Source organism: Rhineura floridana, chromosome 4 (genome assembly GCF_030035675.1).
Source record: "Rhineura floridana isolate rRhiFlo1 chromosome 4, rRhiFlo1.hap2, whole genome shotgun sequence".
NCBI lineage: Eukaryota > Metazoa > Chordata > Lepidosauria > Squamata > Rhineuridae > Rhineura > Rhineura floridana.
This window is the reverse complement of record NC_084483.1, coordinates 21,663,402-21,807,580: the sequence shown is the minus strand read 5'-3', so window position 1 is coordinate 21,807,580 and position 144,179 is coordinate 21,663,402. Positions and strand designations below refer to the sequence as shown.

General features: G+C 41.5%; 1 protein-coding gene across 1 annotated transcript; it reads right to left on the bottom strand.

The window, feature by feature from the left end:
• Window positions 1-25,128: 25,128 nt before the first annotated feature.
• LOC133384121 (dual specificity calcium/calmodulin-dependent 3',5'-cyclic nucleotide phosphodiesterase 1A-like) lies at window positions 25,129-142,834 on the bottom strand. The gene is made up of 17 exons (XM_061626049.1): window positions 142,728-142,834; window positions 137,123-137,305; window positions 117,735-117,801; window positions 114,273-114,389; window positions 106,994-107,134; window positions 105,217-105,317; window positions 103,117-103,242; window positions 99,848-99,958; window positions 99,573-99,693; window positions 89,545-89,626; window positions 80,054-80,218; window positions 73,501-73,647; window positions 68,626-68,719; window positions 55,016-55,209; window positions 39,825-40,103; window positions 38,270-38,554; window positions 25,129-26,575 (listed from the first exon to the last, which is right to left on the bottom strand). The coding sequence occupies exons 1-17, from the start codon at window positions 142,832-142,834 to the stop codon at window positions 26,223-26,225; spliced, it is 2,673 nt and encodes an 890-aa protein (XP_061482033.1). The 3' UTR covers window positions 25,129-26,222.
• Window positions 142,835-144,179: the final 1,345 nt, after the last annotated feature.

The window sequence follows — 144,179 nt, the reverse complement described above, 5'->3', positions numbered from 1 at the left end:
TATTACCTCAGGAAATGGTGAATATCCAAGGAGTGAGGGGTCAACCAGAAAGCTTGCCTGTGGCCCTGGTGAAAATGGCGTGGAGAGGCCAAGAGGGCAGATATAAAGTAGGCATTAATGCCCAACAACAAGAACCAGTGACACTGGGAAGAGATGTTATGGGGGCACAAGGGAAAATATATGTGGTGACCAGACAGCAACTTGGCAGAGAAACAGAAGCCATGTTAAGGGGGGCTGAAAGAAACAGGGTGGAATCTGTTTACGAGCCTCAGGTCCCCATAGCAACCCTTGGCAGGCCTGCTGAAGGAGACAAACTGTATCAACTGGTCTCTGGGGAAGAGACAGAGCATTTCAGAGAAGAACTGAATAAGGATACCAGTTTGAGTCAAATAAAGGAACAAGCCCTGACCCAACAGATTCCTTTCACTGACAAACTGAGGAATCAAGTTGTGTGTGAGAATGGGATTTTATATAGACTGTGGATGCCTGCTGAGAGAAAGAATGAATGTGAACCAGTGAAGCAATTGATAGTACCTAGCAAATACAGAACCAGATTGCTAGAGGTAGCCCACAATGTCCCATGAGCAGGACATCTGGGAATAAAAAAGACCAAGAGGAGATTGGCTGCACACTATTATTGGCCAAACATCTCCAAAGATGTAAAACAACATTGTCTATTTTGTGGAATATGCCAAAAGGTGGGAAAAAGTGGAGTAAAGACTAAGGCACCCTTAAAGCCCCTTCCTATAATTGGACAACCCTTTTATAGAGTGGGAATAGATTTGGTAGGCCCTTTTTCCAAATCCACAAGGCATGGCAAGAAATATCTAGTGGTGGTGGTGGATTTTGCCACCAGGTACCCAGACGCAGAAGCACTGAGATCTGTAGAAGCCCCTGTGGTGGCAGAGGCTTTATTAAAAATCTTTATGAGGCTGGGTTTCCCTCATGAAGTGCTGACGGATCAAGGCAGTGTATTCATGGGAGAAGTGATGCAATGTATGTGGAAATGTTGTGGTCTAAAACATCTAAAGACCACTACTTACCATCCCGCCACTAATGGGCTAACTGAGAGATTTAATGGAGTTTTGAAGGGCATGATAAGACGCTATGTTCAAGATCACCCACAAGACTGGGATGAACGTTTGGGATGCTTCTTATTTGCATACAGAGAAGTCCCTCAGGAGTCAACAGGCTTCTCACCCTTTGAACTGATGTTCACTAGAAAAGTGAGGGGACCTTTGGAACTGTTAAAAAATTCATGGGAAGGAACCCTGGGAGAGTACAAAACATCTGTAGTAGATTTTGTATTGGAATTCAGCAATAAATTAACATCAATGATGGAAGTAGTGAAAAAGAATTTGGGTCAAGCACAGGAGAAGCAAAGTTACTGGTATGACAGAACAGCCAGGGAACGTGTGTATGATGTGGAAGATATGCTGGAACTAGGAGTGATCAGGGAATCCATCAGTCCCTGGGCCTCAAGTATTGTCCTGGTTCCGAAAAAAGATGGAACGACAAGATTTTGCATTGATTATCGGCTAATCAATAAAATTACGGTCCCAGATGCGTATCCTATGCCCAGGGTAGACGCAATGTTAGAGTTATTGGGGGCAGCAACCATTATCTCTACGTTAGACCTCTGTAAAGGATTTTGGCAAATGGAACTAGACGAGCAATCCAGAGCCAAAACTGCCTTCAGTACACCAGATGGGTTATATGAGTTTGTGACCTTTCCCATGGGACTAAGGAACTCACCAAGTTCATTTCAGAGGCTAATCAATACTGTGTTGCGAGGCATGTCAGATTTTGCAGTGGCCTATATCGATGACGTGGCCATTTTTAGCAAGTCGGTGCCTGAGCATGTCCAACACCTGACAACAGTATTAGAGGCATTAAGAAAGGCAGGCCTCACAATAAAAGCGAAGAAATGCCAGTTTGGGTTGAAGGAGGTGGTCTATTTAGGACATAAGGTGGGGAGTGGGAAAATCACCCCCTTATGGAGCAAGGTGGAGGCAATACAATCGTGGCCTAACCCCTTAACCAAAAAGCAAGTTAGGGCATTTCTAGGTGTGGCTGGTTTTTATAGAAAGTTTGTGAAAGATTTTGGGGAAATCGCAACCCCCTTGCATGAGTTAACAAAGAAGAAGTGTTCTGAGTGTGTGGTATGGACGGATGAATGTCAGAAGGCTTTTGATCTGCTGAAGCAAGCCTTGTGCCAAGGACCCATATTAATAGCACCAGACTATGAGCAACCATTCATCGTGGCTACAGATGCGTCAGACCTCGCGCTGGAAGTCGTCTTGCTGCAGGAGAGAGAAGGCACCAGACATCCAGTGGCGTATCTGAGTCGCAAGCTGACGCCGAGGGAGAAAAACTATTCGTCGGTCCAAAAGGAGTGCCTAGCGGTCGTGTGGGGACTGAACAAGTTGTGCCCATACGTGTGGGTATGAAGATTCACAGTAACAACGGATCATCGGGCCTTGTTATGGTTACAGACTATGAAAAACCATAACACTATGCTGCAGAGGTGGTCCTGGGCCCTACAAGACTATCAAGTGGACTTCCAGTTCATCAAAGGCAAGGACAATGTACTGGCCGATGGACTTTCAAGCCAAGTGGCCGGGACTGCAGTGACGTGACCAGATGAAGGAACAAAAAAGACATTTTCCCCATAGAGACTTGTTATATTGTTAATGCGACGTATAAATCCTGGAACAGGAATAATACTCTGCCGTTGTTTTAAGGGGGGGAAATGTGATGTTCCTCTATTAGTGTATATATGGTAAGTGCTGTTTGTATAGGAGATACATGGTAAGTGGAATGAAAGAGGAGGGGGAGTGAATGGGCAGTAGAATGCTGGATGATTGGCTGAATGTTTAAAATGGCTGACAGTATAAATGGAAGGATGTCAGGTAAATCTGGGTGGATGTTAGTGGGTTGTTTTGGTGGGTTTTGAGAGGAGATTGTGTGGAGAGTTGGTGGATGTGAGGAGAGGGTGGAGTTCGGATTAATACTAAGACCAGTACCTCAGGAATAGATGAAACCGGACTTCCGGGAAGTGGTGCTGGCTGGTGGTTGTCTCTGAGGGAGCTCTGCCTCAGAGGAAGCTTTTTCCAGGTTAAAAGCCAGCCAAGAGGAATCTTGGACTGGCTCAAATGTTCTCCAAGGTATAGGAGAACCGATCAGATCTCCCACAAGACTTCGTTGAGCTGTCGGCGGCTGGAATTGATCAGGAAATTCCTGAGATAAGAAGGCAAGCCGATCGGCTGAAGACGGAGTCTGGACTTCCACGCAAGCTGCACTGGGATAAAGCGAAGCGTTTTTTCTTTTTAAAACGTTCTTAACCAGCGAGCCCACTTCTACCTAAATCTTATCATTCGGCTTACATTACTGCAATAAAAGGGATTTGTTTATGAATCAGCAACTGAGAAACCTGGGTGAGTCATACCTTTTCTCTTTTAAATATAATTAAGGAAGAAAGAAAATATAAACAACTTATATACTTTTTTTACGACAAAAAGCTGGCTTGAATTTGGAGTTATAAAGTTTAAAAACGGATGAGAGGCAATTATTATATTTTGGACTAATTTTCTCTTTGGACTATTTCTTTTTGGATAAATCCGCTGCTCGTATATGCTAATAACTGTTTAGTCTTGGCAACAGAATTGTTTTGCATTCTTGGATGCAGATAAGAACTGCTGGCTGGATTTCAATAATAGGCCTGGAATATTAACTCTTTTTTCGGTGGAGAGAAAAAAAAGAAAAGAAATAGATTGCCTCTAGGTTCTGAAATAGTGATTAATATTAGAAATTAAAGGCTTCTTTTTGAAAATGGCAACTAAAAAAACAACCAAGGGGCGAAGAGGTTCTATTGATACACAGGAAGAGGATATACCCCCAGAAATGTTTAAAAAAATAATGGAAGGGATCAATGCTATGAAACAGGAAATGAATGAAATGAAAACTGAATTGACAGATATAAGAGACTATATTAAAACACAAGTGGATGAGATTAAAGGGACAATTGGGCAAATAAAGGAGGATGCAAAAAATACTAAAGAAAAGGTACAAACCTTGGAGAATAGAACAGATATATTAAATCTGGAATTTGAAAAAAATTTGGACTATGGGGCTGTGACTGAAATGAGAAATAAAGAGCATTGTTTGAGATTCCGTGCAATCCCTGAGGAAACAGGTGAAGACATCAGAGATAAAATTGTTAATGCTTTAGTAAAATTTCTGGACTTGAATGAAGATCAGATGGAGTTTGAAATAGACAAAGTTTATAGAATTAACTCCAGATATGTAACAATGAAAAAAATTCCAAGAGATGTGCTTGTTCATTTTGTAAAGAAGACGACCAGAGATATGGTATTACAGCAACATTTTAAATATACCTTTAAAATTGATGGTAAGGAAATACTGGTGTTGAAGGAAATTCCTATTAGACTTTTACGTAAGAGAAAAGAATATGCTTTCTTTACAGAAAAACTTAAGCAATGCAAAATTCAATTTAGATGGGATGTTCCAGAAGGAGTGATTTTTACATTCAGACAACAGAAATATAGATTGAATACTGTTCAAAAAGCAAGGGACTTCCTGAGAAAAGCTTCAAAAGATATGGAAGAAGATAAACTCAAAGATATGGATATAGTTCCTGGGAAACAAAGTCAACAAGGATATGCAGAGGAGGGGAAGGAAGATGATGGATCAAAAGGAGCACCAGGCACATTTTAAAATACATGCTTAATGATGGATTACAAATACCTAACTTGGAATATAAATGGAGCTAACACGGCACAAAAGAGAAAGAAAGTGTTTCATTATTTGAAAAAATTAAAATTGGATATAATTTGTTTACAGGAAACTCATATTCAGAAGAAAGACTCCAAATATTTGATTTGTAAAAATTTGGGTGAAGAATTTATTTCAGCTGGACCAAAAAAAAAAAATGGAGTTGTTCTTTATATTAATCCACAATTGCTTCCTAAATTGGTATTACTGGATGATAGTGGTAGATTTGTGGGGGTTGAAATTACTTTACAAGGTACAAACATTTTGATAGTGGGTATTTATGCCCCCAATGAAGATAAAACAAGGTTTTATACAAGACTTATGGAAAAACTGTCAGAGCTTTCATATGAGCATTGGTCTGTCATGGGTGACTGGAATGGGGTAATCTCACCAAAAATTGATAGGCTTTCTGAAAAAAATATCAAAGAGACACAAGGTAAATTACCGAAGATTTGTTTTGAACTCATGGAACATTTAGAATTGGTGGATACCTGGAGATATATAAATGATAACGCAAAGGAATTTACTTATTTTTCAGAAAGACATAAAACATTTTCGAGGATTGATATGATTTGGATGTCTAAAATTTTAGCGAAGGATATCTTTAAAATGGATATATTACCAAAAACTTTTTCGGATCACAATCCCGTGATATTAACTTTAAAAAAAAAAAATCTTGGATTTAGATGGAGACTAAATGAATCTTTATTACAGAATGATAAAGTAGTACAAGAATGTAAGAAGAAATTAAAAGAGTTCTTTGAATATAATTTATATAAAGGAACAAGTGAAAATATTGTTTGGGACACAAGTAAGGCATTTATGAGGGGATACTTTATTAAATGTAACTCTGAATTAAAAAAAAAGAAACAACAGAAAATGCAATTAATTTTGGAAGAAATAAAACAAAAAGAGGAAGAATTGAAAAAGAATCCAGCTAAAGTTTCTATTGTAAATCAAATTAAAATGTTACAGAAGCAAGTATCAATGTTGACAGTCAGAGAAATTGAAAGGAAATTAAATTTTGCTAAACAAAGGACTTTTGAATTTGCAAATAAACCTGGGAAATGGTTAGCATATAAATTAAGAAAAGAACGTCAAAAAAATATTATTTTAAAGATACAAGAAGGAGACGAGATGCTCACAGATAATGTAAAAATTAAAAAGATTTTCCATCAATATTATTCAACATTGTACAAGTGTCAAGAAATTCCATCTGAAAAAATAGAAGAGTACTTATCCAAACAGAATTTGCCTAAAATTACAGATTTTCAGAGACAAGTTATTAATGGCCCTATTACGTCAAGAGAGATATCTGAAGCTATAAATAAAATTAAATTAGGAAAGGCGCCAGGACCAGATGGGTTATCTGCAATGTATTATAAATGTTTGGAGGAAGAACTCTTGTTACCCCTACAGTCTACAATGAATTCTATTTTGCAAGAGGGAAAGATACCCGATAGTTGGAAAAATGCTAATATAACATTAATACCTAAAGAGGATCAAGATTTAACTAAAACAAAAAATTATCGGCCAATATCTCTATTGAACAATGACTATAAAATTTTTACAATGATCTTGGCTGAAAGATTGAAAATAATATTGCAACAATTTATTCAGGAAGATCAATCAGGGTTTCTACCTAAAAGACAATTACGTGACAACGTCAGGAATGTTTTGAATGTGTTGGAATATTTAGAACAACGAAATGATAAACAAGCAGCTTTGATTTTTTTAGATGCTGAAAAAGCGTTTGATAATTTGAATTGGAAATTTATGTTCCAGGTTTTGGAGCAAATGGATTTTGGAGACAACTTTATAAAATGGATTAGATCGATTTATACATCACAGAAGGCCCAGATAATTGTTAATGGAGACTTAACGGATTCATGTGAAATACAAAAGGGTACAAGACAGGGATGTCCATTATCTCCCCTTTTATTTATTTTGGTTTTAGAAGTGCTGCTTAGAGATATAAGGCAAGACAAAAGGATTTCGGGTTTAAAAATAAAAAAAGAAGAATATAAATTGAGAGCATTTGCTGATGATTTGATAATTGTATTAGAAAACCCTTTGGAAGGAATTCATATATTGATGGATAAATTAAAAGAATTTGGACCGTTAGCAGGATTTAAGATCAACAATCAAAAAACAAAGATGTTGGTGAAAAATCTAACTTTAAGTGAACAGAAAGAGTTAATGGACAAGACAGATTTTACAATAGAAAAAAAGTTGAAGTATCTAGGTATTATTATGACAAATAAAAACTCAAAGTTGTTCCATAACAACTACGAAAAATTATGGACAGAGATTAAGAAAGACTTGCTAAGATGGGATAAATTACAACTGTCATTAATGGGTAGAATATCTGTGATAAAAATGAATGTATTACCGAGAATGATGTTTTTGTTTCAAACAATACCTGTAATATCCTCTGATTTACCTTTTAAACAATGGCAAAAAGATATTTCTAAATTTGTATGGCAAGGAAAAAAACCAAGAGTTAAATTTAAATTACTTCAAGATGCTAAAGAAAGAGGAGGACTGGGATTACCAAATTTGAGACTTTATTTTGCTGCCTGCTGTTTAGTCTGGATAAAGGAATGGATTTTATTGAGGAATAAAAGACTATTGGATTTGGAAGGCCATAATTTGAAGTGGGGATGGCACGGATATCTATGGTATGACAAAGTAAAAGTAAACGTAGACTTTAACAATCATTTTATAAGACGTCCTCTGTTGAAAATATGGAATAGATACAAACCAAGGTTTTTTTCGAAAATACCATTATGTGTCTCAAGTCAAGAAGCGTTTTATAGAAGAGAAATGACTGGAAAAGAGAAATGGTTAACTTATCAAGATCTATTAGTAAATGTACATGGAGAATACACAATGAAAGAGAGAGAACAACTGATAAAGGAAGGATATAGTTTTCATTGGTTTGCTTATTTACAATTGTTAGAAAGATATAAAATGGATAAGAAAATGTATGGGTTTGAAATAAGTAAATCTGATTTTGAAATAGGTTTGTGTACAAATGATGAAAACATAATTGCGAAAATGTATAAACTTTTACTGAAAATGGATATGGAGGAAGAACAAGTAAAAGAGTGCATGGTAAAGTGGGCAAAAAATTTTGGTTATAACATACAAATGGATCAATGGGAAAATATGTGGAAAAAAGGCTTGAAATTTACATTATGTTATAATCTTAAAGAAAATTTTTATAAAATGATGTACCGTTGGTACATGACTCCAGAAAAGCTGTCAAAAATGTATAGTAATGTCTCTAATGTTTGTTGGAAATGTAATCAACAAGAAGGATCTTTTTATCATATGTGGTGGTCATGTAAAAAGGCAAAATTATTCTGGGCACAGATAGGCAGGAAGATGCAAAAAATTTTAAAAATAAATATTCAGTCAAAACCAGAATTTTTTTTATTGGGCTTTATGGATAAACAAATAGAAAAGAAATATGGAAGAATAATATTATATATGATTACGGCAGCAAGATTATTATATGCACAAAAGTGGAAAATGGATTCAATACCAACAATGGAAGAATGGCTATTGAAATTAATGGATTTAGTAGAAATGGATAAATTGACGTGTTTACTTAGAGAAAAATCGACAGATACATTCCTTAAGGATTGGAAGCCTCTCTTAGACTTTTTGTCGAAAGATCAAAATAAAATGATGATACTGGGATTTGATGATTAATTAAGACAGCTTATGGAGAAAAGGGATTTTGTATGTATATATATTAAGGGACAGGTTTGATGTATATTATATACTTATAGCTGATCTGTGACAAATCGGAAGTCAACCATTTTATTTTCATTTTTTGTTGTAATATTGTTATGTTTTTTCTTACTTTGTTTTGTTTGTTTTTGGAAAAATTTGAATAAAAATTATATAAAAAAAAAAAAAGGAATAGATGAAACCATATGCTTAAGTGCCTTTATAAAGAAATCTTGTTATCTTTGTTATATTTAATAAAAACTATATTTGGTTTACCGAAGGCCTGATCCTTGGCTGGGGTTTCACAGACCAGAAGGGAGGGTAAGGTAATGACCAAGGCTGAAGGGAAACTGTAACAATTGGTGGCAGCAGTGAAGGGAAATATAACACCACAAGTATTCAGAGCAAACCAGAATTATCAGCATTGATACAAAGGGATTGGGACAGCTTAAGCACGCAGTCACAGAGGTAACCTGATAGAGAGACTCAGGCAGAGTCTCTGGGAATACTGGTTATAGGACGTGACTGGTGGTGCTGCCTAGCAGGGGGATCTGTTGAGATCTGTGCTAGAGCGGGGAGAGAAACCATAAAAAAGGACAGTCCGGACTGGTGGAGTCCCTGGTGGTGCCTAGTGACAGGCAGTAACCACGAGCAGGTAGGAACCTGACAGGGAGAGCCGGGGAAGGACGTCACAGCCTACACTGCAGCTGGACACAAGATTTAACATGTTATAAGAGATGATAAAATAGTTGATTGTAGAAGCCCCAAGGCTCGTTTAAAATGTATATTCACCACATCTATCACCCACTACACCCCCATTCAATATCACTAAATCAAGACTATTTATCATCTGTAAGAGGCAAAGCCCAGCATAGTTGCATCCCTTGTCTTTGGACTGTCTAACGGGGAGAGGGTGAGCCATCTCCATTGTCGGCGGGTCAAGATGAAAATGTGAGTACAGCACTTCATCATTGTGTTCTATTCTGGCATTAAGGTCCCCGGCCACAATGACGTAAGCTTCAGGATAGTCACTCATCAGCTTACTAATGTACTCCAGGCCTTCTCCAACTGTCCTTAATTAGATGTTTTTGATGCAATGTAGATAGACATTGATCAACAGTAGATTTGAGCAGATCTTGAGCAGCAGAGCAGATGCGATATTATCCAGCGCCTCTGTTGTCGTGGGGCTAATTCCAAGTTTGGTCAAAACCAACACAGCTAGGCCTCCTTTTGGGTGCCCCCCCCCCAGCATTAGATACTGCCTTAAGAGAATAAGTGGCGAAGTCACTCAAGGCTTGCTCTTCTCTGAGCCAAGTCTCTCGCAGTAGTTTAATATCCTGTTCATTAATATAGGCAAGAAAGAGAGCATCTAAGCTCTTATTTGACCGTCCAGCAATATTCCAGGAAAGCATAGATAATTGGTCTTTTAGCTGAGGTGACTTGTGTCAAATGGAAGGAGGGGACATCATTCCTTCAACTTCGCACTTAGGGCTAGCCTTCTCTTCTAGCCCCACTGAGAGATCTAGAATGCCAGCCGCTAATTGCTTTTTCTTTGCATTGCATTGAGATCCACTAGTGCCTATCAGGGTGCACCGGCGGGGTTGAACTTTAGGTTCCATACATGGTCCCTGCTCATTCGCTTTGTTGGCGGGGATATTCGTACTTCTCTCTTCAATTTTGTCCCCATGCTTCTCCGATGCCTCTGTGTCTTCCTCAAGAGGCTCAATCTCATCCATTAGTGGACTCCACCTGCTAACATTTGAGACAATCTGGCAAGGGATCTTATTTATATGGTCAATCGAGGTAACTACTGTTTCAGGCGAGCCTTATTCCTTCTCCTCCAGCCGTCTCATCTCTAGCCAAGAAGGTGTCTTGTTTACCATGATAGGATTTCTGTTAGCAGGTATACACTCTGAGATTCTCGAAGTGCCACTGCAATCACACTTACTTATGGAAGGATTAATTTCAGCGGGAACCTGGTAACATCGTGGGCCAGACATCCTTCTATGTGTGGTCTTCAGAATCTTCGGGCTATTTTCTTTTTGTGCTGGGGTAGAATTGTCCACCTCCCCGTTAGCCCCCTCCTTTTTAGGTCCACTTTTATCTAGTTGGGTAATTATCAGATGGGATTTCAAAGCTCCAATCTCATTATTATTTCATTTTGGGCATCTACAGATAGAGCCCCGAACGAGTCAAACAGCCTTCTCTCTTCCTTGTCAAAGAAATTTTCATTGTTTGGAAAATACCTTTGGGTGGAGTCCCCAGCATGATTAACCTTCGCATGGACAGATTCATCCAGCTCTTTGTGGGTACTGGGAATATTTTTGTTGATTTCAAGCTCAATTAAATTCCTGGGCCTATGCATTTCCTCCACCGCTGTATTAATTACACGATTGCAGGGGGAGGGATCCAGAGCCAAGGGTGGTGCTACATTCTCAAACACTCTTAGGACAAAAATGTCACATCTATTAAGAGCATATCTATGTGCATATAAAGCTTTGGCTACACTACACTCCCTAAAGGTGATCATTGCACGTGTGCTAGATCCAGTGAAATAAAGGTATTCTACAAGGTCTATATCATCAAGGGAAAGCATACCCGGGAGTGTCTCCTTCAAAATATTTAAGAGATGTAGTTTCCACTCTTTTTGTGGTAGTAAACCCCTTGGTTTGGGATAGTTGCATAACACCAGTTTCTTACGGTTCAAGATTAAGTTCCAGTTGTTATTCTTAAAGATCTTCTGGCAGATGTTGGTTTCAGATAAAATATTAGCCTACGGATCTTGCATGTTTATTTCCTGATTGGCGGCTAAGGGGGGGGGGAGCAGGGCACGGAACAAGTCAGGGCACATTCGTGGGCTGCAAGGTAGCATTGTCCTTGTTTCTCTCCTTGTTCTGGGTTGGTATACTACTCCATTGCGCAGATCTCTGGATAGGCCCAGTTTCTAAATGCCTGAAGAGTTTCTCGAACTCCATTTTCTTACATCTTGGGGCCTTAGGATTATTGATATTTTTGCTCTTATTTGTTTTATTGGCCCCCTTTTTCTTGATGGTTCTCTTGGGCATCCTAGAGTTTGGTACCTTTAAATTATTTATGTGGGGCTTGCTCTCACTTAACTGGCTCTCCAACCTCTCTCTAGGCGGTTCAGGTTTAGCTTCCATTGAGGTTTCTGCAAGGGTTGTTAAAAGATTGTTGCTTTTATCCAAGAAATATTTAATATGTTCAATATCTTTCATTATAATGAAAAGCCATCCTTCAATTGGAAGACCCCCTGTATTAGATAGCTCCAACTGATTAGGGGGGCTTTTGGATATTTGCTTTTCTTTCATGAGAGGTCAACTCTGTAATTTGCTGTAACATTAGTTCGTTAGGCAGATTTTCTTGACTAACTTGTGCAAGTAAACAAGTTAATCCTAATTGTATTACGCCCTCCGCAAGAGAGAGTTCGAGTGCAAGATTAACATTGTCATCATTATCCTTAAAATCTGGCATGTTTCCCTTAATGTCCATGGTCCAGTCGAGACTTACACACTCCTCCTCCACATTCTTTTCATCCTTCGTCTCCATAAAAAACTGAGTGATTTTCATTTGTGTACCCTGCCCTTTTAAAGGGCCATTCTGGGAACAAGGAGAGATTCCCAAGGCCCTGTACCCCATTCTAGTAAGCACCATTCCTTTAGAGTTTCTTTAAAGTTTCCTTAGCAGTAGTTTGCTGAGATTGAGGCTGTGTTCTGTCGCTTTCGGGGTTATTAAACTCTGTTCCCTACGACTGCTTGGCCAGCATTAGAGTTAGCAAAACTCATTTCAAACAGCCACAGCAACACTCCCTGAGCTTTTCTGCCATTTATTAGTTCATGAGGCTCGATATAGTTAGCACTGTGACTAGCCACTAAGGTCTTTCTTTCCTATCTGGGGAAGACTCTCAAGATAAGCAGCAGCAGGACAAATTTGGAGGGGGTGACATGAGAGCTATTGAGATTGAGCTCCCAGCCCTTCATGTAGAGCTCTTCCTCCTCCACTGAACAAATACCAGCAGAGCCCCCACAGATAAGACAAACTTTCAAGTCTATCTAAATTGCCTATAACACACTCGGTAGAATGCAAAAATACTCATCAGGGAGTGGGAGCTTGGCCGGAAAGCTGCAGTCCATTGGACACAAGTAGCTTCCATCTTATGATAATTCATGCTTTGGCTAATTATCCCATGCTCTCCTTAAAAATCTATGCTTTAATTAATATCTGCATCAGAGGCCCTGTTCTCTGGTCTGCAGGTACCAAGGATATAGCCTTTTCAGGGGTGGCACCAAATCCTTGGAACTTCCTTCCTGGGGAAATAAACTTGGCCCCTTCATTGCCAGCCTTTGAGGAGGTGGGAAACCTTTGGCCCTCTGGATGTTGCTGAACTATAATTCCTATCAGCCCTGGCAAGCATGGCCAATAGCCAGGGATAATAGCAGTTGTAGTTCAGCAACATGTGGAGGGCCAATGGTTCCTGACACGTGCTTTAAATGCACTTTTATTCCATTCTGTGTTTGGCTTTAATGTGCTATGCTTTTAAAACATTTTATTTTTACTACTTATGTATTAGTGTGGTGGATGTAATATAATAATTATTTTGTTCTGTGTTTTAACTTTTTGTAAATTGACTTGCGACAGATTAGGAAAGGCTGGTGAAAAAAAATTAAAAGCTAATGAGGAAAAATTAAATAAATAAACTTCATCTCATGTTCATTCATACATTTTATTGAAATTTAAACACATTGCAAAGTCACAACCAATTTTTGCTTCGAGATCTGTATACACAAAGGGAAATATACTCATGTGTGATTGTCACACATGGCTGATTACAGTCAGGTTGCATAGATTGTCTTACTCTGGTGTGCTTTCCATGTAGGAAAAATAGGTGTGAAGCTGGCCTTGTTGGTTTGGAGGACACTGTACTTGATGAAGCTACTGTGGCCAGGTACTGCTATCCAAAAAGAATGAAAGTAATTGCTCTGTATTTCAGAACTATCTACTGAAGACTGATTCTTCTGGGATGTAGCAATAGCAGGATGTTGACTTTTATATGTTTCGTATTTTACACAGTTTTTATAATGTAGAAACATTGCCATCCTATGGACAGATATAGTACAACAGGTTCCCTGCAAAGTTAACATATCATCTAAACTGTAAGTGGAATATTTTTAAGTGTGACAGATTTTATTGCATTCATAGAATAGGCTTGTGAAGTCCACACCCTACATTTCAGGGTCTGAATGTCTCTGAGAATTAGTTGACTGGGCTGTTTTTTTGCTGGGTAAGAAGAGCAGGAGTACCATTTAAGAGTCACAGAGATCAGAAAAGTTCTGTTATTTCACCTTGGATAGCTATTCCATGTTTCTCACCAGCTTTGAAAGCCCCTTCCTATCCTAAGAGTCCTACCACTTTTATATCCAACATATCCTATTATCAAAGTCCGTCAGCACACCTCTTCACTGTTGGCTTGCTTAATAGTAAAGTTCATTAAAGACAAAATGTACCCCTGCTCAGGTGTTCAAGGGGCACGAGGGCATGTGCTGCCCCACCCCCTCCTCTCCCACCTTTTTATATGTTGCAAAGTTCTGCAGGGAGATTCTCACCATGGTCAGTTGAGAGTGTAAAAAGAGTGGGTGGCATCCATGGGGATGTTGAGGGCAGAATAACATGTATGGGGTATGACCCTATATTTTGAGTCCTCACACACACTTTTGAATGCCACAAAATACCACCACAAAATAGTTGCATGGCTGTCACAGGGGCCTGGCTAGGCACAAAAGTAACTTGTCTAAGAAGAGAATACAGGACAGAACTTTGGTCTAAGCCCCAAATGTTAAATCATATATTTGCCTTAACAAAGCACAACTAAGTACCTATTTCTCAGAATGAAAACCGAGAAGGCAATCTGATGAGGCTCATCTGCAAGCAACTTGCCCAAGAACCTACTCCTTCTGGGCCCATGTGGGGAACACCCTCTCCACAGTTGTATGCATGGGCCCAGTGTTGCAAACTTTTAAATAGGTCTTAAAGGTACATCTGTTTAGGAATGTGTTTCTTTGAATTAGATGATTTCTCAGTAAACTACAGGTGAGTTCTTAATCTTTAAGTCTGTAAGTTACAATAATGTTATTGTTATAATTATTAATTGCATTTGTGACTTGCTTCCTATGAAGCATTACAAAACAATTTCACAGTACAATAAAAACATATACAAAACAAATACATATGTAAAAACAAAAACCATATATATAAAAACAGTTAAAACAAACACATAGAATCATAGAATAGTAGAGTTGGAAGGGGCCTACAAGGCCATCGAGTCCAACCCCCTGCTCAATGCAGGAATCCAAATCAAAGCATTCCCGATAGATGGCTGTCCAGCTGCCTCTTGAATGCCTCCAGTGTCGGAGAGCCCACTACCTCTCTAGGTAATGAAAACAGTATATATGAATATATATATATGAATATATATGAATATATGAAAACAGTTTCAAATTCAATACAGATAACAAGTGGGATAAAAAAAATCTCCACTTAGATTGTTAAAAGAGGAAAGTCTTCAACAGGCACTGAAAAGACAATAGAGACGTCACCTGTCTGACATGGACCAGGAGTTCTAAAGGGTTGGAGCTGCCATCTTAAAGGCTTAATTCCAATATCATGCAGATCTGACCTCCTGATAAGATGGTTTCTGTAGGATGCACTCTCCCACAGAGCACAGCAATCAGTTGGTTATTCAAAGGATGAAATTATATTTAGGTATCTGGGTCCCAAGTTGTATGGGGCTTTGTACATCTTGCATAGCCCAATAAGATCACAAATTGTGGCTACTTTCCTATTCACTGACCTGGCATCATTAACAACATCTTCAGAAACTGCAGTAACATTACTAGAGTTACTGATGCTGGAAGGCAGACTAGAAACCAGGATGAACATGAAAAGAAATGTATAGGATTGCAGTATTAATGGAATACAAATAATTGGCTAATGAGAAAGAGGAGTAAACTGGGTTTATCTTTAGTGCAGATCATAGATGAAGCACTGCAGTGAAGCATGGATAAAGGACAATGATATGACACAATAGGTCTGAGACCTGGCAGAGATAGCATTGCAGAAGGTGCTAATTTGACTGTTTTCCCTGGTTGAATTTCTCTAGCAGTCATAGTGCTTTTGCAGGTAAATAGCATGCAGGTAACTGGCAGCTGTTCCAATCCCTGCACTGATTACTTACTTTAAATATTAAAGCACTATTTGTACAAATCACAAACAAACCAAACAAAGCCAATTTGGGCCTATTTGTATCCTGTCCAGATCGGGTTGAAGCTAAGGTTGCCAGGCTCAGGGCCTGAGAATGATTCTGTATCTTTAAGAGAAGAGAAAATTCGGCCAAGTGCAGGTTTTCTTGCAACACTGTAATGGGAAAAACCACAAGGTGAAATTCTCCCTTCCCCCTGCACAACTTTTAAAGATACAGAAGACCTCTTGGTTGCCAGGCCCAGGTCTTCTGTATCTTTAAACGTTGTGCAGGGGGAAGGGAGAATTTCACCTTGTGGTTTTCCCCATTACAGTGTTGCAAGAAAACCTGCACTTGGCTAACTTTTCTCTACCCTTAAAGGTAAATGTACTGTCTTCAAGTCTATTCTGGCAACCCTATGAATAGAGTTTTCTTGGTAAGCGGTATTCAGAAGGGGTTTACCATTGCCTTCCTCTGAGGCTGAGAGGCAGTGCAGGGGCGTCCCTACTGGGGTGCGGAGGGTGCGGCCCGCACCCGGGTGTCACCATGAGGGGGGTGACACCCAGAGCCACCCCGCCCCACGCTGTTGCCCAGCAAGGCTGCACCGACTCCTCCTCAGAGGCGGGTGGGCAGACGAGAGCGGGAGCAGGAGCAGTGTCGGCGGGGCGAGGGAGGTGCGCCGGCGTTCCCAGGCCTTCTGCGGCTGGGTGTCTCTCCGGTGAGTGTCCTCCCAGGGGCATAGACAGGGTGGCTGGCCTCGAGTGCGCACGCTCATGCACGCTCATGCAAGCCCAGCCACCTCATCCATGCCCCTGGGAGGGCGCGCACTGGAGGTCCGCACCCCCCCGCACTCCCGCTAGTGACACCACTGAGGCAGTGACTGGCCCAAGGTCACCCAGTCAGGTTCATGGCTGTGTGGAGATTATACAGCCATGAGAGTGGCTGTATACTATAGCCAGCGGGGATTTTTCACATTCCGCAATGTTAAATGGAAAATACCCCCCATGCCATTCTGAGGCTTCCCATAAGCTCATTTCAAAACAAAACCTTACATAACTTATAGTCCTGAACTCAGAAACACTTGCTTAACAACCCTGTCAATTTTCATGGTGATACACAAAATAGTCAGAGAGAATAGACAGTTCAAATTGTAAAAAGAGAGAGAAAAACCTCAGAGCCCTTTTGGACTTTTTTCTCTGAGTTCTCATAATCTGTTGAAATTCATTAAAAATCAGCCATGTTCACAGAGTACCTGTAATCCTAATACTGACCTTGCCCCATACTCTGGCCTTCATCTGCTGCAGTTTAAAGGTTTAAAAAAATGCCTGGCTGATTTTTAATTTATTTAATAATTTTTGGCTGGCACCCAATGATAGTGCGGAGCATGCTCAGTAAGAACCAACTGTCAGAGTTCTAAAAGCCTCACAGCTGCTGGGCTTGCCTAATCAGGGAGCCACACCCACACCAGACTTTGATTTCATGTGAGACAGTCATGGCTTCCCTCAAAGAATCCTGGGAAGTGTAGTTTGTGAAGGGTGCTATTCCCTAGACTCCTATTCCCGAGAGAATGGTTTAACAGTCAGCCACTCTGACTGAAGGTCTGTGAGGGGAACAGGGTGTCTCCTAGCAACTCTCAGCACTCTTCACTAACTACACTTCCCAGGATTCTTTAAGAGAAGCCATGACTGTCCAAAGTGAAATAAAGGCCTGGTGTGGATGTGGCCAGGGAAAGCTTTGGTTTAAATTTGGGTGGGAGGCTACATGTGTCTGCTGTAGAATAAAAAGGCAGGGGAAAAGCCTGAAAAAGAATGATTCTGTTTACAATGTTTTCCTTTTGAAAATGAAAGGGGCTTCCCTTCTGCCCAGTGCCCACCCACCCAATCTCCTCCACTCCCACTCCCTTCCCCTTCCCTGGGTCAGTGTTGGACTACGACCAAGGAGACCAGGGTTTGAATCCCCCCACAGCCATGAAGCTCAGTGGGTGACCTTGGGCTAGTCACTGCCTCTTAGCCTCAGAGGAAGGCAATGGTGAAATCACCTCTGAATACCATTTACCATGAAAACCCTATTCAAAGGGTCGGAATAGGTGGGTATTGACTTGAAGGCAGTCCATTTTCATTTTCAAACATGATTGCATAGAAATAAACCCCACTGAACTCAAAAAATATGCAAATGATCAAACCCACCCTCCCTTCTCCTTCCTCCTATCCCCTCCTCTTGCCCCTTCCCTCCCCCTTCCTTTGCCCCTCACTCCCCATCCCCTTCCAATCCCCTCTTTCCCCTTCCCCTTCCCCCTCCTCCCCTTCCTCCTCCCCATGGTCAGTTTTACGTATCTTAAACATGATTGCACGCAAGTAAATACCATTGAACTCTATAAGCATGCAAATGATCAAACCTGCCCTCCCCTCCACCTTCATTTGCCCCCCTCCAATACGCTCCTTCCCACTCCCCCTCCTCCTTCCCCATGGTCAGTGTTTCCTATCCTAACCAAGATTGCATACGAGTAAATCCCATTGAAAATAAGCATGCAAATGATCAGACCTACTTTTCCCCTCTCCTCTCCTCTCCTCTCCCTTCCTCCTCCCCTGCCCACTGCAGCCCTCCGTCCCTCCCCCCCCCGGTCAGTTTTACCTATCCTAAGCATGTATGCACGGGAGTAAATCGCACTGAATTTAATAAACATGCAAATGATCAAACCTGTCCTTCTCCTCCCCTCCCCATCCTGCCTGCTTCCCTCCCAGTCCTCCCCTCTGCATTTCCTCCCCTCCCCATCCTGCCTGCTTCCCTCCCAGTCCTCCCCTCTGCATTTCCTCCCCTCCCCCTCCTCCTCCTCCTCCTCTCCTCCCCATCCTCTGTGGTCAGTTTCACCTATCCTAAGCATGATTGCAGGGGAGTAACTCCCACTGAAGTCAATAAGCATGCAAGTGATCCATCCATTCTCAGCAAACTTGGACAGGATCCCATTTCTTACCTCCTGGATTAAAAAGCAGGGAAAATCACTAATAGGCAAAAAACCTTGCGGTTTAAGGACATACCTATAGCCCACAGCTATTCTATCAAACTTTAAAAAGCAGGGAAATTGGGCAGCTATAGTGAATGCACCAGGGGAGCAGGAGACCTGAACTCCTCTCTGAGATATTGTACTGCCCTACAAATTGGTCAAAATGCAAACACCATTTCGGTTGCTCTTTCACAGTCCAATCCACTTCTGTGTAGTTTGGAAGAATTGGGTAACATGTGCCTCTGAGCATATGGTGAGTGGTGACAACACCTGCAATCAGCCCAAATAATAGAAACAAGATGTGTGCTGTGCTGATCTTGTTTTAGCAGGGAGGAAGCAACATTATTAAGACAGTTGATATAGTTCAGATGGTCACTTTGAATATGTCTGATTTCCTTTGCAATTTTAGTGAAGTTTCCTACAGGAAATCATTTTCTTTTGTTTCTATTTCTGTGAATATGTGAAGTACAGCAACTCTTTGCAAAATTTATACTAAAAAAACTCCAAACATAATTGTGGAATAATGGCACTGACTTCTGCAGAATAGTCTCCAGTGGACCTCAGGAGTGTCTCAATTTGCACAAAATAAAACAGTGGTATGTGAAATATATTCTAGCAAAATACTAGGTGTGCTCTATGTTTTTAATTGACTGTGCCCACCTTGCCTTAAATGAAGTGGTTTAAACATAGCAGGCTGAAAATATGCATCCTCTTTTTTCCAACAGCTAGAGTCATAGCTGAAGTAGCAACATATTGGAATCAGTCTGATTTTTCATCAAACTGCAGGTCCAAATTCCACTGTTAATGCACGCAAAATAGAAATAGAACATAACCTCCAATATAAAACACAAAAGTCTGTCTTCACCATCATATGACACTGACCAATAAAAAGGCTTTGAAATTAATAAAAATAAATTTGACACAGATTTCTGGGATGAAAAATTGGGGAAATAAAATTTTCTAGTGTAGATTCTCTGTAGAAACATTAGTAACACAGGAAAGAAGCAAAGTAAGAAGAACACCAGCAAACATACAAAAATATAATTCTCTATCTTTGGAGATGGCAAGTGTTGCCACCACTCACCATATGCTCAGAGGCACATGTTACCAAATTCTTCCAAGCTACACAGGAAGTGGATTGGACTGTGAAAGACCAACCCAAATGGTGTTTGCATTTTGACCAATTTGTAGGGCAGTACAATATCTCAGAGAGGAGTTCAGGTCTCCTGCTCCCCTGGTGCATTCACTATAGCTGCGCAATTTCCCTGCTTTTTAAAGTTTGATAGAATAGCTGTGGGCTATAGGTATGTTCTTAAACCGCAAGGGTTTTTGCCTATTAGTGAATATACTTCTGATAGGAGGTTGCCCTATAAACATTTTAGAATTACTTGTAAGCCTCAGAGGCGACACCTATTGTTCACAAACAATTCTATTTTTCTAAAAAGGTATGGATCAAACCATATGTCTGTGACATGAAATGATCAAAATGTGAAGGTGCATTATATTGAGTCAAAATGAGATCCTGATACAGCGCCGGTTCTAAAGGATGGCCAGGTGGGGCACTGGCCCGAGGGCCCCTGGAGCTACAGGGGCCCCTCCGCTCCCTTTCCATGATCCGCGGCAAGAGCATGCGTGCCATCAACCAAGATGGTGGCAGAGGCTTCAGCTCCTTAGAGAAACCTCAGCCACCACTTAATTGATGGCAACCCTGCACGCGAAGTGTGCGCAGCCACAAAAAACAGCAGAGAGAAAGGTAGGTGAAGCAGGGGGATGGCGGGTGGCTCTGAAGCTCCTGTCCTGCTCGGAAGGGGAGCGGAGGGGCCCAGGGCAGGCTGGTGCCCAAGGGCCCCAGCATGCCTGGAGCCAGCCCTGTCCTGATATTCCAAAGCCAGTTGTTTTGCTGTAATTCGTAGCTCCTCTAGGAAGGAAACTGTGGAAAAGGAATTTGATATGGGGTTGTCTACTAGAAGTGGAAGCTTTGACAGTGAAAATGAATTTGTATGCTTCTCAGGTTATATAGCAATGAGATCAGTTTCTGCAGCTCGGGAAACTGAGCAGTTTGCTCCAGGCCACTGTGCATAATTGTGTGTGAAACAGAATCATGCTGATTAGTTGGTCAAGGGATTAAACCATTATTTGTGCACACAGTCTGAATTATTTTTACTCCTTTGGTCAAACTTAAAATGTGAAATGTATCCTTGTGCCTGGAAGTGAAGGGCATGTTTCTTAGCTAGGCCTGTACAACTGTTAGTCTAAAAACCAATCCGTATGGTAAAAATCTTTCTTTATGTCTGGGCAGCAATAGAGATAAGATTGGTCCAGTTTTACATTATAGTTCATTATATGAACTATATCAACTGTCTTAATAATGTTGCTTCCTCCCTGCTAAAACAAGATCAGCACAGCACACGTCTTGTTTCTATTATTTGGGCTGATTGCAGGTGTTGTCACCACTCACCATATGCTCAGAGGCACATGTTACCAAATTCTTCCAAACTACACAGAAGTGGATTGGACTGTGAAAGAGCAACCCAAATGGTGTTTGCATTTTGACCAATTTGTAGGGCAGTACAATATCTCAGAGAGGAGTTCAGGTCTCCTGCTCCCCTGGTGCATTCACTATAGCTGCCCAATTTCCCTGCTTTTTAAAGTTTGATAGAATAGCTGTGGGCTATAGGTATGTTTTAAACCGCAAGGTTTTTTGCCTATTAGTGAATTTGAATCCTGGTCTCCCAGGCTGTAGTCCAACACCTTAACCTCTACGCCACACTGGCTCTCTTCCCTTAAAGATACAGAATCATTCTCAGGCCCTGAGCCTGGAAACTAGTGTTGCCATATTCCAGTTCCACAAATCTGGACAGGCTAATTTGCATGTTATGCAAATTATTTGCATATTATGCAAATATTTGCATATTAATATTTGGATTGTCCAGCTGTTTTGTTTTTGTGCCTAGGAATTACCACCAAAAACTGGGGAAAGATGTGAGAAATTTTTTTAAAAAAAACTTAACATTTTCAGCCTTAAATGCCTAGACTCTAGTTTCCAACACTATGGAATATTGATTGATTGGTTAAGAGGATTTATATCCTGCCCTTCTGCTGTTAAAAACAGAGGTCAGCACAGCTTACAAATATAATAAAAACAATAAAAATACACAATCAAATATAAAAACATAATAAAAACACAAAATAACAACAAACATAATGTAAGTCAGGGCAGCAGTCCGGTTAACCATATATGATATATTTCAAAGATGTGGTGGGTGGAGAAAAACAAGAAGCCAAAATGTTAGGAAAAGGAGTCTTTCACACCACATGCTCAGTTCTAAATACTGTTGCAGCAAGTTTTACAAGTTCCACCAGTATTCCACTGGTGCAGGCACTCAGACATTCAAAGTATCTGTATGTTTCTTAGGTTTTATAAAAGCAGAGCTTTGCTTAACTCAAAATTTATTCTCCCTTTGATCAACCACATCTACACAGGTTCCACCTCCCTACTCAAAATGAAACTGGGCCTGGAAGTGTGTAACAACCCCACACATACCTTGCTAATTAGATTACCAATGCCAGGATGTCTGTCTTACCGATTACTCTCCTGCCCCCCCCCTCACCAGGCATCATGAAAGACCCAGTCCTGGGCTCAGAAAGAAAATAAATATCTGGTCCTCTTCAAAGTACTGATAAGACTCTTGTTTTAATTAAAATAATAATTATAAATTCTTGCTCTTAGCACTAATGGGAGTTAATTATCTTGCATATGCTGCTGTTGCTTCTATGGCTGTAACAGAGTGAGGTTAAAGATAAGTGAAATGCAAATAGGAAAAAAACAACACAAAAGGCAGTATCACTTTCCTAATAATAATAATAATAATAATTTTTTATTTATTAGTCGCCCATCTGTCCGACTTAACAGACACTCTGGGCAACGTACACAATATGAAATACAATATCAACATATTCATCACAGTATTAATATCATATCATCTAAAAAACCATCCTACACTGATACAGTATAAAACCTAACCCACCCCAGAGATCCCATAGGCCTGCCTGAAAAGCCAGGTTTTTAAGGCACGGCAAAAGGTCATCAGGGAGGGGGCATGCTGAAGGTCAAAGGGAAGCAAGTTCCAGAGAGTGGGGGCCACGATCGAAAAAGCTCTCTCCCTGGTCCGCACCAGCCTAGCTGTTTTCACCGTTGGGACCGAGAGAAGGTCTTGTGAGGCTGATCTCGTTTGGCGGCATATTTGGTGATACTGGAGGCATTCCTTCAGATAAACTGGGCCGGAACCGTATAGGGTTTTAAAGGTTAATACCAACACCTTGAATTGGGCCCGGTATACTACTGGCAACCAGTAAACTGCTGCTAAAACAAGATCAGCACAGCACACGTCTTGTTTCTATTATTTGGGCTGATTGCAGGTGTTGTCACCACTCACCATAAATGTAATACCATACCAACCACAACAAGATTCCTATGAGTAAGGCAGAAAACTCAGCATCCCACAACCAGTCAGGATTCATAACCAAAAACCCAAACTAAAAAAATCCTAGCAGTCAGCCAAGGACACAGAAATCCCCATGCAGCACAACCTGACCTGGGGACTGCAGTTAACACTGAATGCTGCAGCATAATTGCTGACATGAGTGAGATCCTATCAGCACATAATACCTCTGCTCTGAAATCTGCATTGGTTGCTGATTTGCTACCAGGCCAAGTTCAAGGTGCGCTTTCCATGTTATGGGTGCCACATAGTACTTGTTCTGCTCTTGTAAGAAATCAGTCCTGTAAAGTGGCAGCACCTACACTTTGGAACTCCTTGCCTATTGACATTAGGAAGATGCCTCTTTTCAGCACCTGCTAAAATCAGTTTTCTTGAGGCAAGCCTCCCCAGGCATGTGGAAGCTATTGTGTTTTTAAATCTGTTTTTAACTCATTGTTGGTTTTATTATTTTGAATGTTTTTAAGTATCTATCCTTAACGCTTTTGCCAATAATTTTATTGTTTTAATTCTTTCTGTAAACCGCTTTGAGATTTTTTACAATAAAGTGGTATATAAATGTTGTAAATAAAAATAAGTAAATGTTAGAGTCACTGTGGCCCTTGTCTCTTCCCACTTTTAGGAACCAAGGAATCTGCCTTATACTGATTCAGGCCATTTTGTACCATGATTTCTTAAATGCAATACCATACCAACCACAACAAGATTCCTATGAGTAAGGCCGAAAACTAAGCATCTCACAACCAGTCAGCATTCCTAACCAAAAACATGATAAATTAAGAAATATTTATATAAGCATGACTATCAAATATATTTATTATTTACACAAACTGTAAAGATATTTATAGTGCAATCCTAGGTTTATTTATTCAGAAGCAAGTCCCAGTGTATTCAGTGGGGCTTACTCAAACAGGGACAGACATGCAACCTCAAGTGATAAGCAACTTCATTCACACAACCCAAAATTCCGAATCATGCCACTTTACGCTGTTTTGCAACTGTTTATACTTGTTTTTATGGTTATTGGATTTTAAATGGCTTTATTTCTTGTTGTGAGCTGCCTTGGTTTCCAACCCTACCTCACAGGGTTGTTGGAAAGACTCCATACGTGCACACGCACACACTGCAGATGTATAAATACATACAGCCCATATAATAGTTTATTGTCAAACCAGTTGGTCATTGCAGAAAAATCAGTATTAGTTTTTTAAAAATCAGTATTACTTTCCTACAGAATAAAAACTGTAATACCTAAGTAAGCCCTGCCTACTTGCTTTAAAATAGGACTGGACAGCGGGGACAGGAAGAGTTACAACACAAACACAATTCTTTTTTACATTCACTCCAAAGTCCCATTGATTTTCAGCACATTCATAACCATGTCTACTCAAAAGTAAGTCCTATTGAATTCAATGGGATTTACTCTGGGCATATGGGATTAGCATTGCTTTTACAAAAAGCAAGTATTGGGAAGGTTTTCAAAACACTGCCCAAGATCTGACTCCTGCACACAAGAGGCAAAGAAACTGAAATGTATATACTTACCCAATTTATGAGATTTTCAGATAAACTGGGGGGGGGACCACCATTTTGTTTTCTAGACACTGCCTCAGGTCAATGAAACTGAAACACAATCCTGGCTTCACTGATTGGCTGCAATCCTGAATGGGCAGGGTTAAAGCTACGAAGTGCTATAGTACAGTACTGTTTAAAGAAAGATTTAACAGTTGGGGGTGGCTGACGTTTTTATGTATATCTCCAGAACCGGACCACCTAGAAACTTAATTTTTTTAAAAATTAAAGCTGAGAATCTGGGCCACCTAAGGGGCTATCCGGGCACTGGGTGGCATGCAAAGAATCCAGGTAAAACCCAGCTAACCAGGCAATATGGCAACCCTACTGGAAACCCTAGTTGAAATATCTACAAATCTCTACAGAGCTGATTGGCTAGTCCCAAATTGATTTGTAGAGATTTGTATAAATCTGTAGCCAGGGCAGTTTTTAAGGAATTGTTACTGGGTGTCCATTTCTTCATTCAAATGGCTTGCACTATAGGGGCTACCATGTCACCAAATTTCACGTCCCTGTGTGAAAAAACAACCCTATTATGTCAGTTTAATTTTAAAACATTATAAACTTTAAAGGTGGCTAGCATGAAAAACCCTTGAGCTATTCACCTACAATTTGACAGGTTTAATCCCCTATATACCAGTTACCATGTCTCCATATTTCATGTCTAAGTAAAAAAAACAAGGAAGTTATAGCCATTTCAGTTTTTCAATGTAAGTCAATGGGCTTTCCAAATATTTGTAATATCCGGATTGTAATTCGGATCCAGGTTTGATCTGGTCCAAATCTGTTCAGATGGGATTGGGCCTGATGTGTATTTACACATCAGAGCCACAAGATCAGGAGTACATGCAGAGTCCTACCAAATATATTAGCTAGATAACCACAGCAGAAACTTCTTGAATCTATATTAGTCTTGTTTTACTGTCCCAAACACAAATTTTGTAGAGTCTGACTAAAAATATTATCAAGATAAATATTTAACATACATTCCTTAGCATAGAATATTGCTACTGATTCCATCACAGTCTTGCCTTTCCCCTCCTTGCATGTTTTCTCTCACAGATCTAGTTAGGCCTACAGAAAAGTTCGACAAACTCAGAATCTTTGGGGGAAGGGTAGTGGTGTCAGGGTTTCATTTCCACCAATAAGATGGTTTATTAAGAATTATCTCTGTTCAGTAATGACAAATACCGGTTTCAAAATTCTCCCAGTTGATCTCACAATATTAATTTACCCCTTAACTATTGAATACTCAGCAGCCAGAAGATTGGTTTGTTTGTATCAGATGGCTTGTATTTGAAGATATCAGTTCCTGTTACGCTTGAAGTCAGTGCAAACTTAGCCTACCAGTTAGATGAATAACCTACTGGGATATTTTAAATACCCCATAGCTCAAGGATGTGACAGATACAGCTGCAGCTGCGCATGGGATTGTTTCATTTTGTTGGCACACATTTGTTGGTGTGGTATCATTCTTTGGGACTGGAATACTGGCAACTTCATTCTGGGAAGGATCACAATTTGGTCCTGACTCTGCTGCATATGTTAAAGAAGGGGTGTCAAAAGAGATGACTTGTAGAACAAAGTTTCGATCAGTTGAGTTTGTTTGACAACCCTCATTTTGTTTCACTGGTATTGCCACCTGTAGTGCAGTATCAGCAGACACTCTGCTGTGGTCTCGTTGCTGCTGCTCAGATGCACGTCTCATAATTTCTTCTGCAGAGAAGGAAAATAAAATGTTGTTAGTTAAGAAATTACTACTTTTGCATGGATTTTGCCCATTTTAGAGTTTCTGCTAGAAAAATGACAAGCATTCCATCACTGAAAATCACAGGATATTGAAAGTATGTATGTATGTATGTATGTATTTATTGCATTTCTATACCGCCCCATAGCCGAAGCTCTGTGGGCGGTTTACAGTAATTAAAAACATTAAAAACAAATATACAAATTTAAAAACACATTGTTTTAAAATAATTTAAAACACAATTTAAAAATTTAAAACAATTTATACACATGGTAAAATGCCTGGGAGAAGAGGGACGTCTTAACCCGGCCCTGAAAAGATAACAGTGTTGGCGCCAGGCACACCTCGTCAACAAATTCATTCCATAATTTGGGGGCCACTACTGAGAAGGTCCTCTCCCTTGTTGCCAGACTCCCAGATTCTCTCGGAGGAGGCACCCGGAGGAGGGCCTTTGATATTGAGCGTAGTGTATGGGTGGGTTCATGTTGCGAGAGGCGTTCCATCAGGTATTGTGGTCCCAAGCCATGTAAGGCTTTATAGGTTAAAACCAGCACCTTGAATCGAGCTTGGAAACATACAGGCAGCCAATGCAAGCAGGCCAGAATCGGTTTTATATATTCGGACTATCTGGTCCCTATTACCAATCTGGCTGCTGCATTTTGCACAAGCTGCAGATTCCAAACCGTCTTCAAAGGCAGCCCCACGTAGAGTGCATTGCAGTAATCTAACTTGGAGATTACCAGAGCATGGACAACTGAAGCCAGGTTATCCCTGTCCAGGTAGGGGCGTAGCTGGGCCACCAACCAAAGTTGGTAGAAGGAACTCCATGCCACCGTGGCTACCTGAGCCTCAAGTGACAGAGATGGTTCTAGGAGAACCCCTAAACTATGAACCTGCTCCTTCAGGGGGAGTGCAACCCCATCAGGACAGGTTGGACATCCACCATCCGGTCAGAACCACTCACTAACAGCATCTCATTCTTGTCTGGATTGAGCCTCAGTTTATTAGCCCTCATCCTGTCCAATGTCGCAGCCAAGCACTGGTTCAGCACATTGACAGCCTCACCTGAAGAAGATGAAAAGGAGGAATAGAGCTGCGTGTCATCAGCATACTGATGGCAACACACTCCAAAGCTCCGGATGACCGCACCCAACCATTTCATGTAGATGTTGAACAGCACAGGGGAACTGACCCCTGCAGAACCCCATACTGGAGAGTCCAGGATGCCGAGCAATTTTCCCCAAGCACCACCTTCTGGAGCCGACCTGCCAAGTAGGAGCAGAACCACTGCAATGCAGTACCTCCCACTCCTAACTCAGCCAGTCTTCCCAGAAGGATACCATAGTTGATGGTATCGAAAACCACTGAGAGATCAAGGAGAATCAACAGAGTCACATTCCTCATCTCTCTCCCGACAAACGTCATCATACAGGGTGACCAAGGCTGTTTCCGTGCCAAAACCATTTCTGAAACCCAACTGAAATGGATCCAGATAATCAGTCTCATCCAAGAGTATCTGGAGCTGGCCCGCAACCACTCGTTCAAGGACCTTGCCCAGGAATGGAATATTTGCCACCGGCCTATAGTTATTAAGATGTTCTGGGTCCAGGGAGGATCCACCAGGAGTTTGTCTCCATCTGTACTCAAGCCGTCTCCTATATTGTTTCATTGCTCTCAGCTCTGGGGTATACCATGGAGCCACATGAGCTCTACACAGGAGAGGGTGCTCAGGAGCAATCATGTCAACCGCCCAGGTCATTTCTGTATTCCACAGTTCAACCAGGGTTTCAACAGGAGCGCCAGCCCTATCAGCTGGAAAACTCCCCAGAGCCCTTGGGAAACCATGTGGATCCATTAGTCTCTGGGGGCGGACCAACTTAATATGTCCCCCATCCTTGAAGAGGGGGAAAGCTGCTGTAAGTCTAAACTTCAGCAAACACTGATCTGTCCATGACAAAGGGACTGATGTAAGGCCCCTGACATTCAGATCACCAACTCCACGTCCAGTTGCAAAAACCAAGTCGTCTAGAGTATGCCCTGCTACATGTGTTGGGCCAATGGCATATTGGGACAGTCCCATGGTTGTCATGGAGACCATGAAATCCTGAGCTGCCCCGGATAAGGTGGCTTTGGCATGGATGTTGACATCCCCCAGAACCAACAGTCTGGGGGATCTCAACAGTACACCCGAGACCACGTCCACCAGCTCAGCTAGGGAGTCTGTTGGGCAGCAGGGTGCAGTACACCAACAGAATCCCCAGTCTGTCCCGTTGACCCAACATAAGGTGCAAACACTCCAGACCAGTAGTCACCTGGACAGGGTGCTTGCAGAGGGAGATGGAGCTCCTATAGACCACAGCAACCCCCCTCCCCGACCCTCAGGTCTACCCTGATGCTGAACCAGGTACCCTGGCAGGCATAGCTGGGAGAGACTGACTCCTCCCTGCTCACCCACCCAGGTCTCGGTTATACATGCCAGATTGGCTGCCTCATCCACAATTAAATCACGAATGAGGGAGATCTTATTATGCACCGATCTGGCCTTTAGGAGCAGCATCTGGAGGTCTGAGAGCTGGCTGATAGGGCAACCAACAAACCTGCGGGTGTGGGGAGGACCGGAACAAGGCACAGTCATTAATTGCCTGGGCCGCGCTCCCCTTACCTGGCAAGTCCTCTTCACAACGCCGTATCTCCCTCTACCCATGACTACACCGATTGGGCCCCCCGCAAGTCTCCCCACTTGGCTCTGAGTCCTCTCTCCCAGGCACATGACTCAAGACCCGCAAAAAGCCAGGCAATCTGCATGTGAAAACAATTTCTGTATGTGTGTCACATGTGACAATTCCACAGATTTTTTCATTGCATGTATATGTTTCTGTATGTGCACATGCAATTAAGAAAAAAGATGCTTTTGCTCTTTTCACACATGATGATCTACATGTGGCTTTCAGGCACTTTCTATTTTTTTCTTTTCTTAAAACTTTATTTATTTGATCCATAAATATCAAGACATACAGGAGTTAAAACATAATACTTCATATAAAAGCCACCTTTCTGTAAGGTAAAGAGATTGTAGTCTGGATCTCTAAACTAGAGCAAGTGAAATCTGAATGTTGTAATTGTCCCATGTGGACAGTAATGTATTAATAATGCAACTTTAAAACATTAGTATTACTACTACTACCACCACCACTACTAATAACTGTATTGCCCACCCTTCACCAGTAAGCCCCAGGGTGGGTCTCAACAATATAAAATACATTATTAAAAACAATTTAAAGGGTTGTCCTTTGTTTGTTACCCAGAGGGTGGAGTGCAGAAAATTTTTACAGAAGGTTTATTTAATATTTTAAAGTCAAATCAACTTTGCCATTCAGTCAATTAGTTATCCATGGTAGCAAAGAGGTAAATTGGGAATTCCACATCCTCTATTAGACCATCAGGCTTGTGTCATTTTTCAGTTTATTTTTTTTTCAGCAATTCATTTGTTGTTGTTATACATATGCCTTCAAGCAGATTACAATTTATGGCAGCCCTATGAATCAGTGACCTCCAAGAGCATCTGTCATGAACCACCCTGTTCAGATCTTGTACATTCAGGTCTGTGGCTTCCTTTATGGAATCAATCCATCTCTCGTTTGGTCTTCCTCTTTTTCTACTCCCTTCTGTTTTCCCCAGCATTATTGTCTTTTCTTGTGAATCATGTCTTCTCATGATGTGTCCAAAGTATGATAACCTCAATTTCATCATTTTTGCTTCTAGTTCTGGTTTAATTTCTTCTAACACCCAATTATTTGTCTTTTTTGCAGTCCATGGTCTGTGCAAAACTCTCCTCCAACACCACATTTCAAATGAGTTGATTTTTCTCTTATCCACTTTTTTCACTGTTCAACTTTCTCATCCATACATCGAAATCAGGAATACCATGGTCTGAATGATCCTGACTTTAGTGTTCAGTGATACATCTGAGGACCTTTCCTAGTTCTCTCACAGCTGCCCTCCCCAGTCCTAGCCTTCTTCTGATTTCTTGACTATTGTTTCCATTTTGGTTAATGACTGTGCCAAGGTATTGATAATCCTTGACAACTTTAACGTCCTCCTTGTCAACTTTAAAGTTACATAAATCTTCTGTTGTTATTACTTTAGTCTTCTTAACATTCAACTAGAGTCCTGCTTCTGTGCTTTCCTCTTTAACTTTCATCAGCATTTGTTTCAAATCATTACTGGTTTCTGCTAAGAATATGGTATCGTCTGCATATCAAACTATTGATATTTCTCCCTCCGGTTTTCACACCTCCTTCATCTTGGTCCAATCCCGCTTTCTGTATGATATGTTCTGCGTATAGATTAAATAAATAGGGTGATAAAATACACCCATCTCACACCCTTTCCAATAGGGAACCAATTGGTTTCTCCATATTCTGTCCTTGCCTCTTGCCCAGAGTATAGGTTGCACATTAGAACAATCAGATGCTTTGGCACCTCTATTTTTTAAGGCATTCCATAGTTTTTCATGATCTACACAATCAAAGACTTTGCTGTAATCTATAAAGCACAGAGTGATTTCCTTCTGAAATTCCTGGCTCTGTTCCATTATCCAACGTACATTTGCAATATGATCTCTGATGCCTCTTCCCTTACTAAATCCAGTTTGGACATCTGGCATTTGTCATTCCATATATGGTAAGAGCCTTTGTTGTAGAATCTTGAGCATTACTTTACTTGCATGGGATAAGGCAATAGTTCAATAATTACTGCATTTCCTGGCATCCCCTTTCTTTGGAACGGGGATGTATATTGAACACTTCCAGTCTGTGGGCCATTGTTTAGTTTTCCATATTTCTTGACAAATTTGTTAAAATTTGGACAGATTCTGTCTCAGTAGCTTATAGTAACTGCATTGGTATGCCGTCTGTTCCTGGTGATTTGTTTCTTCCAAGTATTTTGAGAGCAGGTTTCACCTCACAGTCTAAAATTTCTGGTTCTTCATCGTACGGTTCCTCCGTGAATGAATCTGTCATCCTTGCATCTCTTTTATAGAGTTCTTCAGTGTATTGCTTCCATCTTCCTTTTATTTCATCTCGGTCAGTCTCTGTGTTTCCCTGCTGATTATTCAACCTCCCTACTCTTGGTTTAAATTTCCCTTTAATTTCTCTCATCTTTTGGAATAGGGTTCTTGTTCTACCCTTTTTGTTGTCCTATTTTATTTCTATACAATAACCATTGTAATAGTTCTCTTTGTCCCTACGTACTAGTCACTGTATTGTTGCATTTAGGGTTCTAACTGTGTTTCTATCTCATTTTGCTTTTGCTTTCCTTCTCTCTTTAACTAATAAAGCCGTTGGGACCTAGACTCTGATGTTACGACAGATGAATCCATTGAAGTGTCCAGAACACGGTCTTGTCTTTCATTATTGGATGAGTTTCAGTTGGTGCAGCTTGAGGAAGTAGACAAGGTGCTTGGAATGGTGCGGGTGACCACGTCTGCTCTAGATCCTTGTCCATCTTGGCTGGTCAAGGCTAGCAGGACTGGTACCACCGGCTGGGCCAAGGAAGTGATAAATGCCTCCTTGAGTGAGGGAGTAGTCCCTAGTAGCCTCAAGGAGGCAGTAGTGAGACCTCTTTTGAAGAAACCTTCCTTAGACCCAGATAACTTGAACAATTATAGACCGGTGGCAAATATCCCCTTTTGGGGCAAGGTTCTGGAGCGGGTGGTTGCCAATCAGCTCCAGGTGCTCTTGGATGAGACCGATTATCTGGATCCGTTTCAATCCGGTTTTAGGCCTGGTTTTGGCACTGAAACAGCCTTGGTCGCCCTGTACGATGACCTCTGTTGGGAGAGGGACAGAGGGAGTGTGACTCTGTTGATTCTCCTTGATCTCTCAGCGGCGTTTGATACCATCGACCATGGTATCCTTCTGGGGAGACTCGCGGAGTTGGGAGTTGGAGGCACTGCTTGGCAGTAGTTCCGCTCCTACTTGGCGGATCGTCGCCAGAAGGTAGTACTTGGGGAACATTGTTTGACACCTTGGACTCTCCATTGTGGAGTCGCTCAGGGGTCGATTTTGTCCCCCATGCTTTTTAACATCTACATGCAGCCTCTGGGTGCCGTCATCAGGAGTTTTGGAGTGCGTTGCCACCAGTACGCTGATGACACGCAGCTCTATTTCTCCTTTTCATCTTCTACAGGTGAGTCTGTGGATGTGCTGAATCATTGCCTGACCGCGATAATGGACTGGATGAGAGCTAATAAACTGAGACTCAATCCAGACAAGACTGAGACACTGTTGGTGAGTGCCTCCCCTGCCCAGATGGTGGATGTTCACCCTGTTCTAGATGGGGTCACACTCCCCTTGAAGGAACAGGTTCGTAGTCTGGGAGTTCTTTTCGATCCTTCCTTGTCTCTTGAGGCGCAAGTGGCCTCGGTGGCAAGGAATGCGTTCTACCACCTTCGGTTGGTAGCCCAGCTACGCCCCTATCTGGACAGGGATGACCTCGCCTCAGTTGTTCATGCTCTGGTAACTTCTAGGCTGGATTACTGTAATGCGCTCTACGTAGGGCTGCCCTTGAAGACAGTTCGGAAGCTTCAGCTAGTGCAAAACGCAGCAGCCAGACTGCTGATGAGGACCAGCCGGTCAGCACATATAACACCTGTTCTGGCCCGTTTGCACTGGCTACCTATTTGTTTCCGAGCCAGATTCAAGGTGCTGGTTTTGACCTATAAAGCCTTACATGGCGTGGGACCGCAATATCTTGTGGAACGCCTCTCCCGCTATGAACCTACCCGGTCACTTCGCTCAGCATCTAAGGCCCTCCTCCGGGTACCAACCCATCGAGAAGCCCGGAGGACAGTTACTCGATCTAGGGCCTTTTCTGTAGTGGCCCCCGAACTGTGGAACAGCCTCCCCGAAGAAGTACGCCTGGCGCCTACGCTTCTATCTTTTCGGCGCCAGGTTAAGACCTTGCTATGCTCCCAGGCATTTTAAGCGTTTATGTTATAATTTAAATTTTTTCTTTTTTCTTTTTTTTCTTTAGTTGCTGCTTGTGTTTATTGTTTGTTGTCTGATTTTATTGTTGATATTTTGTATTTTAACCTTTTTGTACACCGCCCAGAGAGCCACTCGCTATGGGCGGTCTATAAATGAAACAAATAAATAATAAAAAATAAATAAATAAATCCATAGAGCTCTTTCTCTTTTTAATTAGAAGTATTGTCTTTTTGAATTCTTCCCTGATAATGTCTCTGACTTCATTCCATAGTTCTTCTGGTTCTCTGTCAACTAATTTTAAAGCCTCAAACCTGTTTCTTATTTGATCTTTATATTCTTCTGGGATGTTATTTAAATTGTATTTTGACATTATGATTGCTTTGTTCTTCTTCTTTAGCTTTACTCTGATTTTCGATACGACCAGTTCATGATCTGTACCACAGTCTGCTCCTGGTCTTGTTTTTGCAGCAAGCATGGAATGTCTCCATCTTCTGCTATATAATACCAATTATATAATCAAGTTCTGTAGACCATAGCAACTCCTCCCCCTTGTCCTGCAAAAATTGGACGCATTAGATTCTTATATTAACACATAAAAATGTGTTCAGCATGGAAAGTATTGGCCTATAGTCTGGTTTTTTAAAAAAAACACCAGATATTGGCAATCTATAAAGACAGTGGTGATGTACTCAATACATCTTCAAATATTACCCAATTTATTAAGTCCTATATTACATCATCTATTCCTTAAGCCCTAGAATAAAAAGACAAATAAAAGATTTTTAAAGAAAAGATTGAAATTCCAAAATTGATATCTGAGGATAGAATGTTTTTTGATGCCTCTGAGATATTAGATAACATTAATTCACTAAAAGCCTGTAAAGTGCCAGGGATAGATGGATTTGCACCAGAATATAACACAACAATGAATGTGCAGACCCCATCCTCTAAAGCTGAACTCAAACACGAAGCTGGATGAGGGGGACAAAAAAAGATACTGGGTGCTGCTATATATTATAGAAAAAAGGAAATATGACTTTAGTCTCGTATATGAAAGTTAAAATATAATAAAGATAAAAATAAATTTGCTAAACTGCAATGGTAAATGGACTCATCTATCCACGTCAAGGAATGCCTGATGCACAAGCTAATGTGACAAATTAACAAACTATGTCTATGATGAAACATGCTTCAATCCTGTGGGTCTTCTGCAGTGGTCAAAAGATTTTTAACACAGAATTTACCACAGAAAAACAGCCACAGCTAGATGGTGCATGAAGCTAACCATGAATTTTCTATGTACAAGTGCTAATCATGATGGTATATGGCCTCAGAATGGTTTAACAATCAATCCCTCTTCCCAGGGAATTCTAGGAATTGTAACTATGAAAGTCAATAGGGGTCTCCTAACAACTCTTACTATTATTTGATTGCATTGGAAATGTCTATCATATCTACCCGTGGTTTATATATTTTAACCAACTGATTTTAACCAACTGATATTGGTGTGTTTTAATGATTGAGATGTTATTTTACAATGAATTTTAAATGTTAAAATATCCACATCAAAATGATTTATTTATTTGGATTGTGTCATGAGCCCCACAGAAAGGGGGTGGAGTGGCGAGAATGAGGAGGAGGAGGACTTTGCATGGGATGACAGTTCCAGTGTCGGGCCAATAGGTGCACTGGATTCTTAAAGCTCTCACACCATGGACAGTGATAGCTCTGCCCCTATAGCTCTGATTACCCAAGAGGAGGCGCAGCCCAGTCAGGCAATTGCCTCTACCCCCAACATTCATCCCCTTCCAATGTCTGCTTTGCTGTCACCTCAGGGCAGTTCCCCTCCCTCTGATGGGGAGGATCTTGCTGAGGCAGAGCAGCTGCTCTCGCCATATACATGTAGGCAGTTACGCCAGCAAATTCAACACACCTCCATGGATCCTCTGAGGAGGAGCGTTCGTTGGCGCACACATTCTCAACAGTGACACTCGGTTCACACAAGTATGGTGTCCACCAATTCTTATTTAAGCATGGTGAGAGGGCATGACTAGTTGCTGTGAGAATCTTAGCACAGTATAGTTATGTATAATTGCTCCTAGAAAAGATGCTGCATTCTGTTTAAGCTGATTCATAAAGCTTTCTGAACTGAAACTTTTTCTATTAAATCTACTAAAGAAAAGCACATCTCTGTGTTTGTGTCTGATTTCAATGGGTTCGGGCAGGACAGATTGTTATGTTTTGAAATGAACTAGGCATTTAGACTGTTACTGTAATGAAGTATTGATTTGCATTTTTTGCTAATGTGAGAGCCACTTTGGGCACATTTATGTGGGAAAGTGACATACAAATTAAAATAAAAAATAAAATACAGTCTGGATCTTTAGAATAATATTTTTCAAGCATTAATTAGGAAAATCAAGTCAGAAATGAAAAATGGATTAGCTTAAAATTATCCCTTTGGGGTAGATTAAACATAATTAAGATGTCTATTGTACCAAAGTTGACGTTTCTGTTTTCCCAGTTCCCATGGACTATGAAAATGACAAATAATTGGGTGTTAGAACAAATTTCTCCATAACATCTAAATCAGAAGAGGCTGTGCAAGCCCTGGACCACTGCCTGGACTCGGTAGTGGGCTGGATGAGGGCCAATAAATTGAGTCTGAATCCTAGTAAGTGCTGTGGGTTGGTGGTGCCCAAGTTCGGATAATTGGTCAGTTGCCTGCTTTGGATGGGGTTGTACTCCCTCTGAAAGAGCAGGTCCGTAGTCTGAGGGTGCCCCTGGATCCATCTTTGTCGCTAGAGGCCCAAGTGACCTCCGTGGCTAGGAGTGCCTTTTACCAGCTTTAGCTGGTAAGACAGCTGCAGCCATTTCTCGCCTGACCACTGTTGTCCACGCACTGGTAACCTCTAGGCTCAATTACTGTAATGCGCTCTATGTTGGGTTGCCCTTGAGGTTGGTCTGGAAGTTGCAGCTGGTGCAAAATGCGGCAGTGAGACTGCTCCCTGGGGCAGGGTATCACCAGCATGTCACTCCACTGCTGATAGAATTGCACTGGCTGTTCATTTGCTACCAGGCCAAGTTCAAGGTTCTAATCTTGGTGTACAAAGCCCTATACAACTTGGGACCAGGATAGCTGAAAGACCGTCTTATCCCTTATATATCCAGTCGATCACTGCACTCTGCAGGTGAGGGTCTCCTGCAGATACCATCTTATCAGGAGGTCCATTCCACACAACATAGGAAACGGACCTTTAGTGTGGCGGCACCTACCCTGTGGAATTCCCTCCCCTTAAATATTAGGCAGGTGCCATCTCTGTTATCTTTTTGGCGCCTATTGAAGACCGTCCTCTTTCAACAAGCCTTTTAAGTCGAGGCCTTATCCCAGTTTGTGTCTGTGTTGGAATTGCTTTTTAATATGTTTTTAACCTTTTTTTTAAGATGTCTTGAAAACTTTAAAAAAAATATTTTTAAATATGTTTTGTTTTAATGTATTTTAAAGTCTGTTTTTATGATGTTTTAAAGTGTTTTTAGTGCTTTTGTTTGCCACCCTGGGCTCCTGCTGAGAGGAAGGGTGAGATATAAATCAATCAAACAAACAAATAAATAAATAATCTGTTCTTTAATTCTTTCTTATGTTTGCTTTCCAAATTTCTGATTTTGGCCTCATATTTTTCTCATTTGTTGTCTTATGAAGGTGAGTGGAAATATTTATGAATAATCCTCTTAAACAAGCTGTACATATATCCCACATTGTTTAGTTTGACACTTCCTTCATTTTGTTAGTTTATAGAAAGGATTGCAATTTAGATTTTTAAATTTCTCAGTTCTTTGTGATATAAAATGAATTATTCTATTTCCAAATTTTACTTTTTGTAGCATTTTGATAAAACATAAATTTGAACATTAAGATTTAAAAGACAAAGCACCTTCTTCCAGCATACTTATAAATTATTAAAAATAAATCTTTGTTAATTTGCCTACTGTACTGATGGCAGACGGGATACGAAGAGCCAGGGATAGGGGGACAGTCATGGATTTTGTGGAGAGAAAGGATTGTGTACTCTCTTAATGAAAATCCTACCCAAGAATATGCTGAAGGCCACCTCCTCCTGAATTCTGAGGGAAGGCAAGAAGCTGTAGTTATTTAGTTGTGATGAAAGGCATCCTCCACATGATCAGAGATACTTTATTCCCATATTCCTGGTACTGAAACAGAATTCTAGGCAGAATTCTGATGTGGGTATAAATTAAATCAAGAGGGTGTATATAGGGAAGGGAGAAGGCACAGTTATTTATTGGTAAGTAGAAAGTACTCTGCACAAGCTGAGAGGTACTGTATTATTATTTCTCTTTAAGAATTCTATGTCATGGAGTCACTGGATGATCTTCCTCAGCTATAAAACAAGGTCAGTGTCCTCTAAAGATCATAAGAGCAATATAGTGTTTTTGCCATTCACGTACAGTCGTCATTCCTGCTTTCTGTTTGTGGCGCAAACTATGTCTGAATTGTTTTGGCCTCACCATTTCCACCACACCACACTGTGTGTCTACCCATGGCACTGACTAAGTTATGCTGTTTTCATCTGTGAAATGTTGAAGGTTCATTGAGGTTTATGCTAAAACTACCAATTAGTGATTACTGAAGTCTGAGAAGAAATGATCAATTACCATTCCACAGTGAAAAAATTTCCATGTCACTTTGGGTAAGATCTGTCATTATATAGCCAACATTAGGTGGTTGCAAGACAAAATCTTGATCAGTGATGGCAGGGTGTTTACTTGTTATCTGGGGCTCAGGATCTTCCGGTATAAATTCCTCAATGATCACATCATCGCTTTCATTAGGACTCAGAGGTTTTGTTTTTGGAACCATTGCTCTCATCTCATATATGTTTGAATCTGTGTTCTGATCAGCAGCTTTCCTCCAGGAACTTTGACTATCAACTAATTCCTCTACAAAACAAATATGCAAAAAAAGGGTCGGTCAGCTAAATCATCTTGGATGAAAAATAGTGCTACTTCTGCATACATTAATATGATAATCTAAACTACTTTTTGTAAAATGTGTGTCAATAAGAACTCACTAAACCAGTTATTTAGAAGACCCTAGGGGGGGAAATGTAAAGGCAGAACTCATAACTGGAACTATCTAGTCAGCTTGTTGTTCAGGTGCTATGAACTTGATCTTCGTCCTTATGAAACTGAAACATTTACTAATCCCCATAAAAGATTTGTGCTTAAAATTTAATATTGTCTCCTAAATTAGGGTATGTTGAAAATGAGGTATTACATTACTCCACTGTGATCAAAAGCACTGGGTTCTTGTGATCACTCTGGAAGAGTATGAATACTGGCTGAAAAGTTTGGGTTAGTTGAGATCTGTTCAATGCAGATCTAACTGCACTCATGACAAGCATTTGTGCAAACAAACTGCATGAAAAAATGAATCAAATTGAGAAACCCATTTTTTTCTAGGAACTTATATTCACCTGGGAAGTCTAGATTTCTACATCAGCTCTACACTTTTGTAAAGAGAAAATGAGAAATTCTGTTAGTGTAATTAAGGTTGGGGGAGAAATTTGATTCAGTTCACATTTAAAGCCAAATCTAACAAATTTGCACTTTCTGAAATAATATGAGAACAAAAACACAGCCATTCCTCGAAATTTGCACTTATCTGAATGGTTGTGATGCAGTTCTCTGATCAATGTTTACAAAAAGCATACATGAAATGTATGCATAAAAATGATAATGATAGTGAAAACTGCATACAAATATGAATTATATTAGGAGAAATTGCTTGCAAAAATGTGTGCATTAGGAGAAATTCACACTAAACTGCTGAAGAATTTTCATGAGATTTTTTTGGGGGGAATCACAAATTACTGCAGAAATGTGGAGAACTGAATTTAAAATTGGAAAAATAAAAAATTAAATAAATATGAATGAAGGGTGGCTGTGTTTCGGTTCTCATAGTATTTTGGAAATTGTGGATTTGATGAATTCAGCTTTAAATGAGAACTGAATCCCCATCCCTAGTGGGGATCAATACATATATCAGCTATGGTTACCTAAGGATAGCATGAATGCTTTTTTCTGCATAGTAAAAAGAACGGATCTACAAAGACAACAGTTTTCTTCCCTGGTCTCCTACTAGGAGAAAGGGTGGGATATACATCTAATAAATAAATAAATAATTGAATAGAAAGGTTATTTTCAATACCATATGATTCTGTGACATCCATGGTATCAGCATCCTGATGTGGCTGAAACAGTTCTGATGCACCTGTATTGTAAACTATGAAGCTGACATCCATTGGTTCAACTGCTTTGCTGTGACAAAGCTGGCAATCACAAGTTGTGGTACTTCGTGGTGCAATGCAATATTTCTTGGACTTTGAAGGATAGTCTTTGGACTTTGATGTTTTCTGGGATTTTCCTCCCTCTTTTTTACCTTTATTTGCTTGATCTTTAGCCTTATTACTTTCTGTTCTTGGTGATTCTAAAAAGAAGATGAATTAAAAACATCCTTTAAACTCAATTTCATCCATAGAGAGATAGACCAAGACTATAATGGATTATTATGAAACATTTCCTAACGTTCAATTTTTTAATCTAGTTTATTCACCGCAACCTTGCAAACTAGGTTACTGTAACTTTTATTTAAGTTTTCATTCTTCTTTTTTACATGTAGAAATTGATGGCAAGAGATAGCATATGTATCAAATTCCAAAAGGGGCTTAGTGTGTGTGCCCATCTAGGCGTAAGCCCCTTTGAACTCAATGGGACTTACTTCTCAATGGGACAATACTTTTCTATTGCAAGTCTCTTGCAGCAAAAACAACAAAGAGTCCTGTAGTACCTCACAGAGGAACAAATACATTATTTCATAAGGTTTGTGGGATAAAGTCTACTTCTTTTGATGCATGAAGCTGGCTACATACACTATGTACTGAAATAGAAATGGACTGCCTTAAGTCGATCCCGACTTATGTCAACCCTGTGAATAGTGTTTTCATGGTAAGCAGTATTCAGAGGGGATTTACCATTGCCTCCCTCTGAGGTTAGTCCTCCCCAGCTGGCTAGGGCCTGCTTAGCTTGCCACAGCTGTACAAGCCAGCCCCTTCCTTGTCCGCAACTGCCAGCTGGGGGGCAAATGGGCTCCTTAGGACTATGCAGCTTGCCCACAGCTGCACAGGTGGTAGGGCACGTAACCCCTGAGTCACTCACTGTGGGGGTGATCTTTAGCTGGCCCTTGACACCCAGGAGACATGAGCAGGGATTTGAACTCACAGATTCTGGATTCCCAGCCAGGCTCTCCTCCCCACCGTGCTATATCAGCTCTCCTACACTATGTACTAGACAATAGTTATTTATGTACACAGGAAAGTGTATGTGGTTGTGAAACTGTTTTGCAAGGAGGGGTCAAAATACGGACAAAGAGCTGGAAAGCAAAGATGTCATTTGTTAAAGTGTACAAGGGACTCTGCTTCATTGCAGGGATTTTGAACCAGTTCTTAGGTCCTGATCTAATATTCTTATGCACATAAATCATGTAGATGAATTTAATACACCATACAGCTTAGGAGCTCAAGCATGACAAATGTTTCATGATTCTATTGGAAAATACTTACACCTCCATATGTAGCAGTGAGTCTGGAGCCATATTTTTTAAATGAAATTTGCTATACTCTTGCACTCAGCATCATAGCCTATAATGCAGCTGTTTACATTAGAAGATAGCAATAATATTTTCAGGTGTTAAAATTTCACTGTGAAGCTGATGGGGCAGTGTGACATCAACAGAGGGAGGGAGGGAGGGAGGGAGAGAGAGATAATCTTTTCCATAAGACAGAATGTTTGTGCAGGACCTTGTTAAAAGTTCTGTGTGGCACCTTTAAGACTAACCAATTCAGGCTCCAATCCTATCATGGAGTAAGCCCCATGGAATTTAGCGGGGCTTACTTCTGAGTAATGTGACATTACTGTGCCATTAACCCACACTACTAGACATCGGCACAGCAGGGCCCCCTGCTAGATCAAGGTAAGACAATTTCCTTTTAGTTAAATTCTGAATATTTATTCAACTGTGATGCTTAAGTGCCCACTGTTTCTTTGCAAAGGAGGGGGATAGGGAGAAGACCAGAATAGGTGGAGGCCACACAACTTTTCTTCCATCAGAGAAGCAACTGTGATATTAGGGACCTATTCTGAACAAAGGTAAGACACTTTTTCAGCTTAGTTAGGTGATACATATTTCTACAACTGCAATACTTTAGTGTCCACATCTTTGCAAAGGAGGAGGATGGAAAGAAAGCCAGAACACCTTGGACCCACCTACATGACCTCCCTGGCCACCCCACCAGGTTCAGGGGCAAGCAGCCACTATTGGAATAATATCAGAGAACGAAGAACAGGCTGAAATAGTACTATTATTAAAAGAGAATCCAGTTAATGGAGCAATGAATATATGGAGCGATTTCATCACTGATTTCAGATTATAAAATTCTGACAGGTATTTTGACAAAGATTGAATAGCATTACTGGAACTTATATTAAGCCAGTTCAGACAGATGAGGCACAGTTAATAAATCCCCAACACTACTATTTTTGAGGCCACTAAAACCTTTGATATGGCCTTATCCATTTGAAGTACCAAGGGCATACAATGTAATATGCTCAGTTTATAAACTAGGTCAGTCTATTCCAAACCATCAGCCAAAATATTGGTAAACAGACAACTGACAAAGCAAATAATTTAAAGAAGAGGTACAAGATAAGGTTGTCTTCTCTGTTATCGTTTGCTCTGGCAGTCGAACCACTCAGTACTGTAATAAGGAAAGATCAACAAATCTGTGGGTTTAAGCTCAGACTAGGACATATTATCTCCCTGTATGCAAATGATATATTATCATCTCTGCTTGAGGAAGTTGACAAGGTGCTTGGACAGGTTCGTGCAACCTCTTCTGTGCTGGGTCCTTGCCCTTCTTGGCTAATAAAAGCTAGCAGGGATGGAACAGTTGGTTGGGCCAGGGAAGTGATTAATGCCTTTCTGCAAGAGGGGGTGGTCTCTGGCTGCCTGAAAGAGGCAGTACTGAGACCACTCCTGAAGAGACCCTCCCTGGACCCAGAAAATCTTAATAAGGCCGATGGCAAATGTTCCATTCCTGGGCAAGGTCCTTGAACAAGTAGTGTCAGGCTAGTTCCAGACACTCTTGGATGAGACCGATTATCTGGATCCATTTCAGTCGGGTTTCAGAAATGGTTTTGGCACGGAAACAGCCTTGGTTGTCTTGTATGATGACTTCTGTCAGAAGAGAGATGGGGAGTGTGACTCTGTTGATTCTCCTTGATCTCTCAGCGGCTTTCGATACCATCGACTATGGTATCTTTCTGGGAAGACTGGCTGAGTTGGGAGTGGGAGGGACTGCATGGTGGTGGTTCCACTCCTATTTGGCAGGTCAGCTCCAGAAGGTGGTGCTTCGGGAACATTGCTCAGCACCCTGGACTCTCCAGTGTGGGGTTCCACAGGGGTCAGTTCTGTCCCCCATGCTGTTCAACATCTACATGAAACCGTTGGGTGCAGTCATCCGGAGCTTTGGAGTGTGTTGCCATCAGTATGCTGATGACACGCAGCTCTATTTCTCCTTTTCATCTTCTTCAGGTGAGGCTGTCAATGTGCTGAACCAGTGCTTGGCTGCGACATTGGACAGGATGAGGGCTAATAAACTGAGGCTCAATCCAGACAAGACTGAGATGCTGCTAGTGGGTGGTTCTTCTGACATGCTGGTGGATGTCCAACCTGTCCTGATGGGGTTGCACTCCCCCTGAAGGAACAGGTTTGTAGCTTGAGGCTCAGGTAGCCTCGGTGGCACGGAGTGCCTTCCACCAACTTTGGTTGGTGGCCCAGCTATGCCCCTACCTGGACAGGGATAACCTGGCTTCAGTTGTCCATGCTCTGGTTACCTCCAAGTTCTGAGTCTGTTCTTCTTGAACAAGTTGTATCCTTCAATTGCTGTATTCTAGTTGTGGGAGTCAGAACAATTGTAAGTACGGTTCCATGGCAAGCCACCCTAATGAAAAAAAGGAGTCCAAGATGGGTGGGAGTTTCTAAAAAAGGAAATTCTAAAAGCACAATGGCAAGCAATCCCAACAAGGAAAAAAGGGGGGAAACAACAGAAGAAGCCAATGTGGCTTCACAAAAAGCTTAGAAATGACCTGAAAACAAAAAAGGACACATACAGGAAGTGGAAAGAAGGCCAGGCCACAAAGGAAGAGTACAGGCAGGTATCACGGAATTGCCGGAATGGTGTCAGGAAGGCTAAAGCTGAGAACGAGCTGAGACTAGCGAGGGATGCTAAAAGCAACAAAAAAGCTTTCTTCAGGTATGTCCACAGTAAAAGACAAAGAAAACAAACAGTGTCACAGCTACTCAATGAGGATGGCAAAATGATAACAGATGACAAAGAAAAGGCAGAAGTGCTCAATTCCTACTTTGGCTCAGTCTTCTCCCAAAAAAGGGTCTATGACCCTCCCAGGAAATATGAAGTAGAAGGGGCAGGATTGGAGCTTGAAATTGATAGACAAATGGTCAAGGAATACCTAATCGCTTTGAACGAGTTCAATCTCGAGGGCCCAATAAACTGCATCGTAGAGTATTGAAGGAACTGGCTGAAGAACTCTCAGAACCACTTCCCGGAAGTGAGTGCCCAGCTGGTGGTTGTCTCTGAGAGATCTCTGCCTCAGAGGAAGCTTTTTTCAATTTAAAAGCCAGCCAAGAGGAAACTTTGACTGGCTTAAATGTTCTCCAAGGTAAAGGTGAACCGATCAGATTTTCCACAGGACTTCGTTGAGCTGTCGGCGGCTGGAATTGATCAGGAATTCCCTGAGATAAGAAGGCATACCGATCGGCTGAAGACGGGGTCACGACTTCCAACAAGCTGTACTGAAAAAAAGCGAGGCGTTTTTTTTTCTCCTTAATAACGTTCTTAACCAGCGAGCCTCCTTCTGTCTAAATCTTATCATTTGGCTTAAATTACTACAATAAAAGGGATTTGTTTACGAATCAGCAATTGAGAAATCTGGGTGAGTCATACTTTTTCTCTTTTAAATATAATTAAGGAAGAAAGAAAATGTAAACAATTTATATATTTTTTTTTTACGACAAAAAGCTGGCCTGAATTTGGAGTTATAAAGATTAAAAACGGATGAGAGGTAATTATTATTTGATGGAAATATATTTTGGACTATTTTTCTACTTGGATTATTTCTTTTTGGACGAATCTGCTGTTCGTATATGTTACTAATTGCTTGGTGTTGTGAACCAGAATTGTTTTGCATTCCTGGACGTAGATAAGAACTGTGCTGGCCGGACTATAATAACAGGCCTGGAATATTAACTCTTTTGTTGGTGGAGGAAAAAAAAAAGAAATAGACTGCCTCTAGGTTTTGGAACAGTGGTTAATATCAGAAATTAAAGGCTTCTTTTGAGAATGACAACTAGAAAAGCAGCTAAGGCTCAGGAGCGAAGAGGTTCAATTGATCCACAGGAAGGGGTTATACCCCCAGATATGTTTCAAAAAATAATGGAAGGGATTAGTGATCTAAAACAAGAAATGAAAACTGAATTGAAAGATATAAAAGACCATATTAAAACACAAGTGGATGAGATTAAAGGGACAGTTGGGCAAATAATTGAGGATGTAAAAAATACTAAAGGAAAGGTACAAATCTTGGAGAATAGAACAGATATATTAAATCTGGAATTAGAAAAAAATTTGGACTACATGGCTGTGATTGCAGTGAGAAATAAAGAACATTGTTTGAGATTCCGTGCAATCCCTGAGGAAATAGGTGAAGATATCAGAGATATTGTTAATGCTTTAGTAAAATTTTTGGATTTGAATGAAGATCGGATGAAATTTGAAATAGATAAAGTTTATAGAATTAATTCCAGATATGCAACAATGAAAAAAATTCCAAGAGATGTGCTTGTTCACTTTATAAAAAAGATGACCAGAGATATGGTATTACAACAACATTTCAACAATACCTTTAAAATTGATGGTAAGGAAATACTGGTGATGAAAGAAATTCCTATTAGACTTTTACGTAAGAGAAAAGAATATGCTTTCTTTACAGAAAAACTTAAGCAATGCAAAATTCAGTTTAGAAGGGATGTTCCAGAAGGAGTGATTTTTACATTCAGACAACAGAAATATCGATTGAATACTGTTCAAAAAGCAAGGGACTTCTTGAGAAAAGCTTCAAAAGACATGGAAGAAGATAAACTCAAAGATATGGATATAATTCCTGGGAAACAAAGTCAACAGGAACATGCAGAGGAGGGGAAGGAAGATGATGGATTAAAGGGAGCATCAGGTACATTTTAAAATACACGCTTAAAGATGGATTACAAATATCTAACTTGGAATATAAATGGAGCCAACACGGCACAGAAGAGAAAGAAAGTGTTTCATTATTTGAAAAAATTAAAATTGGATATAATTTGTTTACAAGAAACTCATATTAAGAAGAAAGATTCCAAATATTTGATTTGTAAAAATTTGGGTGAAGAATTAATTTCAGCTGGATTTTAAAAAAAAATGGAGTTGTTCTTTACATTAACCCACAATTGCTTCCTAAATTGATATTACTGGATGATAGTGGTAGATTTGTGGGGGTTGAAATTACTTTACAGGGCATAAAAATTTTGATAGTGGGTATTTATGCCCCCAATGAAGATAAAACAAGGTTTTACACAGGACTTATGGAAAAATTGTCAGAGTTTTCATATGATCATTGGTGTGTCATGGGTGATTGGAATGGGGTAATCTCACCAAAAATTGATAGACTTTCTGAAAAAAATATTAAAGAGACACAGGGTAAATTACCGAAGATTTGCTTTGAATTGATGGAAAATTTAGAATTGGTGGATACCTGGAGATATATAAATGATAACGCAAAGGAATTTACTTATTTTTCAGAAAGACATAAAACATTTTCGAGGATTGATATGATTTGGATGTCTAAAAATCTAGTGAAAGATATTTTTTAAATGGATGTATTACCAAAAACTTTTTCGGACCACAATCCTGTGATATTAACTTTCAAAAAAAAAAAATCTTGGATTTAGATGGAGACTAAATGAATCTTTATTACAGAATGACAAAGTAGTACAAGAATGTAAGAAGAAATTAAAAGAGTTTTTTGAACATAATTTACATAAAGGAACAAATGAAAATATTGTTTGGGATACAAGTAAGGCATTTATGAGGGGATATTTTATTAAATGTAACTCTGAATTTAAAAAAAAGAAACAACAGAAAATGCAATTAATTTTGGAAGAAATAAAACAAAAAGAGGAAGAATTGAAAAAGAATCCAACTAAAGTTTCTATTGTAAATCAAATTAAAATATTACAGAATCAAGTATCAATGCTGACAGTTAGAGAAATTGAAAGGAAAGTAAATTTTGCTAAACAAAGGACTTTTGAATTTGCAAATAAACCGGGGAAATGGTTAGCATATAAATTAAGAAAAGAACGTCAAAAAATATTATTTTAAAGATACAAGAAGGAGATGAGATGCTGACAGATAATGTAAAAATCAAAAAGATTTTTCATCAATATTATTCAACATTGTACAAGTGTCAGGAAATCCCATCTGAAAAAATAGAAGAGTATATATCTAAACAGAATTTGCCTAAAATTACAGACTTTCAGAGACAAGCTATTAATGGCCCTATCACGTCAAGAGAGATATCTGAAGCTATAAACAAAATTAAATCAGGAAAGGCGCCAGGACCAGATGGGTTATCTGCAGTGTACTATAAATGTTTGGAGGAAGAACTCTTGCTACCTTTACAGTATACAATGAATTCTATTTTGCAAGAGGGAAAGATACCGGATAGTTGGAAAAATGCTAACATAACATTAATACCTAAAGAGGAGCAAGATTTAACTAAAACAAAAAATTATTGGCCGATATCTCTATTGAATAATGACTATAAAATTTTTACAATGATCTGGCAGAAAGAATGAAAATAATATTGCAACAATTTATCCAGGAAGATCAATCAGGGTTTTTACCTAAAAGACAATTACGTGACAACGTCAGGAATGTCTTGAATGTGTTGGAATATTTAGAACAACGAAATGATAAACAAGCAGCTTTGATTTTCTTAGATGCTGAGAAAGCATTTGATAATTTGAATTGGAAATTTATGTTTCAGGTTTTGGAGCAAATGGATTTTGGAGACAATTTTATAAAATGGATTAGATCGATTTATACATCTCAGAAGGCTCAGATAATTGTTAATGGAGATTTAACGGATTCATGTGAAATACAAAAGGGTACAAGACAGGGATGTCCATTATCTCCCCTTCTATTTATTCTGGTCTTAGAAGTGCTGCTTAGAGATATAAGGCAAGATAAAAGGATTTCGGGATTAAAGATAAAAAAAGAAGAATATAAACTGAGATCATTTGCTGATGATTTGATAATTGTATTAGAAAACCCTTTGGAAGGAATTAATGTACTGATGGACAAATTAAAAGAATTTGGACCGTTAGCAGGATTTAAGATCAACAATCAAAAAACAAAGATGTTGGTGAAAAATTTAACTTTAAGGGAACAGAAAGAGTTAATGAACAAGACAGATTTTACAATAGAGAAAAAGTTGAAATATTTAGGTATCATTATGACAAATAAAAATTCAAAGTTGTTTCATAATAATTATGAAAAATTATGGACAGAGATTAAGAAAGATCTGCTAATGGGATAAACTACAATTGTCATTAATGGGTAGAATATCTGTGATAAAAATGAATGTATTACCGAGAATGATGTTTTTGTTTCAAACAATACCTGTAATATCCTCTGATTTACCTTTTAAACAATGGCAAAAAGATATCTCTAAATTTGTATGGCAAGGAAAAAAACCAAGAGTTAAATTTAAATTACTACAAGACGCCAAAGAAAGAGGAGGACTGGGATTACCAAATCTGAGACTTTATTTTGCTGCCTGCTGTTTAGTCTGGATAAAGGAATGGATTTTATTGAGGAATAAAAGACTATTGGATTTGGAGGGCCATAACCTGAAGTGGGGATGGCATGGATATCTATGGTATGACAAAGTAAAATGTAGACTTTAATAATCATTTTATAAGACGTCCTCTGTTGAAAATATGGAATAGATATAAACCAAGGTTCTATTCGAAAATACCATTATGTGTCTCAAGTCAAGAAGCGTTTTACAGAAGAGAAATGGCTGGAAAAGAGAAATGGTTAACTTATCAAGAACTATTAGAAAATGTACATGGAGAATATATAATGAAAGAGAGAGAACAACTGATAAAGGAAGGATATAGTTCTCAATGGTTTGCCTATTTACAATTGTTAGAAAGATATAAAATGGACAAGAAAATGTATGGGTTTGAAATAAGTAAATCTGATTTTGAAATAGGTTTGTGTACAAACGATGAAAATACAATTGCAAAAATGTATAAACTCTTGCTGAAAATGGATATGGAAGAAGAACAAGTAAAAGAGTGTATGGTAAAGTGGGCAAAAAATTTTGGTTATAACATACAAATGGATCAATGGGAAAATATGTGGAAAAAAGGCTTGAGATTTACATTATGCTATAATCTTAAAGAAAATTTCTATAAAATGATGTATCGTTGGTACATGACTCCAGAAAAGTTGTCAAAAATGTATAGTAATGTTTCTAATGTTTGTTGGAAATGTAAACAACAAGGAGGATCATTTTATCATATGTGGTGGTTGTGTAAAAAGGCAAAATCATTTTGGGCACAGATAGGTAGGATGATGCAAAAAATTCTAAAGATAATATTCAGTCAAAACCAGAATTTTTTTTATTGGGTTTTATGGATAAACAAATAGAAAAGAAATATGGAAGAATAATATTATATATGATTACGGCAGCAAGATTATTATATGCACAAAAGTGGAAAATGGAATCAACACCAACAACGGAAGAATGGCTATTGAAATTAATGGACTTAGTAGAGATGGATAAATTGACATGTTTACTTAGAGAAAAATCGACAGACACATTTCTTAAGGAATGGAAGCCTCTCTTAGACTTTTTGTTGAAAGATCAAAATAAAATGATGATATTGGGATTTGACGATTAACTAAGATAGCCTATGGAGAAAAGTGATCCTGTATGTATATATTAAGGGATAGGTTTGATATATATTATATACTTATAGCTGATCTGCGACAAATCAGAAGTCAACTATTTTATTTTTTTCTTTTGTTGTATTGTTATGTTTTTGTTGTTTGACTTTGTTTTGTTTGTCTTTTGAAAAATTTGAATAAAAATTATTAAAAAAAAAAAGAACTCTCAGAACCGCTGTCTATTATCTTTGCGAAATCATGGAGGACCGGTGAAGTGCCGGATGACTGGAGGAGAGCTAATGATGTCCCTATCTTCAAAAAGGGCAAGAAGGAGGAACTGGGGAACTACAGACCAGTCAGTCTAACATCAATCCCTAGAAAAATTCTGGAGCAGATTATAAAGCAGTCAATCTGTAAGCACCTATAAAGCAATGCAGTGATTACTAGGAGCCAACATGGATTTATGAAGAACAAATCCTGCCAAACTAATCTCATCTCATTTTTTGATCGGGTAACCTCCCTTGTAGACTGTGGGAATGCTGTGGACATAAAATATCTCGACTTCAGCAAAGCTTTTGACAACGTGCCCCATGATATTCTGATTAGCAAGCTAGCTAAATGTGGGCTGGATGGAACAACTATCAGATGGATCCACAGTTGGCTCCAGAATCATACTCAAAGAGTGCTTATTAATGGCTCCTTCTCAAACTGGGCGGAAGTAACGAGTGGGGTACCACAGGGCTCGGTCCTGGGCCCAGTGCTCTTTAATGTTTTTATTAACGACTTGGATGAGGAGGTACAAAGCATGACTTCCGGTTCAGCCTCCATCAGGGTAAGAAGTGCTCAAACTCTCTCTCGTCTTTACCTTCCCTTTTCGTCTTTCACGAACCTCTCATTGCGTACTTACTATCTTTGGGACTTACGAAAGACTTACAGAAGACTGTCAGCTCATGTTTCAACTCTCACTGCTTCTGAACCAGAGCTTGGAAGTAACTAGTTACAAGTAACAAATTACTTATAATTCATTACTTTTTTGAGTAACGAGTGGGTAATTCCTTTACATTTTGATTGTAATAGAACTAGGAGTAATTTTACTACTTTTGCTGAGTAATTGTAACTTTTCCAGAATTACTTTTGGGCGTTACTTTGGGGGGGAGCAGGGGAAGTCTTCTGCTCCTCTGATTTGTGGATAAAAATCATGTTCCTAAAACTGGGCTTCTGTGCAGTGTCGCTCTTTCCTCATGCTCTGTGGATGGGGAGGAGGCGACAAGGGAGGAGGTGGAGAGTGAGACGGGGTGGAGTGGAGAAAACAATTATTTTAAAAAACGGATAGTGGTGGTGAAGAATGGAGTGGAGGGAAAAAGGATCTGGAGGTCAAGACCATGGATAAAGGAGGAGAAGGAGGCAGCAGCAGAATGGAGATAAAGAACTGTGGAGGTGAAAGATGGCAACGTGTATGTGTGTGTGCATGTGTGTGTGTGTGTGTGTGTGTGTGCACTTGGAACACAAAGTGGCCTCCACCACCCTCTCTGGCTACTGTGCTGCATTTGCAGTATTTTAACTTTTTTGCATCTGAGGGGAAAATGTTTGCTTGAGTGAGTGTCCCTTAGTTGGTGGCAGGGCAGGGTCTGGGAGGTGGTTAAGTGAGAGAGATTATGCTGGCTGGCTGAGGGGGAGGGCTGCACTTGGTTTGACGTGTAAAGTTCTTTTTTTTTTTTTTTTCAATAATTTTTATTCAAATTTTCATAAAACATACAAGACAAAATCATAAAACATTCAAAGACAAAAAACAAAATCAAAAATAGTTAAACAAAAAAAAAATAAATAAAAAATAAAAATAAAAATAAAAATAAAAAATAAAGAGTAAAATATTGACTTCCCATTTGTCAAAGATCAGATCAGTTATAAGTCTATAATATATAACAATCCTGTCTCTTAAGTCATATTATAAAATCACTTTCCTCCAATAGTTATCTTACTTAATCATCAAATCTCATAAACATTACTTTATTCTTTCCACAAAAAGTCAAAGAGAGGTTTCAATTCTTTAAGAAATATATCTATCAAATTTTTTTTTCCAGATAAGCATATCGATTAACCCATCTCATTACTAATTATGATAATCTTATTGTCATAACCATAGTCAAAATAAACATTTCAATTAATCCATCACATCAGAATCTGTTAGGTTCAGTAATTTCAGTAGCCATTGTTCTATTATCCCTATTAGTTCCATTTTCCATCTTCCATCTTCAGTAGTCTTGTTAAGTCCAGTAATTTCAGTATCCAATCTTCCATTATCAGTATTCCATAATAATCTTGCTGTCAAAGCCATAGTCATATAATAAGAGTCTGATGGGAATTACCTCTATCCCAAATATTTTCTTGCCATCCATTCTGAATAGGTTGCTGAAATACTGCTGTAAAATCATATCTCTGTTCTTTTTTTCAAAATACACTGGGTCATCTCTTGAAAGTTTTTCCATTGTCACATGGCTGCAGTTAATTCCATAGATTTCCTCTATATTGGGCTCCATCACATCATTCCAGTCCAGAAGATTATCCATGCCATTGATAACTTTATCTCTAGAATCTTCATTAATTTCTTCAGAGATAACATTGAGTTCCAAACAATAGATTTTATTTCTAAAGTCCATAGACTCCAAATCTTTTTCCTGTTCCACGTTTGTTCCAATCTCCGGGGTCTCCTCTCTCACAGGGACCCCTGTTCCAGTCTCCAGGGTCTCCTCTCTCACAGGGACCCCTGTTCCAGTCTCCAGGGTCTCCTCTCTCACAAGGACCCCTATGTCTTTAATCTCCTGTGTCTCCAAACAATAGATTTTATTTCTAAAGTCCATAGACTCCAAATCTTTTTCCTGTTCCACGTTTGTTCCAATCTCCGGGGTCTCCTCTCTCACAGGGACCCCTTCCAGGGTCACCTCTCTCACAGGGACCCCTATATCTTTAATCTCCTGCGTCATTTTACTCAATTCAATTTTCAGCTCCTTACAACCCTGTCGCAGGTTTTGTTTCGTTATCTCAATCTCATCCATTATTTTCTGAAACATAGTTATTTCCAGATTCTCAGCCACTTTCTTAATTGCCATTTTAAAAGAAAAATATAGGAAAACCACTTCTTATTTCAGCAACAATTGGGTTAATACTCCAAACTTGGTGACATCACAGTATAAACAGAGCAGACAGCCTTATCTCTCCATAGTTAAGTAAACAAAATGCAGTTCCCAGGATCGAAACAATTAATGGCAGTCGTCAGAAAACAGATTCGTCAAAATAAAATAAAATAAAATAGACCAAAAAGAGAGTAGTCTCAGACAATATAATATTCTTCAAAATAAAAATCTGGAATAGAAATCCCTCTTCTGTGTATATCTTTAGAATGCAAATCCAGGACAGCTTTTTGCAACAAAAACAGAGATAAGCTATTAATTAGTGCGTAGCAGAGAGAAGTTATGGCTCCCCAGTGAGATGTCAAAAACCGATCAATCTGGCAAATCTCTTTTAAACAGCAACAATTTAAGTCAAGTAAAAGAAAAATATAGAAAGAAGGGTGCTTGCCTGTTAGTGCGTTCTCTCTTAAAAGATAAGGTGAACGTTCGCTTTATCAGATAGAGCTTGCTGTTGAAAATCCGTCCCACCTTCGTCGGCTGGACCTCGTCCCATAAATTAATGAGATCTGGTCGTCCCAACAAAAATAGGCTTTGAGGTTAATCTCTTCGTTTCTCCCTACCCGGGAGAAGTTTAATCAGTCAAAAAAAAAGAAAAAACTGACTGATATATCTGAATAAGCTTCTTTTGAGGCAGGAGCCCGTCTCAAAAGCAGGCACAGGCTAAGTCACCCTTCCCGGAAGTCGACGTGTAAAGTTCTGAGTAGTGGCCTCTGCCTCCCTCCCCACCACCCTTACCAGCAGAGAGACCACCATTGCTATCTTATGAATAAAAATAATTATTCTACTACCTCTGTATGTGTGTGTTTATTTTTAATGTTGTTTTAGGCTACTTAGATGTGCAGCAGCCAAGGCCAGCACCTTGTAGGCGGTTTTTTTAAAGTAACGGAAATGTAATTGTAGTGATTACTTTGGAGGAAAAGTAAAGTAATCAGTTACTTTCAGAGCAATTGTAATTGTAATGGTAATTACTACTTTTTTGGGCCATGTAACTGTAATTTATTACTTTTTAAAAGTAATCTTCCAAGCTCTGTTCTGAACCCCCACCCTTATCCCTGTTGATCTCACGGATCGGATTACTGCAGAAGCTGGAACTTGCCTTCCTACTGATCTGTTACAAGGGTCAATGTTAGGATTTATGTCAGTTTGCCAAGCTTTCTGCTTCACAAAGCGAATCTTAGTTAATAAAACTCCCTGCCGGGCTGAGCCACTTGTGTGAGGCGGTGCTCGAAATGGTCGTCACATGGCAGAAATGTAGAGAAATGGGCATGTTAGAAGGGGCTGAGACGCCTCATCAACTCACAATCACCCATTTCCCCCCCCCAAATCCAACCTAAACTCCCAGCCAGAAAATCTGCCTGACTGGTCTTTAGATCGACAACTTTTCAGCCGTTTGGAGAAAGACCACACACACACTAAAAGTCTGGCTGAGGAGTTACAAGATGCAGGTTTCCATTATTCACCCGGGGGAGATCCCTCCACTGAGTTGATAACTATAGACTCTCTTCATGAATCCCAGGAATTCATTACTCCATCTTTAATGAGACAATCTCCCCCCGAAATACACTCCCTAACGACACCTGGTGACTCATGCCCTCTACGTAGGGCCGGAGATGTTACAGTGTTGGAAGAACTTGCTCTGATTAAAGCGTATATCATGGAGACTAACAGTCTACTGACAACACTGGTACAGGCTACGGGACAATTATTAAGCAACAAATCCAGTGTTACTAACCAACTTCCTACTCCGCCCTCCGGTAATCACTCAGCCAAAATGGCCCCTAAGAACGGCTCTAAGGCTAACAAGTCACGCAAGGCAGCCCCACAAGGAACAAAAAAATCCAAGAACATCAAGAATGTAAAATTCAACCCAGGTAAGAAAATGAACTTCAAACCTCTATTCAATCTCCTGGGTTCCCCTTCCAGCTCCCTTTTGAAGACTACACATCTCCATCCTGTCAGCTCCCATAAAGATCCCACCCAGCAGCGGCCTACACGCAAGTCCATCTGCTTACCTGACCGACAACGTATAAATCCCAGGGACAGTCATGCTGAGAAGTGCTCATCATCATTACTTTCATTACCATTATCATCCTCGTTTCCCAGCCTCGTGAGACATCCCCCTGAACCCGAAGAGCCCAGAGGGAATCCCCTACAACCTATTAAGATCTCATCGTCTTCACTCTCAGTCAACAATGGAACGGAGAAATCTGTATCTACTTTTAGCACCAAAACGAAACTCTTCTCATCCATACCATCTTGCGCACCTCTGGACTCCCTTTCGTGGAATTTAGTGCTACAACCGCGTAAACTTGCTGCCACTGGCCTATACCAGGACTCCGATTCTCGGTATTTGCCCCCGAGTATTCCTTTTCTGGACTCTTGTTTTAGCCGGGCCCGCTTGGACAGCCGACGAATGAGTTACATTAATTATATGACCAACTTATCTACTCATTCATGCTCATGGAGACTTATTATAACTTTTCACTCGGTCCAACTAACAAACCGGATTTATGAAGTAAGAGACAAGCTTCAAGAGCAAGGCATTTCGCTCCACCGATATTTTTTAAATAACTCCCCCCTGGCCCATTAATTTCTTCCCACTCCACTTTTCAAGCTGCTCTCAGAGCCACCCCTCCTAGCCTTTTGCTTTCTCCTCTTCACCAGAGCCGAACTAAAGGAGCACCGAGGTTAGAACCCAGGACCACCAATAATCCTACTCCCCCAGACAAGTCACAGACTGCCCCTTATTTAGAATTAGAGATCTCTTCCTTCCCCCCAAGCCAACCGAGCTTACTAGATGACTCCCTAGCTAACTCTTCTTCTCTAAGTATGTTCGAAGGTTTCCTCAATAGGGATGAGGCTTCGGCCTCCCACTCCTTTGCTACGCTCCCTCCTCAACACCAATTAGATATCTTGCTTAGACTAGAACGCTTTAAGGGCCATCTACTAAATATCTTTAAAGAGGATGAGACTGACAAAGTCCGACAAACTTTAGACAAACATCCCAGAGCCCCAGCATTGACAACTTAACTCCTGCTTCCCTTTCCAACCTGATCCTCCTCTCTTCTCCCATCCCAGTTCTGACAGGTTCCTCCCCTTTCTTAGACTCCTATCCTGGAACATAGCAGGCTGGGCATCTAAATCCAATACACCTGACCTTCTATCCTTTCTGTACAATTTTGATGTGATATTTTTACAGGAAACTTGGGTAGTGGATACGATCACTCTGGAAGGCTTTTCTTCCGTTGTGCTCCCAGCAGTCCCCCCTAAAGGTAAAGGTAGACCCAGTGCAGGGCTGGCTATTCTTTTCTCAACTTCTCTAACTGTATCATTCTCCAAACTTCCCCCATGTGGCTCTATGGCCATGGCTGTTTTGCTAGAATTTAATGACCTGTCCTTTGTATTAATCAATGTCTATATCCCCCCTTCCCCATCTAAAAAAGAAGTCCTCGAGGCCTGGGAGACTTTGGAGTCCTATATCCTGGACATTGAAATATGCCACCCACGGGACTTCCGGGAAGGGTGACTTAGCCTGTGCCTGCTTTTGAGACGGGCTCCTGCCTCAAAAGAAGCTTATTCAGATATATCAGTCAGTTTTTTCTTTTTTTTTTTGACTGATTAAACTTCTCCCGGGTAGGGAGAAACGAAGAGATTAACCTCAAAGCCTATTTTTGTTGGGACGACCAGATCTCATTAATTTATGGGACGAGGTCCAGCTGACGAAGGTGGGACGGATTTTCAACAGCAAGCTCTATCTGTTAAAGCGAACGTTCATCTTATCTTCTAAGAGAGAACGCACTAACAGGCAAGCACCCTTCTTTCTATATTTTTCTTTTACTTGACTTAAATTGTTGCTGTTTAAAAGAGATTTGCCAGATTGATCGGTTTTTGACATCTCACTGGGGAGCCGTAACTTCTCTCTGCTACGCACTAATTAATAGCTTATCTCTGTTTTTGTTGCAAAAAGCTGTCCTGGATTTGCATTCTAAAGATATACACAGAAGAGGGATTTCTATTCCAGATTTTTATTTTGAAAAATATTATACTGTTTTGAGACTACTCTCTTTTTGGTCTATTTTATTTTGACGAATCTGTTTCTTGACGATTGCCATTAATTGTTTCGATCCTGGGAACTGCATTTTGTTTACTTAACTATTGGAGAGATAAGGCTGTCTGCTCTGTTTATACTGTGATGTCACCAAGTTTGGAGTATTAACCCAATTGTTGCTGAAATAAGAAGTGGTTTTCCTATATTTTTCTTTTAAAATGGCAATTAAGAAAGTGGCTGAGAATCTGGAAATAACTATGTTTCAGAAAATAATGGATGAGATTGAGATAACGAAAATTGAATTGAGTAAAATGAAGCAGGAGATTAAAGATATAAGGGTCCCTGTGAGAGAGGTGACCCTGGAAGGGGTCCCTGTGAGAGAGGAGACCCCGGAGATTGGAACAGGGGTCCCTGTGAGAGAGGAGACCCTGGAGACTGGAATAGGGGTCCCTGTGAGAGAGGAGATCCCGGAGATTGGAACAAACGTGGAACAGGAACAAGATTTGGAGTCTATGGACTTTAGAAATAAAATCTATTGTTTGGAACTCAATGTTATCTCTGAAGAAATTAATGAAGATTCTAGAGATAAAGTTATCAATGGCATGGATTATCTTCTGGACTGGAATGATGTGATGGAGCCCAATATAGAGAAAATCTATGGAATTAACTGCAGCCATGTGACAATGGAAAAACTTTTAAGAGATGACCCAGTGTATTTTGAAAAAAAGAACAGAGATATGATTTTACAGCAGTATTTCAGCAACCTATTCAGAATGGATGGCAAGAAAATATTTGGGATAGAGGTAATTCCCATCAGACTCTTACTATATGACTATGGCTTTGACAGCAAGATTATTATGGAATACTGATAATGGAAGATTGGATATTGAAATTACTGGACTTAACAAGACTACTGAAGATGGAAGATGGAAAATGGAACTAATAGAGATAATAGAACAATGGCTACTGAAATTACTGAACCTAACAGATTCTGATGTGTTGGATTAATTGAAATGTTTATTTTGACTATGGTTATGACAATAAGATTATCATAATTAGTAATGAGATGGATTAATCGATATGCTTATCTGGAAAAAAAATTGATAGATATATTTCTTAAAGAATTGAAACCTCTCTTTGACTTTTTGTGGAAAGAATAAAGTAATGTTTATGAGATTTGATGATTAAGTAAGATAACTATTGGAGGAAAGTGATTTTATAATATGACTTAAGAGACAGGATTGTTATATATTATAGACTTATAACTGATTTGATCTTTGACAAATGGGAAGTCAATATTTTACTCTTTATTTTTTATTTTTGTTTTTTTTTTCTTTTTTTCTTTTTGTTTAACTATTTTTGATTTTGTTTTTTGTCTTTGAATGTTTTATGATTTTGTTTTGTATGTTTTATGAAAATCTGAATAAAAATTATTGAGAAAAAAAAAAAAAAAAGAAATATGCCACCCACGTACTCCTTTCGTTATAATGGGTGACTTTAATGCCAGGATAGGACCAAACAGTACCACCCTCCTTCACTCCAATCTCTGGGATTCCACTGATCTTATTGAACAATGGACCTCCCAAGAATGGTCTTCTAAAGATTTAAAGTCGAACTATGGCAGCACTCGTCTGCTGCAACTGGCCGGCTGTTTCAATCTTTCAATTTTGAACGGCCACCACAAACATGATGGATGTGCGGAATTTACCTTCATTTCGGGCCGAGGCAGTAGCTTGGTAGATTACGCACTGGTTTCCTCTTCCCTATCCAGCGCCATTGCCCACTTCGCCGTGGGCACAAGACTCGATAGCGATCATCTTCCGCTAACCCTATCAATTACAACTCGAGTCCCGATCCACTTAAAAACTATCTCCACATTCAATCACAACTCTATTAAGCTCAGACACACTAAGGTTAAATGGTCTCCAAATATCTCTTCCAGAACTACAACCTTTCTGGATTCTACCCTGGCCAAGGAGATCAGAGACAATATCATGAAGGTTTCGGATCCGCAAACTAAACTCGCTGCATACTCTGATCTGATCCTTGCACTGCAACCTTTACTAAAAAATAATCATCACGAATCTAACCCACAAGGTTCTTTCCACTCTGCTCGCTGGTTTGATAAAGATTGTGTGGCTGCTAAGAGAAACTTGAGGAAGATTTATGTTACATATAGGACGCTCAATTCCAACCAACTCCCTCCTATATACTATACTACCAAGCGACAATACAAAGCTCTCCTGACCTCTAAAAAGAGACTAGCCACCCAGGCCGGCTGGAAGTCATTAATTAATGCGGCCAAACTTAATGACTCCAAGATATTTTGGGCCTTGGTCACGGATGCCCTCTCCTCCCCGAACGCAGTCACCTGTCACATTCCCCCCCAAGAATGGGAAAAACATTTCCTAGACCTTTTAAAGAAGCCCACACCATCCCCTTCGGGAAAGCTAAACTCCTTTAGACCCGCAGACTTACCACCCTGGCCTCCAGTATCCCAGGGGGAGATTATGTCACTCATTCATAGTCTGAAGGCCGGCAAGGCTTCAGGGCCCGATGCTATTCCTGCTGACCTCCTGAAGGCGCAAGCTTCATGGTGGTCCCCTCTTCTCTCTAATCTTTTCACCTCAATAAATAGTCACGGCCACATCCCAACCTCATGGTTGGATACCATTGTGATCCCTATTTATAAAAAAGGGCCACAAGAGGATCCTAACAACTACAGACCCATTAGTTTACTTTCCATCGTCGGGAAACTTTACGCTAAATACCTAAATGGCAGTCTGACCACCTGGATCGAGGAGAAGTCTATCTTGGGGCCAGAACAGGCGGGCTTTAGACAATTGAGATCCACTCTTGATCATTGTGTCCTGCTACACCATCTGGCTGAAAAATACTCCAGCCTTCATGGGAACGGTCTCTACGTGGTTTTCATAGACCTTAAATCGGCCTTTGACTCGATTCCCAGAGATAGGCTATGGGCAAAGCTCCAACAAACATCCATAGACAAGAGACTCCTCTTTCTAATTCTCCAACTTTACCAGCCCTCCACCCTCCGGGTTCGCTGTAGAACCGATGGCTCACTCACCAACTCAATCTTAGTTAACAGGGGGGTGAGACAGGGCTGTACACTGGCCCCTACTTTGTTCAATCTCTACTTAAACGACCTGAGCACACACTGTCATGACGCTAACTTGCATCCTCCTAAAATTGCTGAACATGACTGCCCTTTATTACTCTATGCCAACGACACGGCTCTACTGTCTCTATCCAAAATAGGCCTTAGAAGGCTATTCCGCTCCTATATGGCCTACTGCGAGTCGAACCTCCTGACCATTAACTATTCTAAAACAAAGATTATGGTCTTCTCCCCTCGGCGCTCTACCCTGGTCTGGAGAATTAACGGCCAGAAAATTTCCCAGGTCAGGGAATATAAATACTTAGGGATAGTGTTTCACTCCTCACTTTCCTGGACCCCTCATATCCGTTCCTCAGTGGCCACGGCTAGGGCTACGGCCAAAGTGCTACTCCGCTACTTCTTTTCAAAAGGGGGTCAATTTATACCTGCTGCCATCAGAGTTTTCCTCACTAAAATCATGTCACAGCTCCTCTATGGAAGCCCGTTATGGGTTAGCCACTTCTGCTCCACAGTCAAAGCAGTCCTTTCTAACTTTCTCCGCTCTATTTTCGGCATCCCTCCTGCGTCCCCAGTGCAGCCCTAAGGCTAGAGGCAGGGCTAACGTCTCTGGAATGCCAGTCCTGATCCCATACTCTATATTTTTGGTCCAAGCTGGTCTCTCCCAATTTCAAGCCAGACTACCTTACCTATATCCAACAGGACTTTTTTACTAGCTCCTGGGCCAAAGCAGTACAATACAAATTCTCTTCCATTGGCCTCTCACTGTTGTCCCTAACTGTCTCAGACCCAACTGTAATCAAGGCCTCTATCAACAGAAGACTCAAGGATATTGATCTCCAAATGGACACAGCCAAGGCCTCCACCACCTGCTCCCCCATTCATTTTGGTTTGAGGTTCTCATTTCCTTCTCCCTCCCCATACCTGGCTTTTTTAGACCTACCATGCTACAGACTAGTCTTCTCAAGGGCTAGGTTTAACTGCCTAAAGTCAGCCCTTCTCGAAGGCGGCTTTAGAGGTATCCCATATGCCAACTGCTTTTGCCCCTGTTGCCCCAAGGAAATTGAATCTCTTCCACATGTCCTTTTCATTTGCCCTCTATACCACACGCCTCGAGTCAAGTTTTTAAACCCCTTGATCGCTAAATTGCCTCATACAAGTTCCCCCATAACCAAACTACGGTTCCTTTTAAAGGGGACAGATAAGTATATATCCCAAGGGGCTGCTAAGTTTCTTTATATAGCTCAATCCCTACGTTGCCAACTTTTTAACCCTTCTATGTTTTAGTTCCTGTTTTTACTGTTTGTAGTTCGGGTCTTTGACTGCACAATAAAATTTGAATTTGCTTATCAAATTTGCAGATGATACAAAGTTGGGGCACACAGCTAATACTGTGAAGACAGAAAGAAAATTCAAAGGGACCTTGATAGGATGGAGCATTGGGCTGAAAACAACAGAATGAAATTCAACAGAGATAAATGCAAAGTTAGGAAAAAGAAACCAAATGCACAGTTATATGATGGGGGATACTTGGCTCAGCAGTACAACATGTGAGAAGGATCTTGGAATTGTTGTTGATCACAAGCTGAATATGAGCCAACAGTGTGATGTGGCTGCAAAAAAGGCAAATGCTATATTAGACTGCATTAACAGAAGTATTTATTTATTTATTTATTGCACTTGTATACCGCTCCATAGCCGAAGCTCTCTTGGCGGTTTACAGCAACCAAAAACATTAAAACAAATATAGAATTTAAAACACATATTTTAAAAACAATTTAAAAATTTAAAACAATTTAAAACACATGCTAAAATGCCCAGGAGAAGAGGAATATCTTGACCTGGGCAAGTATAGTTTCCAAATCACGTGAAGTACTAGTTCTCCTCTATTCAGCACTGGTTAGGCCTCATCTTGAATACTGTGTCCAGTTCTGGTCTCCGCACTTCAAGAAGGATGCAGACAAACTGGAAAGGGTTCAGAGGAGAGTAACAAAGATGATCAGGGGACTGGAAACAAAGCCCTATGAGGAGAGACTGAAAGAACTGGGCATGTTCAGCCTGGAGAAGAGAAGACTGAGGGAAGCTATGATAGCACTCTTCAAGTACATGAAAGGTTGTCACGTAGAGGAGGGCTGGGATCTCTTTTCGATCGTCCCAGAGTGCAGGACACAGAATAATGGGCTCAAGTTGCAGGAAGCCAGATTTCGACTGGACATCAGGAAAAACTTCCTAACTGTTAGAGCCATACGACAATGGAACCAATTACCTAGAGAGGTAGTGGGCTCTCTGACACTGGATAAATTCAAGAGGCAGCTGGACAGCCATCTGTCGAGAATGCTTTGATTTGGATTCCTGCATTGATCAGGGGGTTGGACTCAATGGCCTTATAGGTCCGTTCCAACGCTACTATTGTATGGTTCTATGATTCTAGACGCTTAGCTCTGATGCTTTGGTGAGTCCCCACCCATTCCCTCCTCCCCCCTTTGTTTACCTTTTCCTGCTGGCTCCCGTTCTGCAACCCTGCTGCAGAGGAAGAGATACTTTGACCTCAAGAGGGCATGGTCATTAGGAAGCTGCGAGATTAACCCTTTCCCTTCAGTATGAATGGGAAAAAGTGGTTTGAGGGCTCATATAAGGTGTAAGAAGTATGAACCTTTAAACCCTATCGCAAAGAGAAAAGCTTTCTTTTTAATACACAATTCAGCTGAAGTCAGCGGCAGTGTGAACCAGTCCAATGTCCTAGAAGGACAACTTTGCAGGTTTACTCGTGTAAATTTATAAAAGGCAGAAATTTGCCCCCAGGGCTTTTTGTTGAGGTATTTTTGGCCAGAAAAAAGAGAGGCAGGCTCTGGTGCTTGGTTGGTTTATTAAGGCTCAATGTGTTTCAGAGTAATCCTTCCTCAGGAGCTACAAATATTAAAACGAACTAAAATCAATAAACATGGAGACAACATCATGGTCTGAGACTTACAGAAATTATATAGCAAAACACTTTTAAAGACCACATCCTATAAAACATACTTCACATATGTAGTAAAAAATTGTCATTACATTAAAAATTGCATCTCTTGCATCTAAGTAAAGCAGCTCAAACAGAGCAGATTCTATTGTTAGCCAGCTGCAACATAAGACTCTCTCGCCCTCCCCAAAAAACAACAAAGATATGACCCTGTACTGACCAATGGAGATCTGTTTCCTTTTCTCTGCCTGTGCAGTTCAAATTCTTTATCCAGCTCCACAAAAAACAAACACAGCGGACCGCTTTCTGATGCTGCTGTTATCTATATTGGAAGTACGGATCAGCTCAGCTGCTTAATTACTGCATTTGCAAATACAGCTGATCCTGCAAATACTTGCAGAGAGTAACTGACATATTCAATATTTGTAATAAATCAGCCCAACTTTCATGTAGGACCCTTTTTTATTTTTATATATCTCACTTGTACTCAGAGAAATCCAATTCTTCATTTAGCTCTGGTAACCTCACAGTTGGATTACTGTAATGCGCTTTACGTAGGGCTACCTTTGAAGACAGTTCAGAAGCTACAGCTAGTGCAAAATGCGGCGGCCAGATTGCTGACAAGGACCAAGCGGTCCGAGCACATAACACCTGTTCTGGCCCGCTTACACTGGTTGCCAATATGTTTCCGGGCCAGATTCAAAGTGTTGGTATTGACCTATAAAGCCTTATATGGTGCGGGACCACGATACCTTGCGGAACACCTCTTCCTATATGAACCGGCCCGTACACTACGTTCTGCTACGAAGGCCCTACTCCGGGTTCCAACTCACAGGGAGGCCCGGAGGGTGGTGACAAGATCTAGGGCCTTCTCAGTGGTGGCCCCCGAACTATGGAACAGTCTCCCCGAGGAAGTACGCCTGGCGCCGACTCTGCTTTCTTTTCGGCGCCAGGTCAAAACCTTCCTATTCTCTGAAGCATTCTAAGTTAAATTGATTTACTTTTAAAATGTTATTGTATTGGATTTTTGATTGTATTATTTAGTATTATTTTGTTATTTATTGTATTTCTTATGCTATTTTATGTTCACCGCCCAGAGAGCTATCGCTAGTCGGGCAGTATATAAATCTAATAAATAAATAAATAAATTAGCCCCAAAGGTACCAGACTTTTTAGAGAGATAATCCAGAATAATTCTCTCCTGCTGAGTAGTCTCTCATTGTCCACAACTCTTTCGATGGCCCAAATTGTTATGTCAGTTGGCTTGTGCTGTTTCTCAACAAAATGTCTCACCAATGGAGCACCCATCCTTTGATGTCTTAAATTACAAAGAGTTCACCAATTTTAAGTTTTAATGGTCTTGATGTCTTCCCAACATAAATCTGATTGCAAGGGCAGGAGATGAGATAAATGACTCCTGCAGATTTGCAGGTAAAAAAATCTTGAATTTGAATATGCTTTCCCGTGCTGGGATTGACAAAGGATTTTTTTTCTTGTGGGTGAATTGGCAGCATGAGCAATGGCCACATGGATGGTGTCTTGTTGTCCTCTGAGGTATTTTTTGCCCCCCAGTGGTTTTTTGTTTCCTGAAGGAAAATGATAAATGGCTGAAATTTGGGGATGATGTACAGATTAAAATTTGTGACAATTAGAAGGATATCCCTGTAGGAGTACTTATGTGTAAATCACATAATGAAAAGGGCACCTGGAGCCAAAAAGTGCCACACAAGCCTGCATGAGAGTTAAAAAGATATCACCACATCTCCTTCTTTTTTATAATAATGCTAAAAACTGCTAAAAAAGAACAATACAAAATGGTAATATCAATATTTAACAACTTTCACTAATCTGTCTGGCTATCTTATGGCTCTGTTGGACCTCCACAACAATATTCCAGTTTCTGGTACCTGTTTGTTCAAACTGTTTTCTTTCGATGGGCTTAGGGAGTCATTTCCCTGCCTTCCTCCCCTTTTGTGGATTTAAATTCCTCATTTGGTATTGAGTGGTATGGGTTGTCTATGGTTGTTTGTTTCTGAGTATTCTTTGGAATCAATATTCCATTTAAAGGTGGATCCTTATAGTGTGATCACTCAATATGAACTTGGAGCCACTCGATAGAACACTAGGCTTTCTGTTCCCATGTTGTGCCATTTGAAACCAAACACTGTCATTTTCCTTTGGTGGTGGCATTTATTTATTTATTTATTATTTATTTTATTTTATTTTATTTATAGACCACCCATAGCGAATAGCTCTCTGGGCGGTGAACAGCAGAATTAAAATACAAAGTTACAATAAAACATACAAGGTCACAACAAGGTAGAGTAAAAAACATTGAATATAAAACATGAACGTTAAAATGCCTGGGAGTATAACCAGGTCTTAACCTGGCGCCTAAAAGAAAGTACCGTAGGCGCCAGGTGTATCTCCTCAGGTAAGCTGTTCTATAGTTTGGGGGCCACCACAGAAAAGGCCCTGGATCTAATAACAATCCTCCGGGCATCCTGATGGGTTGGTACCCGGAGGAGGGCCTTAGATACTGAACGAAGTGAACGGGTAGGTTCATAGCGGGAGAGGCGTTCCACAAGATATTGCAGTCCCACACCATGTAAGGCTTTATAGGTCAAAACCAGCACCTTGAATCTGGCTCGGAAACAAATAGGTAGCCAGTGCAAACGGGCCAGGACAGGTGTTATATGCGCGGACCAATGGGTCCCCATCAACAACCTGGCTGCCGCGTTTTGCACTAGCTGAAGTTTCCGAACGGTCTTCAAGGGCAGCCCTACGTAGAGCGCATTACAGTAGTCCAATCTAGAAGTTACCAGAGCGTGAACAACAGAGGCGAGATCGTCACTGTCTAGATAGGGGCGTAGTTGGGCTACTAAGCGAAGATGGTAAAACGCATTCCGTGCCACCGAGGCCACTTGAGCCTCAAGCGACAAGGAAGGGTCAAAAAGGACCCCCAAACTACGAACCTGTTCCTTCAAGGGGAGTGTAACCCCATCTAGAACAGGCTGAACATCCACCATCTGGGCAGGTAAAGAGCTCACCAACAGTGTCTCAGTCTTGTCTGGATTGAGTTTGTTTATTAGCTCTCATCCAGTCCATTATCGCGGTCAGGCAACGGTTCAGCACATCAACAGCCTCACCTGAAGAAGGTGAAAAGGAGAAGTAGAGTTGCGTGTCATCAGCATACTGATGTCAACGCACTCCAAAACTCCTGATGACCGCACCCAGAGGCTTCATGTAGATGTTAAAAAGCATGGGGGACAAGACCGACCCCTGAGGGACTCCACAATGGAGAGTCCAGGGTGTCGAGCAGTGTTCCCCAAGCACTACCTTCTGGCGACGATCCGCTAAGTAGGAGCGGAGCCACTGCCAAGCAGTGCCCCCAACTCCCAACTCCGCGAGCCTCCCCAGAAGGATACCATGGTCGATGGTATCAAACGCCGCTGAGAGATCAAGGAGAATCAACAGAGTCACACTCCCCCTGTCCCTCTCCCAACAAAGGTCATCATACAAGGCGACCAAGGCTGTTTCGGTGCCAAAACCGGGCCTAAAACCGGATTGAAACGGATCCAGATAATCGGTTTCATCCAAAAGCACCTGGAGCTGGCCAGCGACCACCCGTTCCAAGACCTTGCCCAAAAAAGGGACATTCGCCACCGGTCTATAGTTGTTCAAAACATCTGGGTCCAAGGAAGGTTTCTTTATAAGAGGTCTTATTACTGCCTCCTTGGGACTGCTAGGGACTACTCCCTCTCTGAAGGAGGCATTTATCACCTCTTTGGCCCAGCCGGTGGTTACAGCCCTGCCAGCCTTCACCAGCCAAGATGGACAAGGATCCAGGGCGGACGTGGTCGCCCGCACGATTCCAAGCACCTTGTCCACTTCCTCAAGCTGCACCAACTGAAATTCATCCAACAATGAAGGACAAGACCGCGCTCTGGACACTCCAATGGAATCATCTGTAATAACATCAGAGTAAGTCCCGACGGATGCAAGCAATCTTGTCTTGGAAGTGCTCCGCAAATTCGTTGCAGCGGGCTTCTGATGTTTCTTTAGTGTCATGACGGGCAGAATGTAAGAGCCCTCGTACCACCCTAAAAAGCTCCGCTGGGCGGCAAAGAGATGATCTAATGGTGGCAACAAAGTAAGACTTTTTTGCCGCCCTAACCGCTTTTACATACGCCTTAGTGGAGGCACTCACCAAAGAATGACTGCATCCATCAGGAGTTCGCCTCCACCTGCACTCTAGCCTCCTTCTCTCTTCCTTCATCACTCTCAGCTCCGGGGTATACCACGGTGCTGTTTGAGTTCTGCACCGAAGGGGGCGCGTGGGGGCAATCATGTCAATGGCCCGGGTCATCTCCGTATTCCACAGGTCGACCATGGCCTCGACAGGAGCGCCAGTACTATCAGCCGGAAAAACTCCCAGAGCACTCTGGAAAGCAACAGGATCCATAAGCCTCCAGGAGCGGACCAACTTAATAGGTCCCCCACCTCTGCAGAGGGAAAGGGCTGTCGTGAGTCTAAAGCTCAGCAAGCGGTGATCTGTCCATGACAATGGGGTAGATGAAAAATACCCCACCCTCAGATCACCATCTCCATGACCAGTGGCGAAGATCAAATCAAGAGTATGTCCTGATACATGCGTAGGGCCAGTAACAACTTGAGACAGCCCCATGGTTGTCATGGAGGCCATGAAGTCCTGAGCCGCCCCGAACAAGACAGCCTCGGCATGAATGTTGATATCCCCCAGTACCACCAGTCTGGGGGACCTCAACAATACCTCCGAGACTATCTCCATCAGCTCAGCTAGGAAAGCCGTTGGGCAGCAAGGTGGGCGGTACACCAACAGTATTCCCAATCTGTCTCCATGGCCCAACACAAGATGAAGACACTCCAAACCAGTCGCCGACTGGACAGGGTGCTTGGTGAGAGAGAAAAAACTCCGATAGACCACAGCAACCCCGCCTCCCCGGCCCTCAGATCTGCCACAGTGCTGCACCGAATACCCAGGTGGGCAAAGCTGGGAAAGAGCAACTCCTCCCTCCTCACCCACCCAGGTCTCGGTAATACACGCAAGGTCGGCGCCCTTCTCCACAATCAAATCGTGAATAAGGGGTTTTTTATTAACGACCGACCTAGCATTTAAAAGCAGCACCTGGAGATCCGAGAGCTGGCTGACAGTACAACCAACAATCCTGTGGGTATGAGGAGAACCGGAACAAGGCACAGACACGACTTGTCTGGGATGAGTTCCCCTTACCTGGCACGTTCTCCTCCCAACACCGTACCTCCCATTACCCGTCACAACGTTAATTGGGCCCCCCGAAAAACTCCTTGCTAAACCCGAGGTATGTTCTCCCAGGCACATCTTAGAATAAAACTAACACAACAAAACAACATGAACACAAAGACACACACACATCCACTCAATCTCATTCACACAACAACAGACAAACAAACAAACAAATTAAAATACAGCCAAACAACAACAATGCCTTTAGCATCTTTATAATATTATATTTGTTTGGGCTTGAACAGATTTTTGTGTGTGTAAATATCACATTGTTCACTGATCTCACTGTGCAGTAGTTGTGGCAGTCTTGTGATGACTTGTCTGTTGAATAGCAGTTCTGCAAGGAATAAGCTATGTTACATGGGAGTAGTCCTATAGTTAAAAAGTGCCAAATAAGAATCACCATTTGGGTCCATAGCTTTCTTTAGTAATCTCTTAATGATCTGTATACAATTCTCAAACTATTTGGCTGTGGATCCCTTGGACTGGATGCTTGTGCATGAAAGAGAGAGCCTACAGTTAATCTTGCAGCCTCTTGCATCAGTTCCTGGCTGGGTCAGGGGGCATGAAAGCCTGGCTGCACTTGGGAGGCATATCTGCCACCAGCGGGGTCACCACCGAAGAGGAAACACCAAAGGAGATCGTCCCTTGGTGAGCCCTGTGACGTCCTTCCCCAGCACCACCTGTGAAGCTCTCACTTGTGGCTACCATCAGACAGGAACATCAGGTTTTCTTCTTACCCTTTACAGCTCTAGCACAGTTCTCAGAAGATCCCCCTGCCAGGCCTTACTACCCAACACTCTGTATCTCTTATAACCTTTAGACTGTGCCTTAGTCTCTGCCAGGCTATCTCGATACCTTGTGTCTATGGGTATAGGTAATTCCCAACCCCCCCTGCAGCCTCTTGCACTGAAGCTTACAGCCCTGGATTTGATTTCTCTGTGGTACTGGATACAATATCTTTTCCTCCTCCGCTGCCACCATTCAATACAATTACAGTTCAGCCTTGGTTACTCTGCCATCCCCCCTGGATTGTGTATCCCAGCTGAAGAATCAGGCTTTTTGTAAACCAAGAAATATTTATTGAACACTCAAAATAACAAGATTACTTAATTACTTTGTTGACAAGCTAATGGTTTCATATATGTTCTGACATGTACTTTACTTCTCATTAATTGCCTCAGAACTCCGACTCACTCTTAACAACAACCTCCAAACACCACCAAAACCTCTCTTTCAGCTCTCTAAACCTCCAACATCCACCCCCAATTCAACTGTCATTCTTCCATTTATACTCCCAGCCATTCAAACGCTCAGCCAATCATCCAGCATTCTACTGCTCATGTAGTCCCCCTCTTCTTTCACTCCACTTACCATATATCTTCTATATAACCAGCACTTACCATATTTACAATATAAGCAGGAACATCACAAGCCGCTTAGGGAGTCCTGAGGGCGAGGGCGCTACCCCCTTCCATTTTTAAAAAAAAACAATCTAGAAGAGATTGGTAGTGGGCAGGGCATATTATGCATGTGTCGTTCCTGCACAGGCTGAGAGCCTGTGCAGTGAACTGAATGATAGGAGAAAGCCAACAGATGCCTTCAGAGTGACAGTCTGCAACTGGCAGAAGGCTGGCCATCCCTGGGTGTGACGTGGGGGGTAGATGTGCCTGTGTGAAAGATATTGAGTGGGTCTGACTGTTCACAATTCTCGCAGAGGCCTACTGGGATAACTGGTTCAGGTAGGTTTTGTTGGTGGGCTCTTGTATCCATATCAGGTGTTTAGGAGGAGTCTTAGTAAGGAGAAACGTGGGTAATGCTACCCAAATTTCAGTGATCACAGCTAGAGGGAAGCATAGCCATGGGGAGGTAGTGTTTCTTGCTCCCATTTCTCTCATGGACAGGTTCTTCACTGCTCATCTGCTGTGCCTGCTGGCCTGTGTGTGCTGTTGTTTAACGCCAGTTCAGTACACAATAAGACCAAACTCATCCATGAATGAAGGTGCCAATTTGGTGTGCATTACTGAGACCTGCATGGGTGAGCTGAGAGGAGTTGATTTGGCCCAGCTTGGCCCACCTGGATACTCAGTGCAACACCAGCACAGGCTGCAGAGACGAGGGGGAGGAGTTGCTGTGGTCTACAGAACTGCCATCTCTGTCACCAGATAACCACTCTGTCATGGAGCTGGCTGTGAAGGCCTGCACCTAGTATCGGACCAAGGAGACAGTAAACTAGCCCAGCAGCTTCTCTGACAGAGCTGGCGGAGGCTGTGTCAGCTGTGGTGCTGGAGGAGCCCAGAACGAGAGTCCTGGGTGATTTCAATGTCCATGCTGAGGCTGCCTCTAGTGTTCCAGCTTGGGACTTCATGGCCTCCATGATGACCACGGGGCTGTCTCAAGTTGTCACCAGCCTCGACTTGGGTTTTGCTCAAGATGGAGGAAAGGGTGGTCTGGAGATACGGGTGGTGGTAGATGTCACCCCATTGTCATGGTCAGACCACTTCCTTCCCTGAAAGGGTGGTGGACAGATTAAGATGGTCCGCCCCTGGAGCCTAATGGAATCCACAGGATTCCTGAATGCCCTGGGGGAGTTCCCAGTAGATAGAGCAGGTGACCTTGTTGACGCCCTTGTCATGCTGTGGAACAGCGAGGCACGTCAGGCTCTTGACATGGTTGCCCCCAAGCGCCCTCTCCCGCATTGTGGAGCCCAGTTTGCACCTTGGTACACCAGTGAGCTACGGGCAATGAAACAGTCTGGATGACAGCAACAGCACAAGTGGCAAAAGACATGCTGTGAGGCTGATTGGGCAGGAGTAAAACACCATAACCATGCCTACTGTGTGGCATTGAGAGCAGCAAAGAAGGCCCACTTCTCTGTCACCATTGCATCCTCAAGTAGCCATGTGTGGAGCTTTTCCATATTGTCAGGGATCTGTTGACATCAACTCTAGGAAATGGAGTTTTAGACCCTTCGGAGGCCCACTGTGAATTGTTTGCAAGGCACCTTGAGGGTAAAGTTGCTCGCCTCTGTAGCAATATTGATGCCCCATCCACATCTACTGTAGTCCCCAGTGAGGTGTCCAGTGTAGCATCTGCTGCAATGTTTGGGGATCAGTTTCAGTTGATGCTGTCTGATAACATGGACAAAGTGTTTGTGATGATGTGGTGAGCAACATCTCCTCTCAACCCTTGCCCTTCTTGACTTATTAAAACTTTCCAAGGGGGGTTGACCGAGTGGATCCAGGGTGTGGTCAATGCATCATTAAGAGAGGGAGTGGTTCCAGCCTCCCTGAAAGAGGCAGTGATCCGACTGCTCCTGAAAAGTCTTACCCTGGACCCATTGGTTTGTGACAACTACCACCCTGTTGCAAATACCCCCTTTTTAGGAAACATGATTGAGAGGGTTGTGGCGCAGCAATTGCAAGTACTCTTGGATGAAGAAGATATCTTGACCCATTCCAGTCTGGTTTCAGGCCTAGTTATAGGACTGAATCGGCCTTGGTCACCCTGATGGATGACATTTATCGGAGGAAGGACAGGGGGAGTGTGACTCTGTTATTCTTACTTGATCTCTTGGTGGCTTTTGACACCATTGCCGACTTGGTGAGATGGGTATCATATACACTGTTTTACAGTGGTCCCAATCTTATCTCCAGGGTTGTTTTCAGAGATTAGCATTGGGTCATTGTCTTTTGGCCCGCTGGGAGTTGTGCTGTGGGGTGCCACAGGGTACCATCTTGTGTCCAATGCTGTTTAACATCTATATGAAGCCCTTGGGAGTTGTCATCAGGAGATTTGGGGCAAGGTGCAACAGTATGCTGATGATACCCAGCTCTATTTCTCTGTAACATCTGAATCGGAAGAGGCTGTGCAAGCCTTGGCCTGCTGCCTAGACTCGGTGGTGGGCTGGATGAGGGCCAATAAACTGAGTCTGAATGCTAGCAAGATGGAGACGCTGTGGGTTGGTGGTACCCAATTTTGGATAATTGGTCAATTGCCTACTTTGGATGGGATTATACTCATTTTGAAAGAGCAGGTTCGTAATCTGGTGCCCTTGAGGTTGATCCAGAAACTGCATCTGGTACAAAATGCAGCAGCGAGACTGCTCACAACGTGTCAGCATGCCAACATGTCACCCTGCTGCTGAAAGAATTGCATTAGCTACCTATTACCTACTGGGCTAAGTTCAAGGTCCTAGTTTTGGTGTACAAAACTCTATACAGCTTGAGACCAGGATACCTGAAAGACCATTTTACCCCTTATATACCTAGTTGATCAGTGACGGCTTCCTGCAGATCAGGTGAGGGCTTCCTTCCATCTTATCTGGAGGTCCGTTCTGCACAACATAGGAAATGGTCCTTTAGTGTAGTGGCACCTATGCTTTGGGATTCCCTCCCCTAAAATATTAGACCGGTACCATCTCTGTTATCTTTTCGGTGCCTACTGAAGACCTTCCTCTTTTAATAAGACTTTTAAGTAGAGCCCTTATCCCAGTCTGTGCCTGTGTTGGAATTGCTTTTTAATATGGTTTTACAGGTTTTTTTTTTTTTTAAAGATGTTTTTAAATCTTTTTTAAAATGTTTTTAAAGATGTTTTGTTTTAATATGTTTTTAGGGATGTTTTGTTTGTAATATATTCTAAAGTCTGTTTTTATGATGTTTTAAAGTGTTTTTAGTGCTTTTATTTGCCACCCTGGGCTCCTCGTAGGAGGAAGGGCGGGATATAAATTTAATAAATACATTAATAAATATAGCTTTGCAAACTCAGAACTGGTGACAATCAAACTGACATACATTATCTGTTCGTATTACTGAAGGTATACCATGCCATGCAAAGACTGACAATGTGGGTGATTACTTGAGTGGCTGTCATGTTGTCCAATTGAGTTATCTCAGGGTAGTTGGGAAAATAGTCCACTATTAGCATGTAGTGCTTTCTTGCTAGCTCAAATAAGTCACTGCCCATATGGATATCCCAGGAGACTTGAAATCTTTAATTAATACCTTGTTAACAGCAGCAAGAGTGGTGTGGGCATGTAAGTGGAAAAGTGACATAAAATTAATTACTTAAAAATTATTATTAAAGTGTTTAGAGATTGCAGAAACAGATAAATCATACCTTTAGTGTTAGGCTTCTGACTCTTGGGCTCCTGACTCTCTTTCCACTTTTTTCTGTTTGCTTCGATGTTCTGCGTCAAGTGGTTTCCAAAGCTTGGTATATCCAATAAAATTAAAAGATTTCTTTCTGTGCAAGTTCCACTTTCACCTTTGAGACTGCTCCGACTAAAGGTTTCTTCATCTTCAAGACTGCTCCCCCTAAGGCTTTGTTGGTCTTCATCTTCCGTTGACCCCAAGAATGACCCCCAGCTAAAAAAAGAAAGAAAATTGTACGTAGTGAATTAGGCTGAAATTGTTGAATTCATTATTGAAGGGTTTAGAATTCTGGATAAGCAAGTCACATTTAAAATTATTATGAAAGGATTGACTTAAGTCATGGAGGATAAATCTGCTGGTGGTTGCTACCATAAGCTGGGGAGCTTCATTGTTAAAAAAAAGAAAGAAAGAAAAATACATAATACTGAGAGAAAATCAATGCCTTCATACTCAGGAAGAGAAATGAACATTGGAACAATTAAAAGTGGCTATTCAAAAAGCATCTTCTGAGATGTTGGGGTTGGGGAGTATCAATCTGCTATTGGAGTGCAACTGACCTCTTCATAGTCCTGGCTGGAAATAAAGTTAATGATTGATTTCAAAATTACTCTAGTTCAACAAAAATAGATTATTATTATAATAATTATAATTATTATATTCCAAAAACAGTCTAACATGAAAGCTTTTGGGTTACATTGAACTCCATAATGTTATGTTAAACATCCAAATAGAATAAATACCTGGTTAGTTTAAGCATTTGGTAGTTTCACTTTCCTATTCATTTCAATAGGCGTAAATAGGACCCCTAATAGCTTAAGTTCAAAACAATTCATTTTATTCCACTTTCAGCTGACTGCAGGAAAACAATGGGTACTGACAGACAGATGCCTTATATTGTGAATGTGTCATCCAGATCCTATTTTTCTGAGTGCCTTTGGCACCTTAGCTTCAACACATTTCCATTTTTTCATTCATGGATATTTGTTATTCTGCTGGTTGTTGTTTACACCAGCAGACAGATCATGACAAAATGTATCCAGAAACTCCCCCTCAATCACTCCCCACTGTCCATTGCCTTTTCCTGTTCTGGGCATGCACACAGATATTTCTATACCTCTTTAGGTACACTTTTTTTAAAAGTCCCAGAAAGTGTGCAAGAACAAATGCTACCAACCTTAAATATTATGTTTCACAATTGGCAAATGGAAGGTTGTACTTTGGGGGGGACAATATCCATTTGTTTATTTTAAGGAAGGTTTAATAGCTCATGTACAAGAGTGATATTTACCTGACTAGAGGCGCAATCTAATTTACTTTTCTGCTGGGCTGGGGGGGGGAGTTGGATGCTGTGGCTCCCCAGCTGTGCTGGCAGGCTCCTGGCTGAGCCATGGCACCTCCATAAGCCTGCCAGCGCTGCCAGGGGTCTGCCAGTGAGGGCCAGCCTGGAGGACAGAGGGCCAGCAGAAACCCTGGAAATGGGGCAATCCAGGGCGTGGTTCGGGTAGAGCTGCAGGGGGGTGGACTTACACAAGATATCCTTGCATTTGGAGCCTTCCCTGGGTCCCAATCTGCCAGAAAAATCCACTGGCCTAAAGGCTGTCACAGTAAAAAAATTTAATGGGCCTCTACAGGGAGTGCTTACTCCCTGGGAGGCCAATTCATGGGAGCCAGCGCTTCCCTGCTGGCTCGTGAGCACACCTCCCAATGGAGCTGGCATTCAGCCAGGCTAGCAGCTCCTAAACAGGAGGTGGATCCTGGGGGCTTACAGCCGTCTCCTCCTCCACCGGCCCCCCTTCCACTGCCTCCATGGCATTTGGATTGCTCTGTAAGAGTTCTTCTAGATGGGATAATATTATAAACAGGACATTCAGATATCACAAGTAGGTAACTGGCAACTGTTTTTTAAAAAAAATCCCCAGAAAAGGAAATTTTATTTATTTATTTATTATTTGATTTATAGCCCGCCCTGCCTCCCAGCAGGAGCCCAGGGCGGCAATCTGGATTAAATGAAGGAAAATATTGGTTGGCAATCTGATGTCAACGCTGTGTGTACATGCAAATCTACATGCATTAGGAGCACCTATCAACAATAAACACTTGTCTAGAAGCACCTTAAGGCTTGCACAAGAGTGATAAAAAAAGTCTTAAGCAAGGCCTTGTTATTTATTTATTTATTTATTAAAACCTGATGCATGTACTGAAGTTACAGTGTCTGAGATAACCTCACATGCACTATGTGGAGGCTGTTCCTCTGAACCAGGTTGTAAAAATTTCGGATGTGCTCTCAGCATGTTACAACAGGTGGAAATTCTCATAACACGCTCATATAACACTGCTGGAAATAAGCTGGCTAGGTTGTGCTCAGATAATGAGCAAATAGATGTAGGGGTGTGGTGATAGACTCTACTCACAAAAACATCACCACACATACAACAAACCACTTAGAAGCTTCCACACTAGCAGTCACTGCAGATGTACAGTGGGTTATTTTTACTTTCTGGATTAAGCACTTGTTTAAAAGTATGTGCTCGCAATTTGATGATAACAGCATCATGTGGATGCCACAAAAAAAACTTGTGTGCATGATTCCATAGTAAATGGAAGATCCACAATAAATGGAAGCACCTGATGCCTCAGCACCATTAAAAGAACTGAGCCAAGGAATTGAGGGACTTTACCACATCACATGCATACGTTCTTATGCAACATAAAGTTTCACAATAGATGTTTGTCCCCAGTCTGTCTAGTTAATACTGGTGTACAAACCTTGGAAGGCCAAGGTCTCCACTAGTCGAGGCAATATACACCCAGATGCCGTCATCCAGAATAGCTAATACCATTTACACAATTGCGATTGTTCTGTTCTTTTAGCATAACAGTAAATGACAAGCTATTTTGTAAACCCCTAGAGTTTGAACAATTCACTAATAAGCAAAAAACCTTGCAGTTTAAGAACATACCTACAGCCAACAGATACTCTTATTAAACTTTAAAAAACAGGGAAATTGGGCAGCAATAGTGAATACACCAGGGGAGCAGGAGACCTGAACTCCTTTCTGACATATTGTACTGCCCTACAAATTGGTCAGAATGCCAACACAATTTGGGTTGCTCTTTCACAGTCCAATCCACTTCCTGTGTAGCTTGCAAGAATTTGGTAACATGTGCCTCTAAGCATATGGTGAGTGGTGTCACCACCTGCCATCTCCAAAGATGAAGAATTACATTTTTGTATGTTTGTTGGTGTTCTTACTTTGCTTCTTTTCTGTGTTACTACTGTTTCTACAGCGAATCTAATCTAGAAAATTATATTTCTCTCATTATTCATCCTAGAAATCTGTGTCAAATTTATTTTTATTAATTTCAAAGCCTTTTTATTGGTCAATGTCATATGATGGTGAAGACAGCCTTTTCTGTTTCAAACTGGAGGTTATGCTCTATTTTAATTTTGGATGCATCTGAAACTGCAGTTTGATGTAAAATCAGACTGATTACAATATGTTGCTACTTAAGCAATGACTCTAGCTGTTGGAAAAAACAAACTTGGCCTGCCCAAGATGCATGTTTTCAGCCAGCTATGCTTAAACTACTCGACGTAAGGAAAGTGAGCATGGTCAATTAAAAACATAGAGCACACCTAGAATTTTGCTAGAACACATTTCACCTCCCACTGTTTTATCTTGTGCAAACTGAGACACTCCTCATGTCCATTGGAAACTATTCTGCAGAACAGTCAGTGCCATTATTCCACAATTGTTTGTGGAGCTTTATTCGTATTGAAAAGTGTTGCTGTACTTCACATATTCACAGAAACAGAAGCAAAGGAAAATTATTTACTATAGGAAACTTCACTAAAATTGCAAACTAAATCAAACATTTAAAGTGACTATCTGAACTATATCAACTGTTTTAATATTGTTGCTTCCTGCTAAAACAAGATCAGCACAGCACATGTCTTGTTTCTGTTCTTTGGGCGATTGCAGGTGTTGCCACCACTCACCATATGCTCAGAGACACATGTTACCAAATTCTTCCAAGCTACACAGGAAGTGGATTGAACTGTGAAAGACCAACCCAAATTGTGTTTGCATTTTGACAAATTTGTAGGGCAGTCCAATATCTCAGAGAGGAGGTCAGGTCTCCTGCTCCCCTGGTGCATTCACTATAGCTGCTGAATTCCCCTGCTTTTTAAAGTTTGATAGAAATATCTGTTGGCTATAGGTACATTCTTATTTTTTTCATCTTAGTGAATTTCTCTGCTTTTTAATCCAGGAGGTAAGAAATGGGATCCTGTGCAAGTTTGCTGACAATGGATTGATAATTTGCATGCTTATTGAGTTCAGTGGGATTTACTCCCCTGCAATCATGCTTAGGATAGGTGAAACTGACCACAAGGGATGGGGAGGGGAGGAGGGGAAGGGGAGTAGGCAGGAGGGAAGGAAGACGGCAGGTTTGATCATTTGCACATTTATTGAGTTCAGTGGCATGTACTCCTGTGCAGTCATGGCTAGGATAGGTAAAACTGACCATGGGGGAGGAGGAGGGGAGGGGAGAGTAGAGGGAAGGAAGAAGGGGGGAACAGGGGAGCAGAAGGAGGGGATTGGAAGGGGAGGGGGAAGGGGGAGGGAAGGGGCAAAAGGGAGGTGATGGGAGGGAGGAGGAGGTGAGAGCAGGTTTGATCATTTGCATGCTTATTGAGTTCAATGGGATTTACTCCCATGCAATCATGCTTAGGATAGGTAAAACTGACCATAGGGGAGGAGGGGGAGGAGGGGGAGGGGGAGGGCAGGGGGAAGGAGGAGGAGGGGGAAGGAGAGGATTGGAAGGGGATGAGGGTGGAGATTGGATGGATGGGCACTGGGCAGAGGAGAAGCCCCTTTCCTTTCCAAAAGGAAAACATTGTAAACAGTATCATGGTTTTGCAGGGTTTCCCCCATCTTTTTATTTTACAGCAGGCTCATGTAGCCTCCCACCCAAATTTAAACCAAGCTGTCCCTGGCCACATCCACACCAGACCTTTATTTCACTTTAGGCAGTCATGGCTTCTCCCAAAGAATCCTAGGAAGTGTAGTTAATAAAGGGTGCTGAGAGTTGCTAGGAGATGTCCTGTTCCCCTCACAGAGTTTCAATCAGAGTGGCTGACTGTTAAATCACTCTGGCCACTGGAGCTGTGTCAGCAGAATAGGAGTCTCCCAGGATTCTCTGGGGGATGCCACGACTCTCACGTGAAGTCAGTCTGGTGTGGGTGTGGCCCCCTGATTAGGCAAGCCCAGCAGCTTTGAGTCTGGCTTTTAGAACACTAACAGTTGGTTCTTACTAAGCATGCCCAACACCATTCAGTTCAATACTAAATTTCTTCAATTAATTAAAAATCAACCAGGCATTTTCTAAACTTTTAAACTGCAGAAGATGAAGATCAGAGTATGGGGCAAGGTCAGTAATAGGATTACAGGTACTCTGTGAACATGGCTGATTTTTAATGAATTTCAACAAATTATGAGAACTCTGACAGAAAAAAGATGAGGAGGGCTCTGGGGTTTTCTCTCTCTCTTTTTATACTTTGAACTCTCAGTTCTCTCTGGGTATCACCTTGAAAATTTGCAGGGTTAAGCAAGCATTTCTGAGTTCAGGACTATACGTTTTGTAAGGTTTTGTTTTGAAATGAGCTTATGGGAAGCATCAGAATGGCATGCGGGGTAATTTCAATTTAACATTGTGGAATGCGAAAAATCCATGCTCACTATAGTATACAGCCACTCTTGTGGCTGTATAATGAAATAAAATAAACTTGGGTGCTTATTAAAGTTGAGGTCCATTGGTCTGTGCAGGTTCGAAAGCATTCCATCGACTTAAGAGGCTGGTATCAATTCAAGTTTCTCTTTGTCTTCAAGCCGCTGCTTTTCCCTTGGAAAAATATTGATATTAACATCAATATTTTAAAGGAAATATCACTATTTTAAAAGAAAACTGATAAAGGACATATCAACAAAAATATTTATTTTAATGTCAGTGTTTTAGACACAGAATCCATTTCTGAAAATAGACAAGGAAAATCGCCAGATAAAAATCTGATCTGCAGCAATAGCGAATAAGCGAATTAATGGAAATCTGAATTGGGTGGAATTCTAGCACATCTCTAGTGCTTATTGACTTGGCATTGCAGCCAATCCCCCACCCTTCTCTTTAGTTTAAGGCCTTGGTTACCATGTATTTCTCCATTGTGCAGCACTGTTGCAGAACTTTTTTTAAAAAAGAGTCAACAGCTGCAAGATTCCTCCTTCAAACAAGGGAAGCACCAGATGTTAAATGATGAGAGTGGAAATAAAATATTTAGGGTGATGCCTCTTACATGGGCTACTGCTGGGAGGAAGGGCGGGATATAAATAATAAAATGAATGAATGAATGAATGAATGTTAGCCATGCATGGTCTTGTAACACAAGTGGCACAGGCAGTGAACATTTGAGGCACTCCAAGACAGGAGAGAGTCTGCTGAAAATAAGGCTGAAAGAAAAAAACAAGAACAGCCATACCTAGATTCTCCAGAGGAAGAAAAAAAACCAGATTCTCCAGAGGAAGAAGAACATTCAGATTCATATGCTTCCTGTACAAGAGGAGCAACAATTTCCTCTGCTGCTTCGATTATAAGAGAAAAAACTGGTTTCACTATGACATCAATAAAGCCTGCAAAGAAGCAAACATACAGACACAATAGTTAGGTTTCTAACTCTAGATGAAGATACATTACACAATACAAAATTAATAGGTCTAGTCTGAGACCATAGCTGAGTGCAGAGCTTGTGGCTAAAACCACAATACATTTCCTCTGAAAATCATTGTAAACTTACAAGTCTGCCAGAAAAACTTAAAATTAGTGCAGCTAGTTTAGTATTACGTCATAGTGGGTGACTCTAGACTTTACACCAATGTTACAAAGTTTACAGCCAAAAAGTGTGAATTACATATATGCATGCCTTTAAAACATGAGAATTTGTGGACCTTGACTAGGCAGGGATTCCCATTGAATGATTTAAAGATGCATGTTGTTCATGCTTCATGTGTTCAGCATCAGTGTACCTGTTGTATTCATGTTTGTGTAAAGAATAGGCTTCAGAAAAACCATCTCAATTAACTTACACTCTGTATGCACATAGCTCAGTTTGCAGACCTAAGAAACAGGAAGAAGTCCCTTCAAGACACAGTACAATTATTTTTCAGAATTGTTTCATACACAAGGATCGGTATTGGGACCTGTACTTTTCAACTTGTTCATTAATGACCTAGAATTAGGAGTGAGCAGTGAAGTGGCCAAGTTTGCTGACGACACTAAATTGTTCAGGGTTGTTAAAACAAAAAGGGATTGCGAAGAGCTCCAAAAAGATCTCTCCAAACTGAGTGAATGGGCGGAAAAATGGCAAATGCAATTCAATATAAACAAGTGTAAAATTATGCATATTGGAGCAAAAAATCTGAATTTCACATATACGCTCATGGGGTCTGAACTGGCGGTGACCAACCAGGAGAGAGACCTCGGGGTTGTAGTGGACAGCACGATGAAAATGTCGACCCAGTGTGCGGCAGCTGTGAAAAAGGCAAATTCCATGCTAGCAATAATTAGGAAAGGTATTGAAAATAAAACAGCCGATATCATAATGACGTTGTATAAATCTATGGTGCGGCCGCATTTGGAATACTGTGTACAGTTCTGGTCGCCTCATCTCAAAAAGGATATTATAGAGTTGGAAAAGGTTCAGAAGAGGGCAACCAGAATGATCAAGGGGATGGAGCGACTCCCTTACGAGGAAAGGTTGCAGCATTTGGGGCTTTTTAGTTTAGAGAAAAGGCGGGTCAGAGGAGACATGATAGAAGTGTATGAAATTATGCATGGCATGGAGAAAGTGGATAGAGAAAAGTTCTTCTCCCTCTCTCATAATACTCGAACTCATGGACATTCAAAGAAACTGAACAGGACAGACAAAAGGAAGTACTTCTTTACTCAGCGCATAGTTAAACTATGGAATTTGCTCCCACAAGATGCAGTAATGGCCACCAGCTTGGATGGCTTTAAAAGAAGATTAGACAAATTCATGGAGGACAGGGCTATCAATGGCTACTAGCCGTGATGGCTGTGCTGTGCCACCCTAGTCAGAGGCAGCATGCTTCTGAAAACCAGTTGCCGGAAGCCTCAGGAGGGGAGAGTGTTCTTGCACTCGGGTCCTGCTTGCGGGCTTCCCCCAGGCACCTGGTTGGCCACAGTGAGAACAGGATGCTGGACTAGATGGGCCACTGGCCTGATCCAGCAGGCTCTTCTTATGTTCTTATGTTCTTATGATCTTATGTTGTTCTTAGAGAACTCTCCTCTTCTGCATTTTCTTTTCTCTTTTAATATTTTTTGTTTGTGCTGTGTTCAGAGGCCAGTACCCCTTAGCAATTCAAATCAGGATTCAGACTACACTTCACAATATATAGTTCCTTCCTTGTGTATATATATACGTGTAGAGTTCTTCATTCTAGAATATCCAGAGGCACATGTTACCAAATTCTTCCAAGCTACACAGGAAGTGGACTGTGAAAGACCAACCCAAATTGTGTTTGCATTTTTATAAATTTATAGTGGTTAAGGTGTTGGTCTACGACCTGGGAGACCAGGGTTCGAATCCCCACACAGCCATGAAGCTCACTGAGTGACCTTGAGCCAGTCACTGCCTCTCAGCCTCAGAGGAGGGCATTGGTAAACCACTTCTGAATACAGCTTACCATAGAAACCCTATTCATAGGGTCGCCCATAAGTTGGAATCAACTTGAAGGCAGTCCATTTCATTTTTTACAATATCTCAGAGAGGAGGTCAGGTCTCTTGCTCCCCTGGTGCATTCACTATAGCTGCCCAATTTCTCTGCTTTTTAGATAGAAATATGTGTTGGCTATAGGTACGTTCTTAAACCACAAGGGGTTTTTTTTGTCTGTTAGTGAATTTCTCTGCTTTTTAATCTGGAAGGTAAGAAATGGGATCCTGTGCAAGTTTGCTGAGAATGGATTGATCATTTGTATGCTTATTGAGTTCAGTGGGACTTACTCCCGTGCAATCATGCTGAGCATAGGTGAAACTGACCATGAGGGAGGGAGGATTTGAGTGGGCAGGGGAGGAGGAAGAAAGAAGAGGGGAGGGGAGGGGAGGGGAGGGGAGAAAGAAGAGGGGAGGGGAGGGGAGGGGAGGGGAGAAAGAAGGGGGGAGGAGAGGGGAAGGATGGGAGGGAAGTAGAAAGGGGGAAGGAGAGAAGAGAGGGGGAGGGCGAAGGCAGGTTTGATCATTTGCATGCTTATTGAGTTCAGTGGGATTTACTCTGGTGCAATCATGCTTAGGATAGGTGAGACTGACCATGGGGAAGGAGGAGAGGGGAGGAGAAAGAGAGGGGAGCGGAAGGGAAGGGACAAGAAAGGGAATAAGAGGGAAGGGCAGGTTTGATCATTTGCATGTTTTTTGAGTTCAATTAGATTTACTGCTGTACAATCATGCTTAGGATAGGTGAAACTGATGGGGAGGGAGGAGGGTAGAAAAGGGGTGGAAGGGTAGTGGGAGGGAGGGGAGAGGGAGAGGCTTGGGTGGGTGGGCACTGAGCAGAGGGAAAGTCCCTTTCCTTTCCAAAAGGTAAACATTGTTTTTCAAGGTTTCCCCCACCTTTTTGTTCTACAGAAGGCACATGTAGTCTGCCAACCAAATTTAAACCAAAGCTGTCCCTGGCCTCACAGAACTATAATCTCCAGAAGAGGGGCTGACTGTTAAACCACCCTGGCCACTGGAGCTCTGTCAGGAATAGGAGTCTCCTAACAACTCTCAGCAGCCTTCACAAACTACACTTCCTGGGATTCTTTGGGGGAAGCCAGGACTGTCTAGAGTGAAATAAATGTCTGGCGTGGGCATGGCCACCAGATTAGCCAAGCCCAGCAACTGTGAGTCTGGCTTTTAGAACACTGACAATTGGTTCTTACTGTGCATGCCCTCACGTATCATTGACTCCAATGTCAATTTTCTTCAATTAATTAAAAATCAGCCATGTATTTCTTTAACTTTTAAACTGCAGAAGATGAAGGTCAGAGCATGGGGCAAGGTCAGTAATAGGATTACAGATACTCTGTGAACATGGCTGATTTTTAATTAATTTCAACATATTATGAGACCACTGACAGAAAGAAGTCCAACAGGGGTCTGGGGTTTTTTCCTCTTGTTTTACACTTTGAACTCTCGATTCTCTCTGACTGTTTTGTGTATCGCCATGAAAACGAGGGTTGTTAAGCAAGCAAGACAGCAGTTTTTTCCTATGAATGTGTTTCACAAGGGTCTACTTATGTCCACTGATCACCAGATACATTTGTTCTTTTCACATCAAATACGTTTGTTCTTTACATCAAAATATGTGTTGCTTTTGCCACGTGAATATAGCCCAAATATATGGGTAAGCTAGAGACTTTTCTGACAATCACCTGGTTCACACATAATGTGAAGCTATGGTTTGTTTAACAAACTGTGAGTTAACCATGAGTTGCCCCACAAATGAACAAACAAACCATAGTTTATTTCTCCGAAGCTAGTTTTGTTTTCCAGCTGCTCTTTCCTCATGCCTTTGTAGTTTGGTGAGCTTCTGAGGTAGGGAGGCCAAACAAAACATGATTAAGGAAGGGTGCTCGGTTCTTAATATAATGCCAAGCCATAGTTAAAACAAATCAATTTTTTAAGCTAACATCAAACCATGATTTCAGATAATGGTTTGTTGGCAGTAAACAAACCATAGTCAATCTACTAGGCAGGGTTCACTTATATTGGTTAAATGGATTGTGGTTAAATAAGCCATATAGCATTACGTGCAAATCAGGCCATGAGATCACATAAACATGTGGCTCCTGGAGAAGAGCTTGCAGCTGCTTTACTTCTCCCCTGTCCTTTTTGCTTCTGCGCTTAGTTAAGACAGCCTGTACAGATCATGGGTAGTGAGAAGAGAATTTACTACAAATCCTGGTTTGGACAAGACACTAAGCTAACTCTTGTCTTAGTTCGATGCAGCAGCAAAAAGTACTGGGGAGGAGCAAAGCAGATATGAGCTTCTCTGGGAGCTCACATGTTTGTGTGGCCTCAATAAGCCAAGGTTTGGCTTAGCATGGTTCTGGGAACCAGGCCAATATGGTAAATATATACCTCCCCACAGCTGTTGTCTAGTTCTATGTCCTGATGAAAGTCTGGCCACCAAAAGTATTATCTAGACAGATTCTTCATTTTTACTATTCTTTGGTACTGCTCATTAGGGATGAGGGAGAAATTTGGTTTGATTAGGATTTTAATGCAAAGCTACCTAATTTGCACATTCTGAAACAATATGCTAACCAAAACCCATCTATCCTTCAAAATTCACACTTCTCCAAATTTTGTGATTTGGAGAACAAATGATGTATACAAAAATGTGTATATTATGAGAAGATGTGCATACAAACGCATATATTAGTGAAAATATAAAAAAATTATACCAGAATTATTAAATTTTCATTTTACCAAAAACAATCACAAACTGAACTGGAAAAATGAAAACTGAGAGAAGCCAAAACTGACAGATTTGTCCATCCCTACTGCTTATACAGCCACGAGAGTAGCTGTATACTATAGCCAGTGGGGATTTTTCACATTCCGCAATGTTAAATGGAAAATATCCCCCATGCCATTCTGAGGCTTCCCATAAGCTCATTTCAAAACAAAACCTTACATAACTTATAGTCCTGAACTCAGAAACACTTGCTTAACAACCCTGTCAATTTTCATGGCGATACACAAAACAGTCAGAGAGAATAGACAGGTCAAAGTGTAACAAGAGAGAGAAAAACCTCAGAGCCCTTTTGGACTTTTTTCTCTGAGTTCTCATAATCTGTTGAAATTCATTAAAAATCAGCCATGTTCACAGAGTCCCTGTAATCCTATTACTGACCTTGCCCCATACTCTCACCTTCATCTGCTGCAGTTTAAAGGTTTAAAAAATGCCTGGCTGATTTTTAATTAATTTAATAAATTTTGGCTGGGACCCAATGATAGCGCGGAGCATGCTCAGTAAGAACCAACTGTCAGAGTTCTAAAAGCCTCACAGCTGCTGGGCTTGCCTAATCAGGGAGCCACACCCACACCAGAGTTTGATTTCATGTGAGACAGTCATGGCTTCCCTCAAAGAATCCTGGGAAGTGTAGTTTGTGAAGGGTACTGAGAGGAGACTCCTATTCCCCTGAGAGAATGGTTAACAGTCAGCCACTCTGATTGAAGTCTGTGAGGGGAACAGGGCGTCTCCTAGCAACTCTCAGCACCCTTCACTAACTACACTTCCCAGGATTGTCTGAGAGAAGCCATGACTGCCCAAAGTGAAATAAAGGCCTGGTGTGGATGTGGCCAGGGAAAGCTTTGGTTTAAATTTGGGTGGGAGGCTACATGTGTCTGCTGTAGAATAAAAAGGTGGGGGAAAGCCTGAAAAAGAATGATTCTGTTTACAATGTTTTCCTTTTGGAAAGGAAAGGGGCTTCCCTTCTGCCCAGTGCCCACCAACCCAATCTCCTCCCCTTCCATTCCTTTCCCCTTCCCTGGGTCAGTGTTGGACTACGACCTGGGAGACCAGGGTTTGAATCCCCACACAGCCATGAAGCTGACTGGGTGACCTTGGGCCAGTCACTGCCTCTTAGCCTCAGAGGAAGGCAATGATGAAATCACCTCTGAATACCATTTACCATGAAAACCCTATTCAAAGGGTCGCGATAGGTGGGTATTGACTTGAAGGCAGTCCATTTTCATTTTCAAACATGATTGCATAGAAATACCCACTGAACTCAAAAAATATGCAAATGATCAAACCCACCCTCCCTTCTCCTTCCTCCTATCCCCTCCTCTTGCCCCTTCCCACCCCCTTCCTATGCCCCTCACTCCCCATCCCCTTCCAATCCCCTCTTTCCCCTTCCCCTTTCCCCTCCTTCCCTTCCTCCTCCCCATGGTCAGTTTTACCTACCTTAAACATGATTGCACGGAAGTAAATACCATTGAACTCTATAAGCATACAAATGATCAAACCTGCCCTCCCCTCCACCTTCCTTTGCCCCCCTCCAATACGCTCCTTCCCACTCCCCCTCCTCCTTCCCCATGGTCAGTGTTTCCTATCCTAACCAAGATTGCATAGTAAATCCCATTGAAAATAAGCATGCAAATGATCAGACCTGCTTTTCCCCCTCTCCTCTCCTCTCCCTTCCTCCTCCCCTGCCCACTCCAGGCCTCCCTCCCCCCCCAGTCAGTTTTACATAGGTAAAGCATGTATGCACGGGAGTAAATCACACTGAATTTAATAAACATGCAAATGATCAAACCTGTCCTCCTCCCCTCCCCATCCTGCCTGCTTCCCTCCCAGTCCTCCCCTCTGCATTTCCTCCCCTCCCCCTCCCCCTCCTCCTCCTCCTCCTCTCCTCCCCATCCTCTGTGGTCAGTTTCACCTATCCTAAGCATGATTGCAGGGGAGTAACTCCCACTGAAGTCAATAAGCATGCAAGTGATCCATCCATTCTCAGCAAACTTGGACAGGATCCCATTTCTTACCTCCTGGATGAAAAAGCAGGGAAATTCACTAATAGGCAGAAAACCTTGCGGTTTAAGGACATACCTATAGCCCACAGCTATTCTATCACACTTTAAAAAGCAGGGAAATTGGGCAGCTATAGTGAATGCACCAGGGGAGCAGGAGACCTGAACTCCTCTCTGAGATATTGTACTGCCCTACAAATTGGTCAAAATGCAAACACCATTTCGGTTGCTCTTTCACAGTCCAATCCACTTCTGTGTAGTTTGGAAGAATTGGGTAACATGTGCCTCTGAGCATATGGTGAGTGGTGACAACACCTGCAATCAGCCCAAATAATAGAAACAAGATGTGTGCTGTGCTGATCTTGTTTTAGCAGAGAGGAAGCAACATTATTAAGACAGTTGATATAGTTCAGATGGTCACTTTGAATATGTCTGATTTCCTTTGCAATTTTCCTACAGCAAATATTTTCTTTTGTTTCTATTTCTGTGAATATGTGAAGTACAGCAACTCTTTGCAAAATGTGGTTTAAACATAGCAGGCTGAAAATATGCATCCTCTTTTTTCCAACAGCTAGAGTCATAGCTGAAGTAGCAACATATTGGAATCAGTCTGATTTTTCATCAAACTGCAGTTTCAGATTCCACTGTTAATGCACGCAAAATAGAAATAGAACATAACCTCCAATATAAAACACAAAAGTCTGTCTTCACCATCATATGACACTGACCAATAAAAAGGCTTTGAAATTAATAAAAATAAATTTGACACAGATTTCTGGGATGAATAATTGGGGAAATAAAATTTTCTAGTGTAGATTCTCTGTAGAAACATTAGTAACACAGGAAAGAAGCAAAGTAAGAAGAACACCAGCAAACATACAAAAATATAATTCTCTATCTTTGGAGATGGCAAGTGTTGCCACCACTCACCATATGCTCAGAGGCACATGTTACCAAATTCTTCCAAGCTACACAGGAAGTGGATTGGACTGTGAAAGACCAACCCAAATGGTGTTTGCATTTTGACCAGTTTGTAGGGCAGTACGATATTTCAGAGAGGAGTTCAGGTCTCCTGCTCCCCTGGTGCATTTACTATAGCTGCCCAATTTCCCTGCTTTTTAAAGTTTGATAGAATAGCTGTGGGCTATAGGTATGTTCTTAAACCGCAAGGGTTTTTGCCTATTAGTGAATATACTTCTGATAGGAGGTTGCCCTATAAACATTTTAGAATTACTTGTAAGCCTCAGAGGAGACACCTATTGTTCACAAACAATTCTATTTTTCTAAAAAGGTATGGATCAAACCATATGTCTGTGACATGAAATGATCAAAATGTGAAGGTGCATTATATTGAGTCAAAATGAGATCCTGATACAGGGCCGGTTCTAAAGGATGGCCAGGTGGGGCACTGGCCCGAGGGCCCCTGGAGCTACAGGGGCCCCTCCGCTCCCTTTCCATGATCCGCGGCAAGAGCATGCGTGCCATCAACCAAGATGGTGGCAGAGGCTTCAGCTCCTTAGAGAAACCTCAGCCACCACTTAATTGATGGCAACCCTGCACGCGAAGTGTGCGCAGCCACAAAAAACAGCAGAGAGAAAGGTGGGTGAAGCAGGGGGATGGCGGGTGGCTCTGAAGCTCCTGTCCTGCTCGGAAGGGGAGCGGAGGGGCCCAGGGCAGGCTGGTGCCCAAGGGCCCCAGCATGCCTGGAGCCAGCCCTGTCCTGATATTCCAAAGCCAGTTTTGCTGTAATTCGTAGCTCCTCTAGGAAGGAAACTGTGGAAAAGGAATTTGATATGGGGTTGTCTACTAGAAGTGGAAGCTTTGACAGTGAAAATGAATTTGTATGCTTCTCAGGTTATATAGCAATGAGATCAGTTTCTGCAGCTCGGGAAACTGAGCAGTTTGCTCCAGGCCACCGTGCATAATTGTGTGTGAAACAGAATCATGCTGATTAGTTGGTCAAGGGATTAAACCATTATTTGTGCACACAGTCTGAATTATTTTTACTCCTTTGGTCAAACTTAAAATGTGAAATGTATCCTTGTGCCTGGAAGTGAAGGGCATGTTTCTTAGCTAGGCCTGTAAGTCTAAAAACCAATCCGTATGGTAAAAATCTTTCTTTATGTCTGGGCAGCAATAGAGATAAGATTGGTCCAGTTTTACATTATTTTACATTACTGAAAAAAGTGCACTTACTCACTACATCTATAGTGTTTTGGAATTTCCTGAGGCTGTGGGTTCAAAACAAATTGGATATAAAATGAGAACATTTTGAGATTTTGCATTTAGGACATTTTCTAGTAACTTTGGCACATTCATGTTTGGTTTTTAGGCATACATCTGAATTTCAGAAACAAAAGGATTGGGAGAAGTCACATCTAAAGATTGGCTTCCTCCCTCACACTGCTCTTAAATGAACATCACCTATTTGAGATTCAGCAATATTGGTAGTCTTGCGATCACAAAGTGAAGAAATTGGCAATCCTAATGCAGCCTCTTTGTCTCCCTGGAGTTGGGGGCGGGGATGGGGAAAGAATACACAGACATATGAGACAGGTGAACAATAACTGATAAATTACATTCACTTCTATTTTAACATGAAAACCAGAACAGGGACTGGGAACCAGTGGCCAGATGTGGCTGAACTTCCACTCCTATCATTCCTGGCCATTGACCATGCTTGCTAGGGCTAATGTAGTTCATCAGCATCTGGAGGGCCACTGGTTCCCCTCCTCTGGCTTAAAACAAAATAAAATTTGGGCTCCAAATTCTCCTAAGGTAGAAGAAAAAAACCTCTCCACATTTCAGAATGCAAAAATTAATGCCTATATACACATGGGCATATAGTCTCCACATAATGAGAAGCCAAAGCATGGCTTAGTATGAACAAGCAAACATGTGAGTTCCCACAGGGAAAATCATGGCCATTTTGCTCCTCCACTCAGTGGCGCCCCTAGGCACCGGGAAGCGGGGCAGTTGCCCCAGGCCCCGCGCTTTGAGGGGCCCCGCGTTTGGTGAAAATGATTTTGTTTTAAGTTGTGCAGGCGGGTGGGCGGCTGGTTGAGCGAGCGGGCAGGCGCAGGAAGCCTGTGAGGTGGTGTGAAAGAGGTGGCCGGGGAGGTGGCGTCGCGGTCCGTGGATGACATATCGAGCCACACAGCACAGCCTGAACTTGCCGCTCTAACCTTTTTGCTATCTCTATGGCGCAAGCCTTCACTGCTTTCTGATCCTTGTCTCTATATGAGCTGCACAGCACACCCTGAACTTGCCGCTCTAACCTTTTTGCTATCTCTATGGCACGCAAGCCTTCACTGCTTTGCATTAGAAAATGAAGGAGCGGGAAAACCTCCTTGCCGATGTGTGTGTGCGCGCATGTGTGCGTCGCTTCAATACACATACTGTATTTGTTTGCATTGCAAGACTTGCCCTGGCGCAGAGAGGGCCACGTGGCAGGAAAACCCATCAAGCAAGGGCACAGAGCAAGAGAGACAGTGAATCTGGTAAATACAATCTGCTATGCCACTAAATATTTGACACAGGCTATTTGGCTTGTTGTTATATAATCCTATACCAATCTAAACATTTTGCAGATAGCGAAAAGGAAAGAGATGCCTTGAAGTGTATTTATGTGAGACTTATTCCCACTTGTACAGTAAACTCCTCTAGATCATTTTGTCAGTGCAGGATTTTTTAAAAAACTATACGTGTGAAGCGTTAGTATTTGCATATTAAATAGAACTGACATGCATATCATACCCAGAAATCCTCTTTTAAAACTCCCCTTGCTACAATGCAGATCTTTGAGAATTAAGCCACAGCTTAATGATTTATTTATTATTTGGATTTCTATCCCACATCTGAGGCTTATGATAGGCTGCAACAATTGAACAGAAAATGAAGCATGAAAACAACTCTTAAAGAACATATATAAACCAGTTACCAGCATTCTGCCATCATGCCATGTGTCTCATATTGCAAAATGAGATGATAGTAGATCTAGATCGATGGAAAAAATGGTTGGAAAGAGTGTCCACTATCAAAATAAAAGTAGTAGGTTTTTTAATTAATTTGAAAATATTCTAATTACAATACTTTTCCAAATGGTTTGTCATTGTAAATGTTTCTAAAAAAAATGCTACATGAAAAATATAGGGATGGAAAACACTGGTTAGAGTTGCTTTAGCTATCTTACAAAAAAACAAAGGTAAAAGGAGATTTTCTGTATCCCCGTACAGCCAGTTGCAATCATCCAGCTAAAGTGAATGACTGCTTGCTGAGGCACTTGGAAAGGAATGGGGCTTAAATTTGTTATGACTAATGTATTTATTAAATTTGCACCCCACCTTTCCTCCCAAAGGAGCCCAGGATGGCAAACATCAAATTGGTAAAACAATACATTTAAAATAAAACTGTTAGGAAATATTTTATTGCCAGGCCCCAAGAGTTGTTCAGAAATACTAAATTGTTTTAAGAGCCAGTGACGCAATGAATGATAGAACGTTTCATTTCTCCTCTTGTGAGAAGGAACACCCAGAGGCGCCTGTAAGACTGCAATATTTTGGAAATAGAGATAAAGTGTATTCCCTCTTATTTTGTTGCTATTTCTCTCTGTCTACTTCACTAGGCACATCTTGCAACATTTGTAGCAAACTCAGCACAAAGAAAGCAGTATTCTCAAAACAACGTGTTAGAAATGTATTCATAAGATTTACGTCACATTACAGAGTAGGATAACTTTCCCATGCAGACTAGTAACATCCTTATGTCCTTTAAATGTCAATCTACTCTCTTCCTCTTCTCCTTTTCTTAGTTCTTATCTCACATTAAGTTTCTTAGATTGACAAGTGTATAATGAGTAATGTAACAAAGAGATGAAGATGCGCTTGCTTTATCTATGTAACACTGTATTCCCTTCTTGTTATGATTTTGCAACAGTACCTTGTTTTGCTTATGAACCCTATTTAATGAACCTGCAATCAATAAACGTTGCTCTCTGCCCTGACAGACTCCTGTCTGCAGTTCAGAGATCCCTCTTGATCAAGCAATAATTGTGTGTGTGTCTATTTTATGTTTGGTATCTGGCTGGACCACTAACAGGTAAATTAAATTGCTAAAGCTTGCACTCCTATCCACTTCTTGGGGAGGGGGCTTAAATTTGAACCCAACAAAACAAACCCTATTTAAAACAATTAAAACCATCTAAAATGTCTTAAAACAATTAAAAACATCTAAGAAACCATATAAAAACATTTAAAACATTTAATACATAGAGTGTCCAGGATATCTGCCCTGGGTGTAGAAGCTCAAAATGTGCTATGAAAACATATCTGTAAAAGAGCAGAAATATCATGACATGAATAGCGCTGTAAAATAAAATAAATGCTTTCCATATATTGTTGGACTCCCAGGAGCCAGTACTGCCAGTGGCTAAGCATGGCGATGGGAGCTGGAGTCCCAAAAAAATCAGGAGGGCACCAGACTGAGGAAGGCAGAGCTAGACAGCAGCATGTTCATGTGTGGTGGTGGTGATTTTATCATGATACTTAATCATTTTATGTAGCACACCCTGGGACCATTCTGTGAAAGGTGGGTTATAAGTGTAAATAATAAAGAGATGAATAATGAAATAAATAATCATTGTGAAATGCAGTGTAAAGAAATAAAAATGTAGTGCAGTAATCAAGCACCTGCTTTGCATGCAGAAGGTCTTGGGTGCAATCCTTCCCATTTCTGGGTAGGGCTGGGGAGACTTCCTGCCTGAATCCTAGACAGCTGTTGCTGATCAGTGTGGATGATATAGAAGAAGATGGACCAATAGTCTGACTTGGTGTAAGCAGACTAACATGGATGGAAATAGTAGAAACCTAAAGCAGGTTTGACTCAGCTGTAAGTCCCATTTACCTCAGTGGGGTGTATGTGTGTTTAGAACTGCATCGGTGATGCGTTTTTACCCTACAACTGCTTTTAAATCTGTTTCGATTTTGAAAAAATGTTTCAGTTTAATGTCTTACTTTAGAAATTTATGAGCTGCTTTTGCACATTCATCTGAAAAAGTGGGATATAAATTATATAAATAGTATTGATACTCCAAACAAAATTATATTGGATCCAGTCTGACCCAGCACTAGAACTACCCAAAAGGTTAAATAAAAAATAGTAAAGGCATTTGCCAGATTCTTCTGATTGTGCTAGAGTGACCTCTTCCTCCTTCACTACTATGCTGTTTTGGGCAGTTTACTATGTTTTTAGAAAGATTATACCTAGCCTTGAGCACCATTTGGCTGAGAAGGTGTTAAAGACATGTTAATAATGATAAAACGTGCATTGAGTAGGGGGTTGGACTTGATGGCCTTATAGACCCCTTCCAACTCTACTATTCTATTCTATGATTCTATGGAAAATGTATATTGTGGTGTCACTTGGGTATTCACTTCAAAGTGCTTTTTTATTATATCTCCTTTCATATAGTATTACAAGGTGATGTACACACAAATATAAGAACAGTAAAATATTAATAAAGTTTACTAAATATATATATAATATAGAGAAAGAATGTGGGGGGGGCAACTATGCTTTTGCCCCGGGCCCTGCACATGCTCAGGGTGGGCCTGCCTCCACTGGTCAGGTGATGTCAGCTCTACACTGCGTCAGCAGTGCCGGGGGGGGGCTGGAAATTCCTGGGTGGTTGGCAGGGAAGCAAAGTCCTTAGCCAGCAGTCTGGTCATAAATCTGCCAGGTCTAGGAGGAGGGGAGCTGATAAGGGCCAGGCTTGTCCAAAGCATACTTGCCGAGTCAGGAATCCAGAAGTGAGGTCAGTAGAGGTCCGGGATCAAGTGCCAAGGGATCAGTCCGAAAGAGGGTGCCAGGAAACTAGGAACACACAAGCCACGCCTGATGTTGCAGTCAGCAACAAGCTGCAGCCAAGGTGTGCCTTATAAAGAGCAAGGTTGACAGCAGGTGTGAGTCCTCAGCATTTGGGCCTTAAGGAGACAGGCCTGCCTCTCTTCTGCCTGACCTTCTGCTGTCTACGTTCTGCAGGTGAGGGGGGAGTACCCTGTTCACTGTCTGTGTCTGGCTGCAGGGCCTCTGCTGTCCCTGGGGTGCTCTGCAGTTGAGGGGCAGAAGGAGCTGGATTCTCAGGAGGCTCCTCCATGTCTCCTTCTGAGTCTGCTGCTCCTGGGTCTGCTGCTGTTACTCCTGAGTTGTCCTCATCTGAGGAGTCCTCTGACGGGGCCATGACAGGTGAGTCATATGAATCTCAGGAATTATGCAAGCATTGAAATTGTATTCACTAACAGGCAGAAAACCTTGCGGTTTAAGAATGTACCTATAGTCCACAGATATTTCTACCAAACTTTAAAAAGCAGGGAAATTGGGCAGCTATAGTGAATGCACCAGGGGAGCAGGAGACCTGAACTCCTCTCTGAGATATTGGACTGCCCTACAAATTGGTCAAAATGCAAACACTATTTGGGTTGGTCTTTCACAGTCCAATCCACTTGCTGTGTAGCTTGGAAGAATTTGGTAATATGTGCCTCTGAGCATATGGTGAGTGGTGACAACACCTGTAATCAGAGGAGAGGACTGGGATGGGAGCAGGCAGGAGGAGGAGGGGAGAAGAAGAACAGATGTGGTCGTTTGCATGTTTATTTAGTTCAGTGGGATTTACTCCCGTGCAATCATGCTTAGGATAGGTAAAACTGACTGGGGGGGAGGGACGGAGGGCTGGAGTGGGCAAGGAAGGCGGAAGAAGGAAGGGGGAGGAGAAAGGGAGAGGAAAGGGGAAGGAGGGAAAAGGCAGGTCTGATCATTTGTATGATTATTGAGTTGAATCGGATATACTCCTATGCAATCATGATTAGGATAGGTAAAACTGTCCAGGCTGGGCCTGCCAACCAAGACGTCTTCTGTATCTTTCACAGTTGGGCAGGGGAAAGGATAATTCTACCTTGTGGTTTTTCCCATTACATTGTTGCAAGAACACCGGCACTTGGCTGACTTTCTCTTCTCCTAAAGATACAGGATCGGTCTCAGGCCCTGAACCTGGCAACCCTACCTCCCACCCAAATTTAAAACAAAGCTGTCCCTTGCCACATCCACACCAGGCCTCTATTACACTTTGAACAATCATTATTTATTTATCTATTTATTTAGTCTATTTATATACTGCCCCATAGCCAAAGCTCTCTGGGTGGTTTACAATAACTAAAAACATTAAAAACAAATATACAAATTTAAAAACGCATCTTTTAAAAACAATTTAAAAGAATTTATCATGGCTTCGCTCAAAGCCATGGCTCAAAGCCAATCATGGCTTCTCTCAAAGAATCCTGCCTGGGAAGTGTAGTTAGTGAAGGGTGCTGAGAGTTGCTAGGAGACACCCTGTTCCTCTCACAGACCTTTAATCAGGCTGACTGTTAACCATTCTCTCAGGGGAATAGGAGTCTCCTCTCAGCACCCTTCACAAACTACACTTCCCAGGATTCTCAGAGGGACGGCATGACTGTCCGACATGAAATCAAGTCTGGTGTGGGTGTGGCCCTCTGATTAGCCAAGCCCAGCAGCTGTGAGGCTTTTAGAACACTGACAGTTGGTCTTTACTGAGCATGCTCCGCGTTATAATAGGCTTCCAGCCAAAATTTCTTAAATTAATTAAAAACCAACCAGGCATTTTTTTAACTTTTAAACTGCAGTAGATGAAGGTCAGAGTATGGGGCAAGGTCAGTATTAGGATTACAGGTACTCTGTGAACATGGCTGATTTTTAATGAATTTCAACAGATTATGAGAACTCAGAGAAAAAAGTCCAAAAGGGCTCTGAGATTTTTCTCTCACTTTAGACTTTGAACTCTCGATTCTCTCTGACTGTTTTGTGTATTGCCATGAAAATTGACAGGGTTGTTAAGCAAGCATTTCTGAGTTCAGAACTATAAGTTTTGTAAGGTTTTGTTTTGAAATGAGCTTATGGGAAGCATCAGAATGGCATGGGGGTATATTTTCCATTTAACATTGCGGAATGTGAAAAATCCCCGCTGACTATAGTATACAGCCACTCTTGTGGCTGTATAATATTGCCATAATGGAATTGCATGGGGTTGGACCAAACATACCCCCAAAACCTTAATGTGAAGCATCAAAAGCAAAGTTTGGCCTTCCTGTTAAAAGCCTGTAACTATTGTGTGAAGCACAAACATAAGGCTTAAATATTATTTCCTGAAATAATTTTGAAAACCAACATTTTCAAACTGTATTTGGGTGTTAATCTTTCATACCAGCCTGTTAATTATACCTATTTATCAAAATACAGCTGAATGGATATTTGAGCATACAGATATAGGGGTGGGTAAACAGGGAAAGGCATGCCTGTGAATCCTCCTGAAGATATTTTAGCCACAACAAAGTCTTTTTTGGTAGTAATGTGTTACAACTGGATTGTGACTGGTATGCAGCATAACAGCAGAGGCCACTCCCACTTGCTTTAGACTGGATGTTACTGGAACTATATTAGAAGCTTTAAAAAAAGCCAGATTAGTAGTCTTTGTAAGATATTCACTAATAGGCAAAAAACCTTGCGGTTTAAGAAAGTACCTATAGCCAAAAGATATTTTTATCGAACTTTGAAAAGCAGGGAAACTGGGCAGCTATAGTGAATGCACCAGGACAGCAGGAGACCTGACCTCCTCTTTGAGATATTGGACTGCTCTACAAATGTGTAAAAATGCCAACACAATTTGGGTTGGTCTTTCACAGTCCAATCCACTTTCCGTGTAGCTTGCAAGAATTTGGTAATGTGCCTCTGAGCATATGGTAAGTGGTGGCAACACCTGCCATCTCCAAAGATGGAGAATTACATTTTTGTATGTTTGTTGGGGTTCTTCTTACTTTGCTTCTTTCCTGTGTTATTGTTTCTAACAGAGAATCTAATCTAGAAAATTTTATTTCCCTCATTATTCATCCTGTGGGCTATAGGTACGCTCTTAAGCCACAAGTTTTTTTACCTATTAGTGAATTTCTCTGCTTTTTAATCCGGGAGGTAAGAAATGGGATCCTGTGCAAGTTTGCTGAGAATGGATTGATCATTTGCATGCTTATTGAGTTCAGTGGGATTTATTCCCCTGCAATCATGCTTAGGATAGGTGAAACTGACTACAGGGGATCAGGAGGGGAGGAGGGAGGGGAAGGAGGGCAGAGAAGAAGAGGGGGATGGGAGCAAGCAGAAGGGGTAGGGGAGGAGGACAGGTTTGATCATTTGCATGTTTATTTAGTTCAGTGGGATTTACTCTTGTGCAATCATGCTTAGGATGGGTAAAGCTCACAGGGGGGAGGGCTGGAGTGGGCAGGGGAGGAGGAAGAAGGAAGAGGAGGGGAGGAGGAAGGGAGAGGAAAGGGGAAAGAGGGGAAAGGCAGGTCTCATCATTTGCATGCTTATTCAGTTCAGTGGGATTTACTCCTATGCAATCATCGTTAGGATAGGCAAAACTGACCATGGCGGCGGAGGAGGGGGAGGAGAGAGGAGAGGGAAGGAGAAAGAGAGTGGAAGGAAGGGGAGGGGGAAGGAGAGGATTGGAGGGGCAGGGGCAAAGAGGGGGAGGGGAGGGCAGGTTTGATCATTGTATGCTTACTGAATTCAGTGGTATTTACTCGTGTGCAATCATGCTTAAGATAGGTAAAACTGATCGTGGGGAGGGGAGGGGGACAGGAGGAGGGGGAGGAGATTGGATGGGTGAGCACTGGGCCCCTTTGCTTTCCAAAAGGAAAATATTGTGAACCATTATCATTGCTTCTCAGCGTTTCCCCCACTTTTTGATTTTTCAGCAGGCTCATGTAGCCTCCCACCCAAATTAAACCAAAGCTATCCCTGGCCGCATCCACACCAGACTGTTATTTCACTTTAGACAGTCATGGCTTCTCCCAAAGAATCCTGGGAAGCGTAGTTAGTGAAGGGTGCTGAGAGTTGCTAGGAGAGGCCCTGTTCCCCTCACAGAGTTCCAGTCAGAGTGGCTGACTGTCAAATCACTCTGGCCATTGGAGCTCTTGCAGTGGAATAGGATTCTCCTCTCAGCACCCTTCACAAACTACACTTCCCAGGATTCTCTGGGGGACGCCATGACTGTCTCAAGTGAAATCAAAGTCTGGTGTGGGTGTGGCCCCCTGATTAGACAAGCCCAGCAGCTGTGAGTCTGGCTTTTAGAACACTGACAGTTGGTTCTTACTGAGCATGCCCGATATTCAGTTTAAGCCAAAATTTCTTCAATTAATTAAAAATCAGCCAGGCATTTTTTAAACTTCTAAAAACTGCAGAAGATGAAGGTCAGGTTATGGGGCAAGGTCAGTAATAGGATTACAGGTACTCTGTGTGAACATGGCTGATTTTTAATGAATTTCAACAGATTATGAGAATTCTGATAGGGAAAAGTCCAAAAGGGGTCTGGGTTTTTTCTCTCTCTTTTTACACATTGAACTCTCGATTCTATCTGACTGTTTTGTGTATCACCATGAAAATGTGCAGGGTTGTTAAGCTAGCATTTCTGAGTTCAGGACTATACGTTTTGTAAGGTTTTGTTTTGAAATGAGCTTATGGGAAGCATCAGAATGGCATGGGGGTATTTTCAGTTTAACATTGCGGAATGTGAAAAATCCATGCTGGCTATAGTATACAGCCACTCTCGTGGCTGTATAATAAAGCTTTTGATGGTGTGTGAATCTCACTATACTCCCCTTTCACCATTTTTTCCTTAAAACTTTGAGTAGCAGTATGGTACATCAGATAATATGCTGGACTTGAACCAGGGAGACTGTGGCTCCAATTCATGTTCAGGCATGACGTTCAGTGGGCTTTGACTGTGAAGTTTGGGCCCCTCACTGGCCTGGTTCACATGTAACACTAAGCCTAACTATGGTTTAACATAAAAGAACATTCATGTGGAGTACACAGAGTGAAAATCATGGCCAATTCACTCCTCCCTCCATTCCTGGGAGTCAGACAAACCTCAACCCTGGGTTCACATGTAACACTAAGCCAAACTATAGCTTATCTCTGGGTAGTGTGGCAGCAGGAGGTTTGGGGAGGAGTGAAGTGGCTGCAATTTTGACTCTGTATACACTCTGTGTACTCTTGCTCGTTCACACTTAGCCATAGTTTGGCTTAGTATTACATGGGAACTGGGCCAGTATCTCACATTGGATGTTGTTAGGATAAAAGGGTGAGGGGAGGTGCAAGCCACTTGAAGCTCCTTGGGAAAAGGGTAGAATATGTTACATTACATACATAAGTACTCAATCCGATCTGATGCATGTTTACTTGGAGGCACGCTCCACTAAATTCAATTTTTACAAACGTTTTGGCCCATTCTAGTATTTTGGTTAGGCAAGATACCAATCTAATATATAAATAGAAAATTACCAAATATGCACAAGAGTTCAGCCTACTAATAATTTTTTTAAAAATGGCACCTGTTTGAAGAATTCTTCCATTAATGCTTTTGCCCAGTGTTGATGCAGTTCCCAAGGCTTTGATGGATGACTTATGTCAGCAGCATGGACAATCATAGACATGATTTTATCTTTGTCTAGCCTGTCAAATGTAGGTCATTCTTTAATTACCTCAGCAGAAAAGTAGCAGCTTTTCTCATATTAATTGAGAGATACTTTAAGGAAGTCATATCCCCCACCCACCCCAAAAAAATCAGATTGGAGACCTTACCCCACACCTCATCTATACAACCAACCTTTTAATATGCTGCACGCATTTCAGAATATGTTTCACAAATTTCATTTGCTGGAAATGATGTGACATGTCTGTAGCTAAAACCATCTCAATGACCAGGCGGCGCAATTCCCTGAAGGCAAATAGATAATTTGTTCATAATTGGTTCTTTGAGTTTATTTATTTATTTATTTTATATCCTGCCCTTCCTCTCTGCAGAAGCTCAGGGAGGCAAACAAAAATGCTAAAACACTTTAAAACATCATAAAAACAAACCTTAAAATACATTAAAAACAAAACAACGTTAAAAACATTTTTTTAAAAAGGGTTTAAAACATCTTTCAAAAGGGTTAAAAACATATTGTTAAAATAAAAATTAGAAAGCATTTCTAATACAGACACAGACTGGGATAGGTCTCAACTTAAAAGGCTTGTTGAAAGAAGAAAGTCTGCAAAAGGCCCCGAAAAGATAACAGAGATGGCACCTGCCTAATATTTAAGGGGAGGGAATTCCACAGGGTAGGTGCCACCACACTAAAGGTCCATTTCCTATATTGTGCAGAACGGATCTCCTTATAAGATGGTGTCTGCAGGAGGCCCTCACCTGCAGAGCGCAGTGATCAACTGGGTATATAAGGGGTAAGATGGTCTTTCAGGTATCCTGGTCCCGAGCTGTATAGGGCTTTGTACACAAAAACCAGAACCTTGAACTTGGCCCGGTAGCAAACAGTGAGCCAGTGCAATTCTTTCAGCAGCAGAGTGACATGTTGGCAATACCCTGCCCCAGGGTATGCCACTGCATTTTGCACCAGCTGCAGCTTCCGGACCAACCTCAAGGGCAGCCCCACATAGAGCACGTTACTGTAATCCAACTTTTTATTCCTCATAATAACTAGAAATATATGTGATATTGGGCATAACAACATCAGGTCTAAAAGTTTAGGGGGTGTTCCCCAATCTCTATAAATGATGTGCTCTTTATTATCCTCCCTTCGCTTTTGAGAGACTATAGTGCTTTTCTTAACTTCCTAAATGAAAGTTGCAATGTCTAATTGTAAAAAAAAAAACTTTCCACAAATGTTCTACATTATTAATTGGAATCTGATAGATTTTATTGTTAGGTGATTTTATGGTAGCATGACATTTTGCAATCCCACACTAGGGATGAAAAGATCTATCAAATCTGTCAATTTCTAATTTTTCCAATCTTAAATTCAGTTTTCCACATTTCTGCAGTAATTTGCTGCCCCCTCCTACTGGGAGGAAGGGTGGGATATAAATCAATCAACCAACCAATCAATCAATTTGTGATTTTAAAAAAATCCTCATGAAAATGCTTCAGCATTTTATGCAAATTTCTCCTAATAAATACATCTTTGTATGCAGTTTTGACTGATGTACACAGTTTTGCAAGCAATTTCTCCTAATATAATGCATTTTTGTTACCTCCACTATACAATAATACCTCAGTTAAGGAATCCTCCAGGAACCAAGCTCCTTTTAACAAAGGCTTTTTAAAGGTGAAACCAGTTTTGCTTTGCTATGAATAAACTTTCAAACCTGTACCTTTGCTTTGCTAAGGTGAAACTGACCAGTTTGTGTGTTTGCTTTGCCTTAACCAGATCTCTTGCTTTCTCCCGGGGCTGGGGAGGGAAGGATCCAATACGATTCAGTTGGGGAGGGTGCTGGGTATGCACCCTTTAAAGCCCTTATTGAAGCTGCCCCCACATCTATGATCGGGTGTAGGAACCTGTCCCTACTCTTTTCATGTTATTCCCATCACTGGCACCAAAGTTTCTGTTAAAGAAGTAATGGCCAGGAACACATATACTTTGTTAACTGAGGTATTACTGCTTTCATTGTAATGCACATTTTACCCTAGCTGATGAATTTTTGTAAAAATTGTTTGGTTGGAGAACTGCATCACAAAAGTCAGACAAGTGCGAATTTTGAAGAATGGCTGTGTTTCGCTTCTCTTGTTTCAGAAAGTGTGAATTTGATAAATTTGGCTTTAAATGCAAACTGAATCTAATTTCTTCCCCATCCCTATTCCCAGAGTCTTTTGTCATTCTTTTTTTCCTGAAGCTGCAATTAAAATTACATTTTGAGATTTAATTGGCAGAATTGCTTACTTTACATTGTATCAATACAAGACAAGCAATTCTGCCAGTAAAATCTCAAACTAACATTTTGAGATTTCAAGCCTAGTATCAGGCCCTTCAAGGAGCTCTGAGAATTAAAGCCCTATCACGGGGCCATCTTCAAGTTAACAAAGAAATGCCTGAAGCAATACATGTTCATATCTAGACCTAACCTAATAGCAGGTGACACCTTTAGAACAATGAGAATAAGGCTATGACATTTCATTTTCTTCCTTGAGCGTTTTCCAGGAAAGTGAGATATATAGTTTTAAAGTACATATGTTTTTAGAACAGCAGATATGTTCAACCATCCAGCAGGTTTAATAGGGCTTATTCCTAGTGTAATAACTGTACAGTTCAAGTTCTGGGGTCACTTCAGTTTTAGTCTCTATACTAAACTTGGTGGGTTCTAGCAATGACACTGACACATAGCCAACAAATGTTGGTTTAATGGGGTAGGTAAACTTGCATCCATTCAGGGGGTGGCACAAACATAACAGATTCAAAGTGAAACAGCCAGGTCAGGTTTCTGTGTTTAACAGTTCACCAGTAGGCCTGCAAAGCTTCAATGCTTTATGGAGCCTTCCTTCCTTTCCAGGCCTTTCCCACAGAGTCACTTTGCTTAGCAAACTACCTTTGTTCCAACTGCTAGCATGAATCTTTTTCCCCACCTCTGAGACTTGACTAGTGCTTCAATTCAGACCTGCTCCCAAGCTATAGTCTTTTTCTTCTCTTTCCCATCTCCATCTCCCTCTACCCCTCTCCCTTTTTCACTGCTTTACCAGACTTTTTATACACAATCCCATTTTACAGATATAAACCCACAGGCTTGGAGGCCCCCCCCCCAAATGACTTGAGACTACCCTGCCCCTCATGCCTCTCTACCAATAAGAAGAATGGTAAAAGAATCACATTAGCTTTGTAGAGAAGTCCACAAAAATTAGCAGTCCACAAAACTTGCTTAGATACCTGCCTAGTTTTAGTCATTTATGGCTTAAAACCAGCAGGGATGGGGAATGAGTAAAGTCTCCCTGGCTAGACTTATAAAAGAAATGTACTTGCCACAGGCATCCAGATGAGTGACTATTGAAAGGCTTGTAATTGCATATACATTATTGTATCTTATCTAGCTACCCCTATATTGCCTCACCTCCATTCCTCATTGGTTAAATTGGCTAAGATGTTCATTTCTTCATTTTGCATAAGCTGGTAAGCAGCACTCACATGATGGTTTTCAAGAACAGATTTATCATTATACAAAAGTGCAGTTTCTGACCTAATATAAACATCAACAAAAATGGTAATGTTAACCCAACAGATCTAAGAGGTCTGTATAGTCATGGATTGCACATTTCTTTTTCTTAAGTGACAGGTCATCCCTGGAGATGAAAAGATTAAAAATTGTTGCCCTTTTAGGATATTGGCTTTCAAACTGTGCTCAGGAGCAATGGTTCCCAACCTTTTGGATATGGAACCTACACATCCAGATTTACTTGGTATGGTGTCGCATTGCTTTATTGTCACTTGAATTTTGAACTTTAGGTCTTCGGCAGTCATTAGTTTCATGATTTTAACTGCAACTTTACCTATTTCATAACCATTACTTGAGGCATCCAAGCAAAAAATTATTTAATGCCCCTATGAAAGTGGTATTTCATAAAATATTGGTAGTACAGTACATAGTACATAGAAATACATAGTATTTCACAGTTGTTTTTATGGGAATGTAAGAACACCAATCATCTGATTGCAGGATATAAGCTATACATTTTATGGTTACACAAGAAGTGTTAGATACAACTAACTGAATTTTTGTAAACAGTTTTATTCATGATAAAGTCCATTTTGGCAAGTATCAATGGGATGGCTGAGTCTGCATTTTGCCAATGCAGGGTTTGATGATTGTCAGACATAGTCTCAGATCATTATTGAAGCATTACCTGCTAGCATATTTCATTGCAGTTGTTGCTGAAAAACCTGTCTCACAAAGATAGCAACAACACAGATACTACTTCATTACAAACTCAGGATACTCAGTGGGAAACTGAGTGCCAACACTGAGCCTGGCGCAAACACTGTTATCTTTTCAGCACCAGGTTAAGACTTTCCTCTTCTCCCAGGCATTTTAGCATGTGTTTTTAAATTGTTTTTAAAAATGTGTTTTTAAATTTGTATATTTGTTTTTAATGTTTTAATTGTTGTAAATCGCCCAGAGACCTTTGACTATGGGGCGGTATACAAATGTAATAAATAAATAAATAACTGGGTAATTTTGATAACATGAAGCCAAAATTCAGATTACCTCACTTCTAAAAAACTATCTTTGAGGATCCTATCACATGACAGTTTAGTAGTTCTTTTTGCTAAAGATGCATTTGTGATATCAGAGTGACATCACTTCTTAAGCAGAGAAGTAGTGGACAAATTTTGACAGAACAAACTTCAAATCACCCTTGACTTAACTTATTAACTAACACTAGTGGCAGATCCCGTGGTGAATCACCACAAGGTGTGCATACAGGGATTTTTTTTTTTGAGTGACTGAGAGGAAAGCAGTAATAGTTACTCAAAACAACTCCCTGTATGAGCACCTTGTGGCAAACTGTCACCAGATCTGCTACCATCCATCAGAGAGCAGTTCCCAAGTATTAAAATGTAAAATGTTCAGTTACAAATCTTAACACAGCATTATAATATGCCAACAAAACAAAAAGTTGTAAGAGGTATTCATGATACAAGTTAAGGTTTAAAAGCAAAACTTATTTTGCATTTACTTATAAAGCCCACAACCCATTTGCAGGTTGCAACCCATAGGTTGGGAAACACTGCTCTGTGGAACACTGTCATCTATTAGCAGCCATTCCACCTGGCTACAGCACAGGGAGAGATGGGAAACATTGGTTCTGCTGATAGCCAATTCTGTCTGGCTCCACTGAATTGTTTCTATTTTAGCTGGTCACTTTAAGAACAGGTCTTAGTTCCCTTATTATCTCTTCAGTTCCATAACTCCCATTGTCATGCTCCCTTCTCTTGCTCCAGCAATCTGTTTCCCCCCATATGACCTGTCATAATTCTCCCTCATAAGCCCATTCCTACACCAGTGCCTCATTCCCAGCAATTTGCTTGACATTTAAGCTGAATTTAAAGATACACTGAAATTAATCAATCAAACACCCATTAAGCCAATTCTATCTTTCCAATTTAGATGGAACTGCAGTGGTCACACTGGAAAATGACAGAAGGGACTTACCTGGTCCTAACATGGAAATGGTTTGTGGTCCCAGTGTGTTCATAGTCATGAATTGAGGTGCTGAAAATAATTGCTAATATCTCCAGGTCAGTGAACCAATGCTAGTTAGAAGAATTAAAAGCCAGTTATGTTCTGTATGCAACTAACAATCATGATGTAAGAAATCGATGAACAGAATCTCCGATGGTTGTTTTAAACAACAACCACCACCAAACCAAAATGGTAATAGCTGTTGGGGAGGGGGTTGGATTGGGGCAACACTGTATATATTGTCCTATGGGACAAATAGCTTATGGGGAAAACCTTCTCCCCCAATGCCATTGTCAATGGGAGATCCTATTCATGGATCTCCTATGTCAGCTATAGTTAGGCGCTCTCTTAAATCTTATGCCAGCCTTCCTCAACCTGTTGCCCGCCAGATCTTTTGGGCTACAACTTTCATCAAACCAAGCATTTGCTTTCGTATTAACACAAGCCAGACAATTCACTAATGAAAAGCCCGATGTCTTTCCCACAAACATTTGAGTGAAGTGTAACTCCTAGTCAATGTCAATCTTTTACTGGGTCTGCACAGTAGAGTACAGTAGGGCCCCACTTTACAGCGCTTCGCTTTACAGTGATTCGCTCATGCGGCGGCTTTCAATTAGGGAAAGTCCCTGCATTAATGCGCTTGTTCTGCTTTTACAGCGGGTTTTTTCCGTCGTGCACCATTTTGACGTAATTTTCGCTCAACTCGCCCCATTATCATCAATGGGTTCCACTTTACAGCGATTTCCACTTTACAGCGGGGGCCTGGTTCCTAACCCGCCGTATAAGCGGGGCCCTACTGTACCTGGGTTAGATTTTGTGTAGTCTTGGTTTGCATGACTCATTGGAGCACACTTAGCCCGCTTCATACATTACTTTCATGAAAGCGGCATCACATGATTTCTGAGGAGCAGAGTCAAGTTCCTGGCCCCATCCCAGCATTAGGCACATTGCATTGGGCACATGTTAGCTTGTTTGTTTGCAGCAAAGAAGTCTGCAGGTGAGCAGTCGCTTTTTGTCTTATATCAAGTGTGCGGAATCTTTGGCCTGCCAGATGTTGCTGAACTACAACTCCCATGAGCCCCAGCAAGTATGGCCAGCAGCCAGGAATGATGGGTGTAATAGTTCAGCAACACCTGGAGGGCCAAAGGTTCCTCATGCCTGTCTTACTTCATCACTTTTATCTTGTATCATCTGCTCCTTCCTGTGCTCAGATACCTTACGGCCAAATTAGAGACACAGTATTGTACACACATGCATTGCTGCTCCATTGTTGGCACTGAGGTGGGTGTACACTAACAGAACTTTTCAACGGATATCATCAGTCAATGCATATTTTTAGTATGGGAACACTGCGTATACATTACTGATTCCCAGATTCTATTTCCATTGCAGATCAGCTATATCCGACGGATAAAATGGCTACTGATACATTAGTAAATAGACTTGGCTTATATGGCAGTTTCTAAAATTATTCTAACTGAAGTCTTTCTGAAGTCAAGAAAAGGAGAACATAAGTATGTTATAAAATAATAATAATAATAAACTTTAATTTATAGGCCGCCTATCTAGCCAATGGCCACTCCACATAAAATTGTTTTTAAAAGATGTGTTTTAAATTTGTATGTTTGTTTTTGATGTTTTTAGTTGCTGTAACCCTCCCAGAGAGCTTCGACTATGGGGCAGTATACAAATACAATAAATAAATATCTCAAAATGTTTTTTTCCTTTGTCCTGGGACATTTCTTACCATCATACCAGTATGAAGCATTATGCAGTGCACAGTTTGGGTAACGTCTGCAGCATGGACCACATTATGATATGGATTTTGGTGTTTGTTGTAGCCAACTTCCAGAGCATTTGCAAATGAAATTAGGCAGGTAATTGGGATCTATCAGAGGCAAGAATGAGAACATTCTTAGAACAAGAAATAAACATTTCTATTGCAAACCATTTGTACAACCAACTGTGCAATATATCATTCACTCTGTATGACAGTTCTGAACTTACCATTCAAATATGGCAAATGAAACCCAAGATTCTGGTTCTGATTCAGTAATCAAAGGAGATGTTCTTGGGTTGCATCCAACTAAATCATTGTGCTTGCAACTTCCACAGGTGCAATGGACCTTCTCCTCCCTCTCCTCCCCCTGCATGCACCCTAAATATGTGCATGTGTGGGGAGGAGAGGGAGAGGAAGTTCCATTTCCCTTGCAAAAGTTATCCCATACATGCAATGATTTATTTGGATTCAACCCCTTGTTTTTCACATGAACATATCCACAGGAGCATGTAGAATGTCAGGGGTGGCTCTTCCATGCAGCAGGATGAATCTACCTGCTTCAGGCTGCACCATGGAGTGGGATGGGTACAAGAATTAGTGTTTGGTGCAACAAGACCTTTTAAAATGATTGCCCTAGTGGAGACATCACTTGGACTCTGTTCAAGCCTCAGAGTCTTGCCACCACTGTGAAATAGACTAGGGTCTTCAACCTTTTTGAGCCAGGGGGCACATTTCAAGTTTTGAGAGAGTACTGAGGGCACCCGTCACAAATGGCTGTCACAGGCGGCATGGCATGACACAAAAGTAGAGAGAGTACAGCCACTGCTGTTTCTCCACACTACCCTGCCCTTGGACATCCTCATGTTTACCATGGGAAGTCAGCTGTGCCCCACTGGTCCTTGTTGTTGAGCTACAGCTGTTAAGGGCACAAGAACCCTTGTTTCCCCAACACTATTCATAAACCAAAGCGAAGTCTACTATCCTGTATCCACTTACCTGGGAGTAAACCCCATTAAACACAAACTAACTTAGTTCTGAAGTAGACATACAGTATATACAATTGTACTGCAAGTTAAGTACACAGTGAATTCTTAGTGAATGTCTGGACGTCAGCTCCTGCGCAGCAGGAGATATGCCTAAGCCTCTTTGCAATGTTTTTCCATTTTATATTTGCCTTTTGGGTAGAAGATTCTTTAATATCCTTCCACAGCACTCTCTCAGAATTTGAAATGTCTCCACTGGTCCAGAAAGGTTGGGAACCCTTGTTCTAGGGCAGTGGTTCTTAACCTTTTCTACTGCCAGCACCCCTTGGATTTCTAAAATATGCTCCTGCACCCCCTGAAAAAATACAGTTCATTTTAAATTTTTATTTTATTTTAATGTGTGCTAAGGGCTCATCCAGACGACTGCAAAATGTGTGACACGCCTGCTATGTGTTTTCATTATTTTTCGGTCGTCCAAATGACGTCTCGCACTGTTACGCATTTTCACGGGTTAAATCTGCTCCTTCCAATACCGGCAAAAATGCGATTTGCTTTTTTAAACCGGTAATCATCCACTGCAACATTAGGGGCTCAGAAGCAAAACCGCGGTTTATAGAGATGTAGGCGGTCCATAGGCGGACCTTGGGCGTGTCCCAGTACCCCTTCCATCTTTACCATCCAATCATGGATTTTCATTTGTGCGCATGTGCGCGAATGTGCTTGGAAAAGCCCGGGAAACTGAACCAATCAGAGCCACAGGATGTTACGTTGTACTTCTCAGATGCAGAAATGTGCATTTCCACATTTGCACACAAGGAGGTACTGCAGTTTACGCAGCCACGTTGTAGGTAGGGGAGAAAGAAGTGGTGGTTGCCAGCCTAATTCGTCTTTCCACTTCTGCACAAGCTAGCGAGGGGTGGCAGGTCGCAGTGGACCACCAGCCAGATGGTCGTCAGCCACAGCTGGGTCACTGCACTGCCCAGGCTGATGGAAGCCAGGGGCAGTAGCCCTGACAAAAGGCTGGGGGGCAGCCCACCAGCTGATCGCCGGCCACCTCACAGCTGATCGGTTCGCTGCACTGCCCCAGCAGCAAGCAGCAGTAGCCACAAGAAAGCCTCCTTTGCTTCATGCTGGCTCCAGGGCGAAGGAGATCGGCACAGATCTGGCCCTGAACACCACGCTCTACCAGGCTTTTAAGATCTTTTAGGGTTTTTTTTTTCCTTTTCTCTCTCCCGCCCCTTCTTCCCTTTCAAATTATTTTGCTCCTCTTAAGGATGAAAGAAGGAAGTTTTTTCTCTCTCTGCAGAGTTGCAGAGCTGCTGCTACTGCCTGCTTGTTAATTTCACATTGAAATTGAAAGATAATGATCCATCCCTTTATGTGGTTCCAGAGCTGCTGCTGCTACTGCTTGTTAATTTCAGAGTGAGCGGAAACATTGTATCCAAGGATAATGATCCCATCCCTTTATGTGCATTCTGCAGAGGGGCTGCTGCTGCTACTGCTACTACTGCTTGTCAATTTCACATTGAAGTGTAAACAGTTGCAAAGTATAACGATCCCATCCCTTCATGCAAGAACTAATGTTCTCTTTCGCTGCTTGATGTTTAACTCTTATGGCAGCTTGAATTCATGAAAGCGAAATATAGTTATGTACAATCCAGAAACATTAACATGCGTAAAGGTAGAAAAGCATACAGTTGATTTTGCAAAATATTGCAAATATGAGCTAACAGTAATACAAACGCTCCAGAGTGGCAAGCGGCAAAGAACTCCATTACAGCCACAGGAAATTCAAACTTTCACGCTCGCATTTTGTGCTTCGTTGCAAAGGGGGAGAGGAGCACATGTCATTTTTGTGGGCCAATTGGCTGATAGGGGGTGGTCTTACAGGAGGAGCTGGGAAAAAGCGAAAAGAATATACGGATCTTCCTGCTGCATGTGTGGGCACAAAAAAACCGTGTTTTTTTTTATCGGGAAAGAGCGAATAACAGGCAAAGTGAGGACTGTCAGATGACAAACCGAATATGGAAAACGTGGAATATCCTGCTCCGTTTGGATGAGCCCTAAGATAAATGAATTTTTAAAATCTCTTGAACAATGCCTCGCACCCCTAGAAAAACTGTCTTGCACCTCTGGGGGTGTGTGCACCCCAGGTTAAGAACCACTGTTCTATGGAGTACCTGATATCAGACAAACTCTCCACAGGAAGGTTGCTAGGAAAAATTGAAGGGGCAAACTATGGAGATTCTAAGGACTACTAGAAAATAAGACAATCAATAAAAGTTCACTAAAAGGGAGGGGGAAACACAAGATCTTTAGGACTCCCATTGCCTCGGGTTCAAGCATCTCACTTACCAATCACAGCTCTGACTTCACTCATTGGCTAAGAACACTGATAGGCGAGAACGGCCAGGTGGGCTAATTTCACAGAAATTGCTTAGAAGGGTAAAAAAGGTAAAGGTGTCCCCACACTTGTAGTGCAAGTCATTTCCAACTCTTAGGGTCTTGCAACGTTTGCTAGGCAGACTGTATATATGGGGTGGGATTGCCAGTTCCTTCCCCGGCCTTTCTTTACCCCCCAGCATATGCTGGGTACTCATTTTACCGACCACGGATGGATGGAAGGCTGAGTAGACCTCGACCCCTTTTACTGGAGATTCAACTTCCTCCTTCTGTTGGAATCGAACTCCGGCCATGAGCAGAACTTTCGGCTGCGTTACCGCCGCTTATCACTCTGCGCCACGGAGGATCATAACTTTCCTTCTAGGAGAACTAGTCTGACTTAAACAAAGAAAAGCTCAGAGCCTGGGCCCCTGCCTGGAGGTGCCATAGCACCCACAGTTACTGGGATGGCAACCCCTGGAACAGACCTTCAAATTGTCACAGGAATTGCTAAACTTCTAATCTGTCACAGGGCATTTCCCTCAAGCTACAAAGCTATAAAGTGTAGAAACACACCTTTCATTTTTTTTGCTTCTAACTTACTCTTTTACTAAGGTTGCTTATTAATGACATGGCGGAAATGCTACAAAGGATCAATCCTTATGTGCACATGACCAGAGCTTGGAAGTAATTCATTACGAGTAACAAATTACCTGTAATTCATTACTTTTTTGAGGAATGAGTGGGTAATTCCTTTACATTTTGATTGTAATAGAACTAGGAGTAATTTTATTACTTTTGTGGAGTAATTGTAATTTTTCCAGCATTACTTTGGGGCATTACTTTTTGGGGGGAAGCAGGGGAAGTCTTCTGCTCCTCTGATTTGTGGATGAAAATTGTGTGCCTCAAATTGGGCTTCTGTGCAGTGTTGCTGTTCCCTCATGCTCTGTGGGTGGGTAGGAGGCGACAAGGGAGGAGGTGGAGAGTGAGACGGGGTGAAGTGGAGAAAACAATTGTTTACAAAAATGGAGTGGAGGGAAAAAGGAGCTGGAGGGCAAGAACATGGATAAAGGAGGAGAAAGAGGCAGAAGCAGAATGGAGATAAAGAACTGTGGAAATGAAAGATGACAACGTGTGTGTGAATGAGCATGTGCGCACTTGGCACACAAAGTGGCTGTGATGTTCCTGTATTAATGTAAATATGGTAAGTGCTGTTTGTATAGAAGATATATGGTAAGTGGAGTGAAAGAGGAGGGGGGAGTAGATGAGCAGTAGAATGCTGGATGATCGGCTGAGCGTTTGAATGGCTGAGAGTATAAATGGAAGAATGACAGTTGAATCTGGGTGGTGGTGGGGTGGTGGAAGTCAGTTGCTGAATGTGAGAGAAAGAAGGTGTTTGGTAGTGGATGTTAGGAGAGTGTGGAGAAAGAGGGAATTGGAGTTCTAGTTAATAATAAGACAAGTATCACAGGAATAGATGAAACCATATGCTTATGTACCATTATAAAAGTAATCTTGTTATTTCTGATATTTAATAAATACTATTTTGGTTTACCAAAGGCCTGATCCTTGGCTGGGGTTTTCACAGACCAGAAGGGAGGGCAAGGTAATTAGCAAGGCTGAAGCGAAACAGTAACGAATGGTGGCAGCGGTGAAGAGAAGAATAATAACATTACAAGTATCCAGCGCAACCCAGAGTTATATGAGTTATCTATATAGATACAAAGGGGTTGGGAACAGCATAAGCACGCAGTCACAAAAGTAACCAGATAGAGAGAGGCTCAGGCAAAGTCTCTGGGAACATTGGTTATAGCACGTGACTGGTGGTGCTGCCTAGCAGAGGGATCTAGTGAGATCTGTGCTAGAGCGGAGAGAGAAACCATAAAAAAGGACAGTCCAGACTGGTGGAGTCCCTGGTGGTGCCTAATGAAAGGTAGTAGCCACAAGCAGGTAGGAACCTGACGGGGAGAGCCAGGGAAGGGCGTCACAGTGGCCTCCACACCCTTTCTGGCTACTGTGCTGCATTTGCAGTATTTTAACTTTTTTGCATCTCGGGAAAATGTTTGCTTGGGTGAGTGTCCCTTAGTTGGTAGCAGGGCAGGGTCCGGGAGGTGGTTAAGTGAGAGAGATTATGCTTGCTGGCTGAGGGGGAGGGCTGCACTTGGTTTGACGTGCAAAGTTCTGAGTAGTGGCCTCTGCCTCCCTCCCCATCTCCCTTACTAGCAGAGAGACCACCATTGCTAACTTATGTTTAAAAAGAATTATTCTACTATCTCTGTATGTGTGTGTTTATTTTTAATGTTGTTTTAGGCTACTTAGATGTGCAGCAGCCAAGGCCACCACTTTGTAGGTATTTTTTTAAAGTAACTGAAACGTAATTGTAGTAATTACTTTTGAGAAAAAGTAATCAGCTACTTTCAGAGCAGTTGTAATTGTAATAGTAATTACTACTTTTGGGGGGCCCATGTAATTGTAACTGTAATTTATTAATTTTTAAAAGTGATCTTCCAAGCTCTGTAAATGACATGATCTTCAATTCCTCGAGGAAGGTGAAATTGATGGTTCTTAGGCATTGATGCCTGAAATGTCTCAGCAGCAGACATTTAAACATACAACATACAAGCATACAACAGAAACTGCCGTGGGAGATCTGAAGAGCTGGGGGTAGTGACAAAGTTGACTGTTGGCTTGCCAGGGACTGAAGAGAAAAGCAACCTGTCATCCATTGTGTCCAACTGATTAAGGCTGGCTGTTGCAGACAGGTGCAAGTACTCCAGCACCTCAGGGAAGCATACTGAAAGATCCAAGTTTCAGAAAACATGCCCACATCTAAAAAAGTTATTTTTTCTTCAGACCTAGTGTTTTTAATGCATATGCATGCAAACTTGGTTAATTGCTGATTAATCACATGCTTTTAATATTTGTTTAAATGGGACATAGGCCTAGTTTGGATGCAAGGTTGTGCCCAAATTGAGAAGATTTCCATGGCTGTAGTCACATTCCTCACAGATCCTCCTGTTCCACCAGCCAGTGTCAGACATTCTATGAGCATGCATTGCAGGATTAAATGTCTAGTGTTCTGGAATTCTAATGTTGTGGGAGCATGGGAAATTAAAAGGTTAGATGAAACGAACTACAAAACCCCACGGCTACTACAGCTCGTCCCTGAACTCTCTTCACTGTCTGCCATATCTCTTCTCTGAACTGAGCTCACAAAGTGATGGCTTGCACTGGTCAGACAGAAGTGGCATGAAACTGATATCTCCAAAACTACACCCACCAACCCTCAACTCCTCCACACAGAAATGAGGACAATGCTTGTACACATGCCACACAAATAAAAATGGTAAGGATCCATTCTGGATCTTTCACAAAAGTCAGATTTTTTACTGTAGAAGAAAACACATTTTTGAGTATGTTATTCTAGATACTGAGCTAGGCAGGTTGCAGACACCCTGAGGAGAGATGAATCAACTCCTCCGGTGGCTACTTCACCCCTCCTTGAACTGAGTGCTATTGCTGGAAAGAGGGCACCACAAGCTCAGCCAGAACCAATGCTTGGAGTGGAAGTCTGATTCTCCTTAATGCCACCCATCTGCCCTCCTTGCTTCAGTGAAGACAACTGGAGCATGTTTTCTTTTCTTTGCAGTTGTGTATTGCTATTGTTTACTTGTTTATGTTACATATAAGAAAATTTAAGTTCTATCCTATTAAAAGTAGCCCATAATAATTTCTTTTAGCTTGTTTAGATATTAATGTATTATAATTTACCATGTTGCCCATCAAGAATTTGGAATTTAAAACCCTCTATAGTTCTGTTAACAATTCAGAGCTGCCATACTTTTTTTCCATATTAAGGTTTGACTTGATAAGTTTCTGACCTTGAACTGGCTCAGAAGGTCATACTTGCTGAACAGATCACACATCAAGTATTTTAAGCTGTGCCCTTCACAAGCTTCATCTAAGGCAAATACATTAAAATCCCATTTATCGATGTCCTGTCAGTAATTGAAAATACAGAAAAAACCACTTTTATTTCTTAAACCAGGTTCCTAGACAACAAAATGAAAAACATAAATGCAAACACTTTTGTTTCTTAAGTCAGGACCATAACAAAATTCATACTAATGACTAAAGTTATGGCAGACAATTTTAACCATGTATATAATAAAATGGTCCTCCTCCAACAACTTCCATGAAAGAAATATTAACAAAGTCTGAAACTGCACAACCACCCAGAGGGAAAACACAAGACAAGTGAAGCTACTGCTCCATCTCCTCATTTTTATCACTGCATGCAAGCTTGGAGATGACAGCTGAATAGGCAATGATAGCAAGAAGGAAGAGTAGCAGGGCACAGGGCCCCCTGTAGGGGTGAGGGTCTTGGCAGCTGCCTGACAATGTTGGCCTCTGACGCTGAGCCTGACGTTAAGATTTCATATTACATACAAGCTTTCATTTACCTGACCCCAGTGTATGGTTAATGAAGGCACATGAGTCTGCCATCTTGCTACAGCTAAGCAGATCTGGAGGTCTGGTCAGAGCTTGGTTGGGTGGCTATCTGGGAACCATATGCACATTCCTTGAGTTCTACAACACCAGCTGCTCCTGCGTACCTATTGCACCCACTCTGGAGTAACCAATACTGTATGTGTGTGTTTTATACTTGAGTGCTGAATACAAATTTATCTCCAAAGCATTATTTCACACATTTTCTATTTAAATCAACTAAAACTGAAATCCTCCTATCTATTTGAATTTAATTTATGTGTGCCTAACTTTGTGTGTTAGGGATTCCTGACAATTTATCCAAGCAAAGAAGCACCTTAGAACTGCCAAGGGTTTGTTCTATTTCCTTGTGGAGAAGTCTGAGAAACTTTGCAGCTTATTCCATAGGACTGTTTCCCTTTACAATGCTTTGCACACTCCATCAGTGCACAGGATGGAGCATGGAGCTCAGCTGTCTACCCACAGACAACTGGAAAGCAGTGCAGGTACATACTTTTGTAAGGCAAAAGTACCACCTCAACTGCCTGATCTCACCGGGTTCCATTGCTATTGTTGCCCTTAATACAGTTTTAATGTCTTAATATGTTCTTGTTGTCACTGAAATTCCATGTGTACAATTGTGGCAAAATCCTAGCAATTTTGTTTTTTGGAATTTAGGCAGCAATCCTATGCATTATTTCACACGTTTCCTATTTAAATCAAATAAGACTGAAATCCTCTTATCTAGGAGTAATTCCATTTGAATTCAATTTATGTATGCCTAACTTTATGTGTGTTAGGGATTTCTGCATTTCATTTTCCTCTCACCTTACTGTTTACAATAAGCATCTAGTAAACAATAATATTAATGATCACCCAAATTTTATAAAACAAAGCTATAATGCTGGGAAAAACAGAAGAGAGTAGGAAAAGAGGAAGGCCAAACAAGAGATGGATTGATTCCATAAAGGAAGCCACAGACCTGAACTTACAAGATCTTAACTGGGTTGTTCGTGACAGATGCTCTTGGAGGTCTCTGATTCATGGGGTTGCCATAAGTTGTAATCGACTTGAAGGCACATAACAACAATACATGTCTATGTCAACCCTATTAAGTTCAATAGAACTTACACCTTTTCTCTTCACAGGGCTCCTATGCCTTTAACAGCTGAAGAGATATTAAACAGGTGTGCCTTTCCCAAGAATCAAAATTCCACAAAGTTTGGGGGTCTGCTCCACTTCATGCATCAAGATGAACATGCAGCACATTTTTAACAGCCATAAATCCCCATATTACCATAGCATGGAAACTCCGCAGTAATAAAAATCTACAGAGTGTGCATAGCATACCAAATGAAAAATGAATAAATAAATCTCAAAACCCCATTTCATGGCAAACAAAGCTCAATCTATAGCAATTAAAAGCCACAGTACGTATAGCAGCAGCAGCAAAAGCAACACTATATTTGAGAACTCCATTTTATGGTAGGCAAAGTGCTCAGACCCAGCCACAGTAACTAAGGAGACAAACAATAAACAAACAAACAAAAAACCCACCCTGTTTCAGAGCAGAGAGTGTTTTCAGACCCACAGACCAATGACACAGAGACAAGGACTCCCCTTTTCCCAACAAACTCTTGTACATACCCATGCCAGGCACCCTTTGGCTTCATGTAAAAAGAGAGAGGAGGTGCTGTTCCAGATCCTTCAGACAAGGCTATCTTGTCCAGTGACTTCTGTCATCAGCACAACTAGTTCTTTCTCTCTTTGATAAGAGAAATTATTTGAAAACTTACATTTTTCTCTTGTGTTTTCTTCATAACTGACCTTGTTTTCCCTACATGATTGGCATTTGACACATCCTTCCCTCCCTAAACCCTCTTCCTTGTATATTTGTCTTGCTAGGTTGTAAACCTTTATGTCCAGTGCCAAGTTGTTGTCATTTCCAATTTTACACGGCACCTACATGGCAATAATCATAGTATACACAATCAGTGGCAACGATGCTGTAATACAAGGGTGGGGAACCTCTGGCCTCTGTGCCAAACATGGCCCCACAAGGAGTCCAGTGGGGCCATTTTCCCCAAACCACATCCATTTGTTGACATCACTAGTGATATCGGTGGCTGGACAGGAGAATAGGGTTTAATCCTGCCTTGGCTGCGCAGTCCTGTTCCCAGCAGGGAACAAGATCATGCAGCAAAGGCAGCAGGATATAATCCCTGCTCATCAGCTAAGCAGCGATTAAAGCCTTGTGCAAAAGCACTCTTTGAAGCAGCTCATATGTGAGCTGCTTCAAAGAGGCTTTTGCAAAGGCTTTGAGACAGCTCCTGCACTCCTCTTTGCTGAAAGTCTTTTCCAAGTCTCCTCAAAACCCTTAAGTCTTTGCAATTGGGAAGTTAAAAGTTTTGTAAAAGCATTTTACAAGTCTCCTTGTGTTTCCCTTTTAATTCTCCAGGATCAAGGACTTAAAGGGATGGGGGGGGGGGAAACTTGGAAAACCCTTAACTCCCCAATCACAAAAATTTAAAGAAAGCATGAGCGATTTTGACAGATAGGTGCCCCCATCCACCTGCCATTCAGGTGATATATGACCCACAGGGCAGATCCTGATAAGACAGATCCTGGACCATGGAGACAAAAAGATTACCCATCCCTGTTGTAATATATTTCTTGTTATGAATGGAATAAACATTTCTCACTACTTTTGTTTTTTTGTGTAGGATATTGTAATTTTCTTATGTTGGCTAAGTCGAATTTTTTTACTAGCCCTTAAAATCTTTCATTTTTTCCTGTTTGGAAGAGTACCCTATTAATTTATTATTATATATATATATTTAAAAAAACACTTTCACCTTAAAAGCTGCAACTACTTCTTCTGGATAAGCCAAACCATTTGGACTAGTGGGTGTACGGAACGTCCTACAACAAATGACATATTATTTGTTATAGTTGTCACTCACTACAAAAACATTTGTCTCAAAGCAACTTATAATTCTTAAAAAGCATCCAATATAAAATTTAAAATACTTCAAAGATAAAAGAAACATGATTAATTAAAACTGCTCATCCTACAATAACATAAAAAAGAATAAATCCTGCCCCATCCAACCAGAAGATGAATACCAATTAGGAGTAAAATGCCTGGGTGAATTAAACATCTTCACCTGGTACCTAAAGATAGATAACGATGATGCCAGACGCATTTCTCTGGGGGGAGCATTCCACAGTCAGGGAGCGACCACTGAAATACCCCAATCTTGTTTTGCTACCTGCTGCACCTCCTTTCAGGGAGTACAGAAAGAAGGCCCACAGATGATGAACACAGGGTTTGGGTAAGTTCACGTAGGTTCACGTAGGAAGAAATGGTCCTTAATTTCTTTTGTCTTAACTTCTTTTCCTATTTATATTTTGTCTTAATGTTTCTTTATCTATTTACATAATCTATACAGATTCAAAATCACAAGCTGGAAGGGGACTCAAAGACATCATACATACCAGCCCCCACAATAAATAAATTTATTCCACTTAAAGTATATCTATGCAGTGATAAGTTCCATTGAGTTCACTGAGGCTTACTCACATGTATGCGGGCACAGGATTATAGGCATGGCCCTACCCCATCTCCTGGGCATATTGTGCTTCCCTTGAGAAAGACAGAGGAGATAAATCACAGTGGAACATCTTTATTTATGTGGGGGAGATGCGGAAAAAGGACTCAAGATGGTGATGCAGGAGGATGCCATGTTTTGAACTCCACGGCTGGCCTTTCTAGAGATTAGATTTAACATTGATTAAATACCGCATCGTATCCCCAATACTAATTGGATATTAATGTGTTTATTTTAGTCTTTGTTGGCTGAATTTGGAGGATTGTTTTGCTCAAAATAGCTTTTTTTATTTTTACCTCTGCTTTGGCTTGAGATATACTTAGAGCTACATCAAGTAAGTCAGCAGCAACAGCTATAACAGTATTCCACTAACATCAGTAACATCAGAGAGTTGTTCAACCAACTAAACTCTGGCATGCAAGGAAGTAATTTTAATTTTGCTATTGTGGAAATTAGCAACTAGCAACCTATTACGTTGTTATTAAAGTGGAAACCTTGGAATATGGTGTATACCAGAAAGGACTACAGAAACCTGGGAATTGTGCCTTCCTTTGAGCCTACTCCTCAAAATGTGCAGTGTAAACAAATGAAAATTACACACTTCAAATCTTCCAAGGAGGAAGACGAGGAAGGCAAGGGAGATAAGGAGGAAGGAGAGGAATCTCTCCAACACCCAAATTTAATCATGGATTGGTTGTTAGGTACTAAAGGAGACCTTCAAATTGTTCATGAAGATCCATCTCCCATAAATCTCACATTAGAGTTAGCTCTGGCGGAGAATTTGACCCCACAAGGGGTAATTCAATGACTTGAAAATAGCCAGTCATATGAGCAAAACGAACTGAGGCTAAAACAAATTGCAGAACTGGCCTGCAGTGAAGAAAAAGCTAACAAGAAGGAACTTACCTGCCAAAAAGAGCTGACAAAAGGAGAAGATCTGCCAATTAAAGGAGATATTTTGCCAATTGAGGGTTGGTTGTTCATGATAGTGAGAGATATAGAACATATTAAAGCTTTTTTATCTGAATGTAATAAGCTTCTAACTACATTAGTGGAAGTTTATAACAAGATAGGCCCAAGATGTGAAGGTGAGGGTTCGGGGATGATGATTAACAAAGGCCCAATACAAACAATTAGAACAACTACTGGGAACAATAAGGAATTTAAGAGAATGGCTAAGAAGAGACGGAGCAGTAATGTAAAGAAGAGTAAGAACATAAAACAGCCAAAGATTCAAAGCTGCAATAAAATGGACTTTGAGAAACTTTTAAAGTTATTAAATACCAGCCCAAAGCAGAAAATATAACTGAAATGCAAGAAGAAAATTCAATCAAAATGAAATAAGTGTGATAACACCAATTCTCTTCTTGAAAAAGCAGCCGTTCTCCCTCTGCAGCCTTTAACAGATAGTTCAGTGCAGAATCAGGATCAGGATCTGCAGGACCCATGGGCGCATGTGCTCTTGGATCCTAAACCATCTCAGAAGATGGTGGCAGAGGATAAATGTATTTTAGTGCTTAATCGAAGAAAACTGGTTTTATTTAATTATCCCAAACCCGTAGTCATTCTCACACAAAATGTATGTAAATTTAATCTCTTAAATTTTTTGGAAGAAACTCTCCCAGGTTTGTTCACCATAGACGACATAACTCAAGTTGAATACCTATATTACAATTATGTTACTGCACGTGCTGTGGCTACTTTTAGTGGCTGGCGTAAAGCCAGACTCATACTTGAATGTAGAGATGCCCTCTCTACCAGTGGTATATTAATATCAAGATTTTTTGAGAATTTAGCTCCCTGCCCCCAGGCTTTAGTTCTTTTTCACACACAAAAGGTAGTTTGGCAAAGGTGGATAGTGTCCTGCCCAGAGTGCAAGTCACAAGACGGAGGTGAGGCTGGAATTAATTCCTGTTTTATTAGGGTAACATCAAAGGCAATGCGTTTCATAGACTTAGCTATGCTAACTCACTAGAGTCCCTAACTAAGCCTAGGCATACTCTGCAGCGTGTGAAGAAAGTTGACTCAGCAACTGAATCAGGGGGGCGCTGCCTTAAGTAGGGAAGGTCTTCGCTTGCAATCTCTGACTCCTTTGAAGTCCCACCTTCTCATGGCGTCTTGTGCGGGGCGAAGGGGGGTGAGCCTCCACTGGCTCATCTGACAGTATAGGCTCGATAGGTGCCTCAGGAGGCGGGAAAGCATTTGAAGTGCCAGGCAGGGAATCCTGGGGGGGTGGAGCTGGCATGACCAGCTGGTCATCCCCCAACGGCTCTGTTGGGGTGTCTGTAGGTGGTCTGTAGGTGCTTCAACTGGGGAATTGTCTGTGGGCACTGGCAGGCTGTCAACTACTCCCCCTCCCTCATTGTCCTTGAAAGTCACATCTACCTCTGATTCCTCCCCCTGCTCTATCTGAGGAGACTGGGGCTCGGCCAACTCACCTCCCTGATCCCCCTGGGAGAGCTAGGGCTCAACAGATAGTGGGCTGGAAAAAAAATTAATTGAGTTTGAATCTGCTGAAGAAGTTCCCCCTCGGTATAAAAACTTGGATTTACAGGTCCATGAGGAGAAAAATTGTGCTTGGATTCAAGAATATAGGCTAATGTTCAATAATGGGATGGATTTGTTCAACGAAGAGGAGAAAATGTTATTAGATTCTTTCTGTGTTTTACCTCCAGTAGCACCAAACGAAATCATAACAAGACTTCAGCTCCTGAAAACCCATTTATTAAACAGGCAGACAAAGGTTAGGAGTTGTGTCTATATTGACAAAAAATACCGAGCGACAGAGGATTTTGCTCTAGCACAAGACGATAACTTACAAGGTGTAGAGGGAGTGGCACAGGGACCTCTTGATGATAAGAATCGTGCCCCCCAATGCCAGGTCATAGCAGAAATTAATCTAACAGCAACTAATACCGAACAGGGCTATACCGGGGAGGAATTAGTACCTACTACATCTAATGCAAAATCTGTAGCATTCTCATCTTAGACCTGGATGGATATAAGATATCTAGATGAAGAGGAAAAGGGATCTCCGCCGAAGGGCTATTCATCTAGCCCACTGTATCCAGTAGTCTCAAATGTCAGCAGGTTAGACCCAACTATACAGGTAATTAATCATCTGGGGAATGAACTGGGATTATCAGTCATGGCACCTAAAGTGCAGAATCCATCATCCAAGCAATTGTGCTAGGAGGCCATCTGTTACAGCTTGACAAAGAGTAAACCAACCAAGCTCTCAGCTAACAATTATTTCATGGAATATCTCAGGATGGCGGAATAAAGTTGCAGATCCATCTTTTTTGGATTATATTAAGAAGCACGATATTATCCTTTTACAACAGACCTGGGTCAGAGAGGAACTTGATCTGAATGGTTTTTTAAAAAATATATATATTTATAATAACAAAAAACACATATCATCATAAACAAACAACTATCTCAACCCAGGTCACAGAGGATGAACATATGTATAACATAAAAAGATAACATACATCATTTTCAATGCATTGGAAGAGAGATGTAATAAACCTATGGATATACAAAAAACAAACAAAAAAAAGTTCCATTTTATAAATTAATTAGCAAAAATAAGATTACCAAAATTTAAGTGAACCATATGGAACTAGCTATGGATGAGAGACCGTCATGTAAACCATACTTATTTGCATATTCAATAAATAACCACCATGTAGCCTTGACGATCTGAATGGTTTCACGGCCCACTCTTTGGAACCAATGGGGGGTGCATCCCAAAGGAGGTCTGAGTGTGCCTGTCTCTACAAATATTTGAGCTACTATTACCAGACCAGACTCTTTGGCTGGGTTTGCTACCTCTTTAGTTATTAAGTTTAATAGGTCTTGGTTACTGGTAATAAATGTTTATTTGCCTCCTCCTCCTCAAAATAAAATGGTGAAGGACATTGGGTCAAGATTATAAGAATATATTGCCAACTTGACAGTTTTATACCCAGAAGCCCTTGTGATTGTGGCTGGGGATTTTAATGCTAGAATAGAATAGAATGATGAGCCTCTGTATTCTTATTTCCATGAAACCCCAGCTGTAATGGATGATGCTTTTAAATTACCAGTTAGACAGTCTAACAACAAAGAGTGCAATTATGCTGGGTTCTGTCTTATGCAAATGCTAAACAGACTGGATTTAGTAATGCCAAATGGCTGTGTGGAAGCAGAGAGAAACGGAGAATTTACCTTCCTATCTGGTTTTGGAGTATCTACTATTGATTTCTTCATAGTTTCTTATGATTTGTTAAATGCAGTTTCTAGTTGTGTGGTAGACAAACGCATTGAAAGTGACCACCTGCCCCTGGTCTTGTCTTTGAATTGTGGTAGTCAAATTATTCATGTTGACCAGGAACCTATTTTGAACGAAGAGATTGAAGTAAGAGCTGCACGTATTAGGTGGTCGGCTAAGGTGGAGAATTATTTAAAAGGGATGCTATGCTCAGATAGGAGTCTTCATCAATGCAATGCCTTGCTGTCAGCGGATTCTGTGTAAACTGTTCTTAAGGTTTTCCAAGAACTGATTTTGGACTTACAAAATTGTTTAACACATAAGTCCTTGGTAAGGAAACATAGCCTCCCCTGTAAGTCTAAACCTTGGTTCGATCAGAAATGTATAGCTGTGAAAAAATCCCTGAATGAAAAACACAGATCATACAGAGATAGGAATCTATCAATACTGCCCATAGAATGGATGGAGATGAAGAGGAGTTATAAAAATCTAATTGGGGGGAGAGAGACAGGCTCAGAGAGAGAATTGGCAGTGTTTAATAAAAGGACTCAGTTACCTTTTGGAGGATGGTCGCTAGGGGATGGCCAACATCAGTTGATTTGGAGTACCATATCCCTGTGCACTCTTGGGAATTGCATTTTAGCAGTATTTATGCAACCAGACAGCAAGGGCTAACATAAATGATTTCCCATAGTGGCCACCTGTTACTGTTATGGAAGTTCCGAATCTCATCACCAAACTAAAACTGGGTAAAGCACCTGGGAATGATAATATTCCTCCTGAAGTATTTAAAGCTAACACAGAGTGGTGGGCCCCAGTATTAGCAGCATTATTTACGAGCATTGACCACTCAGCATGTATTCCAGAGGATAGGGGGTTTGCCATTATTATCCCAATTTTTTTAAAAAGGGAAAAGATCCGATCCGGTTAATTACATACCCATTAGCCTGCTGAACATTATTAGCAAGCTATATGCTAGTCTGAGTGAGTGATATCAATGAGATTAAATGGGAAACCTATTAACATAACCATCATCCAAGTCTATGCTCCAACAGCAAACCCAGAAGAGGAATTGGAGAGATTTTACACAGAGGTACAGAAGGAAATTGATCACACACCAAAACAATATGTGCTGATAATCATGGGGGACTGGAATGCAAAAGGAGGGAACAGAGAAGACCTAGGAATTATGGGGAAATGGGGCTTAGGAGACAGAAATGAAGCAGGAGAAAGACTTACTGAATTCTGTGAAGCCAATAATTTGTTTCTTGCAAACACATTTTTGAGCAACCAAAAAGACAACTGTACACGTGGACATCACCAAATGGTCAATATAGAACTCAAATTGATTATATAATTGCTAGCAGAAGATTGAGAAGTTCCATACTTTCTGCAAAAACAAGACCAAAAGCAGACTGCGGTACAGATCATGAACTGGTCGTATCAAAAATCAGAGTAAAGCTAAAGAAGAAGAACAAAGCAATCATAATGCCAAAATACAATTTAAATAACATCCCGGAAGAATATAGATATCAAATAAGAAACAAGTTTGAGGCTTTAAACGTAGTTGACAGAGAACCAGAAGAACTATGGAGTGAAGTCAGAGACATTATCAGGGAAGAGTGCAAAAAGATAATACCTCTAGTTAAAAAGAGAGAAAGATTTCAATGGATGACTGAAGAAACTCTTAAAATAGTCAGAGAGAGAAAGAAAGCAAAAGGAGATAGAAACACAGTCAAAACCCTAAATGCAACAATACAGTGACTAGTACCAAGAGAACTATTGCAATAGTTATTGTATAGAAATAGAAGAGGACAACAAAAAGGGAAGAACAAGAGCCCTATTCCAAAATATTAGAGAAATTAAAGGGAAATTTAAACCGAGAGTAGGGATGTTGAATAATCAACAGGGAAACACAGTGACTAACTGAGATGAAATAAAAGGAAGATGGAAGCAATACACTGAAGAACTCTATGAAAGAGATGCAAGGATGACAGATTCATTCACAGAGGAACTGTATGATGAAGAACCAGAAATTTTAGAATGTGAGGTGAAAGCTGCTCTTAAAATAGTTGGAAGAAACAAATCACCTGGAACATACGGCATACCAATAGAGTTGCTACAAGCTACTGAGACAGAATTTGTCCAAATTTTGACAAAAATCTGTCAAGAAATATGGAAAACTAAACAATGGCCCACAGACTGGAAGCATTCCATATACTTCCCAATTCCAAAGAAAGGGGATCCCAGGGAATGCAGTAATTATCAAACTATTGCCTTAACATCCCATGCAAGTAAAGTAATGCTCAAGATTCTACAACAAAGGCTCTTACCATATATGGAACGAGAAATGCCAGATGTCCAAGCTGGATTTAGAAAGGGAAGAGGCACCAGAGATCATATTGCAAACATATGTTGGATAATGGAACGGACCAACTTTGGCAGCATCCCACCCTGATTTTAGAGATAACATAGGGGCATTTGTACCTGCTTATTATTTGGCTAATCTGACCATTCCTAAATTTAGAAAAGCATTTACACTAGCCAAGTTTAATGTCTTACCATCGGCAATTTGGAAGGTAGATTCAAAAAACTCCCTTTTAATGAGCGAGTATGCCCATGTTAGGCGGGGGAAGTAGAGACAGTGGGCCATGTTCTACTTAATTGTGTATTTTATCGTGACTTTCTCATTACCCCGATTTTACAAAAAATTCCTGGTAGAGATGATGCATTTTATCTGGATTATCTTTTGTCTGATCAGAATACTCAGGTCATAGTTAAAGTGGCTGGCTTTTGTGCAGCGGCCATTATATGCCGGAGAGCAATGTTAAATCAACATCACACATAGGTTTTATAACTGGCTTTTTATTTGAATCTGTATAGTTTTGTGGGGTGAAGAGAGTGAGTTTCCCATAGAGCTCTAAGATCTCCCCCCCAACCCTTGGGGCCCATTAACAAGGCCCACCAAAAGCCCTTCAAGGTCTTTATTTCACAAGCAAGGATGCCTTGTACATATTTACTTAGAAATGCATCTTGCAGGGTACTATAGGTTACTACTCACTAGGGTAGGGCCCTGATCCTTTTTGGCCCAGAGTGGAGGCATTTGGAAATCTAAGAAACCGCTGTGGGTACCACAAAATGCCCCTTTTTGCAGAAGAGGCAACTGTTGATCCTCAGATAGCACCTCTCCCCACAACAACAACAAGTGACAAAACACCCACACAAATCACAGAACAAAATAGATTAAAATACAGGCAACACCCCCACCTGCAAATAGACAACCATAACCCCCCCAAAAATAATCATTTAAAATAAAAATTAAAAATTGAGAGGAAGAAGGGCTAGAGCAGGTGTTCACAGGTGCTGTGGTGGCCACCGGTGCCATGTTGGGGACCCTAGCCCTAGGAAGTATGTTTAGGACTGCAGTCCTGGACTCATTTTCCTGAGAGTAAGCTCTATATTGAATTACGCTACTTCTGAGTCACGGCAAACAAGCCGTGTGCCTAGACCAGTTTGGACATGTGGGGGGCCACCAGGGCTGATACTGGTTGCCTTAGCATCCTTCCTATTTTAAAAATGTTCTCTAGTCATGGGGTATGCAGCCAGGAAAATGCACAGTTATTGCTTTTAACTTTAAAAATAGATTAGACTTTTCTGCAACAAAATGGTGCTTTTTCCTAACTAAATGTGTTTAGCATTAGGGCAAGAGAAGTAACCCCCACTTTACTCTAGTCGTGATAGCACCATAATTTGAGTGAGTTTAAAATGCAAGGCTGCACATGCTCAGAATATTTCTTGTTTGTTTTTTGATCTAGCATGTCAGGAATATAGACTCAGGTTTAAGCATGGGATGGCAATGGAGAAGAAAAATGTTAATTGTGCGTTTTAAACTGAAAGCCATCTGAAGCCCCCCCCACCACCGGCTGCTGCCCCAGTAAAACCATTAAGCCCAGGGTCTAAAATTACCTAGCCACACTGCTATTCCTGTGAGTAATACTGGTAAAAGAGAATTCACATATTTGGAAGTGTGGCTGCAATCGTTGTTCCCAAGCTGCTGCCTGTAATGGTAGACCAAACCATGTTTGTTTTCTCTGTCAATTATTACTCACTGGGTGGGATTGGGTTGGCTGTCAAAGTGAGTTTATAGCAGCTCACAGGGTAGACAGAAAGGGTAGAGAATCTTCTTACTCTTATTCATTTCTCAGACCTGTTTCTGAACCTCTTGGCAGGGATATATCCAGGAGGCACTCTGAACCATTCACAGCACTTTATATAAATAGTAAATAACTATACAGGCAGCTGAAGCCTGGCTCGCGCACCAGCGCAGTCAGAACCTCCCTGATGGAGAGCGTGCCATGGTCTACAGAGCACCTGCCTGCGCTTCCACCTGACCCTTCACCACAACAAGGGAGACCTGGGATGGAAGTCATGGGGCTGTTGAGCCAATTAGAAGCAGTGGCGGTGGCGCACTTAGCCAATAGGGAGCACCGCCACAGCAGCCAGAGGTCACTTTCTGTTGCTGCTGAGTTTGTGGTCAGGGTGATGGCAGATCCAGCCAGGTGGTGAGGACAGGTCAGGGCGATGGCAGATCCAGCCGAGTGGTGGTGGTGCAGGGATGGTTCCAAGAAGGGGGCTCTGTGTTTCCTTTGGACTGGCGCTCAGTGGTGACAATGGCTCAGATGAAAGGGCAAGGGTTGGGGGGGAGGAAGGAGGATATCATGAAGCTGCATGCTTGGAGAGAATGAGATGGTCTGTCCTTGGCAGGGGTGAGAAGAATCTGTGTGAAAAAATGAGGGGGCTCCTGGAACAATGAGTAGTCCATAAAATAAAAGGGTTTTGTGTTGTGCTACCTTAAAGATGAACAAAATGGAGAGGTTTGTAGCACTTTAAAGATGGAACTAATTTGTTATGGTATCAGGTTACGTGCACCACAGTACCAGACGTATCTAAGAAACATGTTGTGGCATTGATTTATTCATTAAGATTGCTTACCTGCCCTCTTCTATAAGGTCCCCGGACGGGTTGCCATAATATAATCCTATAACTAAAAGCAAGCAAAATAATTTGTCCAGTTTTTAAATCAAGTAAATCAATTCCAGACAAGCATTTGTGGACTACAGTCCACTTCCTCTGATGCATATCATCAAATGAGCTGCAGTTTATGAAAGCTTATGCCATGATATATTTGTCCATCTTCAAGGTGCCACAAGGCTCTTTGCTGTTTTTACCTAAGCAGACTAAAATAGATAAGGTCAAATTGCGTGTGCGTGTACTGAGTTAAAGAACAGCACTTATGTAATAGAATCTGAAAAATTTTAGCATGTGTTTTAAATTGTTTTTAAATTATTTTTTTCAAATTGTGTTTTTAAATTGTATTTTTTGTTTTAAAATTTGCATATTTGTTTTTATTGTTTTTAATTGCTGTAAACTGCCCAGAGAGCTTCGGCTATGGGATGGTATATAAATGTAATAAATAAATATATAAATAATACAAATGAAAGACGTGGTGGAACTGAAGTTATGTGTGGTGTTGTATGCATATGTATATTCTGATACATGTGCTCATGTTCTGTTGTGGGCTTCCCAGGGCGTCTGGTTGCCCTACTGGACTAGATTGCTGGACTAAATTTGCCTGTGGTGACATCCAGCAGGGCTTTTCTTATACTCATTTAAAGCAATAGTGGCCTAACATTTTCAGTCTGAGGGCAGCTTTCTAGGTTGGCCAGCCTTCTGAGGGCTGCCTGCCTGTGGTGTCATGGCCAAAGTTTCCACTGAGCATTTGCTGTCATGTGCACACACTGTAATTGTGTACCACACATTCTCTTCACTCATGTAGTCTCTTTCTTGTATTGTATATTTTATTATTATTTGTAAATTGTGTGCTACACATCCTTTATATCAGTAAAATTTATGATAAACGTATGTACATATATATATGCATACTTTTTTTTCGGAGAGCCGGTTGTTAAACATTTACTAGCACACCACTGGATACAAGCCAGTATTGTTTAGGTTACACTACATTTTCAAAATTGGTTTTAGGACATTCTGTTGTAGTATAGTTTGAAACTGCCTGATCTATAGATAATAACAAAAGGGTGCTTTCTCGCTCATTATCAGAATAATTTATACACCACCTTTCATTTGAAAAGAAAAACCAAAGTGGCTAGCAAAATACAATTAAACCATACTGCTAAAACAGCAAGGAAACATCAGTTACATTAGCCAGAAATGCCAAGAGCCGGTACTATTTGTTGGGAAGCACCCAGGTAAGTAGGTACATTTTATTTGTATTTATATTTATTAGTTGCTTTTTTCAGAATGAAACTCAAACGACATACAAAAAAGAAAAAACTCAAAAACATATGCAAAATAAAGATCACAATACAAAAGGAAAAATCAAAACGATATACGAAGCAAAACTCAAAAAACAATGCAAGAAATAAATCACAAAACGATATACAATCCAAATACTGTGCAGCATACAGTTAGGAGTTGTCTTACAAACCTAAGTAGACACAAATAATTAGATAAAGAGGCATCCTTGTGGATACTCTCCTTATTCTTTTCATCTGAATTTCAAAACCTATACCTTATCTTCCTTTATAGAATGGGTTTCAAGATACTTGATTTCAAACTCTCATGAGGGTTTCTTTTCCCCTTTTGTTGAGAATGTGACAGTTTATTTTTACGATTTTTTTTGTCCCTGAAGAGGAGTAATAGATCTTGTAATAGACATGCAAGGGTTTTGAACTGGGATGTTATTAGGAAAGTCAGAGGGGAATTCCCCCTACCCCTCCTGAAGGCCTACTGGTGAATAATTCTAGTATCCTCCTTGAGTTCAACAGGGAAGGTTTGCTCTAAATTTACTGGTTTCCTTGTGGGATAAATAGTGGGTAAAAGGGGTTTAGACAGAATAGACCCCATTTCCAACAACAATTTATGGGACTTTGAATACTGCCATGTCTTCCAAACCTTCATGCATGTATTGGGATTCCTCAATCCCAATTCAACACTTCCGTTTGAGCCATTTGAATAATGCATGTTAAGCAGCTTAACTTCTCCCGACTCCAGTAAAACTCCAGATAGATTATATCAGTCACACAATAATGCTTGCTTCCTAATAAAGTAACCTTGTGGGTTCTTCACTGTCCAGTATGGATGTTCACCCTTGGAACATCCAAGAAAGATGACACATCTGTAAGAATTTTTGCAAAATGAAAATTAATTTCCCTTTGCACTGGAGAATTTAAAGGATCTTCAGGATTATCATGAAGCTCTCCAGTAATAATGGGCTCTCTCATCTGTGCTTAGAAGATTTCCTGGAGGAACAATTTAATTATATCAGGACACACAGCACAGAAGTTGTAGCTTGGAGTCAACACTATTTGTTTAAGCAAGGTTATTTCATTAAATATATTTTCAGCAAACGCAGAAGTCAGGAGATAATGGTCCCCTAAAAGGGATATGGGGACTATAATTAGTCTCATCCAATGCATTTAAGTCATGATCTCCCACATCAGTCTCCTCAAAGTCGGAAACAGAAGACCCATTGTTATGTATAATACCATAATCATTTCCTTCCCCTTCTTTACCTTTCTCTATAAAATCACATTCGGGGTGAAAAAAATCCCTTATTGATTTTGGGGTTTGAGGGGTGCTTATATTATCATGCTACAATTTATCAACCAAGCATTGCCTCCTCGTCCAAACTATAACTACCATGGTAGAACAATACAAAATAATTTTTTTTAAAGGTATAATTCTAAAGTAAAAGAAAAACAATCTTTAAAACAAACAAACAAAACGTAACTACTAAACCCCCAAGCTGCTGAGGAAAGCAATCTACTACATCTCCTACAAAACTTCAGTATCCTGAGTGGAGGCTTATTTTGTTGGGACTAAGGTAAGGCCTCAGCAGAAAAACAGGGCTTATCTACACAGCGATTTAGTGTGCATTTGTGCTACTTGCATCCCCTTTTAATTCTCATAGTTCATGTGATGTTACTGGCAAACAGAAGATATCATACATTTCCCCCCTGTAAATCCCTACTAATCCAATCCGCTGATAATACGAAAAAATTAGAACAATACGGCTCCACTCCACACATCTTTGAAGATGCTTTGCTTCAATGATCAGTTTTACCTATTCTAAGCATGATTGCACAGGAGTGAATCCAGTTAAACTCAATAAACATGCAAATGATCAAACCTGCTCCCCCCTCCCATCCCCTTTTGCCCTTTCCCTCCCCCTTCCTTCGCACCTTCCTCCACATCCCCTTCCAATCTCCTTCCTCCTTCCCTCTCCTGTCCCCTCCCCTCCTCCTCCATGGTCAGTTTTACCTATTCTAAGCATGATTGGATGGGAGTAAATCCCACTGAACTCAATAAGCATGCAAATGATCAAACCTGCCCTTTTCCCCTCCCCCTCCCCCCTGCTCCCCTCCCCCTTCTCCCCTCTGTCCTTCCTCCTCTCCCTTCTCCCCCTACCCCTGCCCTTCCTCCTCCTCTCCCTCCTCCTCCCCTCCCCATCCCCCCATGGTCAGTTTCACCTATCCTAAATATGATTACAGAGGAGAAAATCCCATTGAACTCAATAAGCATGCAAATGATTGATCCATTCTCAGCAAACTTGTACAGGATCCCCTTTCTTACCTCCCAGATTAAAAAGCAGAGCAATTCACTAATAGGCAAAGAAACTCTTGCGGTTTAAGGACATATTATAGCCAACAGATATTTCTATCAAACTTGAACAAGCAGGGAAATTGGGCACCTATCGTGAATGCACCAGGGGAGGAGGGGACCTGACCTCCTTTCTGAGATATTGGACTGCCCTACAAATGTGTCAAAATGCAAACACAATTTGGGTTGGTCTTTCACACAGTCCAATCCACTTCCTGTGTAGCTTGGAAGAATTTGGTAACATTCCTGCTCCGCTGGTGCATTCACTATAGCTGCCCAATTTCCCTCCTTTTCAAGTTTGATAGAACTATCTGTTGACAGAAATATCTAGGTACATTCTTAACCTGCAAGGTTTTTTTGCCCATTAGTGAATCATAGTTAAGGAGACATTCCTGTGAGGAAAAAGAGTGGAGGAAGGTGAGGCGGGAAGGGGGAAGGGCAGGGCATGGGGATAGTTTGTGGAGCTATGGATATAGTCTAGGTCAGTGGTTCCCAACCTTTATGAGCACGGGACCCCCTTTATAAGCTGGAAAAAAATTGTGACCCCCTCCCCCCAGAAAGGCAGGCTGGCCACCAGGAAGGAAGACGGAAAGCAGCCTTTCTTTGCAGCCTTGCTTCTTTTTGCTTCACAAAAACCCCTCTCCTCTCATTCTAAGCAAGGGCGTTGCCAGTAGCGGCAGTGCAAGGAGACAGGAATCAGTGATAGTAATCCCCTCTTCTTCCTGGTAGCTCCACCCTCAGCCTCCTTTGACATCTGCCATGTATTTAATAGGCAGATGCCTGCCCTTAGTGGGCCTGAAAGACGCTCTGGCACTTCAGCAAAAGGCCTCCCCTCTCATATGGAGCAAAGGGGTGTCATCTGCAGCGTCAGTGGAAAGCAGACAGTGTAGAAGGAGTGAAGACTTTTTTAAAAAAATTAATAAATAATTCATTTCTTTACTATTCAAGGCCCCCTCTGGATTACTTCGTGGCCCCCCTGGGGGTCCCAGCCCCCAGGTTGGGAACCACTGGTCTAGGTCTTACATGGGTTTGCTTACATAAATTAATTTAACTTTTATGATGCAAAAGGTTGAAAATTTCTTCCTCCTGGTCCACTTTCAGACAATATAACATAATCTCTCTCTCTCTCTCTTTACTTGCTTAGTGTTGAACTTTGCTTCTTGTGCTTTTACCCAGCTCAGGATCAAGCCCACAGTCCTGGATGGTAACATACATATTTGAAATACTCTATTCAAGAGCTGTCCACAGCCCAACAATGATACCAAGTACTCTGGCAAATGTTTTGGTTCGCTTTGCTGGGCAGGGATGAGAACTTTTGATCAGGTGTAGTTTCCGACGCCAGCATTTCAGTGGTTTGAAAAATCTGTCCTGATTTCCTCATATACTGTTGTAATATGCAGTTCAATTCGAACTGGTGGGTTGGGTCTGCATGGGGTTAAAAGTGTAGATAGAGAGGAGACCTCCTTTAACCTATCCTTTGATCTGCTAACCCTTCCTATGTAAACTGTTATTCTTAGGCTGGGGCGCCTCTTCAACCGGGCACGACAGAAGCAGGGGCAATTAGGCGTCGGCTCTCTCTACCTAATGACGCCGGGAGGGAGGATGTCTCAGATTCCGGTGGGGTTATTGAATTGGCAAAACAGGGGTCAGGATTGTGTGCTCCTTTTGCCTTATTCTCCCCTAATATTTGTAGGCTGACACATACCTTTCCTTCTCCCTGACTGCCTCTGCCCCGCTCCCCTAGTGTAAGATGGTCATTTAAGTTTGTGGATAAGTGGGTAAAGGAGGGGATCCATGGGGTAAAGGAGGGAATCCAAGGGGCTGCCATTAATGTTGTTGAAGGCAGGGGGAGATACGAAGTAGGGAGACAGCCATACTATCAAGGGAGGGTAGAGTGTAACCGATTGTTGATAACCCCCAAGCTGTCCTCCCGCTCAAACAACCTGGATGGTCTCAGTGACAGTGACCCCGGGTTAAAACTGCTGCTGTTGAATGCCAAATCGGTGAACGGAAAATCGATGCTCATCCAGGATTTGGTCCTCGATGAGCATGCTGACCTGGCCTGTGTTAATCTCTCCCAGCTTTGTCCACCTGGTTTTTCAGTACAGCAGCAGCCGAGACCTGGGGGACAGGGAGGTGGGGTCGCAGTGGTCTATCGTGACACCATCCCCCTGACCAGGTGCCCTCTCCCACAGTTCTCAGGGTTCGAGTGTGTGTACTTGAAGTTAGGTGGCCAGGACAGAATAGGGATTCTGTTGGTGTACCGCCCACCCCGCTGCTCCACAGTCTCCCTACCTGAGCTAGCCGGGGTAGTCTCAGGGTTGGTGTTGGAGTCCCCTCGGCTTGTGGTACTGGGTGACTTCAACATCCATGCTGAGACTGCTCTGTTGGGAGTGGCTCAGGACTTCATGGCCTCCATGACAACCATGGGTCTGTCCCAAGTAGTATCTGGCCCCACTCATGTTGCTGGTCACACCCTCGACCTTGTTTTCTGTGTTTGTCAGGATGACGGTGATCTTGGTGTGGAAGAACTCACTGTGGTTCCGTTGTCATGGACAGATCACTACCTGGTTGGGTTTAGATTCACTGGGACTCAGAACCTCTGCAGGGGTGGGGGACCGATTAGAATGGTCCGTCCCAGGAGGCTGATGGATCCAGATGGTTTCCTGACGGCTCTTGGAGATTTTCCTGTCACCTTGGCAGGCAATCCTGTTGAAACCCTGGTTGACCTCTGGAATAGAGAAATGGCCAGGGCGGTGGACACGATTGCTCCCGAGCGTACCCTCTTTCGGAGTGGAGCCAAACCGGCCCCATGGTTTTCCAAGGAGCTGGTGGTGATGAAACGTGTCAAACGGGGACTAGAGCAACGTTGGCGGAAGACTCGGAGCGAAGCTGATCGATCTCGGGCTACAGCCTATTTGAAGGCATACTCCAAGGCAGTATGGGCTAAGAAGAAATCTTTCTTCTTGGCCTCCATTGCGTCTGCTGGGAGCCGTCCAGCGGAACTGTTTCGAGTGGTTAGGGGGCTTTTAAGTTCCAGCCCCCGTGAGGGTAATTCTGACCACTCAGCAGACCGCTGTCAAGAATTTGCACGGCACTTTGCAGACAAAGTCACTCAGATTCACTCTGACTTGGATGCTAAAATTGATACAGTCTCTGAGGATGTAATTTTGATGCCTGTTTGTCCAATTAAAATGGATTCTTTTCAACTTGTTCTGCCCGAGGATGTGGACAAGATCCTTGGAGCGGCGCATGCCACCACTTGTGTACTGGACCCTTGCCCTTCCTGGCTTATTAGAAGTACCAGAGGGGGACTGGTCGATTGGGTCAGGGGAGTAGTTAATGCCTCTCTACAACAAGGCAGAATTCCATCATGCTTAAAGGAGGCAGTTATAAGACCACTGCTGAAAAAGCCCTCCCTGGATCCCTCTTTACTAGGCAACTACCGGCCAGTCTCCAATATTCCATTTTTAAGCAAGATAATAGGGCGTGTGGTGGTCGCCCAACTCCAGAGATTCCTGGATGATATGGATTATCTGGATCCATTTCAATCTGGTTTCAGGCCTGGCTATGGGACAGAGATGGCTTTGGTCGCCTTGGTGGATGACCTATGCAGAGAACTGGACAGGGAGAGTGTGTCTCTGTTGGTTCTACTGGACCTCTCAGCGGCTTTTGATACCATCGATCATGGTATCCTTCTGGGCCGCCTTGCTGAGATGGGACTTGGGAGCACTGTGTTACAGTGGCTCCAGTCCTTCCTGGAGGACTGAACCCAGAAGGTGGTACTGAGGGACTCCTGCTCGACCCCCTGGCCATTGACCTATGGGGTCCCTCAGGGTTCAGTTTTGTCCCCCATGTTATTTAACATCTACATGAAACTGCTGGGAGAGGTTGTCCGGGGTTTTGGGGTTTGGTGCCATCAGTATGCCGATGACGCTCAACTCTATTTCTCTTTTCCACATGAAGCCAAGGAAGCCGTACAGGTCCTAAATCAGTGTCTGGCATCAGTGATGGACTGGATGAGGGCAAACAAGTTGAGGTTAAATCCTGATAAAACAGAGGTAGTCCTGGTCAGTCGGAGGGCAGATCAGGGAATAGGGATTCAACCCGTGCTGGGTTGCACTCCCCCTGAAGTCTCAGGTTCGCAGTTTGGGTGTACTCTTGGACTCAGCTTTGAATTTGGAGGCCCAGATTACTGCTGTATCCAGGAGCGCCTTTGCCCAATTAAAACTGGTGGCCAGCTGCGCCCATTCCTGGAGCTGCCTGATCTGACTAGGGTGATGCATGCCTTGGTTACATCCCGCTTAGACTACTGTAACGCACTCTACGTGGGGCTGCCTTTGAAGACTGTTCGGAAACTTAAATTGGTACAAAGAGCTGCAGCCAGAGTGTTAACCGGGGCTGGTTACAGGGACCATACAACTCCTCTGTTACAACAGCTCCACTGGCTGCCAATTTGTTTCCGGTCACAATTCAAAGTGCTGGTTTTGACCTACAAAGCCCTATACGGCTCAGGTCCAGGCTATTTGACAGATCGTATCTCCCTACATGAACCTGTCCGGGATTTGAGATCTTCAGGTGAGGCCCTTCTTGTGCTCCCCACACCTTTGCAAGTACATATGACGCAGACATGAGATAGGGCCTTTTTGGTGGCTGCCCCTAGGCTATGGAACTCCCTACCGAGTGAGGTGCAATTAGCTCCCTCCTTGCCGTCTTTCCGGTGACAAGTAAAGACTGTTTTATTTCAACGGGCATTTGGGATAGAGAACGACCAAGATTAAATGTCATACGATTGGTGACTACAGTATATGATTTTATTATTTTAAGTTGTCTGCTGTTTTTAACGTATGTTTTATGGTTTTTAATTTTTCTCATAGTTTAATTCTATTTTAATTGTATATTTCTGTATGTTTTAATGGTGTTGTTTTTAGTTGTAAGCCGCTCTGAGTCCTATTGGAAAAAGGGCGGGGTAGAAATAAAGTTTATTATTATTATTATTATTATTATGCTGACCACATCTTCCAGTTCCTTCTTCATTCTCTCTTTCTTGAGAAGACATCTTCTCTTTGTCTGTCTCTCTCCTCACCGCATGAGGGCAAACACCAGGCTTAGTGTTTGCATCTCCAACTTAGCTAGTTAGCTAGATGCAGAACTCTCTCCTATCAAGATGTACTTCCAGAATAAAGTAGTTCTTATTTTGAAGCTTAAAGTCTCAGTCTGACTAATTCCAAGGAAGGTGTAATATTTAGCAAGTATTCAAACACACAAAGCTCACTCAGGAGCTGTTTGCTTCTCTGCAACATATACATCATTGTTTAATGGTATAAAGCAGTACTTCTCTCCGCACAACCCTGTTCAGGAGCCCCTGGTTGTGCTACTGCTCAAGCCAGGAGGATGCAGAGAAAGGCTTAGTCCCTGGACCGATTATTTTGTGAGCTTGCTGATGCTGCTCAGCACCTGGGAGGCACTGCCACTCTCGGGAATCCCAAAGGACTTGGGCCCCACTGTCTCTCCATGTTTATGGTCTTCTATTGGACTTAAGTGTATGGAGATTGGTAGCAAATTGAGATTCTTGATGTAAAATTTCTCAAAGATGTAGGGTTAGATTCACCTTTAATTTTATCAGTCATTAGCTACAGAATTTAAACCAAATGATACTGATAGGCTTGTCATTTGTTATATAATCCATGCTCACCTTTTAACCAAAATATCAGCCTGGACTGCATACGAAATAGTTCGAATGCTTGCCTGTTCCTCAGGTTTAATACTGTATGCCTCTTTCGTCCTTGCGAAGGTAACAGTCAACCAGTCCTGTACATCTACAGGCACTGAACCCCACTGGATATTAGAGAGGTCATCTTCCGTATTCAAAAGACTCCTGCAAGAAATGTTATTTATTTAAGTCTTTATATCCCACTTTTCAAATGAGTTTTTCCCCCAAATAAAAATGTAACAATTTAAAAACAATTTTAAAATATCAAATATAAAATGTGAAAATACAAAACACAGCAATGTTAAACCCACAAAAACAAAACATCAGAAATCAATTATAAAATGCCTTCCAGAATAAAAAAGATTTGCTACCGCCGTGTTTCCCATTACCATCAGATTCCCACAGAATGATGCTCGTGGCCTAGTTTAACGTGATTAATTGCTTTCGTCACACAGCCTGGTGTAGTAACTATTCTGTAGATTGGGTAAATGAGAGAAGGTGACCTTGTGGCCTTGCAGATGTTGTTGGACAGTGTCTCTCATCATTCCTGACCTTTGGCCATGCTGGCTGGGGCTGAGGGGCGTTGGAGCACACCAACATCAGAAGGGCCACATGTTGCTCAGCCCGGCAGTAAATCTCCTAGGTTAAGGAATTTCACATTTTCATTCAAATACCAATAATGCTATTCTCTAGGTGGCCTCGTTTGGGGTTTCCAAAGGTCCTATCCTTAGGGTTCATTTGAGAGAACTAAAAATGTCTAAAGCTCATCAGTCACAATGGTGGTGCAAGGAGCAGTTATAATAAAATGGCAGTGGATGGAGATAGCGATTGGTGAAATCAGCTGCCAATTAATGACATTTTCTATTGATATCTAATTTGTGTTTGGAGAATCATTAAAAAGCCAATGTGGCAGGGAGTTCCATTGTTCAGGCTAAGTATTGACATTGGCTCTGGAGGTATTGAGTCTCAGCTTCCCTATTTTAGGGATAATTTCCTGATCCAGTTGCCCTAGAGAAGACTTTTTATTTTATATTCCCCCCCTCCAGTTTCTTAAAGTATTTTTACTCCTCAACTGTCATTTCTACCCCTAGTTCAATGGTAGAGCATCTGCTTTGCATGCAGAAATTCCCAGGTTCAATCTCTGCATCGCCAAGTAGGACTGGTAAAAGGTTGCTGTCTGAAACCCTGGAAAGCCATTTCCAGTCATTGTAGACAATACTGAGCTAACAGTCTGACTCAGTATAAAGCAGCTTCCTGTGTTCCTACTCCCATTCCCCTGTCACACTTAACTATTACCTGCCCGCAGCTGCCATTTTTATTGCTCCTCCCAGCCCTTTTTACATTCTGCCTCCTATAACAGCTCCCCCCACTCTCCTTTCTGTTCCCAATTTATTAGTAGTATTACTTTTTAAAATATGACATTTTTATCTCTTTCAAATTCCCTTCTTTGTCCCCTCTGGCTGTTTCCCCTTAAATGATGGAGAGGCTTCCTGGCTTGGCAGGAGACAGTGCGGGAAGGAAAGAGGATTGGAGATGTGAGAGAAGTCAAGGGGCATTTCTCCTTTTTCTCTCCTCAGCCTGTCCATCCGTTTTGCCTCATTCTGCCCACTTCTTTTTCTTCCCTCACACTCAGTCAGCCAAACTGTCCACTTTCTTCCCTGTCCTCCCTGCAACCAGCTCCTGTTCTCACACATGCTTGTGCACTGCACATGCAGGAAGGTGCTACTGCCCAACCAGAGGCTAGGCTGCTGAGGATCACTGGTGGTCCTTGGACCACAGTTTCAGAGACACTGTCCTGGTTGATTTTACTAGCAGTGTGCACCAGCCAGCCACAAGATTCACCTTGTATCTGTAGATTGGGAAACAATCTTATCTGTTTCAGATCTGCTCTGTGCTTTTCTGATTCGAGTTGTTATTTAGGTCTGAATAAGATCTGTTTAAACTGAAGTTCTTGTCTCCCCCTCAGTTGACTATTGGAATGTAAAGTGGCTATATATTTTTTCCTTTTCACGGAAGTCAATAAAGTTTGCATGCAAAGGAGACCTTCTAGTAGAGCTTGCGAGCTTCAGGGCCTGCTTTAGCACTTTGGAACAGGCCCCTATTTGCTTTAGATCGCTTCATGGGAGGCCTCACTTTGGACTCCAAATCTGAAGCAATTTTGGGAAAACCGAAGCTTTGGTCCTTCCCTTGACTTGCTTTGGGAAACCAAAACAGCAATACTGTAACATTGTAGTTGTTTCACACAGGTGCATGAAACCTGCAAACATTGTAGCTCTCCACAAATCTAAGGAAAGATCAAACCAACAGCATGGAAAATAAGTAATTAAAGTAGAAGTTGTTTTTGGAAAATAGAAAGGGATTAGAATAAAAAGGAACACATAAATCACAAAAAGAGCCCTAAACTGAACTGAGGAAGAAGGAAAGTGGTATGACCCTATACTGAGATGTCCTAAAGTTTGCAAATTATAACAATCAAACTAACATAACATGGAGAAAAGAAAAGAATAACAGTAGAAGGATTGCTTTTAAATTATTTGTTAGGAAGTAAAAAACAATTGGGAAGGATGCCAGTTAGGGATGGGCGAGGATTTCGATGAAATCAGAATTGGCATGGACTCCCTACTAATTCTCAGGTCCACTATCTTTGTGGACTGACCCTGAAACCTGAGACTTTCCATGGTTTTCCCCAACACAACATCAAACATAAATTAAACTGATCAGCCTACTTCCTCAGGCCCTCCCTTAGCATGTGCGGGGACTGGGGCAAAAGCATAGTTGGGGGGCCCCCACATTCTTTCTCTCTATATATATCCTTTCCTCCAGGCAGCGGCGGAGGCTTTGTATTTCGGCTGCTAGGAGCTTGTGGCTGCGGCTCCCTTTTTTGCAGCCTTTGTTGACGGCTGCGGCGGCTTTGTATTTTTCGTCTGCGGCTCCCTTTTTTGCAGCCTTTCTTGTAGACTTGCTTAGCGGCCACTGCACCTCTTCCTCCTGGCTCGTTTCTACGCTCCCCTCAGCTCGCTACTGCTGCCGTGAGGAGGATGCGGCTGCTGCTTTTATATGCAGATTGCCAAGCGCGGGGCCCAGGGCAACTGCCCCACTTCCTGGTGCCTAGGGGCAGCTCTGTACTTGCTGATTAAAATTGACTAGGGAAATGGAGGGAAAATGTGTCTGAAACTGATCAGCTTGTCTATTCCTGCTAATTCTCCCCCTAATGGTGCTGTGTGAGAGAGTGGGAACAGCAATGGGGGGGAAGGGGAGGGAGAAGCAGGCTGGTGGGTGACAGGAGGATGGAGGGATGGAAAGGTATGCAGGAGGAAGGAGAGGAGTGCGATGGTTGGATGTTGACAGGCAAACAGTCAATTTGGTTTTGCTTTTTAAAAAATGCAGTGGCTCTTTTATTTTAAATGACAAAGTGCAGTGTTTGTTGGACACCTGGGTCCACAGAGAGACTCGAGAGAGACTTTAGGGAATCCCTGATCCAGTTTGAGATTATTCACCTCTTAATTTGGGATGCACACAGAGCCAATGCACACTTCTAGTTTATACTTGAGGCATGCAAAAAGACATTCACAACCAATTTGAGAGATGACAAATGGACCCTGGATTGCAATCATTTGTTAGGAGTGTGCATTTGATGCTGAATGACCTTCATAGGTCAAAACCAGTACCTGAAATTTTTACACAGGAGACCCCTACAGCGGCAGTAGAACATAACCATCCAACATGGATGGCTTTAAACAATGATTAGACAAATTTCTGGAGGATAAGACTATTAATGGTTAGTAGCCACAATGACTATGTTCCATCTCCCCTGTTGGAGGCATTGTGCCTCTCAATACCAGTTTCTGGGAGCTGCAAGTGTGGAGAGTGCTTTTGCACTCAGGTCCTACGCACAGGCTTCCTGTAGGCATGTGTTGGCTACTGTGAGAACAGGATGCTTGACTAGGAGGGCCATTAGCCTAATCCAGCAGGGCTCTTCTTATGTTCTTTCCTCCTGTCACAGCCCAATAAAAATCCCCCAAACCTGTTAAGAGCTTCTCTCCTGCGGATGCAAATACTAACAGCTCTTTCAAGGGTGGGGGGATTGTTGCCATGATCATGGGAGAAAAGCATTATGCCTCTGTCCTCCTCCTAACTGGGCCTCCTGTGATGACTATTTGCAATTCTATTATTGTATCCAACTTAATAATACTCAGAGTAGACTCACTGACATCTGTGGTCCTACGTTAGTCATGCCAATTTATTTCAGTAGGTCTCCTCTAAGTATGACTTAGAATCAGAATCAGAATGTTTATTGCGGTCAAAGACCCATACAGAATATATAAAATACAGGTATAAGATAATGTACAGTAAAATGAAAGTTAAAATCTGTATAGAATAAAAACAACAAAATAAAATCTGTATTAAGGTTTTCAATGACAGGATTTTAACCGTTTGAGTTGAGCTGACTTAGATGTTGTTGGAAGTGGGGCAAGAGAAACTCCTGTTTTGTTCTTTTGTTTATGTTAGGGTCCTCCAGATGGTTAGGCTTGACTATCTTTACCTGAGATACTCTGACTGACTTCCTTCCGTCGTTAGGATGATATGCTTAGGGAAGCTTATCTGCCCCTTCTCCTTCAACTGTCCGAGAGAGAGAGGAGACACCTTTGTCTCTGCTCTCTCTCGCTCCTGAGCCATGAGGGCAACTCCCAAACCTGGGTGTTGCACCTCTAACTTAGTTAGTTAGAACTAGATATGCCTATGTATTTCTTTAAATTTATTTAAATAAAGTAGCTTTTCTTATTTTACTAAGTCTTAAGTCTCAGTGATCTCAATGCAGGGTAAAAGCCTGCTACTTACATAAACACACACACTGGCACACAGCATCTCGGACCGTTGACAATCTCTGCCAACGTTTATACAAATTTACACAACAAATGTAACCCCTAAAAATATTCACTGTAGTTTGGCCTTGAGAGAAGGAACAATGCCTTTTAAGATTATACTAGCAATCTGCAGTTCTTATTTAAGAAGATACTTAAAATCTGCAGGCCTCATGGCTCCAACATCCAGTCTCATTTTTGTAGTTTTGATGGTGGTGGTGGGGTATATTTCCTCCATTCCCTCCACCTCATGTAACATCTTGCTTGATTAATGGTTCGATTTTGTGACATTTTGGTTGATCCTAATAAAGTTATTGCCCAACAGTGGATTTTGGAGGGTTTTTTTTTCTTATGGACAAACATGGCTGCCTTTGTTTTTTATATAGTTTTTACAAGCATTTGTTACAAAAATTATATATATATGCTGCCCAATTAATTGGGGGGCACCTTTTTAGTTGATTTGAAAGTTTTAAAAATGTTTTAATATAATATTTTAATATAATAATAAATAGTAATATGAAGCCCTAATTACAACAGTGCATCCTTCAGGGTAAGATAATATGAATGGCAGTTATCAGAGGCAAAAGAAAGAGCTTCAGGCTTCAGACAGTGTTCTTGAGTTAGATGCAGCACCACAACTGATTGCTGTGGCCAAAGGAAACAGAACTCCAGTAACTAGTGATCCATCCCTGTCCTCAGCTTGGATGTAATGACACTATACTTACAACAGAGTGGCAGAACGTTTCTTTTTGGCCCTTTGGTCACAGGTTTTTGACTTTGCTGAACTATAATTTGTTTTGACACCAAGCTTCTCTCGTTTATCCTGTGTCATATTTGCAGCTGTGTGTCTCCTAACTTTACTGCCGTAAATTGCTACATTTATGCTAACAGCAGCTCCCTATTCCTATGTGCACATCATTCTTACAAATCCCCTACTGATGTCAATTCAACAGAAAAAGTCAAGCCTTACAGAAGCACTGTGATGTCATACTGATGTAACTACTAACAACCCTTGAGTAATCCACAGACCACACTTCTTTCCCAGGGCGAGTGTTTTTTCTTTTTTCCTATCCTTATAGTTCATGTGGTCCTGACAGCAAATGCCATGGTTGTTAAAAACTATATGTTCATGTCAGAAGCAGGATAATCTAGTAGTCATGAGATTATTAGTTGTATTTTTATTGATGTAATTTCAAGTTTGAGAAATTTAATGGTGCTTTCTTTAAAACTTATGAGAGCTAGAACATTATTTCACAATGGATACTGAGATGCTTACATAATTTTATACTAAATATTCTGGACTGAGGAATTTCCCAATATTGTTAAATTTGTGATAATATAATGCAAATTGGCAAAATGGTGGTAGAAATAGTGGTCTGACCTGTAAGCTAACTCTGTGTTTTATGCTTTTTTGTTTAACGAGCCAGTGAGTGATTTCAAAGGAAAAGAAAACATATTGCCTAACATCTCGTGTATCTTCTAGGCTGAATATCTGCTAGGCTTTCTAAGGCAACTTAATTCTGCTCATGGCAAATCTATTTGTTTTAGCCATTGTTTCCCCGAATTTGCTGTGTTCAGTAGGTTAAAGCTGCCCAGAAGGGGCTCATTTCTTACAAATGCAGGTTCTCATACTCGGGGCTTCTCCACATGGGAGCATAATTTCATGCTAAAGATGCTGTTTTTACCTCTGTTTTCTGTTTGAACCGTCCACAGAAAAGGCTTAATGCCAGCTGCAAGCAAGGTGTTTTCTAGTCACACTTGAGGGGAAGCAATCAATCATGCAGTTTCCTAAAGACCACGCCCTCTAATTTAACATTTCCACTCCCTCTGGTTATCTTGCAACTGACCATGCTCAGTTTGTTCTACCAGTAAGTTTCATTTTTATAAACAACAACACAGAAGTGCAATTATTTGTATTTTCACTGGTACAATACAGATGAAATACTAATCTTTGTTTGTGCAGTGTTATGCTTTTGTGCACAAGCGGGGGGGGGGAGAAAATAAAGGCACCATTTGCAGCAACATAAAAATGCCAGCAGAACAGGACAGTGCAGCAAAAGTTTCTCTTCAGTCCACTGAAAATGAACTTAAAGATAGGAGGAGGAGGGAGTGGGCATGGAGAGGGAAACAATTGACACACCCACCTAAAAGCATCAGAGAAAAGCATCTGCAAGCCC

Coding starts and splice junctions, on each gene's coding strand:
- LOC133384121 (XM_061626049.1), bottom strand. CDS start 142,834: ATGACACAGGATAAACGAGAGAAGCTTGGTGTCAAAACAAATTATAGT. Junction 137,306..142,727: donor AAACGTTCTGCCACTCTGTT/GTAAGTATAGTG, acceptor CATTTCTTGCAG/GAGTCTTTTGAATACGGAAG. Junction 99,959..103,116: donor TTAACCAATGAGGAATGGAG/GTGAGGCAATAT, acceptor ATTTGCCTTCAG/GGAATTGCGCCGCCTGGTCA.